This window comes from Lycium barbarum, chromosome 2 (assembly GCF_019175385.1).
Source record: "Lycium barbarum isolate Lr01 chromosome 2, ASM1917538v2, whole genome shotgun sequence".
In the NCBI taxonomy this organism is placed as follows: Eukaryota; Viridiplantae; Streptophyta; class Magnoliopsida; order Solanales; family Solanaceae; genus Lycium; species Lycium barbarum.
The window spans coordinates 13,841,227-13,985,405 of record NC_083338.1 but is presented as its reverse complement, the minus strand read 5'-3'; the positions used below and the strand labels follow the sequence as shown (position 1 = coordinate 13,985,405).

The window sequence follows — 144,179 nt, the reverse complement described above, 5'->3', positions numbered from 1 at the left end:
AAGCCTTTAAAGTATCCCCACTTTGTATACTTCGGCACATTCCAACACCAGAAACATCGCCAGTTAACATTGTGCCTGCAACCTTCATCTTTTTTTCCAATAATATATATTATTATCAGTTCCTATATGTATAACAAAACAAATTACAAAAAGTACATATTGTTAAAGGGTAGTTTTTACCTTATTTTCATCAATACCATCTTTAACGGTTGATGTCTCTTTGGCATAATGTTGTTCTTGATTGAATTCATGCGAGTATTGTATGCCAACCTCATATTGATTTACCGGAGCTTCACTATCGACAGCCTTGGAAATATATATATATATATATATATATATATATATATATATATATATATATATATATATATGTTATTCGTAAAAGTATGGGAACAGTTTTCATTCAAAATCTGTATTTTGTGAATAAAATCAATTTTATTTTGGATTTACCTTTTCTGAGGTTTGATTTCCCTTTATTGCCTCAACAATCTTTTTGAAATTGTCATCGATGCACTTGCGAATATCATCCATGGACTTGTTAAGATCAGTAAACTGAGCAGATACCTACGTGTTTTTGACAGAACAATACGTCAAAATTTTCAAAACCCTTAACAAAGCAAATATATTACAAAAAAAAAAAGGAGGACAAAACACTTACATCTTTCTTAAAAGCTTGAAACTCTTGTCTGAGCAGTTTCACCTCATCAGTTTTGGTGGCTGTTTGGACATCACGATGCCTTGATGTCGAAGTGTCCTTCGATGTTGTGAGTGGTTCGTTCCGGGCTGGTTGTTTCCTAACAGTAGAATCTGTAACTGAAACCTGTCTGCTTTTCTTATGAGGCGGTGAATCAGATACGGCAGACCGCTGTTGCTGTTTACCCCTTACATTATGTGGTGGTGTGGTACTGAAGTCATCATAGTCATCATTAACCATCTCGTTGCCTTCGGCAACTTCAACTCCGTCTGTTGGGTTGGAGATAGCTTGTGAAACAACATGAGGCAAATTAAGTCGTTCCAACTCAGCAGTGGTTGGAACAACATCATCAAAAGTACAAATCTGTGAATAAAAAAATTAGAAACAGTGAGATATACATTAAGTACATAAAAAGAAATTGAATGAAATATATTTGTATGGATACATATAATGGCGTCAACAAAATATATGGAAACATTTATGATATTTGGGGGCTATAATGAGAAAAGCAGTGATATAGAGGACTGAGTCGATGAAAAATATAGTGAAATACATATGATTACCCCCCTGAAAAAGTGATGATCTACATTACAGTAAAATAGAGTGAGAAATATACTGAAATACAATAAATATATATGGAAAATACAAGTGATATACATTAGGTACATCAAAAGAAATTGAATGAATAGATACATATAATGGTTTCAAAAAAAACATATGGAAACATTTACGATATTTGGGGGCTATAATGAGAAAAACAGTGATATAGAGGACTGAGTCGATGAAACATATAGTGAAATACATATGATTACCCCCGATAAAAAGTGATGATCTACATTACAGTAAAATAGAGTGAGAAATATACTGAAATACAATAAATATATATGGAAAAATAAAAGTGATATACAATGGGATGCAAATGAATAAACTTTGATTCAAATACAGTTAGAAAAAAAAAAGGAATGCATGTGTAAAATTTACCGGGTGTATGTCATCTCTAAACATGCCTTCCATCAAAGCATCGGTCTTTCTTCAACAGTCTGCCAATTCAAGATTCTTGGAATTAAATTCTCCGATTTAATTGCAATATTGGATGGGACTTTTGAACAAGATTCATATAGCCAAACTTGCATGGCAATTGGCATTCCGTGAATCCTATAATATTGCTTGAAGTCAGCATATTTCTGACTGATGCTTGTAACCAACTCTTTGAAGGACTCTTTTGTTACACCTCGGAAAATTTCCCGTTGGTACGCAAGTAAATGAACTAATGATGTGTGCGAGGAGTGCGAGTGTATAATGTTTCATGGGAAATGTATGAAAAGGGATGTGGATGATTAGAATGAAAAGTCGAGAAATGAGAAAAATTGAAAGTTGGCAAAACTGCCCAGTGGTCGTATATTGCAAAATACGGACCGTAAAGTGCAATACGGTCCGTAAACTGGCAGTCGTAAACTGCCATGCAAAAGCTTCAGCTTTCTGCCAGTGGTCGTAAAGTGCAAATACGGACCGTAAACTGGTATACGGTCCGTAAACTGCCAGGTCGTAAACTGGCATGCCAAACTTCAACTTTCTGCCAGCTGAGGAAATGGTTAAAAAACGACCTGGTGGACGGACCGTAAAGTGATTTACGGCCCGTAAACCATGGTCGTAAACCACCATGAAGGAAGCCCAGCTTCTGGTTCTGGAAATGGCTAAATACGCCCATGGAGGACGAGCCGTATAGTGGAATACGGTCTGTAAACCTCCATGGACGACCACTGTTCACCCAGCACAGATTTTCCAATTCATTAAATATGAGGATCAAGACTTATTTTATTTCATTACAACATTACACCACTTCTCTCTAGAACTTCTCTCTACATTTATTATATGAGTTTTCAAGGATTATAAGCCATCAATAACATTAAGACAAGTGAATCAAGGATAAGGGAATCATCAAGGATCATCCAAGTCAAGAAATCCAAATGGAGAAAAACTAGGGTTTTGCTCAAAGAAGAGTATTATCAACCAAAGCTTGTTCCTACAACTTCTAAGGTAAGATTCATGATTTTTACAATATGTTTAAGGTATTGGAGAATTAAAATACATGTATTGTAGAAAATGTGGTCAACTAGGTCATGAATGTTGAATAGTGACATTTTGAGAAATAGTTTGAATTGAGTTATGAATGTTGTTGTGTTGTGATATGAATGTGTTATAAATGGTATTAAGATCATGAACTAAACACTTTAGACGAATGGACGAAGATGGGTGTTATAATCATGAATGTGGGTGAATTAGAGGCAAATTGAGGAATCTAGATAATGTGGATAATGTGAATGACTAATGGCCATTGTTATGATATTAATGAAGGTATAAACGCTAGCATTGGAAGGGAACGTGCAAGTGTAGAATAGTTCGACGGAAAGGTATGTAAGGCTAACCCTTCTTTCATAAGGCATGGTTCTTGGCCAAATTCCTAATTCCTCCATATGAGTATGTTGTCTTCACATGGTTGACATTCCGAGCTCATAAGCTCACGACCCTTGATATGTACTATGATTATACTATGTTCCTCGTATGACGAGTAAGTCCATAATGTAGATGTAACGATAACAATGAGAATAGTAATGATAATGATATCAAAAATGATGCAAAAGGTGTCTACGGGCTATTATACTTATATGTGCCTATGAAGGGCTATAATGAACCCCGAGCTTATAACGCCGGGTAGAATATATGTATATGAATATGTATGAAGTATGTATACGATTACGAAACGCGCGCGCACGTCTGCAGATGGTACGGATAACCCTGAAGCCTTGGTAGGGCCAGGTAGAAATAACATTGAGCCTTGGTTGGCCAAGTACGTATGAAACACCGAACCTTATGGTCGGGTACGCTATGTATGTATATAAGTGTATGGATATGTATATAATATGAATATGAATGTGATAAGACTATGTATAAGAGTACGAATAAGGACATGTATACGAATATGAGCACAAGTATGGTACGAGTATTATTATGGGATACGAACGACGATGTATGCAAGTAAGCGACATGATGATGATGATATTACTGTCTCCCCTCCTATGCTATCTTCATATGATATCTATTATGCTTCGATATTGATGTTGATCATGCTTTACATACTCAGTACATTCTTCGTACTGACGTCATTTTGTTTGTGGACGCTGCGTCATGCCCGCAGGTGCACAGGGAGACAGACTTGATCCTTAGCTGCCTATTCGGAGATTACATAGAGAGCTCCATTTCCTTCGGAGCCATATCTTTTGGGTACTCATTCTTTTGTGTATATAATTATGGGCATAGTGGGGTCCTGTCCCGCTAATGTGATATGTTATACTCTTAGAGGCTCGTAGACATGTGTGTGTGTGGGTAGATGTGTTTGGCCTTGTCGGCCTATGTTTTGTATATCATTTTGTCGGCCACGTTGGCCCATGTATATTGATGATATAAATGTGCGGTTTTCCATATGGGACTAGTTGACGAATGAATGGAAAATGCATGTATAATTATGCGGCTCACCTAGATGTAAGTGTAAGAGTAAGCTAAGAGGGTGCTCGGGTGGGTTAGCACCGGGTGCTCGTCGCGGCCCCGAGTCGGGTCGTGACATATTTGCCCCAAGGATAATCAACATATCTCCCAGCCTCTACAACGTCAAAATGTATCCTAGGTATGTTCGATCGAACAGGCTCACCGCAGAATACGAATGTATTTATAAAATACAATATGGCCATCTTGACTGCGTCCTCGCCTTTGTCCTCCCAATCTGTATTGTTGAAACACTCAATCAGCTGCCCACTTTTGATGTGATCAGATGTTCCACCCAAATAATCATCCATAAGCCTATTTTTTTCCGTCTTATCGTATACAAACTCATTTGCGTCGGAGACACAATTCAATCCAGTGATTAGTGCAAATTCTCTAATGCTAAAACGCAATACTTTTCCATTTATTTCAAATGTAAAGCACTCGTATGTACTTCCCTTAAGCTCCTTAACCATGAAGCACCTGAACAACTGTGCTTGTACATCCATATGCTGCATTCTGAGATATTTCCCAAAAACAGAATCTGCAAACTTGTCCATCTGACCAGCCCCCTTTAGTTTACCCTTAATGTCACTAATTACATTGACGTTCGTGTATCTTTGCATAGATGGGGCCACAATAGGCTGCTTCGTGACCAAGAATCTAGAATCCTGGACCAAATGACATATGTAAAACACAGTCAATTTTCCCTACGAAGCTAAGATACAAAAATTTAAAAACAAGAAATCACAACTACAAAGAAAAACAATTGCTAAAGTCTTAAAATCTATAACAAACATGTTGTATTTTTGACATTCACTGAAATACATTGAAATATAATGAACAATTATACTGATAGAATGTCCAACCCAGATTAAAAATAAAAATATAACAAAACTCAAAAACATAACTACCAGATGATAAAATGTATATAACAAATTGAAAAACACATAAATAATTCAAAACCAAAGGAAATACGAAAAAAAAATACACACAAATATATGGGAAATATAGATCTGGTGAATTGAAATACATTCATGAAAAGGGGAAAAATACCTCTCCATCGTCTTTTACATCAATTGAAGGTTTTTTCCGAACTACTTTTTTGCCCTTGCCTCCAGGAACAGTCTTGGTAACCTTTCTCTTCTTCTGTAGCGGCACTTGAGAAACTTTTTTATCTGGTGCTGACTGTTTCCTCTTTGCTTCTTTATCATCATGAGAATCATGATGTTGTTTCGTCCTTCTTGGATAATTTTTTTTGCTACGCGTCTCAGCATAAGATGACCCTCCTGCAATGGGGTTTTCTTATTGAGTAAATCCCAAAGAGAAACTAGGACCATCTATTATATTTTCTATACCTCGAGTTCTCGTGCTCGGAGAGCCAATTTCAGCCATTGAAATCGAATCTGTGAATCTTGAGGAAAAACAACACTACGAATGGATGATTTGTATATCTGAGAATGATGAAATTAAAGCAACAGAGAATTTTACAAAAAATAAAAAAACAGCAAACAACATGCATCTTGCCAAAAAATATACTGAAATACAGTATACAAAATCAAAACCGAAAAAAAAAACTTACCCATTTTTGGTAAATGTTTTACTTAGAAACTGTAAAAATAATGTGGAGTTATGTGAGAGTGAAAAACGGAATTGATAATTAAAGAAGTGAAAGAAACTGATTTAAATTATGGAAGAAATGGGGGGAATTGGGAGTTAATTACGTGTATTTAGGGAGAGAGATAGAGTATATTTGGGAACTATGCGTTTAAACAGGGATATGGTGTTGTACGGTTATTTAATAAAAAAAGTGGGGTAGCTATGAAGTGTAAAATTTGAAAAATATATTTATGGATCATAAATATAAAAAATGTTAGATATTATCCATAAATAAGTCTTAGGGGTAGTTACACCAAGTAATTTTACTATTTTAAATGTCGTCAGAAGTATTTTTTTCAAAAAAAATATTTTAAATAATAACAGTTTATATTATAGTTATCTACGCTTGAAACGTATTTTAATGTCTGAAAGTTGGATAGGATGACCTTACATTAAGGATTAGAGTGCCCCAAATACAGGATGCTTGTGTTTGGCTAATCAATTTGAAAGACACTTTTTTCAATATTATAATAGAAATTTGTGTTTGACAAAAAGTTCCAAAGTATTTTTGGAGAAAAGTTACTTTTTTAGCTTATGAAAAACAACTTTTTTTATTACTAAGAAGCGTTTATTTTTTCTCTAAATGCTTAATCAACTACTTCAGCTTCGTGCGGAAATGCAATATAAGGTTGTGTACAGTAGACCCTTGTGATCCGGCCCTTTCCTAAACTCCGCGTAAAGCGAAAGCTTAGTAAACCAGGCTGTCCTTTAGCTTAGTCAAATACTGTTAGGGTTTTGCCCTTGTCACACCCCTTTTTTTTTCTTAAAAAATAAAAATAAATTTGATTTGTTTTTATTTAAAAAGGGTTTTTCCAATTAAAGTGACATTTTGAGAAAGGATTATTTATTTATTACAGAGTCGCCACTTGGAATTGAGTTTTGGTGTTCCAAGTCACCTTATTGAATCCCTAATCAAAAGGAAATGACTCTTTATTTTTGGTCTGCGAAAACAAAAGTCCGGGTAAGGAATTCTGTTGACCGGGGAGAAGGTATTAGGCATTCCCCAAGTCCCGTGGTTCTAGCACGGTCGCTTTTACCGACTAATGTTAGGCTTAAAACAATCTTGGATAAAATCATGCTTGCCTTAATTCTAGTTTGCCCAATTGTTCGCTTTGAACATAATGACTTATATTTTCGGCCATGCCTCACTCCCTCATATATATTCCTTTCGCTCTTTTCCTTTTATTATTTTATGGGACAACAGGATTGAAATAATTCGCATCTCATCTCGGTCATCTCTAACTTATTTAATTGGGTCTTAAAATGGACCATTAACATAATTACCACTTAAAATAATTAACTATAAACTTTTATACCTTAGCAGGAATAGGCTGTCAACTACATCTCAAATTTTTCTTAAAAATAAAAATCACTTGTATGCCTTCAACTCAGAATAAAATCGTTCACATGCAAAACTTGAATAATGAACATATTTACAAATAACTTGGAAATATTAAAACAAGATAGAACTATGAGTGTAAATCCATATCAAATATGCTACTAACTATCATTGGATACTCACTGCTAATACTTACACCTTTCATCATAAAAATGAAACACATATATAACACATTCACACAAGGATACGATTTCCCTAAAAATGTACGGCTCAAAGCGAAGATACCGATTTAAAATTATTTGTATCAGTATACGACTAAATCAAAGGACTGTAAATCAAGATGAACATTTTAATGGCATGCTTATCTAACATCAAAGAGAAAAACTATCTAAGACAACCAAATACCTCCAAGAATCAATTTTGAATCATTTTAAAAAAATAGCAAAACATCATCAGCATTATAGCATGAGCTAAAATACTACACCATTTAATTTATAAATAAAATTATCCATATACACAAATTTACTTCAATCAAAACAAAGAACAAAAAAAACTTAAATGTGGAAGTTCCTTTATAAATCGTGAATCTGCTCGTTGACGGGAAAGTCAAAATTCAAATAAGAACCAAACTCAAGTTTTTAAAGCTATTTTGCTAAAATACTCTTCTTCTTTTTTTACTGAAATTGTTCTTTTGTTGTTGTTCTCTCTGTTTTTTTTTTCCGATTTAAAAAAAAAAAAACAACTAACACCTATAAATATTAATACTTGTGGTACTGCAGATTTGGTGTTAGCGTATAAAAGTGCAAATCATACTACTCAAGTGGAAACCTTTTAACTTGAAAACAATAAAGTTTGCTGAAGCTTGAAAAGTCCTACGACATTACTTTCCTTCTCAAACTTTGTTTTCATAGAAATTTCATGTATCGTGACAAGTCTTCAACTAATTTAAAGGGCTGGACTTCTTTTAAGTGTCAACACATTTGCGTATAAAAAAAAACATAGTTAATTAAGTACCAAAAAAAAAACGTTTAAACCAATAAGCATTATATAACATGGCAAAACAGATTAACCAAAGAAATGAAAAATCCATTTGAACACTTGAAGTAATCATAAGTTTTTTAAAAGTAGATAACACGTAATCAAAGTACAACTTTTTATGCTATTAAAGCCAAACGTTGCACCTTTATTTGTAAATTAACAATTACACGTTTCATCAATCTTACCCTTAATTTAAGGATGCAAAAATTTGAACGTGATTCATAATATAAAGTCAAAGAATAATAACCAGTTAGACACATATGAAATATTAACAACTTCATAACAATGGAATAAGGTCTCATATAATCATGATATTTAATCATACAAGGAAGATGGATTGTTACCTTTGCGTAGATTAATTAGCAACAAGAAAACGGCTATACTCTAACGATTTCCAAAGTTAACAGCGCTAACTTTCTGGTCCACAAACGCAAAATCATGAGCAGAAACCTCGAACTCCAACTTAGCATTCAAACCAAACCTTTTCGAAATTGGTATTTTTTTTCTCTCTCTTTGCTCTCAACGTATTTTTTTTTACTTTGTATTTAGCTCTCTTTGCTTACTGTTTTTTTTTACTGCTTCTGATGTGTTTTTTTTCTACTGCTTCTGTTGTTCTTCTTTTTCTCCGTTCTTGTGTGTTGTGTTGCCTTATTTATAGTGTATGTGTGTGGGTGTTCTGCATAATTAAAGGGACGTGTGGGAGTGGAAGGTTAGAGGATAATGTTTGGGGAGAGTTTAAAAGGGTGAGGGGTTTAAAAGAATTGGGAGGATTGGTTTTGGGATAAGGATTTGTTAAGAGAGAGAAAAAAAAACGTGAGCGGATAAGGGATGGGATTTGAAGGTAGTTAGAAAAAAAGTGGGGAGAGAGGACGTGAGGAAGAGGGAGTATTTTGTTTTTCTGAGAATTTGTAGGGGTTCGGGGAATTGGTTTTTGGGTTTGCAGGTTAGTATTAGGTTAGTAATTTTCTTTCCTTTCCCTTTTTTTTTTAATATATATAAAAAAGAACTTTAAATAACTAAACTAAGATAAAATTAAGCTAAGAAAAATGGAAAATCACTAGCTTATTTATTAAAACCTAAATTAGAAGAAAAATATATTTTTTGTAAATTTTCTATTCTTTGGAAATGAGGGCAAAACTTACCCTAAAATGTGACTATTTTTTGTAGCTTTCGATCTTTAAATGCAAAACTTACTAAAAAATGAGATAAAAATTAAAATATCTAACTAAACCTAAAAGAAATATTTAAACGCTAAAAATGGTGTAAAAACTTGTGTTCGGTCAAAAATTAGGTGTTCACAGCCCTGATTTTCTTACCATATTTGAGTTTTATTTTTCCTTGAAAGAAAAATATAATTCTCATCCATATTTGGCTAGTTCTTTTCTTGGAGGAAAAGATTTTAGACCTCTATAAATTGAAGAATCTCTCTCATATAATAGAACACAATAGCGTCCACAATTTAGTTGTTTAGAGAGTCTTGTTTATGGGGAGGTTATTCTCTCCACAGTTTTATATCTTTGTTTATATTAGTTTTCGATATGTAGGTCAATTGACCAAATCATATTATAATATTATGCGTTTTAGTATATTTTCTTTGTTGTCCGATTTATCGTGGTTAAGATTTACAATTGTAAGCTTCCGCATGACGCCCTTATTATTTCGATCCCAACAAATACTTCAATTCTCTAAAATAGACACTTTTTAAACAAAATAAACACTTTTGATTTTTCAGAAATTTGCCCAAACAAATTATAAGAAGGAATCAATTAGGAATGCAATAGCGTTTATTAATCTCTCGGAAAATGTAATTCACTAAAATTTATATCCAATTGACAAAGGAATTGCGAGATGAAGAAATTCAAGGAACTTTTCAAAGACAGCTTAATTAAAGGGCTTGACTATTCGGGAATCAATGACTAATAAATGTGTTGTATGCACAATAATATGGACGGAAATTAATGGCGTTTTTGGTCAGGTTTTCAAATTTTTGATTATTTTAAATTTTGTGAGAAGTATTTTTTTTTTAAAGAATATTTTAAATAATAACAGTTTATATGATAGTCATCATTCACGCTTGAAACGTATCTTCATGTCTGAAAGTTAGATAGGATGACCTTGCGTTAAGGATTATATTGCCCCAAATACAGGATGCTCGTGATTGGCTAGTCAATTTGAAAGACACTTTTGCCAATATTACAACAGGAATTTGTGTTGCTCCAAAAGTATTTTTGGAGAAAAGTTACTTTTTTAGCTTATGAAAAACAACTTTTGGTATTACTAAGAAGCGCTTATTTTTTTCTCTAAAAGCTTAATCAAATACTTCAGCCTCGTACGGAAATGCAATATAAGGCTGCGTACAGTAGACCCTTGCGATCCGACCCTTCCCTAAATCCCGCGTATAGCGAAAGCTTAGTGAACCAGGTTGCCCTCTAGCTTAGTCAAATACTTCAATTCTCTAAAATAGACACTTTTTAAACAAAAAAACACTTTTGATTTTTCATAAATTTGCCCAAACAAATTCTAAGAAGGAACCAATTTGGAATGCAACAGCGTTTATTAAATTCAAGCTTCTAATAGTATGTAATTTGAATTTTGTAATTCACTAAAATTTATATCCAACTGACTAAGGAATTGCGAGCCCAAAATCTAGCTTTATTTAAGACCAAAGAACATTGATGTAATTTTTTAAGAAAACCTGGGTCTTTTTTCATCTATTAAAATTTTTAAATGGACAAAATTATTCAATACGCCAGAAGTAGCAGAGTATTCAGTGAAGTAATTCATAATTACACATAAAAACATGAAAATATTGTTTGATTATCTTAGAAATGCATCTTGATCTGTTTACTATTTTATCGCTACCGACCCCGTCAATTTCAATTTTTCATTATTTGTCATATTGACAATTTTTTCGTATTTAATGGGAAAAAAGAAAGAAAAGACCACCACTTGAATCTTCCAATTCTCTTATTCTGCCAATAAACTTCTCACTTCATTATCACCTTCCTATTAGTCCACTGAAAACTTGTTGTCACTTGTCACCCTTCACCCTCAACCACATTGCATCTGCATTTTCCTAAATTAAACAAAGTCTGTTTTTTCCCTTTTTTAAAAAGTATTTTGAGAATATTTGAATACCAAACAAAATAATATACAACGCAAGACGTCTACAAGCTAGTGTTTTATTTCTAGAAAAGGATGAAAATGAAAGTTTACTCTAATATAATTCAAAGTTTAACAATAAACAAAAAAATCAAAGTTTAACAACCATGATTTTGACACTTTACCAACCACACTAGTATCTTAACAAAACTTCAATTACTACCTGATTCTTTGACTAATACCATGACCGGGGTGTTTATGGTTTGATTAAAAATATATCCAAACCGCAAATCGAATCAAACCGATTAAATAAATCGATAGTCGTTTGGTTTTTTGGTGCGGTTTTAAATTTTGAAAAATCCACAATATTTGGTTTGGTTTGGTTTTATTAAAAATAAACCAAGAAAAAACGAACAAAACTGACAAAATAATATACACAAATTTTATAATTATATATATAAAATATATTAATTTTTATAAATAATTTTAAGTACTTTTGTTTACTTTTTCATCAAATTTTTCTTTACCTCTATTAGGCTAATAAACTTTAAACTTAAGCTTATTTCTCAGAAGAAATTCATGAACCTAAAGTCATTTATTCAAAACAACTATGAGATTTTCCTAAAAAAAAGTTGTATTTCTTATAGACTCTATTCACTTGATTAAATCTTATAGATCTTATGACATTTTTCCCATAATTCAAAAAAGTTATAGCTCCAATAGTAAAATGGTAAAGTTGAAAAAGAATGGACAAGTCTTTCCTAATTGTACGAAAAAAATAAATGAAAGAGAGAAATACCATTAGATTTTCTAAAAATAAAAAATCAAACCTACAATAACTCCACTGATGAATATGTATTATATTTGGTTTGATTTTAAAAAATAAAAAAACCGTCTAAATTCGTTTGATTTTGATTTTAACAAAAATCGATCCAAAACTAGCCATGAGAAGTCCATAACAAAACAAGCAATAAGAAGGGTTGTTAGCTTTACTTTTTAAGTTACAAAATCTGAATTATTACTTTTTTTGCGAGTTTCACACCTCAACAATCAGTTGTTCTCTTTTTCTACCTGAAGTAGCACCATCTATGTTTAAAATACACTAGTTGAATAGATGATGATTATTTAGGTAGGAAAAGGGAACAACTGAAAGTTGGCCTGGTCCGCTTCAAGATTTGTTTTAATACAATAATTATCCAGTTTGGAAAACTAAGAGGTAATTTTTCATTTTATACCTATTTTCAGAGGCGTGTGTAGCGTTATACTTATGGGTTCAATTGAACTCATAATTATCGACGCGGAGCATAAATCTATGAGTAAAATTTTACTAAAACTACAATAAATAGAAGATATGAACTCATAACTTTAAAAATATAATAATTGGTTAAACGCTAATAATCTTAAAATTGAACCTATAGAGTTTAAATTTTGGATCTGTCTCTGTCTATTTTAATCTTATTATTAAGTACTAATCATTTTCAATTCATTTCTCAACATTTAGATGACTTATGGGATAATAATTAGGGTGATATAGTAAAATTACTATTTTATTTATTTATTTTTAAGGATTGATTCAAATCAAACATAGATAAGTAAACATGGACAGAGGGAGTACACTGTAATCATGTTATGACAAACAAATTGAAAGTGCAAAGGGGGTGGGGGTGAATTGTAATTTTTCGATCTGTTAGTCGACTATGTTGAATCAGTAGTCGACTATTTACTCAGAGAATGCTAAAGTAAAAATGCAGAAGATAAATGACACCAAATATTTTACACTGGTTCATATTCAATGTGAATCCTAGTCCAGTCCCCTTGGGTTGTAAGGGTGTTCTCTGCAGCTCTTTGTTAAAGGTTTGGTACAATGGAGGTTTGAATGGAGCTCCTACGTTTACACTCAAATCACTCTTAATCTTTTTGATACAAAGCCTCACAAGTTATACTATAACTCTCCTTTCTTTTTTTCTACACTATAGATCACACAGACATACAATGTTTATGAAAAGTAAAGCAGAGCACTGAGAGAATGAGACTGAGTATATTTTTCTTGTTTTGTGAAGCAGCCTGTTGGAGCTGTTTAGGCTCTTCACGCAGAGATATCAACCCACAGGATTTGATCCTTGAAAAAGGAATTAGTGATCCTATTTCCAAGAATAAGGCTGGAGCTATTACTTCTTAGTGCATCTATCCTTGTGTAATGGAGCTGCATTGTCAATCAAGAAGATTGTTACACTTGATTGAATATTCCTCTCTTCTTTCCTTCCTTGAACTTGTTTGGTACTGCTTGCAGCTGTAAAAATCTCTTGCGTAGCCACTGAGATATTTGCCATATAGCAGTACTCAATTGTAGGGCTGTAAAGTCTTCACTAAATTGGACTTGTGTAAGCTCATCTTATTTATGCGACTGTTGGACTCCTTCTTACTGGCCTTGTGGGCTTTTTTATACATGTAGTCAACTTTGTTGATGTCCTTTGTTTCCTTGTGCGATTTAATTACTATACCTACACACATAAATTTAAAATTGTCATCATAAAAACTTGACACTAACACAAACAAACCTTTGTAATTATTAAGTTGTGTTACTGCCCTAATAATTGCATCAAATTCAATTAGGAAATAACTTTCCAAATAGACCCTACAAGTTCTTGGTACCTCCTTTGGAGTCAAGGTCGAACAGTGGGATCTGGCCAAAGATGCAACAAATTGTCAACTTTTGAATCAGATGGAGTTGTTAGAATGAGTACATAAGTAAACACAAATTGCGTCGATTACGATAATCAACATGCACTGAGGCACACAAGCAAACACGATTAAGAAAACATAAATATGAGCAAGGAGGGAGGAAGGGTGAGACGCAATTCGCCACTAGTCTCGTGTTGATGGCATATAATTAAGTAGGTATATAAATATAATTAGATGAGATGATCATACCGTCTTTGTATAGTATCAAAGCAGATTGAGATGTTGGAGTGCAAAAAGGTCAAACATGTGATGATTTCATCATTTATGATTGAGTTGTAACAATTTCTGGATAACTATCCTCTGAACCAAATATCATCCATTAGAACTTGCACATACTTAACTTGACTCATAAAAATATTCTACGTGAAAAAATAATAATTAGATAAAATGATCACATACCTCATACATACTATTAAAGCAAAGATTGAATCTTACTTTAATTCCGCACCATCACTTTCATCAACGAGAATCTCACAAATAAAAAAAATAAAACTCCATGTGAGAAAACGCATTGACAATATGAGTAAATACTAAATGAAATTCCAATTTCTAATAGTAGTTTACTTTTCTTAACAGTCACACGCTTTCAATATACCACATGACTAGTCCTAGTTTTGGCTTTCATGCATTCGAATAAAAAGATGTACGTGTAGACATCAAAATTTTAATTATGGGACTTTACGAGATGAGTCTAATCCATCTTCAAACTCTAAGGTTTCTCAGAATTTCTTGGAGGCTACTCTATCCTTAATCCTAACTCACGCCTGACGTGAAATTAAAGGAAAACAACATATTTTCTTGAAAAGACATCACAAAAATTCCATAAATCTCTAGAATATTCACGGGCATTAAATATTGTCTTTATCAAACTGTCCACGTTCTTGAAGATCAAATACATCACATCGAGGTCATCCTACGTTCGAGAAATACGGTAATAGCGGCCCTCGAGAAGAAAATAACTAAGGGAATAAACATACAATTATACCCACACTGTTTATTCAGTAGTAAAATATTTTTGTATCTTCATATTTTCTTTGCGTTTGCAGTTTATTTTCCACCCGTCAAAAATCTGTTGCAACTAGTACATGCATGTAAAAACCCTACACTTACAATGGCCTTTAAAGATGAGTTTTGGTGCCTGGCTCATTTTAAACAAGCTAAAGAGAAGGCATAGTTCAGTCGCACACAGCGTGGCACCATCAATATTCTTCATTCTTCTTGTCTTGATGGAGCCATGTTGGGTGCGCCTAAACTACTTCTTCTTTTTCTTTCTCCATATCTAAACTACAAATACAATCATTGTTGTTCGTATAATATATATGGGTGTATATGGATGTGTGTATATATATATGTGTGTAGTAATAATGACTTGCAGATAAGTGACCTACAGCAGAAAACGGTGTCAACTCTCTCTATTTTATCTATTATTACTCGCTCCGTCCAATTTATATGATGGTCATTTTAAATTACTTATGGGTCGTTTAGTAGGAAGGATAAGTTATTCTATATAGATGGGATTGGGTGGGATAGGATGTGATAATTTATCCACCCTTATATGAGACAACTTATTCCACCTTTTATCCCATATGGATGGGATACTAAAGGAGCTATCCGACCAAACCAAACATGGCATGATTTCAATCTCATAGGACTAATAATCTCATCTCCTCCTATTCCTCATCCCAAACGACCCCTAATAGTGTAAAATAGATTATAAATATTTGTGCGATTATAAATCATCTTATGAAGAGTGAAATGCACATTTTAAAGTTACCAGTCCTAAAAAGAATGTTCTCTTTTTATATTTAAAAATAATTTAATTTTATAAAATGATTTATAGACACACAAGTATCATAGGCTTGTTTTGAACTAAAAATTTAAAAATCTTCGCTTTTTTAAACAACGTGCCTAATTAAATGATGTCACATAAATTGAGACGGAGAAATTACTAAATATAAGAATATATTTTTTTTTTTAAACTAGCTAAAAATGAAAGACTGTCACGTATCATATGTAGCTCAAAGAGGGGTAGTGGCAATTGGCAAATGCCAGATGTAGCTCAAAGAGGGGTAGTGGCAATTGGCAAATGCCAGATGTAGCTCACAGAGCAAATAATTCCGGAAATTTCCCATGTGAAAATACTTGTATTGCTGGTTGAATCCCATATGAGAAGTAGTAGAAAATAGCTAGCTACGATGATAAGGATAAGCTACTTACGCCACAATTCCTAAAGGAGAAGAAAAGTATGCATCCAAGTCACGAGTTAGCACTGTATTACATGGCTCTGATAACATGAAATGCAGACACGTTTTATGGGTTTTCTTCCAAATATATGTTTAAGACCATGGCCAAGTGGCGTACAAAAAGCTGCCTCGTTGCATCTACGTCTCAACTTTCTTTAAAAGTTACTATACTAGTATTTAATTAGGGGATAGAGACCATTAAATATTTCACTTTCCGACCTAAAATTTTAGAATATGGGTGCATTACTAAAGAGACGATAAAAAGAATGCACTAAGTGAGAATTGATCATTACTTCTCTTAATAAAAAACTAAATGTTTAATCAAGTGCGCTATTAAGCAACACTTGCTAAAACTGTGTGAGGTAAATTTCCAGCATGTGATGAGAGAAGGAAACAGTTTAACTGATTACATTGCTAATCAGGCTATTCTGTTGGGATCAATGGAATACAGACAATTCTCAGACTTGCCTTCACAAGGTAGAAACCTGCTGAACTTGGATAAACATCCGTATCCAAATATTAGAACTAGAATTTTGAAGATAGGATGTTGATGATCACAAGAACAGTAGTTGGTGCATGGTTCCTGTTTACACTATTAGAACATCAGCAAACTACAGCTTGGATAGAATTGTTGCATCAAGGAAGTGTAGCTGCAGGCAGATGTCAATTTCCAGTTACAATGCTATAACAGTTTTTAGCTAGTTGCATTCTTGAGCACTATGATTTTTCTTTCTTGTTATTTTTGTTCTTTCTTTATTTTTGCCTCTTTTTTTGGCGTTTTTCGATTTTTCTGTACATTTCTTTGATTATCAATAAAACACATCAATAAGCATGTTCTATTGATATATTTGATTAAAAGAAAGTGCGCTATTAAGCCATTTTATAGCATGGTGTCAACAGATAATAATAGATCAATTCTGTAAAATACGTATATAAAATATTTAGTTTTGCAAACAGACGTCCGTTAAATGGTTAAGTTAAGGTCTATGTACACTCTACCCTCCCCAGATCTCGCCTGGTGAGATTATACTGGACATATTGTTGTTGTTGTAGTTTTGCGAATAGACCACGATTCATGTGTCCCATAAATTACATATAAATTTACACCTGCTCTCTCCCTCTCAATTATGTGAACATTTTACTGGCACAAATTTTGTGTCTATAATATTATATATATTGTATATCAATGTATATAACAAATAATATACACATATAACAAGAGATAAATATACATTGCGGGATACACAAATATAACCATATTCAACCTTGAGTTTTCAATATAAAATTATCTCCAAACACCTCCAAAACAAGCTCCTTATTATGTTTTCAATAAAATTTGATATCACCCGATCAAACCAGATCATAGTATGCATATCGAAAAATTTAACTAAGCTTCATATTTCAGGTCCTTGAGAGAAAGATTGGGGGAGAAAGATTGAAAGATTTTGAAAAAATCGAAGAAGACATTTAAAAGAACATACAACAATATGTGAAATTGAAAACAATATGGAATCAGTATTGTTTCGATGCAAATTTTGTAATTTTCCCTCGAGAGAACCTTTATAATTAATTGTTGAATCTGAAATCCTCAAATTGATACTTGATTAGCATATTTGTTGTGAATTCTTCAATAACTAAATTGCAATCTCCCTCGTCGAACTTCTCTTCAAAATATAACCTCCATTTTTCACGTTTATTTGGAATAATGAATGTGTTAATATCATGAAGGGACACATGTTCCGAAGCGTGCAACTAGGAAGAGAATTTTGAATTTTCTATTATTTTATCAGAGTATAGTTAGATATGACTATATAATGCCAATTTCTTGGACTTCAATTGCTGGACCTAATTTTTGGCCAAAAATCTATTAGTATAAACTACTGAGGATTGCATATAATTGTCCTGATCCCTTTTAAAATGAGAGAATTAAAATTGATATCAATAGTCGCCCACCAAAATAATAGCCAGCATATGTATATTTTTTGTATATTCATTTATAATATACATAAAATACACATTTTCGATACACAATAGTGTATATTATTTGTATATTTGGCTAGTTAATGCCAATAGACTAAATATGTAACTTGCCCTTTGAAATTATGTAACCACTGATCTTGAAAAAGAAAGTGAAATTGAAATTAATAGCCGCCTATCAAAATAATAGCTAGATTTTTTTTTAAAATATATATTTGATTGGCGAATGTAATTTTTTTTTTTTTTTTGGCCAATTGATCAAATGTGTAACTTTCCCTTTAAAAGTCATTTGGGTTGATTAGAAATGAGTTTGGCTTGTATAGGCCCAGTCCCGTGGCATAAAGAAATGAAACACTAATATTCGTTTTTTGTAGGGGTGTCAAATGGGCATTTTTTTTGCGCGGATTGTCCTTCTTTTGGGGTGGTCTTTACTTTTTGCCCCTCAAATTACAGGTCTTTAATTTTTTTCCCTTCGCTTAAAAAGGTGGCCGAAATACCCCGAGATTCTGGATTCGAACCCCGCTCAGTTAAAAAAAAAATTGACAAGGCAAGGCTTTGCAAAAAGTTTGTCTTATGACTTTGCCTTAAGGCATAACTAAAAGTCTATCTTATAAGGCACGACAGACTTTTAGTTATGCCTTAAGGCAAATTCTGTTGTTCTGACAGACTTTTTGCAAAGCGTAGCCTTGCGATTTTTTTAAATTATTTTTATGACTAAGTCAAGGTTCGAACCCAAAACCTCGGGGTATTTTAGGCGAAGGGCAAAAATTAAAGACTAGCAATTTGAGGGGCAAAAATTAAAGACCACCCCCAATGAAAGGTAATTGTGCAAATTGCCCTCAAATGGGCGGGTTGGGTTGAAATTGACCCAATCAAAATGGGCTGAGGTAATAAATGGGTTGGGCTAACATTGGCCCAAAAGTTACTTAGGCTGAAATGGGCTAAAGATGGGCTAGGTCATGACTCGCCCAACTTGACCTAGTTTTTTTGAAGAGTCTGTTTTCGAAAAATGTTTTCTAGAAATACATTTTTCGCAGATTTTTTGTGAAATATATTTTTGAGGAAAACAATTTCTGTGGAAAATACTTTCCTTCATATCAAACACACCACAAACTTATAAGATACATGGTAAAAGAAAAGTGAATACGTTGAAAGAAATAAAGTAAATCTCAAGCAATAAACTCAAATTTAAGTAAATCTAAAAAATGGGCTAGAATTGAGCTAATATTAGGCTAAGTTGGAGATCACATTAAAATGGGCTATATTGGATTGGGCTAAAATTAGCCCAATAAGAAATTGAATTTTTACCTAGCATAACTACCTTTAAAACTTATTTATGGATGATAACTACTATTTAATTAATTAACTATTAGTAGCTAAATGAGTTTTTTTATTTACATATCATAGCTACAACAATATACACACAGTTATTTCCTCCAACCAAGCGTATTTTACGGCCTCTCTCCCACTTCATACGGTTTCTTCCCTTTTCCACTCCTATTTCTCTTTCATCTCTCATACGTTTCTCTTTCCACCTTCAATATTCACTGTTTTTCTCTCCCTTTTCAGAATCCAATTCATTTTTGCTTCCCCACGATCTCTGTCATGGTGGTTGTCGTGATTGTTGCTGTTAGTGGAGGAAGTGGCAACAAGGAAAGCAGTGGAGGACCTCCAGCCAATGGCCGAAGCTCAGCCATAACAATTCGTTTGCTAAATCTCCATGGATGGGCCGAAAGAAGAGGAAAATCCTTCTTATGTTTGTTGATCATGTGGTGTTTTTTATCTTATGAGTGATAAAGAATAGTATTGATTATAGCAATATGATATTGTAGCATCATCTAGGAGCAGGAGAATAGGTTGTTGGTGTAGAAACACCATTGATGAGAGTTGTGGAGCTTCATGCCCACCAAGTGTTTGATAAAATGTTTCAGTATATTTCAGTGTATTTCTATGTATTAATAAACAGTATATCTAATTTTCAGTATATTTCAGTGTATTATTTTTGCCATTGATTATGTGTATTTCAATAAATTTCAGTGTATATTTGTTTATATTTAATTATTTTTGCCATTGATTATGTGTATTTCACTGTGTTTTATCTAATTTCAGTATATTTCAGTGTAGCTCAGTTTATTATTTTTGCCATTGATTATGTGTATTTTAATATATTTCAGCGTATTTCTGTTTGGAATGGAGTAATAGGGAGAGAGAAAGAAGTGAGTTGTTATTGAACATCAGGCGTTATCCGTGAAATATGATTGATTTAATTTGACTTACCATTTAAAAATAAAAAGAAGAATATGTTCCAAAAATATAGTTTATTTTTACTCAACCCGATTTTATATTTCCGTGTATTTCACTGTATTTCAAAAAAATGAAATACACTCATTTTAACATAAAAACTAGCTACTCTTCGTAATTAACAATTTTATAGTTATATCTTGTTAGAAGCTATTAAAAGGTAGTTATTTATGTAAGTTTCACTAAGAAATTATCTTGAGCCCTACCCATAAAATTTTAGACAGATTAGGCGGGCCATCATTTTTGGATCATATTTGACACCTCTAGTTCTTTGCATAGAGCAAGACGGAGATAGAGAAAATGTCGACATGGGGTGCATTTTGGGGAACAAGGGTTATGGAAATAGTGAAGAAGCATGATTCCAGTGGCCTTGTTTGGACAAAATATACATAAAATATTCTTTTGATATATAATATGGATTTTTTTCTTAAAATATACGTCTTTTATAAATATTTACACCAGGTAGTTCAATAACAATATCATATAGCATTATACTAGTATACGTATCCGCGCGATGCGTGAATTGTTTAAAGGAAAAAAACAGCAGAGAGAGATAATTGTAACAACCTTAGCTTTAAGTTCTGATCATATTAAATAACGCTAACATATTAAGAAATTATACTAACACAACATCGTAATAACATGAAAGAAGTTGAACCGCAAAAACATTGAATTCATCTTAAAAACCTGAGTGATGCCCACATCAATTTTCTAATTGCCTATGCACCATCGTCGTAAGGTTTCCGAATCTACACAATTTAAAAATAAATTGTGTGTTCAATATTCAAGATCTCAAAAGATTTAGTTTCAAGCACTTATACCTATAAAATAGAAATAAAAAACGATTTTACACCAGAAATCTAGACAGTACGAAAAACACCTTGTTTGTGACAAACGATAATTGCTAGAAATAAAATAAAATTTGACATTTAACTACAATACTTATTCAAAATCACTAATGACTTCGAGTATTATATAATGCATCTGACTGGTCGTTGAAGTCATAGGATCTAATTCTTCCACATATCAACTCCACCATATAGCTACCTATGTTCTAAATGTCTAACCAAATTATATAATAAAAAATTAACTTAAGGATTTTAAAACATAAAAGGATTAAGCATTTTACTTTTCAAAATTTTGCAATGTGTAAACCTTTGGTATCTCTTTGTCTATCCATCAACACAACTTTAAGACACATTTGGCACGGCAGTAATGCTACGTTGATATACTTGAAGTAATTAGTAACGCAACATTAAACGAAAACTAAAATTTTAATATTGTCCTAACAATTAAGATGTGACTTTTTATTGAAACACAACTGAGAAACTCAGTAAAACATTATAAGAAATTAAATTGCTACGTTGCAAATTAAAATGACTTGAGTATGGAATGTCTTTAACGAATACGCCTCAATTAAAATGACTTGAGTATGGAATGTCTTTAACAAATATGCCTCTTTAATTTTCCTGTCTTGTAGTAGTCGACGGACCTTTATATGGCCAGTCTGCAAAAATACACATTTCAATGTTATATGGTGTCACTGTTTCTGGATAAGTGAGATTCAGAGCAATACTCCGTGGGACTCCCAAATGATCAAGGAAATACGTCTTTTACAAAGTCAGCGACTCTTAGTCGCTATAAATACGACAATTCTCAATTCAATGATATGAAAATTAGTTTATCTTTTTTTTTTTTTTAATATGACACCATTGAGTGCTTCAGTCGGATTATGAACAACATAAGAAAATTAAAATCCAATTCACTTTCTCATATGTCCCAAGAAATCTGCAGATATAAACGTGCAACATACATGGGTAGTTTATGAATTCTGATGGTTGTCGATACCAGCATAATTGTTCCAGTGCTCAAATTACTGCATCTCCTCCATCCTCCACCAAATGCAAAAAGCTATAATATTCAGAAAAAATTGAGGATGAAATGTCTCTGTTAATCATAGCAATAACAAAACTATCCAAAAGCAAAAATAATCTGAACAACCAAAAAGGTAACTGGAACAAAAACAATGATTCATTAAAAATAATTTGATGACATAAAGGTAATAGAAAATGCATGTCTATGTTAATCAAAGCAATAACTATTTATAAATAGATTACGACTTAAATGTTACAGTTAGTAAAGTACGCAACATGACTTCGAACATGGCTCGAGTCATTTCCTGTTTCACTAATAATATATGTGTTGTGCTCTGGGAAATCATTACGACAAGAGAAAAGAAGGGTAGACTTCTATGCAACGCCACAACAAAAATGCTAAATCAACAATTGTTGAATTGTCTGCATAGATCGTGATAAACTGCTTGTTATAGGGTCAGCTAAATGGCTCACTTTCTACTCACATCAAGTACATAAATTGGTGTAATTTCTTTCACTATTAGTCATTAAAAGAAGACCAACCAATGCACAGTTTTGTATTAAATAAGTTCAGCAAATATACAGGTTAAGATGTATATACTCATAAAAACTTGTATCAGCAGTTCATTCAGTTAAACTTCCTCTTTCTACATTTACTTAGCACAATATGAATTTCAAAATCAAAAGTGTATGACACCTCAGAGGTAACACATTACTCGCATAGTAGAAATCACTAAATTGCGAGCTCGAAAATAGAAGAGCGTAAATACCTCAACATTAACTACATAAGTTCTATTTTTAAGCTATGACCCTGCCTTTCCGTTACTTTCTCAAGAATAATTTGCCGACATTCCTGTGAAACCAATAAATTTCATCAACCTCTTCCCTTACACTATAACTTTAATAACACACTTTAAAAAGGCTGTAAATTAGAAGAAGAAAAATGGAATGGATGGACAGAAGAGGATAAAGCACAGCAAAGAAGCGACTCTAAAATTATCTTTCCATCCTCACAACCTCAAGCACTTAAAGAAAATTCATGTGAAACTCAACCTGGACCATTATAGATCTGATGGTACACAAGTCCCAATTCATATCCTTCAATGCGTTATTAGTTAGACATGGCTCCGTAAAAGGAGAACTATGATACTCAAGTCTTGGAAGAGATGTAACAAAGAAGAAACACATTTCGACATCCAGTTATAGGTTGCTAATACTACTTTTATGAAGACATACTTGAAAATTGAATCATATAATAGCACCTTGACAGAAAAGTCATTTTTGATGCCATATCCTTAATAGATTGCTAATACAATTTCACCCCTTCACTGTTCAAGTACGCATGATGTCATATGATGCTTCATCTAACTTGTTACGGGACATTGTAGTTTCTTCCAAGTAATTCAAATGCTTAACGAAAAGTATATAGCCTCTGAATGCACTTATTTTAATATGATACAATATTTCTTTCACCATCACCTTGATGGTTTTATTGAACCACATTATCAGTTATACGGATATTACCTATTAAAAAAGTCATCTGGTTATTGACACAACTGGCTAGACTAAAAGGTCTACAATGTTATAACCGGATTTAAGGTACTACCAGATGAACCATATAAGATTTCTATTACTTTTCAAATAGTACCTTCATAGGCTTAAGAAATTATGTATTCTTATTTGGTTTTGCCAAAAGTTAATGCAAGAAAGTCGACCTTAAAAAAAAAAGCTTAAGTCATAGGATTTGCAGTGCAGAAGTGATGCAAAAAGCTAAACCAATTCTACTTTAGAATTACAACAAACGTGAACTGCACCTTGAAAGATTTTGATCGATGGATGGGCTAACTCTAAAGCCATGGAGTATGACTTGTCGGTCGCAGCAACTTGGTCCAAATCCATGAAAGCATCACCTTGGCAGATATATCCCCGTAAATATGAAATCTAATAAATATTTGCAAGTAGGGATTAAGAGTAGATGATATTATGTGATCATGTATTATATTGCTGTATTCTGACGTCGAAATGTAGGGGATTGTGACTTCATGTCCAAAAGTGGTGCTTTCCCACTTTTCTAGGTCGAAATCTCAACCTTAAGTTTACAGAATTTTAAGGACTATTCAGGAATTCTAAATCATACCACTCACCTCTTGTAGTCCAGAATTCTTGTAGATTATCATCCCAAACTTGTTGAAAGTGAATCAAATTCCAAATGATCAAATTGTCTTCACCAAATTCCAGAAACAAAATTTCGATCCTCAAATTATACCGAAAAAGGCCTCATGGAAAAGAATTGGAAAGAAGCAACCCTACCCACAAACATCTACAAATCGAAACAGAAATTAGAAAAATACACAACATTAAAGTAACCAATTGCTCTGAATTTCTCATATCTTTGTGCATTATCCTTTAATCAAATGATTTACCGTCAGTTTGACATCAAATTTTGATAATAAAAAGTAATTCACTCATCTTAAAACTATTAAAATTTTAAACGGGTCGTCTTCTAACATTCTCAACATTTCGAGTTTTCATAAATTTCACAGAAAAGTTCTTTAGTCGCATTTATGTTACAATTAATTATGTTGTACTAAATATATATTTTTTAAGAAGAGTACATTTACGTTTTGTTATCACTATTCTAGAAGATCAGAACTTAAAGATAAGATTGTTACAATTATCTCTCTCCGCTCTTTTTTTTTTTTGAAACAATTCGCGCATCGCGCGGGTACGTATATTAGTTCATATGCTAATAAGAGTTTAGAGATTTTGTTAGTTACCACATTTTAAAAAAAACACACGTACAAATATGTGACTGTTCAGTTTTGGATGAGAAGTTGTAACCAACTCTAATTCAATTTTCAAAAATGTTGATTTAAGATAAGATCTGCAATGGTACTAATTCTATTCAAATTTTAAAATCAGTTACATATGCACATAGCCACACGCCCATGTTTTCACTCCCTTACACATAACACACACATTTACGTATGCACACACCTACGTTCCACTACCTCTCACACGACACACACAATCACATAGATTCAGGTTTTGAAATTATATATTACTAATATTTAATTATTTTTAAATTCAAAGCACTAACTAAATTAACTAATTAATAACTAATCTAACCATTTTTTGTCCTAAAACTATTCTTTTTTTAATAATATATAGATATAGATTTGGGGTAAGCACTATACATAATGTATCAACCTTGTATAAAAGTGTATAAAAGATATTTGTACATAAATATGAGTTAAACCAGATAACAAATTCAAAATATGGGTTATGCGGCATAAGTATTTTCTTCCGTAGACAGAGAATGTAATTGGCTCATCTACACTTTTATCCCTATTTTGTGTTGATCTATAATTTTTGCCCTTCAAAAATGAACTTATGCTTATAGGGTACGCATCATAATATCCACAAGTTATGTCAGCGCCCTTAAAGAACTTATGCCCCTGTAGGCATAAGTTCAATTTTGAAGGACAAAATTAAAGACCAACCCATTTGAAGGGCAAATATTAAAGACTAGTCCATTTGAAGGGTGTGCATTTATCATTTTTTTTGCGCTTCAAACTTGTTGGTCTTTAATTTTTGCCCTTCGCCTAAAAAAATAACCGGAAATACTCCGAGGTTTTGGGTTCGAACCTCAGCTTAGGTAAAAAAAAAAAATCGCAAGACAAGATTTCGCAAAAGTTAGGCCTTATAAGGCTTAACTTAATTATGTGGTAGTTCCATGTTAGGCCTTATAAGGCATAACTTTTGTAGTTCTAAGTTATGCCTAAGGCAAAAGTTATGTCGGACAAGGGATAAAGAAGTTATGCCTTAAGGCCTAACTTCTTTATAGAAACTATGCCTTGTAATTTTTGTTTACTCTGCTGGGATTCTACATAAGTTAGGCCTTAAGGCCTAACATTTGCCCGAATAGGCCTAATTTGCTACGAAATTCTACCTTGCGAACTTCTTTTTATATTCTACTGGAATTCGAACTCAGAATCTCAAGGGTATTTTCGGCTACTAAAAGTGCCGAAGGACTAAAATTAAAGACCTAATATTTTGTGGGACAAAAATTAAAGACCATCCCCTAATAAGGGATAGGAACAGCGAATTGCCTTCTTTTGGGGTGGTCTTTAAATTTTGCCCCTCAAATTGCTGGTCTTTAAGTTTTGTCCTTCGCCTAAAACCCATGGGTTCAGAGTTCGAACCCCCGCTCAGTAATTTTTTTTTTAAAACTTCGCAAGGCAGAATTTGAATTTCGCTCTGCCCTCTCCGGCAGACTTTGCCTTGAGGCATATATATATATATATATATTTTACTTTTCAAGGCAAACTTTTAGTTATGCCTTAAGGAAAAGTTTCTTCTCATGGGGCATACTTTTAGTTATGCCTTAACTAAAAGTGTGTCCCATAAGACATAACTAAAAGTATGCCCATAAGGCGGAACTTTTCCTTAAGGTATAACTAAAAGTTTGCCTTATAAGACAAAGTCTATGCCTTAAGGAAAAGTTTTGCCTTATGGGGCATACTTTTGGTTATGCCTTAACTAAAAGTCTGCCCTATAAGGCATAACTAAACTATGCCTTAAAGAAAAATTTTGTCTTATGGTGCAGAATTTTAGTTATGCCGGATCCGGCATAACTTTAATTTTTCCTTAAGGAGCATAGCCCCCCAGCCTTGCCTTGTGAAATTATTTTTTTATTTTATGCTTGAGCGGGGGTTCGAACCCAGAACCTCAGGTATTCGCCTACCTTTTCAAGCAAAGGGAAAAACTTAAAAACCACAAATATGAGGGACAAAATTTAAAGACCACAAATATGATGGCCAAAATTTAAAGACCACCCGAAAAGAAGGACAATCCGCGCAAAACAATGGAACAGAAGTGCAAATGACCCAAAGTCATTTGGGTTGACTAGAAATGGGCTTGTGGTTGTACTAGGCCCCAACTTATATCATTGTCCCATAGCACACAATAAAAAGAAATGTAACACTAACATTTTCTGTTATCGCAAGAGAGAAATGGCGACATGGGGAGCATTCTTTGGGACAAGGGTTATGGAAATAGTGAAGAAACATGATTCTGGTGGGCTTGTTTGGAAGAGAATAAAACTCACTTCTACTCGCAAAGCTAATGCCAAGAAACGTCTTCGCCGTGTTTGGCAGGTTCCTACCTTCTTTTTCCTTTAAATCTTTCCTTGTCAAAGCTTAGGGTTTTATATATTTATTTTGACTCAACATTATGTGGGAGACATTTGGTTTTACTTACGTACACTCTATCCTTCCCAGACCCCACTTTGTAGGATTTTACTGGATATGTTCGTTGTTATTTATTTGCTGAGGGTCTATTGAAAACAACCTCTCTACCTCTAACCTAAGGTCTGCGTACATCTTACCCTCCTCAGACCACAAGCGGGATTACACTGGGTATGTTGTTGTTTATTGGATTTAGGGTTTTCTTTTTTAAAAGTAAATAAGTGGAGTATGGGTTAAATTAAACCCAACATTTCGGACATGGAGCATAAATAGATATAGGGAAAATTAAGCTCTATGTCCATTTTTGAAAATATTTAAGACACGCAGCCCATAATTTGTGTTTAAACACCTAATTTAGCCCATATTTGTGTATAAACACCTTTTATACAAGGTTGATACATTATGTATAATGGTTTCCCCAGTTATAATGTTGTATAATATTGTATATTGGGTTACGTGGTGTAAATATTTTCAAAAGCGGTATATTTTTGAAATTATCCGATAGATATCGTGAAAAGCTAACCTCTACTGGCAAAGCTAATGCCAAGAAACGTCTTCGCCGCGTTTGGCAGGTTCATAGTTCTTTTTTCCTTTACTCGAGACATTCATTGTAAAAGCTTAGGGTTTTATATTGATTCGAATCGCGTACTCACTATTTTTACTCAACTGATGAACATTATGTGCGAGAATTTTGGTTTTATTTTACTGGAATTAGTGCCTCAGTTAAATAGCTATTGCTTACTTATATGGCTTTGAACCAAATTGATTGCTTTCTGGAATACATCATGTTTATACATTAAGGGGTCGTTTGGTAGCTGGTCAGGAGGAAGTTATTCATGTATTAAAATCCTGCATAAGTAATACTATGTTTGGTAGCTAGTTATGAGGTGAGTTATTCATGTATAAAGTTAGTACGGTGTTTGGTTTGCAATTTAGAAACCTACATAACTAATACATGTATAAGTATGAGGGAATATATGTATTATTTTATGCAGGGAAAAAGGTGGAATAGCTAATACATGAATAACTAAATCCTGTATAACCAATACCTGCATAAAATAATACATAGATCCACTCATAAATAATCCTTGCATTACTAATACTTGCATTAGTAATGCAATGTTTAATTATGAGGGAATTTATGTATTATTTTATGCAGGGATTAGTTATGTGGCGTTTAGTTAGTCATGAATTAGTTATTCCATCTTCTATCTTGCATAAAATTGTATATAGATTTCCTCATAACTTATACATGTATTAGTTATGCGGTTTTCTAAATTGCAAATCAAACACCGTATTAATTTTATACATGAATAACTTACCTCCTAACTAGCTACCAAACACAGTATTACTTATGCTAGATTTAATACATGAATAACTTGCCTCCTATGTAGCTACCAAACGACCCCTAAGGGCCAAACGGAACCAAAGCTCATACATTTAGAATCATTTTGATTATTATCTCCCGGTTGGAATATGGGCTCTATGAGTTAAACTAAAACTAGCATTAATGCAGTTTCTTGGCATTTCTTGGCTTCATGTTATATCTGGGATTCTAACTTGAGATCTCGAGGTTGTTAAATGATATGTAGGATACCTGAATGGTGCACTCGGTTGAATATTGAGCTATTTACCTAGAGTATTAGGGAAATTCCTACTTAATACTTTACTTGATAAAATTAAAAATATGTAGGGTACAGTTATATACCCCAAAAGCAGCACAACATAGTTCAGAGTTTGGAGGAAGGTCTGTAATTGTTGAATTGACAGAAATCAGAAACCCGATGAGATTTCTGTTTGAGGGTGCTTCCCTTTTAAAAGTCCTTTCCAAAAAATTATTTTGTCTTAGACTACTTTGTCGATATGTTAAGTAGTCCAGAATTCCAGCTTGAGGATCAAAGGATTGTAATATTTACTTCTGCAAATGTCCTTCCTGCATAACCAATTTGTTCAAAAAAACCTTTTTTTATTCCGTCTGAATGAGCTAATCTTCTCCAGACTTAGTTGGCAGATTTACTTGCCGACCTGTGCTTGTGGGTTGTCATAGGATGCTCGGTGGATTAGTGCAAATTAACCTTTACACCATCATCACAAAAAAATAAAAGAGGAGACGAGAAAGTAAATCCATTTTTTAGTGCCTAAGAATTTAATGAGTTTTTCTTGGCTCACACCCTTCTGGTGCAGCCTTTTCACAGTCCCTGCATGAATGCAGGATACTACGTGCACTGGCTGCCTTTTTTTTTCTCTTTGGCTCACACAAAAGATCCAGCTAATTTTTTGGCTTTATCATCTTATTTCAAAGCTCTAGTCAACTAGCTTATATAGTTGGAATGTCCTTTTAACATCATCTCCAACAACGTCATGAGGTCATTAGCTACTGTTATGTAGCATTCGTCTTATTGATCTTTGATTATCTTTTTCTTGTATGATGTTGTGTGGCTCTAAGCATTGTTGGTTGATACGAATCATGTGCATGTTTTATTTTGATGGTTTCTTAAGTTGGACAAAAGTCAAGTGACACATGGTTCTTTGAGTCGGTTTGGACTCATGTTGCACTTGATTGGCCTTGAGTTGGCTGTTCTATGTTATATTTGAATTGGAGATAATTATGTTGACTATGTTCTGCGCATTGAGGAACTAATGATCTTAAGATACAAAATATTCACGTAAATAGGCTGAATTAGGTAAGTCACTGGTCTCGTTATTCCCAATGCAAAGGATATTTTATGTTAGATCGTGACGGATTTAAATGGACTGACATGGATAGTGAAGATTCATAAAGCAACTCCAACTAGACGCGGATTGAGGTGTAGTAGTAGTAGTAGTAATTATTGTTTTTGTAATGAATCAGTTGTTCCTAGGTGGATAATATCAAAAACTTTGTAAAAGTTTTGCTCATTTAATTTCTCTTTCAGTAAAGTTCTTTTGGACCTATTTCTTCTCCTTATTTGTTTGCGAAACTATTCGATTAGACTGATATGATCAGTTCAAAAGAAAAGATATATGTATTAAGGGGAGAAGGGTAGAGGGACCTATTATCCACCGAGTTTCGTAGTTGTAAGCAGTAGATTTCACGGTTGTAGAAAAAAAAGGAGATTTATGTATTACGTTTTAACTTTTAGGTCCTTCTCAATTAACAAGATCCTAGGTGAATGGATAGAGAACTATATTGTAAGATTCCTGAAAGAAAGACCAATGGAAAAGCAAAAAATGCTTAAATTAGCTATTCAGACAAAACCAATGAACATCTTTATTGTTTGCTTAGGTAATGATAGCTAGTTTGCCTAAAAATGAAGTTTATTAAGCGTCCTTGCACAAACAACCAGACAGACCCTTTTACCAACTGCAGACGGAGAGAAAATATATAGTCTTGAATAATTGATGTCTTGTGGTCTTGGATCTTAACTGTAAGCAATGCAAGGGAAACCAAACAAAGTTACCAAAAAAGAAAAAAAAGGAAAAAGCCCACCACGATTTATTTTATCTGTTTTCAAATCCCAGTCTGGTCATGGTTACCTGAATAAGGAACCGGTGGTGGATTGACTTTTCAGAATTTCACCTTTCATATTTGACTTGATTTGGCAGCTTATAAATGGGATCGTTAAACTTGAATCAAAAGTACATATTTTAATCTAGTAAGCCATTAGACGTTGTAGCTCTTAAGTTTAAAATTATGGACATAGGTTTGGAAACATAGTCCTGTTTCTAGGGTCAATATAGTATATGTAGTTGTTCGTTATATGTCATCGTTATGTGATTAATATTTAGTATATATATGTGTATATTATTATCATATATGAAAGGGTAAAAAATGCCCTTAACGTATTGAAAGTAGTAAATTGGCTCCTTCCACATATTGGATCAAAGTTGCCCTTAAGGTTAAATTTTGGTCTAAAATTGCCCTTCCTTTTAACAGAAGCTGATGTGGAATACATGAGATTTTGAGTTAAATGTGTGGCATTAATCTATTGGTCCACATGTAATTAGAGCCAACCCATTAACCAAACCCGTTTTAGAAAAAACCTCCCAACACTTCATCATCTTCGGGTACAGCCATGCATCCGGACTACATGGGCAGGGAATATAGTCATCAAAGACCTCATAATGTGTCAATTCTCATTGATGGCAAGGAATGAGTCATGTATGGTAACCAATTTTTCGTTTGTTTTTTGATGGGGAGCAAGCCTAGTAAATATATCTTTTAGCAAATATGCTTCTCCATTTACAACACTGCCTTTGTCAATGAATCAGGAAATTCCTAGCATTATTAAGTGGGTTAAGTTCATTCAGACTGCTTGAACTTGAATTACTCATCTGGTTTTCCTCTACTGTATTGCTTCCGAGAGATGGAAGAGAACAAACGATACGTATAATCATATAGAAAATGGTATATTCACGCAACAAGAAAGAAATTAATTAAGTTATGAATTGTCATGTTAATGAATGATGAATGAAGATGATGAAGTGTTGGGAGGTTTTCTTTTATCGGGTGGGTTAATGGACCGGGTAGGAAATGGGTTGGGTCTAATTACATGTGGACCAATAAATTAACTCAACGCATTTAATTCCACACCAACTTCTGTTAAAAGGAGAGACAATTTTAGACTAAAATTTAACCTCAAGGGCAATTTTGACCCAATAGGTGGAAGTAGGGCAATTTTAAACCATTTTCAATACGTTAGGGGGTTTTTTGACCCTTTTTCGTATTTTCTTCATTCATGAAGCATGCATTCCTAATTACTGTTCTGGTGCTTCTGAATGTATCATTACCTCTTTCCTCTAGGTAATTTAGGAGGATATTCTATTAGTAAGCAATTGCAATTTGAGTTTAATCAAGATAATTTTATCCTTAGGGAAGTTGTATGACTCCCTGCACTCTCTAGTTCAATTTGTTTGTCTTACTTTCTTTTTTAGTTTGTTTCATAAAGAATGCTGCTCTCTATTTAGTAACCCTTTACATCCACCATCCTACATGGCATATTTAAGACTACAAGATTCAAAGTGCATTTTAAGACATTACACACATCTTTAGTTTAAGACCACAAGATTCAGAAGTCTTCTTTATTTTCTTGAACTCTGTGCCGAGTCAAACTAAGACAAACAAATTGAAACGGAGGGAGTACGAACAACTAAATCAGTGTCTTCAATCACTAGGGTGAATATTCATCTATCCTTTCCGTTGTTAAAAAGCAGGTCTCTCTCAGTGAGAGTACCATCTCGAAGCGTCGTTATAGAGGTTCTAATTACTTATTAAGTTTTTTTTTTTTTTTTACCAAGTCTTTTGCGCTTCATTTTTTTTCCTCATCCAGAAACCTTTACACAATATCGACAAGTTTTTTTATTACATTATTTCAAGTCATACAGATCAGATGCACTCTACCAACATCTCTATCAGTACTTTTACCCTCCTTATGGCATACAGGCCTGTGAAATGCTAATGTTGTACAAAATCATGTTGATAAGATTAATTTCGTTTGGCTGTTTCCTTCAAATCTAACCTCTCTGAACTATAAGATAGAGAACATTCTCTTAGCTTGATATGTAAGATCCCTTTTCTCTGACCCCAAATAAGCAATAACCATGCATTTCCAAGTCCTTTGACTTGTGCTTTTGGATATGGTTTACCTTTCTAAGTTGCTGCCCATGTTCTGATCTAATTTAATTAGAATGTCATTTGTTTTGTTTTCTTCTCAATTATATGTGTTTTGAATTAGATTTTGTAAGAAACTATATTCCCATCTTTTATAATATGTTAGATATACAAAAGTTTAATTTTTTTTTCTTCTGCAGAATGAAGCTGTCTTAAAGGCAGTTTCTGAACCAGCTCCATCCGAAACTGCAGAGGTAGCTGGTGGACAAATAAGTAATGTGCAATTAAAAACCAGTAAGAGTTAGCTCAGGAAAGAACGACTATGAAGAGGCAAAACGGAATGTGGGTGATAGAGCTGCTTGCAAGGTTTTTATTACCCCTCGTCAACTACATTAGTGGACTAAACGTGGATTTTGTTTAACCTGTTAGCGTACTAGTTAGCATCTAGTGAAGTGATCTGGATGTGTCACTTTTACTTGGGTTACTCTAGCTCACGCATGTTATAGCTGACACAAATATCTACATTTTTGCTGACTCAAGTGTACTTTTCTTAGCTTAGCTGTACTGAATATTTATCACGTGGTATCTATCCTGAGGTCATGCTTCTGTTTGTGTTTGATCATATGTTTGTTTGGTGATGGCTAGAGTGCGAGACATCTGACTTCTAGACTTTCTGTCTGAGGCTTATTGTTTTGCTATGGTGTTTTTGGTCGCTCTGCAGTAGCCAAGGCTGGCCATTTAGGAGTAAATCAACGCTTACTCTTATGGAGCTAGTCTTGTGCATTTTTCTGGTGCAACTCTCTCCTTTCTAACTCTGGTGATTTCGTTTAAGATTCAGTCGATTAATAAGTACTTAGGTTGTCATAGGGACCTGAATTGGTCTTAAACAGAGTCTCATACTCTCCCTTTGCACTGCAGTCTAGTATAGACCAAGCAAATCGGGCAATTCTTTCCACATCAAGGTTTGGACAAATATGAAAGAATCATCTTGTGTTTTAGCCCTCGCTGAAATTTGAATGAAATCTCATGGTTCGTAACCCACTTCAATGACCCTTAGGCTATACTTGTGGGTGCACTTCTTAGCAATTTTGCTACTACTCATTTAATCATTAATTCGATCTCGCTTGCGCGCACCTTGACTATTTCAATGAGTATTTTGGTACTCCTTCCATCTCAATTTATGTGGCACGTTTCACTTTCTGAGAGTCATGATAACCAATCTTTGAAGCTAAATTGGATACATAAACTTAATGTTTTAAGATTAAAATCTAGATATTCAAAAACTGTACAAAAAATACTATAAGTTGTAGTTTTTATTGACTCTATGATTAAAAAAATTACACTTTAACATTTTGGTTAGACTTACATATTTTGAATCTCAAAAAGTGTTACATAAATTGGCATAAAGGAAGTATATCCAACCAACATACGTAATGAGTAATTGTACTCGTCAAGATTTAGGTAAATGGAAAAAAATGACTTACTATTTTCGTTTATGCTCGAATTTGAATTTTGATCTCCTGTGGCTTTAAGAGCCTGGTTGGATGGGCTTAAAAAAAACAGCTTATAAGCTGGAAACAACTTATAAACCAAAAAAAAAAAAAAAAAATGGGGATAGCCCAACTTTTTTTTTTTTTGGCTTATGAGCTGTTTTCAGTTTATAAGCTGCTTTAGATAAGCTAAGCTAAACGAGCCCAATTAATTTTTTGGATTTATTTTAAGCACAAGACGACTTTAAGCTGGCCAGCCAAACACTCAAAAAAGTTGAAAACAGCTTATAAACAACTTATAAGCCAATCCAAACGGGCTCTAAGTCATATAATTCACTTCTTCCTGTGTGGGCACTAAAGGTCATGTTTAGGTAAAATTTGGTCGCCTTAACGTTCAAGAAACTAAAGAAAACAATCCAGATTGACAGGTAGGTGGAATAGGCTCTTAATTTTGGGAATGGTTTGGTCACATTTAGTGTCACAATTAGCGGCCTTACAAAATATATGCTGTAGTGAATTCACATGTGATGAGTCTTTAAAAGGCAACAATTTTATACTACTTGTGTAGAAACTAATCAATCCAAATAAACATCAATAATTTGTACATCTTTTGAAGTCATTAGTTTTGGAATCAGTCAACGTTCCAAAATTACCTTTCAATGTGGAAAGACTTTAAAATACACATCAGTGGGTACCTTACTTTTGTTAAAAAAAGGTACCTTACTTTTACAATAAGAATTGACCCAACCAGATGAGGCCATAAAAGTTGTGTTCATTTTTTGTAGTCTAGTCTGACGGCCTGCTAACGCCATTGACGATGTAAAACCCTTAAGTCAGCAATCTACACAACCAACCAAATCCTATACTATCCTATCCTAAACAAATCCAATAAAAAGACTACGGGTTCTGAACTTGCCACCGAATTAATAGCTTATTTTAGTTATTAGATTAATAATTTGATATTTATACATATTTTGTAGTTTCCTACTAAAATATAGAGTCTAAGCAAATGATTTTGGATTCATCCGATCCATATCTAATATTGTAGCTCTGTTCATGGTCCTAAAAGAAAGATCGCAAGTGAAGAGTGTAGAATGTTTAAGATTCCTTTACCTTTAATAAGACGCTACCTTTTTCGCTTCTTCGTCTTATGAATGAGTGTATATTAGTAGCCAAGCCTACCCTTGTGTTTGTCAATCTGTATCTCTTTCTTCAAATATAATTTTCTTTGATCACAAATAGACAGGTGATCCGTCCGTTCTCTCCCTTTCGTCATAAGACGTGATCTAATTCTGAGATTTTTTTTTTTTTTTTTTAATTCAGGTCCCTACTAAGCAGAATTTGTAAATTAGGCAAAAGCCGTTTCAATACTTTTGCCAAATTTTTTAGCAAAAGAGAGTAAAAACATTTTTCAACGTCCTTTCAAGATAGTGATGAGTTAAGCTACTCGTGTTGACAGAGTTTGAGCATTGAGAGAAAAAAATAAAAAAACTTTTAATTTGGATCATCTAATTCCTTTAATGATCCTACCGATGCGACCTAAATTAATTAGATCAACAATCTTAAATATCAAATGATTAAATCAAAATAGAAAAAATTGTCTTATTTCCTTCCCTTCCATACTCCCAACCTTCATGAAGGGCTTAAAGCCATGATAATGAAATATCAATTATACATATCAGGTGACGTGAAGGACTTCAACAGCCTTCTAGCTGATTCTGAACCACTGTCACAAGGAACTCTGGTCGGCATTATTTATATCTATACTTTGCTTCTGAAAAGTTAGTGCATTGTTTTATTCTCTTTTTTTCCAAAAAAGAGGTGTTAAGCAGAGAAATAGTAACAATTTAAAATTTATGAGTTTAAAATTTTAGTTCTTTTTAAATTATTCGATTTTAAAATATAATTCATACATCTTCAATGATTTTCTTAAGATAAAATAAAAAAATAAAATTATTAGGTTCGTCCTTACCTTAATCTGTATTCTAGCTCCGCCACTTGTGTTAAGTTAGCTTTATAATTCATGACAATACGTTTCTTCTACTATCAAGTTTTCACTGTCAGCCGCCCTTCTGCCTCTTAACGTCCACTTGTCAATTTTTGAAAGGGCTTATGCCCAATTATTTATAATCTTTTGTCTGGGATATGAGATCATGTCACATTCAAATAAATCAATCTTTAAATAAATCACTTCTACAGTAGTCCTTACTACTTAGCTAATAAAGACATTAATCAAATGATTAAAAGAAGTGGTTAGTGAGTATCTATCTATTAGTTTGCTTGTTTTTAGCTTCAGGGTACAATTAATTATCTACTGTTGTTGACATAGTCAGGTGTGCGGATGATCGATGATCATCAAAACATAAAGGAATTCAGAATTTTAAAAACTCCTGCATCTACTATTACTTTGTGACAGTGAGTTTGAACTTAGTTTATTGTCTAATAACTGTTGGATTGTTACATGCAATACAATCATGCACTCATTGTACTCATACTACATTCACCCATGCATATGTTTGTTAGCCTATAAAAGATCAAATGTATTCTTAACATGGTGAGATATCATTTCGTTTTGGATCAAATTTGTACGATTTTTCAGAAATGCCTCACACCATTAAAAGTATCCAACACCTTATAAGCAATTATTTTTCCTTTTCAGCTATCAATGTGGGACTCTGCTCGCATCTCCAACAACTTCATATCGAACTAAGTTCTACCTGATCCATCACCATTATGGGCTACTTTAATCGAGTACTTATGGCCACCAATTTATGTGCTAATTTTGGGATTAAATGTGAGGTCACCCGCATCAACTAAGTATTATGGCCACCAAAGCCTAGTGGCTTCTTTTTTGGGTATGCGTCTTTGAAGCTACAGGTAAATGTAGCGAACTGGCCAGTAGATGGGCAAATACACTAAGTTGGGCCCCACGTCATCACTCCGCCATCTCCATATTTGTGTCGCTGAACCATTAGTTCTAGTACTAGTCATTGGGCTAAAACATTTCAAAGATACTCGTAACATGGTGTAATATTGTCCGTTTTGGGTCAAGCCCACACTTTTTCCCTAAAAGATCTCTCGTAAAGAGTATCAACACCTTATAAGTAATTTTTGTCCTTTTTAGCTACGAATGTGGAACTTTATTCGCACACCCAACACTCATTTGTAATTTCAAAACATGTATCAGTTGCCGTTTGGTGTGTGAATTGCGCATGCATGTCTCTTCCATTTGAAGAGGAAGAAAAAGGAGGGAATGAAAATTAGGGCTAACCAAAACATTTTTGTATAATTTTCATGCTTAATTAATTCAAACTTTCAATGTAGTTGGACGACAGTTGGAGAATCTCTTTGCTAGGTCCTCTCTGGCTTTCCATATAATTTAGTTAATGATTAACAAGATGGTACATTTTTTTTTTCTTTGTATAAGAGTGTTAGGTAATATCACTTCCAATTAAGAGAGAAGTAGATAAGAGATTTCTTTGTTGTACAAGGCAATGCCAAGAATAGTGAACCAACTTTGCAGAATGGCATGGCCCCATACAATAACGTAGCAAGAAATTTACTCCCTCCTTTCCAATTAACTTGAAGCAATTTGATTTGGAACACAAAGTTTAAGGATGGAAGAAAGATTTTTGACATTGTCAGCTAAAACAAATCATAGATGTTTGTATTGCTGTAAATTGTCTCATTAAGGTAAGTTTAAAGTCACTAAATATATAAACGTGTTATTCTTTTTGTGATTGACTAAAAATTAGGACGATTAGTTGAAACCCCTTCCCTCCATCTAGTTCCGCTGGTGCCCCCATAGAACAGAGTTTTTCTTCTTTCTCTTTGGTCAATTAGGTGAAATGACATATACTCCTTCACTTGTTTTTGAATTATTGGACCACTTTCTTTTTGTTTTTCAAATGTTTGTCTTTTGTAGTATGAAATTTCAACTTCTACACTTTCACCCACCTGTCTTGTAAATTCAATACTTCTGTTAACTCTGTCCCTTCACAAATATACACCTAATTCATTTCCTTTTTGTTTGCGTCTTGGCTAGTTAGATTAGTAGCAACAATGTCACCAACCTCTTTGAAATGTGCCATGGAATGTACTTTTGGATTAGTCTACGTAAAATCATTGCACCTAAAATTTGTCTGTCTAAATGATTTTCTTCTTCAAAGTTCCTCACCAACTATCCGAGGTTGAAGGACAAGTTGGGTCACCATTCCAATGTTTTGTACTTAAGTGTTTTTTCTACCCTCGCCATTACTTTCGTTGACTCTATTCAACTCCTTTGCGGATAACTGATAAAGAGATGAATTGTATATATGGACTCAATTATATGGGGGACTCATAATTATACGGGGGACTCATAATTGTGGGAGTTGTGTGTGAAGATATAAAGTTGATTTTTTGGAGGTACACAAAATTCTAGATATTTAGTAAGAGATCTAGAATAATCTAGTATAGGATCTTGGATAATTATCTTAAAAAAAATCTAGATATTCTAGAGTAGTGTTAGAAGATATGGCTAACTAGATATTTTATAGATATATCTAGATAATTCTATCTAGAACCATCCCTACACAAGTATAAATAGGGGTGGCCTTGAACATTTGTAATCAACCCAAGTTAACCCATAAAAACACAATTGTAAGTCATATAAGTCAATTCAAGAGAGTCTTCTTCCATTACAAAGTTCTCCTTTCCAAAGCTTCTTCTTCTTCTTTAGTTGAATCTTCCGATCTTGGGCTAGCAGAAGGTCTTCCCGATTTACTTTTCTTCTGCTATATTTCTCTATATGGTATCAGAGCCACAGCCATACGTTGGCTTCTATTTTTTATTTCAAGATCGGGTTAGTGATAGATTCAACTGGTTTCTCTGAATGGATTTGAGCGGCCGTGTTAATAGACTAGGGATGGAGTTGTTGAATCAGTCCAATTACAAGGTATGAAGACATGTATGGAGTCATACCTTGTGGGAGAGGATTTGTGAGATGTTGCTAATGGTAGTTACACAAGTCCTCCTACTGACGGACCGAAAAATGGCAGCACATACAAGAAGTGGAAGCAGATTAATGCGAATGCGGAGTTCATCCTAAAGAGGTCCATCTCACACACAACTTGTTTGATCATATTATCAGTTACAAATCAGTTCATGAAATTTGGAGGACCGTTGATCATTTGTTCAACAAGAAAGATGAAGCCCGGCTTCAAATATTGGAGAATGAATTGGCGAACACCACTCAAGGTAATCTTTCTATTCCAGAGTACTTTTTGAGGATTAAAAACTTATGTTCAGAGATCTCTTTATTATATCCGGACGAGGCTATCTCTGAAGCACGAATGAGAAGAACTATCATTCGTGGTTTGAAGTCAGAATATATTCCTTTTGTCACATCAATTCAAGGATGGGCTCAACAACCATCCTTGGAGGAGTTTGAGAATTTGTTGTCATCACAGGAGTTACTAGCCAAACAGATGGCTAGTGTGTCTATCAAAGAAGGGGAAGGAAATGCTCTTGTTGCTAAGAAGAGGAATTTTAAAATACAAGAGCGAAGTGGCTTAAGAGATATGACACATTCTCAATTCCATGAGGGTTCAAGCTTGTCAAGACAGAAGGAGGATTATTCTAATCATTATGGTAAAAAGTCTATTAAATGTTACCGATGTGGTGAAGTAGGACACATAAAAATATTTTGCCGAGCCAAAGAAAGCAACATGGCTCAAACTGAGAAAGTTGCTGAAGAAGAAGAAGGATAAGACTGGGGAAGGTGCTTCGTAGCTGAGACTCGAGCAGTAGATGCCTTAGCCTCCCTCAATTTCGAAAAAGGTCGGATCGTGGATTCAGGAGATAATACAGTCCATCAAGTGGAGAAAGAACGCATTGGTATCATCAACAAAAAGCAAGAAGATTCTGAAGACGTTCAGACTAGTGACGTGGCAGTTGCCATCGGGGAAATCAATGAAGCAGATCTTAAAATTGGTAACAAAAGTCTGGACGTGGAGGATGTTGAAGTAGATCATGAGCATGAAGTTTTTGAAACTATATATGACAATGGTGACCATTCTAGACAGAGCATTGAGGGAGTTGTAGTGGAAGTTGAAGTCTTTGGTCAATCATCTGCCGTATCAGAGTCAATCACTAGCTCAGATCAAACACTGGAAGCAGATGGAGAAGCTGACGGTCAAATAAATGAAGAGGTTGACCTTGAAGGCTCAATTTCATATGGAGATACAAGCAGTATGAATTTTGGAAGCTCTGAAGCTGACAAACAGTTTATCGAGGAGTTGGAAAGGGAATCTAGTGGTGGATCCTAAGCTGGTGTTGAGGCTTCGAAGGAAATTAATGGTCAGATCGTCACTAACTTAGATGCTTGTCCAGATAACACAATTGGCAAGGAGCTAAGAGAAAGGGGGAGTCTGGAAACTGTAGAACGTGAAACTCAGCATGGAGATGATTCATGTGGACAAATTACTGACGAAAAATCTTCATCATTTGAAGAAGCAAAAGGAGTCAAGAAAATACTGTTGAGATCTTCACCAAGGCACTCCCAAAAGCTTCGTTTGAGTTCTTCTATACAAGCTCGGGGTAGTTTCTAAAAAATCACTTTAAGGGGGAGTGTGAAGAAGTAAAGTTGATTTTTTGGAGGTACACAAAATCTTAGATATTTAGTAAGGGATCTAGAATAGTCTAGTATAGGATCTTGGATAATTATCTTAAAGAAAAATCTAGATATTCTAGAGTAGCGTTCAAAGATAAGGCTAACTAGATATTTTGTAGATATATCTAGATAATTCTATCTAGAACCATCCCTAGACAAGTATAAATAGGGGTGGCCTTGAACATTTGTAGTCAACCCAAGTTAACCCATAAAAACACAATTGTAAGTCATTCAAGCCAATTCACGAGAGTCTTCTTCCATTACAAAGTTCTCCTTTCCAAAGCTTCCCCTTCTTTAGTTGAATCTTCCGATCTTAGTTAACGCTCTTGGGCTAGCAAAAGGTCTCCCCGATTTACTTTTCTTCTGCTATATTTCTCTACATTGTGGGAGTAGCAGAAGCTAAAAAAATTACTTCTGCTCAAAAATAATTTTTTGAAAAACACTTTTGAGAAATTATACTTAGAAGCACCTTTTAAAAGCTTGGTCAAACACTAATTGCGGCTCAAATTAAATTAATTGGCTAAACACAAACTGATTTTCACCAAATTTTTTTTTTGTAAAGCACTTTTCAAGATAAACTGATTTTACAAATTTGGCCAAACAGGATATGAAGTAAAATTAAGTGATGTCTCCGTTCAAACATTTTATTTACTAAATTTGGTACAATAAAATAAAACTTGATTCTCTGAAGATTTTGATGCAACCATGGTACCAAAATAGGAGGTATATGCTTACTCCAAAGGGTTCTTATTCTGTTACACTAATCTATAATGATATGATCTGGACCAAGATAATGCTACCAAAGCAGAGATTCGTTGTATGGCTTGCAAACCAGGAGAGGTTGTTGACAAAGGACAGACTCAACAGTTTACATGTGCCAGTGGATGATGAAACGTGTGATTTATGTGATAGTGGAATTCTGGAAACCCAACAACACCTGTTTTTTGAGTGCTCTTAAGCAGTGGAGATTAGGAGAAAATTGACAGCTTGGACAGGAGTACTAGTGCAGCAGAATGGAGTAAGGCAGATAATCAAGTGGATTAAGAGAAGGCCATGGAGACAATTACAAAAGGAGGTGATTGCTGCAATATGGGGTGCCATGGTATATCACATATGGCTAGCTAGAAACAGGAAACAATTTAGAAATGAATCTGTGAATACAAGTTTTATAGTAGGATTGATACAAAAGGATATAAAATACAGGATAGAAGGGATATTAGGTACAAAAAGAGCTTGTAGGTGCACTAGTTTACTTCAAAGATTGTGTAATGATGCTTTTTTCCATTCTGAGGCCTAGCAATCCATAGCAACCTTGCTGGAAGGGGGTTATGGTCCTAGGTGCTCTTTAGGTGTATTATTTTTGTTTGTCTATGGTAATATTTCATATTTTATTACCAAAAAAAAAAAAAAAAAACTTGATCGACCATGAAATTATCCCTAATCAATAGGGAGTATCAATAGGTGATCTTAGGAAAAAGAAATTCTGACCAATTTTTGACGTGTCAAAGGGCTGTATAAACACAAAAGGATGATTGAATAGAAGTTTTGGATTTGTTAATTTGCTTTCATTCACGTTGCTGTATCGGTAACTAAGCTCCATAACACTTTGATTTAACATCAATTCAACGAATTTGTAAGAAAGAGAGAATTTTTCTTAATTATGTGCAGGAATCAGCATCGACGATATATAGTAGTGGGGATTCTTTTAACTTTAATTCTTAAGAAACATTGTACTTCAATGATTGATGTAAAAAGAAGCCTTTTCTAGGTTCTAAAGAAGGATAGGTGATCTTACAAAGATTATATCCTTAATTCATATTTGTACTTCAAATAAATCCTTTTCAAGCGTGTATTTGTGTGTGAATGTGCTCTTTTCCCACTTTATCATCCTTTGTGTTCAGTACGGAGGAAAACATTTTTTAAATTTCCCCTTTAGCAATCAACGGCCTAGTTTTTTTTCTCTCTTCTGCCTCTCCCATACTTCATAAAAATAAAAATAAAAACCGTCTAACGAAAATTTTAATTGTTCACTGTTCTGGGAATTTTGAATTAAGTACACCTTTTTGAACTCCAAATTGGAAAAGAAATTAGATACACTCAATATTTACACTAAATTAATGGAGTAATAAAGTACGAAGTAGTACTAACATAGTTTGGTCAAACTACCAAGTGTCGATAAATCGGTTCTAAGTTCAGAGTGCCCATTTTTGTGTAGCTTTTATTGTATAGAATTCACAATTGTATAGTTGTATTCCGTTTTTATTTATTTATTTATATTTTTGTGGGTCTCTTGCCGTGATGAGATGAAAAAATGTCGAAATTTAGCTGGCGCCTTGGGAAAATAGAATTAGCACTTGAAAGGTAAAAATAAGAACAAAATTAGAAAGAAAAAAAAAAGAGGCCATAAATTAATGTTTTTTTCTAAAAGTAGCAAAACTATTAAAGGTGCTACTTTCTTCATGATCATCAGATTCATTAGTAGTAGACAACTCAGTGATCCCACTATTTGATGATGAAACTGCTGCAACTCCATTCGAATGTTCTCTGGCCATAAAATCGTAAAAGAGTACTGGCTTCTTCTTTTCTGAAGTGGTTATTGTTGTAATAACTCCTCTGTTTCTGCTATTAAAGACCTCATTATGTGTTGTCATATTCTGGTCCTGATCATTTTTATTGCCTCTTCTCTTCAAGAATATGCGACAGATAACCCAGTTTCCCTGCAGCAGCAGATTTACAACTTTATTGTCGAGCATAATTTTATGTGATCGTGTTTGACCAAATAAACAGTTACAGATCAAAAAAAAAAAAAAAAAAAGAGATTTCTGATAAACAAGCTAAGAACCTGTTTGGATGGACTTATGCCTATAAGTTGCAAACAGCTTATAAGCTTTAAAAAATAAGTTGGGGTAGTCTAACTTATTTTTTTTGGCTTATAAGTTGTTTTCAGTTTATAAGCTGCTTTAGATAAGCTAAGTCAAATGGGCTCAATTATTTTTTTGAGCTTATTTTAAGCACAAAATGACTTTAAGCTGGCCAGTCAAACACTCAAAAAAGCTAAAAACAGCTTATAAGCAACTTATAAGCCAATCCAAACAGGCTCTAAGTTGCGCAAGAATACGCTCTCTTAATAGTTCCACTTTATGTGATTGATTATTGCGACTTCTAATGCCTTTTTTATAGTTTAAAATATATAAATTTCATTTAAAAAAAGATTTTTTATTTGAATATATACAAAATATAAATAAAGAAAGTTCTATATATATATATATATCAATAATTTTAGAGATCAAAAAGAAAAGAAGTAACTAGTGGTGAAAACCTACTCTTGTCCAAAAGGAAACCTCTTTGTCGAAAATATACAATGTATAAATAGGTCAACTTTTTTTTCTTTTTTTTTAAGGTATATGTACTAGTATATGTTAAATCCTCTTAAAAGATGGTATAAATTATATTTTGATTTTCTTCCGTGAAAATTTTTACTCGGCCTCGTGGGCAAAAAAAAAAAAAAAGAAAGGTACTACCATTTTCCATTTTCAAGAGAAAAACTATGTGAGCCTACTTAACAATAACCAAAATTTAAAATGAAGTTTACCTGGATTGGGTAGTTGTTGGTTTGAAGGGTACTAGATTCAAGATTATTAGCAAGACGATACTCATGCATAATCCAATTTGTCCTGCAACCATTTGGAGATTTCCCTTTATAGAAGACTAGAGTTTTCTTCAATCCTACCAATTGTTGTTGTTGTTGACCCCTACAAGTCACTATTTGTTTGTCAATTCCAGTTGCCTTCCAATATCCTGAGTTTGTTGCTCTATTGGACCTCTTCCCATTTGGATATTTCACTTCTCTAGTGCTAAAGAAGTATTTTTCTTGCTCTAAATCACCTGAACTCAAATTCAAAATACAAACTTTAGTCCCCCTTATCATCTATATATAGAAACAGCACATAAAGATCCTCTGTGTCTACCCTGTATCTGTATATGGAAATTCATTGTTAAAAATTACTAACTTGCTTATTATATGAATTTCTAAAGATAAATATAAGGTTTGAACCAAAATTATTGATTTCTGCTTAATCCGCTTCTTATAATCTAGCTCCGCCGGCCAGTGACGGAGCCAGAATTTTCATTAAGGATGTTCATTCTTTTAGGCAAGCTCGGTTAGAACTCGCGCCTTTTAAGGACAGTTGACACACCCTTGGCCGCTAAACTATCTTCCTCTTCTTTGCCAAGGGTGCTGAGCACTCAGTATATATCCAAAACTATCTATATTTACCTGTCCAAGTTTGACATGACATGCTAATTTACAAACTCTGCTCAAAATCATTAATTCAATAATTACAAAAAAAAAGAAAAAGAAAAAAAAAAAAAAGAGGTTTCGGTCCAGCGGTAGGGAACATTTTTGTCCCTAGTGAATTACCGGACACAAATTTAAATTACCAATAATAATAAAAAAAGACAATCTGATGCACTTCAAGATCCTAGGGAAGGGTCATATCCCAAGTGATATGATATAGGTTGTCAGAAACAACTTTACTGTTACTTCAAATTGGCTTCCCTTCCATATGGAATCGAGCTTAAAAAAATAGTTTCACTTCACTCAGCAAGTAATTGTAACGTTTTTGTGAAATGAACACATTTATTTGGTCTTTGAGGTAATTAATATTTTGGCATATAGCCCAAGTACTTTGAACCTACCTGGCAAATCCCAAGGATCATACTGGTGAACTTCCACCTCAGGGATGATTGATGCTGGCAAGGGGAAAGAAAAGACCTTACGCTTCAAATATTGTACCACAAGCTCTTCATCAGTTGGACGAAACCTAAATCCTGGTGGCAATCTCAGTACACCATTCTTCACAAAATTATTCTTCTCCATAATACAAAATTTAAGGAAAAAACAATATTTAAGTACTTAATATTGTGTCATTTGCAACTTGTAGAATATAAGTTGTTAAATAGACGAAAGGGAAGGAAGAGAAGAAGAGAGACAAGAACAAGAAGAATATGATAGACAGAAAGAAGAGGAAAAGTGTGGTTTGTTTAAGGGAAAGTGTGGATTCTTTTATAGTCACAGGGATGTTGAAGATTTTAGAATCTTAGAATTTAGAAAGATAAGGGAGTAGAATATGGACGAGCTATTTTGCGTAAAATAGACTCAATCTCCTTTGCTTTGACCCCTCTTGTTTTGTTTTTAATAAAACATAAAATCAAAAGAATAAAAAAAGGTAAAAACAAAAAGTCTGTTTGGAGAAGGCGGAGGATATGAGTCTATGAGTCATGGATTTTAGAATAGCTCGCTCAGTCGGATGTTTCCGTTGATCTTGACTTTACAAGTTATTAGCTTCTGTCTTTCCATACAGATTAAGGAAATATCCTAACTTGAAATAGCGGTATTCTAAGATACCGCTGTACTTCCCTTTAAGCAAGTCGATAATCCTCATATTGGATCAATGATTGGCCTTTTAAAGGACTCTTGAGCTTATTGGATTTGAATAAATTATACATACATATTAAGTAAATTTTAAGACACAGATAAAAGGTCTGAATCAAAGATAATGCGTTTTGCCGAACCCGTAGATGGACTTGTTAGCTCCGCGGCTAAGAAGGGGGTGTTGTTTAGGTACGGAATTTATCTATACTTGTTGTTTGTGCAAAATTAAATAAACTGAGGAAAATAGTCATATTTGCTCGTACTGTTCAAAATTACTTAATTTTATCTTTTGTTACAATTTTGGTCCATACACACTTACTCTTGATGTTAGCAAATTGTGGACTCACGACTACAGATTCTTCGAAAATAAAAGTTCGGAGTTATCCCTCAATTTTTTACTATGTTGTAAAATTATCTTCAAGTAGTGTTAATATTTATGAGGAAAAAATATAAAACATTTTTTTTCTAACAACGAGGGTAATAGTAGACCGAAAATTTAACAAAAGGGAAAGTTGCTCGATTTGGAATAGTGTGAGACCGAATTTAGTCTTATTTGCAATAATTTAATTGAACTTTTACAAATTAAATGGAGAATAAAAATTATTTATGAATTTGATATGACCACTAAGAGAATGTCTTTGTTTCCCCGTGAAAAGATTTGAGTTACGTATATACAATAACGAATTCACATTTAAATTGAGATTAGTTGTTTGTGACATTTGTTTTGGTGCTAATCTTAGCTGTCAAAACCACAACTAAACCTCTTCGTCCTTAAACAAATTTTCTTCAAGTGTTGTCTTCTAGGCATTTATTAAATGTCTAGTGTTAATTACTCCATATGTTCACTTTTCCTTGTCACATTTTGCTTCTCGAGAAGCAAAACGTGACAGGTAAAAATGAACAGAGGGAGTATAAAGCAATAGTTTATATATTTTTCGCGCATGTAATTTTTATTTGAAAAATGAAAGAACTGATATCGAAATTCAGACTAAAGTTTGTATATTTATGTTCTTATTTTGAAATTCTTTTGGGGGGAAAAGGAGTAATGTGTAATTGTTTTCTTATCTTTTCCTTTAATTTTTTCTTTTTCGTTTCTAGTTTTCTTCAAATTGTATAACAATGTTGTCATTTTCCCATTATTTTGGTGAAAGTAGATATTGTCTTGTTCAATTAATGTGGCATAGTTTGATTGAATACAACATTAAAGAAATAATGAAAGATTTTTGAATTTATGATTTTAAACCTACCATTTGATTTTCTTTTTTCCTATAAAGACATGCCATAAAAATTAAAATAAGAAGTTCAAAAATTAAATTATTTCTAATTATATAAAATGTCTTTTTCAAAACAAATAAATAAATAAATAAATATATAAATAAATAGTACTCTCTTTGTTTCAATTTATGTGACAATCTTTTTTAGTCAGTCCCAGAATGATACCTCTATATTTAGTATGAATAATTTCGCTTTAAACTTCCTATTTTATTCTTGATGAGATAATTTATAATTACATAAATATTAATAGCTATTTTAAATCACTGATTTTAGTTTTTTTTTTTAATTACTAACTCCATACCTACTCAGATATTACAGAAATTAAGACGGAAAGAGTAAGAAATTGCAGGCTGAAATTATTGGACGGTGGGAGGACTTAAAAAGCTTTAAATTGGGTAACTTGTCGACCAAAAATGTAAGGAAGTTTGGTTAATGTGAATGAAATTAAAAATTAGGCTGAACGTAACGATGAAGTCACCTTATGTCACACGTAACGGCTGGATCTCACCATGTACCTTGCCCTTAATTACTTGTACTTCAAACTAAGGTGCATTCATATACGTCTAACTTTTTGAAAAGTGTAGATTTACTAACTCGATTAATTTAGATTTTGGTCACGTATGATCCATTAAGGAAAATTGTTTCTCAGCGAAATAATTTTTATTAACACTAGATACCATTGATTAAAGATGAATGGTTTTCACCATATTCCGTGGTATAAGTTTTTGTTTCAACATCATTTTGTTGGAATTGTTTTTTTTTTAAAATGTAAATTCCAGAATGAAGTACTGGGAGATAGTAGGTTCGAATCCTAATTATAATACTTGTAAGTAGGTTTACTTGGTACTTGTTCTCGTACACTAATTAGGTTGGCCAATGAATTAATTAGCCTTTGCACACTAGTAAAAGAAAAGGAATTGCAATTCAATTGGACAAGTAAAATTTAATTTACTTAAATTAGAGATGTTCAACTATTTTTACACCCACTTGATTATATTAATTTCGATCTTCAAGTAACTTTTTTTGAGGTGTTGATGTGATTTGTCTATAATTTAAGAATTAGTTTTATTTTTGTTTTCTACTCCTGCAATCATGGTAAGCAAACAAAAGGAAAGAACATCCTTTGACATTGAAGAAGTTGCGGGATTCAAGCATAGGCCGACTTAAAAATTCTAACATGTAATTAAAAAGTAGTACTTAAAATATTACACTGCAAATTCGAACCTATAACTTAAGTCACATTTGAACTACATTTGTCATTAGATTATAAGCTTCTCTTATGTGAATTTTTTTATCAACTTATGTAGTCTATTCATTTGAACCCTTTTTGACTATGTAACTCCGAACCCGGGTCATTCAACTAAGGAATAATAATATATCTACAACAAAGAATTGCCTATGAGAATGGCCGGAAATGATAGTTTAATAAAAGCCAAATTTTGTTGATAGAAAGAAAAGGTGAAATGGTTGGCATCTAAGGGATGCCTAAACAACTTTGCGGTACAGCACTAAATACTCTTTCATCCTTAAGTAGAGGTCATATATTTAAATCCTAAGAATGAATTGTCTTTGACAAAGAGCGCTTTAAATCCATAGTAAGATTTTCCGGTACAAATTCGGATTAATCAAGCTTCAAAGTAGGTACCGACAAAAAAATGGGAAGAGGAAGGTATAAAATGGGTTGGGAGCGGTGATGCAGCATGTTTGTGGTGTCCAACTCACCATAATGTCAATATCACTGAGATTGGATGTTCACCTTAGACATCCCTAACGGAGGAGAGGGGTATATTTGAGCTTTTGAGTAACGACATGATATTTTTATGCAGAAAATATAACGGATGGTAAAATTAATTCACATAATTAAAAGCCAAATTTGTTTCTTTTCCCAAAAATAAAGAGCGTAGAATGTGGATGAGACAAGTTGGGCTGAATATTATTTATTAGATTAATAATAAATTTCTATAAAAGAAGCACTTGGCATGTCGAAAAACGAAAGTAGAAAAAAGGGAAAAAAGACAAGACGTTTACGAAACATGTATTTACTAGAGGTAGCAAAATCGTGTCCAGTCGCAGAGAAACAAAAAGTGGGAGAGTTGTAGCAGCCAGCAACAACAACAAACAACTTGCTCTCATTAAATTCATTGTGCCAAAAGATTCTTGTGATTTTTGGGATTGAATTGTATTTATCCATCTTTCTCTATCATCTCCGTCTTTATTATCTATGTATGTATAGGGACAATTGACAAAAATAGATTGAAGGCAACATGTGACGTGTCGGTTTTTAATTCTAACTATATACACACACATCCATATATACACGCATGTTTAGTTCAAATGTATTACTTTCTTAGTTTAATTTTCCGTGATTCTATTTGACTGAGCTTAAATTTTAAGAAAGAAATAAGAAGTTTTGACACTTAGGGGTTCTTTGGTTGCTGATTAGAGTTATGCAGATATTAGTAATGCATGATTTATAGTTACGTAGGGTTTAGTTATTCATGTATTAATTATTCCATCTCCAACCTTGCATAAAATAAATACATAAATTGACTCGTAACTGCTACCTTGTTTAATTATGTCAATGTAGCCGAACACCGTACTTGATGTGCTAATCTTATACAAAGCAACTAAAAAGCTACCAAACGTTGTATATTAGTTAGGCTAGTTTAATTACACGAATAAGTCTCCTAACCAGCAACCAAATGAGCCCTTAATCCCTTATGGTCTTAAACATGTAAAATTATGTGTGACTATAGTATTTTTGAGGTTTGTAATTTTAAATATGTCATAACATTTATTCGGCTATAAAAAAATTTCATTAAGAATAAATGAGAAGTTTAAATTAAATTATTTTAAATTTAAATAGGATACTCTTTATGAAATAAACTAAAAGGGTGAGGAAGTATTACAAACAAATATATTGTGGAAGAAATAAATTCTGCACCCATTCACTTAAAATAAAAAATCAATGGCTGTGTCTTAAAAACATTGCAGGTACAGTTGATAAGGAGTGGGGATGTGCACCTCATTAATCTTTTCTTCATACTGACCCTTTTGAGTTGTCAAGAGTTGGAAATACCAAAAATTTCAATATATCAAATCAACCATTCTACTCTCATTTGGATATAATGAATACTTTTAATTTATTGCATTCAACTACCTATCAACTTCCATTATTTCTTAGTGCTCTTCACTTTGCCTTTCTCATTCATTCATTCATTCATCATTGCAGAAATGATCATTAGGCAACTTAATTAAATTGAATTGGGATGCAAACAGAGGCAAAATAAAAGAAAGCAAACACTAAAATCTAGGCCTGTGCACAAATCGGTTCAATCCGAATTTCCGAACCGATTCGAAACAATTCGGATAATTCAATTTGGATAATACAATTCGATTTTGATTTACAAATGCAATTGTAAAATATTACGGTTTAACGGTTTGGATACGGTTGACTTCAATTATCAACCGAACCGATCCGAACAAATCGAATTTATATGCCACTAGTGACTAAGATAACTAATTTGGTATATGTAATGTGGTGTTGGCGGATTTGTATGCTTGCACAAGTTAAGCTCTTGTTTTGCTATTTATATGCTATTATGCTTGCAAGTTTATGATTTTTTCTTGGTTAATGTCTTGGTTATAAGGCTACAAATTTAGTATCTCATTATTTTTTGTTATGTTTACTCTAAAACTGAAATGATATAGTTACTTGTTTAAATTTCGAATAGACCGAACAAATCGATTTGTATAACCGAACCGAAATAATAAAAACAAATCGAATTGAACCTAGAATGGATCGAGTTTGGTTGAGAATCTTATAAAGTCAAAATTTGAAATTTCAAATCGATGATGGCCAAAACCGAACCGAACCGATTCGTGCACAGGCCTACTAAAACCAACTACTATAAATAGGGAAATAAAGTTTGGCCCGTCTCCCCTATCCCCACCAAGCTCCTTCACCACACCCTTTTACCTCTCATTAATTATACGTATTAGTCTCAATAAGCTGTAACAACTACTTGTTCGAATTGAAGTTGATGTATATAATAAAAGAGGTGACATATTTTATATGGTTAAATTATCTACGCAATACACGTTTGAGAACACGTGCAAAAGTTTTTCTAAGGAGTTGGAAAGTGTCTAATAGAAATACGTTATAATATATTCAGGTGCTCAATTGAAACAAACCGTAGTTCAACTGTCTAAATGAAATTATCCAATTTTAAGGTTTTTTTTTATTTTTTTTATTTTTTATTTTTTATTATGTATTCCACCATTAAATAATATAGAAGATACTATGCCCTAGCCACTTTAATTTCAAGTAGTGTGAAATAAATGGTAATAGTTGTTTTTATGAGACGTACCAAAATTGGTGGAGACAATGAACTTAACTGATAAAGGTGGGAGCTAAATATCTACTAATAGCTTCAGTCAATCCAACAAAATTGAATTGACGATTCGATTAAGACGTCTTCGTCAAGGAATGGATACAAAAAAAATAAAAAATAAAATATATGACCATATTTACATCCTTTAATTGACTTACTAGCCATTTGTTGCTCATGGATTGGCATTTGGTATTGCGTTTTCAAAATGATTTAATGATAGATATTTTTTTTATTGAGATATTAGTGTAAATCAACCTATTATAACTAATTACTTACCACGTTAACAGTTATCAGATCATACGTAATATGTACGCAATAATTTGTGTAAGCGATGTATGCTTATCATTCCAATTCAACATATAAATGGTTTTGAATTTAAAACAATTGATTTTTCCACGAAGCAATGTCAAATGATACCTTTCATTGAAGAGTATATCCGTTGTACACTATCTCACACAAACATTTTTTTTCTTTAAATACAATTTTTTGTACGCTTTTAAATATTTTTATCTATAGAAAACCATGATTTGTTCTTTTATTAAAAACTAGTTTTAGCATACGTGCGTTGCACGTAACACCAAATTAAAAAAATTATACAAAAATAACAACTTATATAAAATAGCAATGGACGTTAAAATAGATGCAAACATACTTGTCTAATAATATCGAGCTTTTCAAATACATCATTTTATTAATTGTGATTAATGAACTATTATCATTATTCCAGAAAGACTCTAACTTTGGTTTATTTGAGCTAGTCACTTTTCTCTCAACCAAAAAGGTGTTATTTTTTCTTTCAAAAGTCTTAAATTCTCTTTTGAGTTTTTGGTTAATAATAATTAAAATAAAATTTAAAATGTTAGCACTAATGATAGTACATTTAAAAATAAATTTAAACATTGTACATATTTTCAAAGAAAAAGGCGTAAAATCTAAGAATCTAAAAAACATATTTGCATAATGTAATTCTATGAATTGTTAAAAGAAATTAAATTACCTCTAAAAAGATTGTTTAATTATATTTTGTGCGTGCGACAACCATTAATAGAGCCCAAACCTAAAAAAGAAAAAAGAAAAGGCAATCGTTAAAGCCTATTATCAAAACAATGACGATATGTTAGATCTCATGGTTTACATTGAAATTATTGCATGTAGTTAAATTTAAAAAGAGAATTCATATAATGAAAAAAAATTAAGTTATTGTTTACCCCGAATTTAGGTAATCAATTGAATTTGTAAGTGATGTATAAGATATGTGGATAAACTTTAATCTATTTGGTTGGAAGAAAATGTATATAGATTTGCTGTGAGCAAATGAATCGAAATCGCTGATTTACACTAAATATATGTATTAAATAATATTCAAGTATTGGACGAATAAATGAAGCTAAAGAACACACAAATCCGGACCAATATCAGAGAGGGAGAGAGAGAGATTTTATATATTCTCCTATTACGATGTTCTAGATCTGAAAAAGCTAACCCTTGAAAGTAGGGAGATGCCTCCTATTTATAGCTTTGTCTTATGGGCCCTATACAACATAAAACCCTTTTGAATAAAGAAAACCCTAAAAGGATAAGGTTGGGTCGTACGGTCTGACACCCGTACGATTGGCAGCACAATATGGCAGAACGGTCTTGACGCGTGGCAATTGTGCAACTGATCACCCAGACCAACGGCCACGACCAACCGGACCAACGGCCACGACCAACCGGACCAACGGCCACGATCAACCGGCTATGGAGAAACCGGACCAAACACCTTCTTTCGCTTTCTTCTGATCAACCACTTCTAGTGCGATACCTCCGGTCCGAAAGAAAGTCTTCATGCTCGTGCTTGTTTCTTTCTTCCCTCAATTTCCGGTTTCACCGATCTAGCATAAATCCGATTTTTACCGTATACAGATAGTCCCCACACTTTTCGGACCGTAGTTTTATCGGAGTAACGGGAAGTGGATGAGTCAAGAAACCGGTGGTTCCAAAAGTTCGTTGTTATCTTTTCATTTTAACGGGAACAGTTGCGTTATGTCCCTCTGTCATCAGCCACGTGTCTCATCCCGAACGGCCAGCTCTGACAACCGCCGTAACGCACGTCGTTTCAAATCACTTCTCATTAATTGTGGGACACATGGCGTTCCCCGATTGGCTGGGATCTGTAACCGCCTCGGTTCCCATGCCTATATAAGGCCTTCAACCCCTTCACTTCTCCATTTTACTTCTCTTCACTTCTAATCATTTTCCATCTCATATTTCTTACTGATTAACCGTTTTATCCCCTTGATTCATTGCTTATATTGCGTGAAAGAAAACCAACTCTACCAACTTCTTCATTTGCTGTTTTCCTATCGAAAGTGCTGCTTTGTTCCCTCTCACTTTACCATTTTGAATTTTTTCGACTTCTTCTTTACTCCTATTTTTAACTTCTCCCTTTTTGTATTCGCCAATCTCCTTTTCCATAACTTCCAAATGTCTGCCAACACCGAAACCACCTCCCATGATGTTCCTTCGGTTTCTTCTCAAGAAACCGAACCAACTTCTCCACCCAAGGGAAAAATCGCCTTTGAGACCACTGCTTTGGACATTATACCGTTCAAACCCAACTATAACAAGGATTTTGAAGTTGAGAAGCCTTCTCCGGTTTCTGATCGAGGGTTTGATGTAAGACGGTACCCGTCGTCCATTACCGAGGACAAACTTGATCAAGTCCAGGCTGATTGCGGATGGGATAACCGTCTGGTACAAGTGTTTGCCCCCTGACCTGATGAATCAATCACCGATCATTGGGAGGGCTTCTTATACGTTTACACCTATCCTTTTACACTCAAGATCGACCCCCCAATAAACCCGGTTATTTTTGATATGTGCCGGACATACAATGTAACCCTGGCCCAGATTGGTCCGATTGTCTGGAGGACCGTGGCCTACCTCCAGCTGTTGTCCAACGACTTGAAGAAGGAGTTTACGCTAGCTCACTTCATACGATTATATTCCCCGAGGTTGTTCCGAAAGGGTGTAATTAAGCTCGCCAAGCGAAGCCGAAACCCAATCTTTTCGAAGATGGGTGAAGATAGAGACCGAGTTTGGCTAGAGTGCTACGTCCGGGTGAGGACCGCAGACATTATTCCGGCCAACTATATGCCCTTTCCGGAGAGGTGGAATGATAATCGTAAGTCTCAGTTCTTTTAATAGTTACCTTTGAATGCTTTGTCAAACACTAGTCCTTTCACATTCTCACGATTTGTCCCCTTCTTTATACCAGCCGTGGCATGGATACCTCCGGCTGTCCGGAACATGAACGAATGGGTTGGTGCTCTCCTTAGCCAACATACCCATGAAGCACAGACATGAGGACTCTTGTCGCGTGGCCAATGGGTCGCTCAAAACCACGACAGCACTTTGCTTCGATCAGTATTCATTGCATTTTCTACCTTTTCCTTTTGATAACATCTTCGGCATTCAGGTTTTCCCAAGGGCTCGGTGGACCCAAGACCGGAGTCAGCGGCCGAACCCGCTGCGCCGGCACCTGAATTTGATTCAGCGGGTACATCTCATATTATTGATGCTGCCAACAAGAGGAAAAATCCCTCGAACAAAAGGCAGAAACCGAAAAAGAGGGCGAGGAGCGTCGTTCGGACTCTAAGAGACGAAACAGAGCCTGATTTCCTCGTTCGGAGGATCGGTGTGACCCCTTCCGTTACTTCTATTCCGAAGGAGGATACCACCATTCCATCACTTCCTTCAGTTGGGGAAGGACCGTCAGCTCCGGTATTGCGCACAGGTGGGGAAGAAGTTCATTACCCGACTCCTCTAAGGTAGATTGAATTTGTTGATATTTCAGGTGATGCTTCATCTGAGGAAACCCCCCTGCAAAGGACCAGGAGGTCCAGGCACGTACCAGCTGCCGATACCGATCTGAGGGCTGAGCCGGTCCCCGAGACCGAGGCTCCAATGGATGTTGGTCCACCGCCCGACTACGAGACTGCTGCAACGTTCGAGATCCCTGTCTCTACCGAGGCTGTTGAAGCTGCTCCGAGTTCTCTAACTCCAGCTTCAAGGTCGAATAATTTTGATGACATGTTCTCGGATACTCCTCCTGCTATCGGAAAAGCTGCCGATTTTAGACATCTCCCTATCCCTCGAGTCACGAGGGCAGCTAGCCGGTCCACCGAGACTGGTGCAAGGGATAGCCTGGTGCGCATCTTCCCGGCCCCAAGTGTGGAACCTAGGAGGTAAGATCAGCCGTGATTACCGTCCCCGAGGACTGCGGCTTTTTGCTTCGTCCGGTGGGAGTAGCAAGCTACTTGAGGCCCCTCGTCTCGGACTCGGACAAACAGAAGATAAACGAAGTACCCTGGCAGAGTCTCATTAATGAGGGCATGCACGCGGGCAATCGAGTAAGCTTATCAGCCTATCCTTGCATAATTCAATGGGAATTTTAACTTCTCGTTTATCCGAGTTTTAACTTCGTCCGCGCTCAGCAAGAAGTTGATGATCTTAAGGCTAGCTGGATGCCCAGGGTCGAGAAACGGAGAAGTTCTAGCACCTTTTGAGGGTGAAGGAGGATGAATTGAACCGAGTTGTTCCCCTTTCCAACCTTCAACCCGAGCTCAACGCGGCGAAGGCCGAAAACCTTCGGTTAAGTAATGAGTTAGCCGAGATGGTCGAGAAGAACCGGCTTCTAGAAGCGGACAAGGTCGGCCTTAGCCAAGACAACGCTCGTTTTTCTTCGAGGTTTGGTGAGCTCGAAACCACTATCTCTCAACTCCGGGGGGAGCTTGCCTCGGTCAAGTCTGATGCCGTGAACATGGCCGAGAGGCATCGGCTGCTTGAATCTGAGAGTGCTAAGTACAAGGAGAGGATGAGAGTGTTCGAGCAAAAAGCCGAGGACAGGGCCCGGATATGTGACGAGCTAAAAACCGAACTCGAGGAGACAGCCGAGGCTAATAACCTTCTCAAAGCCGAGCTCGAATCGGCCACTCAAATCCAAAAAGTCTTTGATGAAGAGAGGGATGAACTAGTGGCCAAGCTGGCCCAGGCTGAGGCCGATTTGGCGGAAGCCCTTAGGAGTGTGGAAGCTACCTAGGCTCATACCACGATTGCGGTGGAGTATGAACGGTGGAAGTCTTAGAGGGCCACCCTTGAGCAAGCCGAGCATGGATTTGCGAATCTCCCGGCCCTGATACTCAAAGCTAAAAGGGCCGAGGAAGAAGCTAAGAGAGCCCTCGATACTGACTCCGAAGATTCCGAGCGGACAGTATCTGAACATTCCGGATCCAGCCACACCGGATAGACTAGGGCCTGTATTTAGCCTTTATTTTGTCTTTTGCCTTTTTGGCTTGATTTTTGTTTTTCAACTTCGTGGGGATTTCAGGTGTAAAAAACCCTATATATATGAAATGTGCATTTTTCTTGACTTTATTCTTTTGCTTGAATGCTTGTTATGACTTTTGCCCGAATTGTCGGTCCGTTTTAGGGACAAGCAGAGACTCGGAGTCATTTTTTCAGACTGTGCCTGAATATTGGATTTTCTCTTCGTCCGGTACGTTTTGTCCGAGAATTTGATTGAGTGGTTTGCCCATGGGACTTATCTATGCTTTGTGAATTCAGACGTCTCCGAATCACGTTAGGCATTTTTAGGATCGATATTTTTTCGGCTATTCACTTGTCATAGATTAGGTTCAGACACCTGAATCCTAGCCTTAGCAAATTCTGATATAGCAGTCCCCATTCGAGGGTGTTAAAGATTTTGGCTCGGTTCATTGTGACCTTGTTGCCTTTGTCGAATTTCGACTGTAGTGCCCGGAGTAGGGTATATAAATAAAGCGATGCCGAAATACGGCGGTAATCACCGGGGTAGGGTGTTTTAACAAGAAGGAATATCCGAAATGCAATAATTCGAACTTTCGATAATCTTTATATTGCAAGTAGTTGTACGTACATGATATGAGAATTTTTTTCGTTTCCTTCTCTTTTTGCCGCAGCAAATACTAAGTGGACACGATTCATTCTGATCGTTTGGTCCTTACATCGAAACCTAATACAAAAGGTCCGATTTTGGTTTGTTGAGCACCTCCGTTTTTGACTAACCGGGGTAAACCTCGATGCGGGTATAATAGTCCTTTAGTGCTTATCCGAGCTGCAAGATTGGGTAAGCACTATCAAGTCCCCACTCGTAGGGTGTGGCCCTGAGTTTCCGGGCGCTTGTCCTCGTATTTATCAAGTAACACGTTGTACTTGTTGCCTCATTAAAAACCTTGTCAGAAAACCCATTTTGGGACAAAACCATACAAAGGAAAAGAGTGCAACACGTGTTTTCAGACCTAGCTTCTAACTTTATCCGGTACTTGACTTTCTACAAAAAAGAAAAGGTTAATAAACAAGGTGTCCATACCTTAGCAGTAGTATTTCTTTAAATGAGCCACATTCCAGTTATTGCGCAACCGTTGCCCGTCCATGGATTCCAGCTGATACGATCCTTTGCCCGTTACCTCAGTTATCTTGTACGACCCTTCCCAATTCGGACCAAGTTTTCCTTCGTTGGGATTCTTAGTGTTCAAGGTAACTTTCCGAAGCACCAAGTCCCCAACTTGGAAATGTCAAAAATTGGCGCTCCGGTTGTAGTACCTTTTCATTCTCTGCTTCTGGGTTGCATTACGGACCAACGCGTTGTCGCGAAGTTCATCCGTGAGATCGAGTTTTACGGCCATGGCTTTCTCGTTTGACTCCTCGGTGGAGTACCTGAACCGGAGACTCGGTTCACCAACTTCTACGAGAATGAGGGCTTTGGTCTTGTAGACCAATGAGAAAGGTGTTTCTCCCGTGCTTGATTTCGAAGTGGTTCTGTAAGCTCATAATACCTCCGGTAGTACTTCCCTCCAGTGATGCTTTGACGTTTCAAGTCTTTTCTTCAGATTTTGAATTATTGTTTTATTCGTGGATTCCGCCTGTCCGTTCGCACACGGGTAATATGGAGTTGATACGATTTTATTGATTTTCAACCCCTCCAGGAAATCATTGACTTTGCCGCCCACGAACTGAGGACCATTATCACAAGTTATCTCGGCCGGGATGCCGAAACGACAAATAATGTGGTCTCGTATGAAGTCAATAACTTCCTTCTCTCTAGTTTTTTTCGAAGGCCTGCGCTTCAACCCACTTGGAGAAATAGTCAGTCATAGACAAAATAAAACGGGCCTTACCTGGTACCCATGGAAATGGACCAACAATGTCCGTTTCCCACTTCATGAAGGGCTAAGGTGACATCACCGAATGCAGCAACTCCCCGAGCTGATGAATTATCGGGGCATGTCTTTGACGCCCATCACATTTCCGGACAAAATTCTTCTAATCTTCCTCCATCCGGTTCCAATAGTAACCGGCTCTGATAATTTTTCGGACCAAGGCTTCAGCACTGGAGTGATTGCCGCAGGTCCCCTCGTGCACTTCTATCATCACATACTCCGTTTCTCCGGGACCCAAACACTTGGGCAGGGGTCCGAAGAAAGACCGTCGATACAATTAGCCGTCTACCAAGCAGAAACGCATAGCTTTTGTGCTTAGTGACCGTGATTCTTTTGGGTCACTCGGTAGCTTTCCATCTCGCAAGTGGTCGATGTACTTGTTGCGCCGATCCCAAGTTAAACCCATCGTGTTTATTTCAGCATGTCCGTTTTCTACCGCTGAATTCATCAAGTGCACCATAGTCCCGAGGTTGATTTCTTCCCCTTCGACTGAAGATCCCAAATTAGCCAATGCATCGGCTTCGCTGTTCTGCTCCCTAGGTACATGCTGCATGGTCTATTCTTTAAACCGGTATAGTATCACTTGGATGTTTTCCAGATACCTTTGCATCAGTTCGTCTTTGACCTCGAAGACTCCATTCACCTGGTTAACGACCAAGAGAGAATCGCACTTTGCTTCAATTATTTCGCCCCCATACTCCGAGCTAATTCCAAACCTGCAATCATAGCCTAATACTCGGTTTCATTGTTAGTCAATTTAACAGTTCTAATGGATTGTCGAACAGCATCCCCGGCGAGGGTTCTAAGGACGATTCCTAGCCCAGAACCTTTGAGATTCGAGGCCCCGTCCGTGTGTAGCGACTAAATACCCGAATCTTTCCCCGAGGTTAGCAGAAGTTCTTTCTCAACCTCGGGGACCATAGCTGGGGTGAAGTCCGTCACAAAATCGGACAAGATCTGGGACTTGATGGCCGTCCGAGGCTTGTATTCGATATCATATCCGCTAATCTCTACGGCCCATTTAGTTAGTCTACCCGATAATTCTGGTTTATGCATGATGTTCTTTAGGGGGTAAGTAGTCACTACACATATCGGATGGCATTGGAAGTATGGCTTGAGCTTCCTAGAAGCACTTACCAATGCCAATGCCAACTTTTTCAAGTGGCGATAACGGGTCTCCGCATTCCCTAAAGTTCTACTCACATAATATATAAGGAATTACGTACCTGATTCTTCTCGGACCAAAACACCACTTACCGCTATCTCGGAGACGGCAAGGTAGAGAAAAAGCTGTTCGTCCGCTTTCGGTGTGTGCAGTAGCGGCGAGATGGACAAGTACCTTTTCAATTAAAGCTCTTTGATACTCCGGTGTCCAAACGAAGTCATTCTTCTTCCTTGATAAGGAGAAAAAGCGGTGACTCTTATCCGAGGACCTCGTTATGAAACGACTCAGCGCCGCTATCTTTCCAGTGAGTCTCTGCACTCCTTTGACGTTATTCACCACCTCGATATCCTCGATGGCTTTGATCTTATCCAGGTTGATTTCAATCCCCCGGTTTGACACCATGAAACCCAAAACTTTGCCAGAATGGACACCGAAGGCACACTTTTCCGAGTTAAGCTTCATGTTGTACTTGCGGAGTACATTGAAAGTTTCCTACAAATGCTTTACATGGTCCTCTGTTTCCAGGGACTTGACCACCATGTCGTCAATATAAACTTCTATTGTTTTCCCTATTTGTTCTTCGAACATTCCGTTAACTAGGCGTTGGTAAGTTGCATCGGCATTTTTTAATGACATTGTAACAGTAAGTCCCATACCGAGTAATAAAGGATATTTTCTCTTGATCCTCCGGGTGCATCCGGATTTGGTTATACCCGGAGTAAGCGTCGAGAAAACTTAACATCTCATGCCCGGCCGTCGCATCGATCATTCTATCTATGTGAGGCAACAGAAATGAATCCTTCGGGCATGCTTTGTTTAGATCCTTATAATCAACGCACATTCGAAATTTATTAACTTTCTCGGCACCACTACTATGTTAGCTAGCCAGTCCGGGTACTTTACCTCCCGGATAGAGCCTATTTTCAAAAGCTTCGTTACCTCATCCTTTACGAATGAGTGTTTTTCCTCTGCCATGGGCCTTCTCTTCTGCTTCATCGGGGGGAGCCTCCCGTCTAGGCTGAGCTTGTGAGGTGTTACTTCCGGTGGCACACCTGTCATATTTATATGGGACCATGCAAAGCAATCGGCATTAGCTTGAAGAAATTTAAATAACTTGTTCCTGAGCTCCGAGGTTAACCCCGTGCCCAGGTATACCTTTCTATCCGGTAGGTCTTCGAATAAGACCATTTGCTCCAACTCCTCTAATGTTGACTTGGTTGCATCCGAGTCATCCGGCAAGACGAACGATCTGGGTACACCGAAATCATCCTCTTCATACCCCGGGTCCAACCCCTTCTGCTCCGTTGTCGAACCCGTGTACTTTAGTTGCTATTTGGAGTCCTTGCCCCCGGTTGACTCATCTTCTTTTTGATCCGGTTTCTTGGGAAAAGGCGACGCTTCCTCGACCGCGAACATCTCCCTTGCAGCGGGCTGTTCGCCTCGGATGGTTTTTATCCCCTCCGGGGTCGGGAATTTCAGCAGCTGATGTAATGTCGATGGGTCGGCCCACATGCTATGTATCCAAGGTCTACCCAGTAATGCATTATACTTCATATCTCTTTCGATTACATAGAACACCGTTTGTTGGATAGTGCCATCAATGTTGACCGGCAAAGAGATCTCCCCCTTCGTGGTTTCGCTCGTCATGTTGAACCCACTGAGCACTCGGGCTACCGGTACGATCTGATCGAGTAGCCTTATCTGTTCAACCACTCTCCACCGGATGATGTTGGCCGAGCTACCTGGGTCAATCAAAATACGTTTAACTTGTGATTTAAAAATAAGAATAGAGATTACAAATGCATCATTGTGTGGTTGAATGATGCCTTCTGCATCCTCGTTGTTGAAAGAGATGGAACCCTCGGGTAAGTAATCCCGGCTGAACTTCTCACGCACAATAGAAACCTTCGTCCGTTTCATCATCGGCCCTCGAGGGGTATCGGTACCTCCAATTATCATGTTGATTATATGCTGAGGTTCTACTGGTTCAGCTCGTTTATGAGATTCCCTTTCCGTGTAATGGCATTTAGCTCGTTCACTTAATAGTTCTCGGAGGTGGGCATTCTTCAGTAACCGAGCTGCCTCCCCTCTTAGCTGGCGACAGTCCTCAGTTCTGTGTCCGTGGGTTCCGTGATATTCACACACCACGCTCGGGTCCCGTTGGCCCGGGTCTGACCTTAGTGGTCTCAGCCATCTCGCTTCTGCGATACGGCCAATAGCCGAGACGAGGTCCGAAGTGTTGACGTTGAAGTTGTACTCCGATATTCTTGGCAAGTCTTTGTTGCTGGCCGAGCTTCCGGCATCGCTCCTAAATGAGAGACCTCGACTGTTCGACGGGTGCTCGGTCCGTTTATCACCCCGATCGGAGAATTGACTCGGGCCAACCCTTGATTTTTCTAACCTAAAGCTTGGCTTTTCCGAATGAGAGTATGGTCGATACCTTTCCCTCAATGGTCTGGACTCCGACTCGTAATTTTTTCGCGATCTCTCCGAGCTTTTGTTCATATTCACGGGCCCCGGGGGAAGCTTGAGTTGGTCATCCTCTACCCAAATCTTTGACTCGTATCTGTTATGGACATCCGCCCAGGTCACAGCCTCGTATTCCAGCAAGTTTTCCTTTAGTTTGAATGAGGCTCCCTTTGGTGAAAGCTTGTGTAGCCCATTCCTCCGGAACCGGAAGGAGCTCCATTCGTTGCCTTTGGAATCGGTTGACAAATTTACGCAATAACTCATCATCCCTTTGGGCTATACGGAAAATATCCGCCTTACGGGCCTGCACCTTTTTGGCACCGGCATGAGCTTTTATGAACGCATCGGCGAGCATTTCGAAAGAAGTGATTGAATGCTCAGGCAGATGGTCGTACCAAGTCAATGCTTCCTTTGACACAGTTTCCCCAAACTTTTTCAGCAACACGGATTCAATTTCATCCTCTTCAACATCATTGCCTTTTATGGCACAGGTGTATGAAGTCACGTGTTCCTGAGGGTCCGTTGTGCCGTCATATTTCTGGATATCCGGCATTTTGTACCTCTTCGGGATCAACTTCGGAGCCGCACTCAGAGGAAAAGGCCTCTAGATGTACCTCTTCGAATCCGGTCCTTTCAGAATAGGCGGAGCCCTCGGGATTTGGTCCACCCTAGAGTTATATGTTTCCACCCTCTTCTCAGTCGAGTCTACCCGCTTCGCCAATGTTTCGAGCATTCTTAGAACTTTGGTGGATGAACCAGCTCCGGCCCATTACTTTCGACCATCTGCGTCTCGTCCCTTCTAGGTTCAGCAACACCTTTCGTCCTCTCCGGGGTCGTTTTGTCATTTTTGCTTTGCAACTGGGCTATTGCGACTTCTTGTTCGGCAATAGCTGCCCTCTGTTCCTGCAACATTTCAAAAATTAAACGTAAGTCAATATTATCATCCGGTGTATCCGGCACTTTCCGGCCTTGTGTCCGGGACAAAGTAATTGAATTGTGAGTATTTAAAGGATCGGTGGCCGGCGGGGCGGCATTCTCCTGATTCACGGTGTTTTGCCGGTTGAGGCCCTCCCTAGAATTAACGGGGTTTGGGTCGACAGGATTTGCTGGTAATCCTCGTGGCCCACTGTCTTCATTTTCGGCCACAATCTCGTTGTTGTTGACGTGACCAGATTGTCCACTGTTTGCCATTTGGTCCGTTTTCACAGAGACGAACAAAAGATTTTTTCGATCCTGACGGGTAAGAGATAGAAACCAAGATCAAAGACCACTATTATCCTAGCCCCACGGTGGGCGCCAAACTGTTTACCCCGAATTTAGGTAATCAATTGAATTTGTAAGTGAGGTATAGGATATGTGGATGAGCTTTAATCTATTTGGTTGGAAGAAAATGTATATAGATTTGTTGTGAGAAAATGAATCGAAATCGCTGATTTACACTAAATATATGTATTAAATAATATTCAAGTATTGGACGAATAAATAAAGCTAAAGAACACATAAATCCGGTCCAATATCAGAGAGGGAGAGGGAGAGATTTTATATATTCTGCTATTACAATGTTTTAGATCTGAAAAAGCTAACCCTTGAAAGTGGGGAAATGCCTCCTATTTATAGTTTTGCCTTATGGGCCCTATACAACATAAAACCCTTTTGAATAAAGAAAACCCTAAAAGGATAAGGTTGGGTCGTACGGTCTGACACCCGTACGATTGGCAGTACAATGTGGCAGAACGGTCTTGATGCTTGACAATTGTGCAACTAATCACCCGGACCAACGGCCACGACCAACCGGACCAACGGCCACGATCAACCGGCTATGGAGAAACCGGACCAAACGACTTCCTTCGCTTTCTTCTGATCAACCACTTCTAGTGCGATACCTCTGATCCGAAGGAAAGTCTTCATGCTCGTGCTTGTTTCTTTCTTCCCTCGATTCCCGGTCTCACCGGTCTAGCATAAATTCGATTTTTACCGTATACAGTTACCTGCAGTTACGACAATTTAAACAAAACGTAATGATAGTAACATTTAATAACAAATATAAACATTTTAAATATTTTCAAAGAAAAAGGCGTTAAATCTGAGAATCTAAAAAATATACTTGCAAAACTCAAGGTTTCAGCCGTTTAGGCGCATTGATGGTTAACTAATTTAATGACAAATAAAAGGACTCCTAAATCTAAAAGGATTTTAAAGTACTGAATGATTTCAGATATAAAAAATTAAATATTTCCCGATATGTTAGATTTAATGGTTTATTCACAACTAAAATTATTGCATGTAGTTAAATTTTGAAAGGGAATTCACATAATGAAGAAAATTAAGTTACTTGTAATTACGGCAATTTAAACAAAATGGATCCTTCGTACCAATTAAGGAATTGGAAGGTTGAAGGTTACACAATTTCATACAAATACATATAAAGCAATTTAATTGACAATTAAAAATTTAGAAAAAGTACCTGAATTAATGATATTAACATGTTAGATTTGTGCGTGTTGGAATTGCTATATGCAATGCGTCCACTTCTTCTGCACTTGCTTCGAATGAAAATTGTTTCACGATTTTTATATCGCTAGCACCACTTTTTTCTTCCATATAACTTGTTTCCACTTCGTCAGATAATGAGTAGGAAAAAGCCTTTTTTTTTATGCACATGAGTAAGTAATTAGAATATAAGGAACTTCCCTAGTCTCGAGAACATCAGATAAAAGTAAAAAACAATAAAACAAATGTAATTTAATATGTAACTCCATAACGTAAAAGACATGCTAAAAAAAACGAAGAAAAGCTAACCTCTAAAGTCTAAAGGTTTTTGGCCAATTCTTCACAGTAGGCGAAACCTAGTGAATGAGATGCAACAAAGTATATAGAGGAATAGACTCCAAAAGAAAAAGAAAAAGTTTAGTATCTGAATTATAGGAGATTTAGGACGCGTAAATAGCCTCGTACGTGTCTAATGAATATAAGGAAATAACAAAAAGATTCATAAATTAAAGATGTACGTGCAAATTAATTAGGACTCACACGTACTTAAAATAAGGAAAGATGACTTCTATATGAATATAAGGAAATAATAAAAGATTCATAAATTAATGGTACATGTACGTGAAAATTAGGACTCCCACATTTTTTCTTTATAAATTTATACTTATTTAATATTTAGAAAAATAGTAAATGACGATTTTGCCTATTATAGAATTTTTTAATTAAGGGCAAAAGTTCAATCAACATTTCTAAGGCCTTCTGTGCTTTTCATATAATACATAGATATAGATAAGCACCGATACCTAAAGCTTTTAGTGCTGTTGAGTTGAAACCAAAAAATTAAATGATCTGACAATGGTATTCCATATTCTTTCCAAATAAAGATCAGGATCATTCATCACTCCGTTGAGGGTGGAAAAGAGGGTCGGGGTGTGATATATTCGCCATTTCGTGATGGGGGGTTCACTAAGCATTTTTGTTACCATTTAGTGATTGATATTTATTTTGGGGCTCGATTAACAACTTTCGTCAAGTTGTCAGAATCTATTTATCTTGGAAATTGTTTTTCGTTAAAGTATTTTTGGAGAGTAATAGTTAGTGTTTGACTAATCAATTTAAAAAAAATACTTCATTAGAGAAGTAATTTGTGAATGAACAAGGTTCCAGAAGTGCTTCTGAAAGAAAATCACTTTTTCAGCCTCTGGAAAATAGCTTCTGTTACTACTCAAAAACACTTAATTATTTTTTTTCTAAAAACTGGCCAAACATCTCAATTTTCTATGATAAGCGCGCGCGCGCGCGCACTCTCTCTCTCTCTCTCTCTCTCTCTATATATATATATATATATATATATATATATATATATATATATATATATATATATATATATATATATACATGCGCGCGCACACACTTTACCAAACAAGCTATAATTCAGATTTATTTTTTAAGATTAAATACTTTCTACCAAAAACGACTCAGATTCATTTTCAGAATTTGAAAACGAAACTTCTCGTATAGAATGGGAATACTTATCAAGATTACTAAGGATTGAGTAGCGGAAGAGGAAAGAAGTGTGGGGAAGGCGGGGTGGGGGGAGGGTCATAGATGCCTTAAAACTGATGGGGTACCCATTGTCCACATTTGAATAATATGATAGCTTACGAAAAGACCCACTTCAAGTGATGTCCCCTTGAGAGATTTCCTCAAATCTTCGTTTGTCTCACTATTATTGATCACAATGCCAAGTTTAGGAGATATCGTCAAGCTTCGTCTCACTTAAAATGAATCTTCTCCTGCCGTACTACAATTATTTTTCATACAAATAAATATGTTGGTCCACTAATAGGATAAATTGAACTTGAACACCATTTTCTTTTCTTGTCAAAAAAGTTAACAAAAAATAGCAAAAATTACATGAAGTCCTGTTAGAAGTTGCTCCATCTCTATACAATTAATTTTGTTATTTAGTTTGACATGTCCCACTCACTCATTATACGATCAAGATTACAAGATCATCAATCCCCTTACATCTCCCATTTCAAATAAAAGTGATAAGTTCATTTCTAATTGATGAAAAAGAAGTAGAAGTTTGTCGGTTACGTTGCATGCACTATATTGAATTACCAAAAATATAGTAGGGACCAGTTGATATTTTAATTAGACTGGGACTTAAGTCTCATATATTGACAATTGAAGAAGCTCGATTATATTGCGTAGGGAGAAGGTTAACTTAGACTAATTTACGTCTCATAAAATTACACTGAATGTATTCAAATCAAATTTTACAAGGACAAAAAATTGAAGAAAATTAGAAGAAAAAAAAAAGAGCAAAATAAATCTGTCATTGTTTTTTCATATAATAGTTGCAAAATATAGGATTCTGATCCCACCAACGGTCATTACTTTTTTTTCCCTTTATATATTAGATTATCCACTCCTCAAATATTTTTAATAGAATAAAGACATATCAACAAGTGAAAAGCAAGAAGAAAAAGGATATACAAACGAGAAGATAAACCCACAAGCAAATGACCTCAGCTCTTTTTTCTTTCTTCTCCTAAATCTTCGGTATCTGTTTTGAAGCTTAACTAATTTAAATTCATGTTGACAAATCTCATTTTGAAGATAAAATACTCCCAAACAAGACGACTCTAATTTTAGAATTTAAATTCAGAACTTCCCATTACATATGAAGAAATACTTATCACTCTGTCGTAATCTCGGTGCTACACAATTCAGCTCACTTGTGCAAGAGCATGTGGAAAGGAAAATGGCAAATAATTTCGTAAGCTGAATTGCGGCTATGTTTTTCTTTTCTCTTTTGCTGTCACTTTTGATTCTTTATATATTTTTTATTATCTTTAGTGTTGTGGTTGAGAGTCAAAGTAGGAGTTTGCGTGTAGGTGTTGAAGAGGGTTTCAAGGAGAAAGAAATCAAGAAACGTGATCCTTTGAGTTGCAATTATTATCTCTTTTTTGGAATATATATGTTGTCCAATCCAGCATGTCTCCAAGCACTTGTAGACACTAACATACTTCTCCCTAAAACACATTCATCCCTTCTTTCCGGTGCGGATTCAAAATTTATGTTTTATAGATTTAACTTTTACGAGTTTTAATATTAAAATTATTATATTTTTAAAATTATAAATTTATATATATTGTTTATCATAATTTAATAATTTTTTATACATATATTTTACGCATAAAAGTATTGAAATAAAATGAACTCGAAAAGAATACTCTACCTCTGCCTCCATCCTCCTTGATATCCAATTTCCGCTCGTAGCACTATTGGTTTATTAGAAAAAGTACTGAATATTGTTTATCCATTAAATTATTTAATGATGTGCATATTTTATTTACTTTATTATGGTTTAACGTGCCTTTTCATGTTTGGGTTAAGTTCTTTTTTCCTAGACCAAACATATAGATATATCTTGGAAGCTACCTTGTGGCAAAGGTAAAATGTCCATAAGGTTTATATTTGCACTCATTTTGGAAGCTACCGTGTGGCAATAATTTAAGGAAAAAAGACTACACAGAGGACAAAGCATAAATGATGTTGAACAAGAAATAAGGTTTATATTTGCACTTAATTATTTCTACAGTTCTCTTCATTCCATCATTACTCTAATAGTTTGATTCCAACTTTCCAATGCAAACTACATTAACACGATGATTCATGACTATCATTTCTATGTTAAATTATTTACTCATAAGCTAATATTGGACTTTCTTAAAAGCTATCTTCTATTTTGTTGGTCAAGTTTTTAAGATTTACTTATTTGAAGAATATTTTTTTGGTCAAAAACACTTTTTAAAAAAAGATTTTTTGAAGAATAGCAGTTTATGTTTGACTAATCAAATTTGTGCTTGGCCAGAGTTTCAAAAGTGTTTATTGGAAAAGCTATTTTTTTTAACATTTGCTACTACTAAAAAACAATACTTGTTTTTTCTAAAAGCTTGTTCAAACACCTCAACTCTCACATTTTTTAAAGAAAATAAGTTCTGGTACTTCTCAAAAGTAGGCTATTCCATTTCCATACCATAACTGAGTATCCAGCATTTCAAAGCATTTACTATTAGTTTGGCCTCTTAAATTATCCCTGTCTCGTGCCTTACTTAAAATTACATATAGCAATAAAGTAAATTATACATTCTTTGTACATTTGCGTATAGAAGTTAGCAAGTAGTTACTTAAACTAGATTTATGTAACCATATATATATATATATATATATATATATATATATATATATACGTTTATATGCTTAAGTAAACTAATATTTTAAGAGAGTTTTCTAGAAGAGGATATAGAAATTCAAAAATGGTAATGAAACTAAAAGTTGACCACTATTTCTTAAATCATTATTATTTTGTATAGATACTCTGCCTTTTGAGATTATATCTCGATTCATGGAACATTAGAAGCTACCTCTCTTCTTTTAAGAGTCAGAAATAATATCTTCTGCCTTTGACAAATAAAGTGATTTAATAAATAAAGAATAAGGTTATTGGGACCTTTCTTCATTTATAGGTAACGCACCAAAAATTTGAGAGCAAGACGTAAGAAAGCTGCCAAGACTATATACAGGCTTAGGTGATTTGAGTATCAAAATGGAGAACAGATTTCTTACAAGAATATTTGTTCGTACATGCGAACCAGCATATATGTTTGACGTCACACCTTCACAAGTTTTTTTTTTTTTAAGAGCTAGATTAGGAATATGAAAATTATTTATTATGTACCAACCGTTACGTTCACGTGGAAGAAGAAAATGGGAACTCTTAGTCTGGCTTTGGGAATCAAATGGATACACCGTTCAAAATTGAGAAATGACGCTTGAAGGCGTTAATCTCGGAGCAACTATCAAGGCATTGTCCATTTTGACTTGATTCTTCTAGGTCACCTCAAATTTTTGCTTCATGTTTTTGTTCCCTTGGGCTTGAACCCAAAAGGAACAAAAACATGAGGCCTAAAAATCCTTAAGGTAACCCGGAGGGTCGGATCAAAACAGATAATACTTTGACGCAGGGGCGGATGTACCAAGAGCCCAGGGTGTTCACCCGAACACTCTGGACAAAAAATTACAATGTATATTTAAGGTAAATTTTATGTGTTTATATACATATATTAACTTTTGAACACCCTGAACATATATTACAGTGTATATTTAAGTTCAATTATTTTTCCGAACACCCTGAATGAAAATTCTGAATCCGCCACTGGTTTGACGATTGGGAGTTGGGCCTAAGCCCTTATAAGCGAGTGTAGAAGTCTACGAACCACGCGTCACAAAAGGGGATTTGCTGTGAAACTTGGGGATCTAGCATACAAAATGACATTTGCGTAGCCATATTTTAAAATTACACTCTGCAAACCACTTTTTCACAATATACAACATATACACCTTTATACATATGGAGTAAACAATGTATTAATCTTTTATAAAAATGTATAATAATGTATAAGAGGTGTTTATATCCAAGAAAACTCAATTGTATACAACAATATACAATATTTTTTCAATTGTAATGAGGGTACATATACAACAGGCTTTTGAAGTGAGGATAAAAATTGAGCCATTTCAAGTAATTTTATAAATATGGGCTATTTCGAGTAATTATTTTTTCTAAATAGTCATAGAGGGTTATTTTTTGGTGAAACTTACATAAGGCAAATTCCACATAAAAAATGAGAGGAAAAAGTTAGGAGCCATATACTGAGAGTTTATGATGATTCAACTATTAATATGCCTTCTAAGTTAAGGCCCGACGGGACAATAACGTGATCCAAAAGGATCGGATCAAATCGAATAATACCTTAATAATTTAGCCTGAATCCGTTATAATTTTTTTTTTTTTTTTTTTTTGACAAAATTAGCCACTCGGCCAAAATATTTAACAGCTGGTTGGTCCAAAATCCGTTATAAATTAAAATTGTTTTTTTTTTTTGACAAAATTAGCCACTCGGCCAAAATATTTAACAGCTGGTTGGTCCAACTATTTCAATTTTCATTTGGTAGCCAAAAAGATATTAGAAACATTATCTAATGAAACCCAAAAATACGGTATCAGTATTCTATCTCGCCCATAAAATTCCTCTTTCACCATCTGTCTTCCATTTATGCCAGACAAAAAAAAAAAAAAAAAAACTCCATCACCGTCTCGTCGTCGCCGAACTCCACCACCCAATAATACCCTAAAAATATATTATAAAAAATTAGACTCACCAACCCATAAATCAGCATCATCCACGCCCAAACTCTACCCACTAACCCTAAAAGATTAAGATCTAAAAGAAAAAAAAGAAAGCAAGAGTGACAATGTCATTGAGAGAAAGATTATACAATTTATATATAAAAGATATATTAATTATTCAATTTATGTACGTGCTATAAGTGGTATACGCATTGCATGTTTGCATTATATACGATATATACAAATTGTACAAAATATCGAATGTTTGTAAATAATGTATATGTGTTATATACAATGTACATACAAATAATGTATATTATATATATATGTGTGTGTACAAATGGAATACATTTTTGTCAGTACACACCGTGGCCATTGTAATCCTTCACGCCCATATTTCTGTATATTTGTGTAAAATAAATGTATAAACAACATATATTCAGTGTATAATATATACACAACTAATTATACACATAATACAGTTATTGTACACTAATTACACAATGTATAAATGATGGAGCACCGAAGAACCGACAAACTTGACCGGGAAAAATATCTTCTCCGACAGTAACCGTGTTTTCCTCCATCTCTCATCTTCTCTTAAAATTCTTCTATAGAAAAAGTATTATGTAATACCAAATTTGAAAATAAACAACAAGCGAAGCAGGCATCAACCACCATCATACTTTGGCCGGAAATTATCTAGAAAAAGGTAGGGATTTTTGCATATAAGTGAAAGGGAAGAGATCGTGAAAAAACTGCTAGGAGAAAGAAGGTGGCGTGTTGACGTTCGCTACAATGGAAGAGAAGAGAAAATGTAGGGAGTGTGCGGTGGTGATCGCTGGTGGATGAGATTTTAAAATTTGGTTATAACTTGTTAAATAAAGTGGGGTTAAAGTGTATTTGGGGTTAAATGTTACAAAGTTTCGCCATTAAAATCTATAGCAGACACATTATGTTGTTTTCCCTAAAAATTGGCATCCCTAATTCCATAAACACCCAATTATATTGACATGTCCAGCAATTTGTACCCGGTTAAAAATTCAAATCATTTTTCTTATTTTTTTGAGTTGATCGGTTTTGGATGGAGTTAACTTCTCAGCTAACTCAACTGTCAAGCTTAATATGCAACCTGTATGAGATAAATTTGAAGAATGATGAAGCAAGAAACAAATAAGACGTGTGATTGAATGTTCTTGTTAGCGTTGCAAGACTCCTTGAACAACTATTCAGAATGGGGCTTGCAATACAAAATACCTTCCACAGAGGAGTAATTGCACATTTAAGAAACAATCACATATATATTAGTTTGTATAAATCAGAACACCATAATCTCGTCATACTGGACCTATTCATAACTGTGGCAGATTTCCTAAATGGTTGAGATTGTACCATTCTTGATGCTCAAAGCACAACTAAAAATGCAATATGATCCAGGATCAAGATATTCAATGACCACCAATCAATCATCTGCAGTATAATCCAACATCAAAATACCAAATGAATATCAATCACTCATCTATGCCTCGATCCCAAATATTTATGCCTTATCTAAGAACTCAGCTAATCATTTCTGAAGGACCTTCAGAATGACATATACATCATATATCTTGGATCACATAAAAACTCTTAGTTCCTCTTTATTGTGATAAATTATTATCTTGCATGCTCATTTTACTTCGCTCAGCAAACATACAGAGATCAAGCATGCCACAACAACAATTGTCGAATTCCACAATTACATAAGCATTATCAGGCACCTGAATATCGAAAAGAGAAGTAGTTAAAACCATGCTACACAAACCTATTCTAACAAAACCATGTTTAATTTCACGTGTTTATTCTGCTTTATATCACTCAAAAACTTATCGATTAGCCAGTCATCAACACTAAACTACTTGATAGTGATCTTGCTTGTTATTTTTCCTCATATTTGAGTATAATGATCTATTATGTCTGACATGTTCCAAAACTAATATAGTTACTATGGCAAAGGAGATATAAGCAGGTGCCGTCAATAAGTTGGGAAGATTAGTCTCTCGTTTCTCCTTAAGTTGAACCTCTGTCCATGCATTAATATACTACAGAGTTGTTCAATCAGTACTTCTGGTGTTATATGAATTTGTTCTGATTTTTCTCCGGTTCAGCTAGCTCAACAGATCAAGCATTTAGAGATGAAGTGAAATTGATAAAAGGAAGTTTTACAATTATGAATATTACTCAAGTTAGATCCTTTCTATGTTTCAGATAGATGGTTTCAACTCAGACCTCAAATTCAAGTAAAAGTTGATTTAGTAATCCTCGAAACATTATTTCCATGTAAGTAAATTACTCGTCCATCATATACTTCCTACTTGTGATTCAAATCCATTGTTCCAGAAGCCATAACTCAAAAAGGATTTGCTCCAATGGAAAGCCTCATAAGATCAATGAAATGACAGCGTGTGGGAATAGGAATGGCTTCTGAAACTCCCTTTAGCACTACGGATGACTAACAAGGTAGGATCCAAGCGGTAGATGTCCCAGTGACATCAACTCAAGGAAGATTCGAGGGGTTTTCAGCACTTGACGGTAAAGAGCAGCATTATTGACCTAGGAGCAGCATCAAGTCATTAGCATTTGTGACTACAATGGAAACACAACTTGTTGACTCAATTTTACCTTGATAAGGAATGGAAATCGATGTTTTCGAAGTGCCCCCCATCTTCACTTTTCCTATAGATCCTCCTTTAACTGTCTATCAGTTTTGCAACTAGTGGCATTTATCTGTACTCTAGCCCAACTTGTACCAGCATATCAGATCTCCTTTTGGCAGCATTTATGACCTGACTTCATATTGTCAAACCATTTCACAGGAAGATAAAGAAGGGAAAAGAGTGTAGGTTTCATAGTAGAAAGCATTGGACAAAGACACTACATAAGCATTTCAATGTCACCAGAAAATACATACAAAATTGTGCTATTGACACTCCGAATCATGCAATATGGAAGTGTCTATTTTTAAAGCTACTATTTTCTAATTCCTTTAGAATAAAAGGTTAGTACAATATCAGTAAAATGCAGATTAAGAAAAACAATTGGTACACATTTTTCGACTTTCTGATGAATTTTGACAGTAGTAAAAGAAATGAATGTCCTTGTTTATTTGCTGAACAAGAAATCACCAAAATTACATAGAATAATTAAGCAATTCTAACAAACTAATTTGGAGCATGATTTTAGTGTATATAGTTCACCTCCGTGGATTTAAGATCCAGTAGAAACCACAATCATAGAGTAGTAGAAATGCAAGATATGGGAAAGAAACTGTAGTAGCTTTATCACCCTTACATAAAGGCAGAGCGATTGCAGCATTTGGATGTTCCATCTTTGGGCATTAATTCTGATCCACGGCCTTCACTTATGAAATTTTTATGGCAATTTAACAATAGAAGCTATATGAAGAAGCTCAATGCTCTCGATCACTAACGGACCCTGGAAAGCCAACAAGACATTATGATTATTGCTGAAAACCCTAAAATATACAGATCACATCAAATTATTTTTAGTTTTGGGAAGTATACACGACACGTTACAGAAAACTGACACATTACATAAAACTGTCCTTATAAAATGGATTTGGGATCACAAATGCTATTTCCAACAATGTCTCTTTACTATTTCCTGGTTAAGACCGATGTCTCAAGATGAGATCATTCAAAGCAAATTCAGCTTCAAAGGCAACAAAAAAAAGTTGCCCAATAAGACCAATCAATAACTGAAGAGTTAGTTTGTGCTCTTGTAACAATCCTGTTTCCTCTAAATGTCATCAAAGGTTAAATAGATACTTAGAAGGAACCACAACAAAAGATCTCACTGAGAACTTATATATGACTTAGCAAGTTCTGCAGATTTTCTTTTTTCTTCTTTCGTTCTTTTTTGTTAGAGTTCTCTTCGAAAAATGGAGGTATATTTTGAATATCTTAATCACAACATAGATTCTTATCATCTATCACTTGTCTGGTAAGAGCTGTTAAGAATAAAAATAAAATTGATCCAAATCATTTTCAGAGAAATTGTGAAGAAGAAGAAAAGGGAAAAAGGGTCATAACTTCAACAAAGGAGCCCAAGTCTATCAAACGAATTGGACCAGGCCCAAGTCAATTGCAGCCTTCTCAATAATTTATCATTTGGCCCAAAATAGATGTAAGACACACAGCCCAGATCATATTCCAGATTAGAGACAGCTGTATACAAAGGATATACAGCTGTATACAAAGGATATACATATTCCAGATCAGAGACAGCAGTATGGAGGAACGAAAAGATTCTCCTAGTTATTCTACAAGCATGCAACATTGTATGGAGGAAGTATGGAGGAATAATATTTGGTTACATAGTGTTCTGTGCAAAGACAATATTATTTTATAGCATAATACACTTGTATATATAGGAGCTCTTCTTCAATGGAAAGATATATAAAAAAATTTCTCTCATTTATTTGTCTTCACTATTTTATTCATGGTATCAGAGCAAGGTTAAATTCTTCTCTAAAATACATCAGTTCTTCACTAAATACATCAATCTATCCAAAAAAAAAAAAAAAAACTTCACTTCACTTCACTCAATCATTTACAATGGCAGAAAATGCAGTTGCTGTTAATACACCAGCAGCAGTAGTAACAACTGCAAATCATACCACAATCGACTCAAATCATCCTTATTTTCTCCACTCTTCGGATGCTCCTGGAATGGCTCTTGTTAACACTCCTTTTGATGGAAGGGGATATCAGGGATGGAAAAGAACCATACTCATTGCATTATCAGCAAAGAACAAATTGGGGTTTATCTCAGGTGCTCATGTTGCTCCAGATTCAAAAGAAGCAGACTACCAACCATGGAGCAGGTGTAATGACATGGTGACTTCCTGGCTCCTCAATTCTTTGTCCAAAGACATAGCAGACAGTGTAATCTACTCCAGATCTGCTAAAGAACTGTGGACAAGCCTAGAACATAGGTTTGGACAATCTAATGGGGCTAAACTTTTCCACCTGCAAAAACAGTTGAGTGGTTTATGTCAAGGAACACTCAATATTGCAGGTTACTTTACCAGACTCAAGAGGTTGTGGGATGAACTGGAATCATTAAATATCAGTGTGAAATGTGAATGTGTGTGTATTTGTGAAGGAAAGGCAAAACTGCAGAAATCACTAGAAGATGAGAAGCTTATCCAATGTCTCATGGGATTAAATGATGTGTACTCTCAAGCAAGAGGAACTATTCTAATGATGAATCCTCTTCCTAACATCAATGTTGCATATTCTCTGCTTTTGCAAGATGAGAATCAAAGAGAGGTGTACGTAAACCCCTATATTCCTTCTGATTCTGCATCATTCATGGTAAACAGCCCCGCACAAAACTTTCACAAAAACCCAAGACCACCATCAAGGCTTAATGCAAATCAGAGGAATCTGGGAGCACCACAAAGAACTGGGAACAATTTTCAAAGAAATATGAACTTTCATTCTAAGGGAAAGAAATCTAAATATAACCCTAATGTGACTTGCTCATACTGTAAGAAGATAGGACACAGTGTTGATGATTGCTACAGGCTAATAGGATTTCCTGATGACTTTCAATTTACTAAGAACATAAAGGGAAATGCAGCAGTAGCAGGAGAAGAAGTTGAGAGGATGAACAACCAAAACGTGGAGATGAACTGTTTCAATCAACATCTCAGCAAGGAACAACATTCACAGGTGATGCAAATGATCAAACAGGCAAAACTTTCAGAGTCAACATCAGGAGGAAATTCAGAAATCAATGCAAACTCTGTTGCTGGTACTATAACTAAGCATTTTGGTACTTCTTTCTCAGTTTTCAATTCTAACTCCTGGATCATTGATTCAGGAGCATCTGAGCATATGTGCTTTGATGATAAGGCTTTTCTAACTATGACACTCCTAGACAAACCTTTAAGTATTAACCTGCCTAACTCCCATCAAATTACTGTCACTCACATTGGTCAAGTCACTATTCTTCCCAATCTTACCTTGAGAAATGTTCTTCATGTTCCCAGTTTTAGATACAATCTCCTTTCAGTTCACAGATTTTGCTATCAATTTACTTGCACACTCTTATTTACTTCTATTGGGTGTATGTTGCAGGGCCCTTTAATGAAGAGGCCGCAAGTTTTTGGTGAAGTCAAAGAAAGTTTATACCTACTCCAGCCTACCGGTGTCAAGAATAGTTTATTGTCTAATGAGGGTGTTTCTTTATCCTATTTAGGTAGTCATAGCAGTACTGTTTCTACTGTTTCTGTTCCAGCTTCACTTTCTTCCCCTAATTGTGCCAATGCTATTTCCAATGTAAAGCTTTGGCACATTAGACTTGGGCATATGCCATTTTCATCAATGAAGAACATTAGTTTTATCTCTACTCTTTCAAATTCTGATTGCTTTTGTGATGTCTGTCCCTTAGCTAGGCAAACAAAGCTTCCTTTTCACAACAGTGACATTTCCACTAAATCTGTGTTTCATTTAATTCACATAGATACCTGGGGGCCATATAAAGTTACCACTCACAACAGTTACAAGTACTTTCTTACAATTGTGGATGATTTTAGTAGAGCCACATGGACATTTTTACTAAGCACCAAGGGTAATTCTTTCACAGTACTAGAATGTTTTCTTAAAATGGTTGAAAGACAATTCCATACTAAAGTTAAAGTGATCAGGTCTGATAATGCCCTTGAATTAGGAAGTAGCAATGCTGCTTCTACTTTTCTCAATTCACAAGGTATTGTACATCAAACTTCTTGTGTTGCCACCCCACAACAAAATGGGGTGGTTGAAAGAAAGCACAGGCATTTACTTGAGATAGCAAGAGCATTGTTATTTCAATCAAAGGTTCCTATTGAATATTGGGGAGAATGTATTTTAACTGCTACCTTCTTGATTAACAGAATGCCATCAAAGGTATTAAAAGGAAAAACTCCTTATCAGGTTCTTTTTGGGAAAAAGCCTACATATCAATTTCTTAGATGTTTTGGGTGTTTGTGTTATGCATCTACTCTATCTCAAAATAGAGGAAAATTCGAACCAAGAGTCCTCAGCTACTTGCGAAATGACCCAGGTCAAGGTATCTTCATGTCATCTCATCCTTCATTTCATCTTCAAGCTTTTTGCGATGCTGATTGGGCTTCATGTCGCGAATCTCGAAGATCAGTGAGTGGGTTCTTCATCAATCTAGGCGGATCTCCCATTTCCTGGAAATCCAAGAAACAAGACTCCATTTCTTTGTCATCTGCTGAATCGGAGTACCGCTCAATGCGACGGCTTGTGACTGAGTTAACTTGGCTTACTAGACTACTGAGCGATCTCTCAGTTCCACCTAAACTTCCTATACCAATTCATTTCGACAGTCAAGCAGCTATACATATAGCTCGAAATCCCGTGTTTCATGAGAGGACGAAACACGTGGAACTTGACTGCCATTTCGTCCGGCAACAATACCTTTCCGGTCTCATTTCTTTGACTTTTGTTCCTTCAAAGGACCAGCTGGCCGATCTCTTTACAAAATCACTTTCTGGCCCAAGTCACCATCTCATCCTTAGCAAGTTGGGTGTTTCTTCGTCTCCCTCCAACTTGAGGGGGGATGTTAAGAATAAAAATAAAATTGATCCAAATCATTTTCAGAGAAACTGTGAAGAAGAAGAAAAGGGAAAAAGGGTCATAACTTCAACAAAGGAGCCCAAGTCTATCAAACGAATTGGACCAGGCCCAAGTCAATTGCAGCCTTCTCAATAATTTATCATTTGGCCCAAAATAGATGTAAGACACACAACCCAAATCATATTCCAGATTAGAGACAGCTGTATACAAAGGATATACAGCTGTATACAAAGGATATACATATTCCAGATCAGAGACAGCAGTATGGAGGAACAAAAAGATTCTCCTAGTTATTCTACAAGCATGCAACATTGTATGGAGGAAGTATGGAGGAATAATATTTGGTTACATAGTGTTCTGTGCAAAGACAATATTATATTATAGCATAATACACTTGTATATATAGGAGCTCTTCTTCAATGGAAAGATATATAAAAAAATTTCTCTCATTTATTTGTCTTCACTATTTTTTTCAAGAGCAGGTAGAGCCAATTGGAAAGCCCATAGAAATAACAATGCCCAATGCACGTCTTGCACTTCCAAAACACTTAATATTCCATTTTCCATGAAAGTTTTTTTTTTTTCTTTTCCAGCCTGTCTTCCCAACAGCCAATTATATGGTTAATTTGTTTGTCACTTTCCAGACTTCTCATCAGGAACCTAATTCATTTTAACTCACAGTTCTAAGAAAATTTATAATATAGTTGAGATATGAGAGACACATTATTTAAAGTAGAAGGTGAGCTACCTTTTATTGGCTATATAATCACACAAACCACAAAATTATGGTGAAGTTTTTTCCCCTTTAGTTTTTCATTATTTTGAGTGGCTTATGAGAAAGCTAACACAAATTGCAAAACGTGATGATTAATGGAATCCCTAATACTGCTTTTAACAAAGTTGCAGTAACACCTGAAATAAAGTACCACAATGAGGCCTAGCACTAGATGTATCCAAGTAGCACCAGGAATGTAGCATTTCTTCCAATAATTAGGTTCTCTTCAACTGAGGCTAAGTCATAATCAAAGGAATTAGCAAAACCTCAAAAACTTTGGAAGAAATACAGGCCCTTTAGTAGAATAAGTCATGTCCTATCTATCAATTAAAAAAACATTTCATGTCGTCTTCAACTGAGACTTAAGATATAAATTCTTGGATAGCACCGTTCAATCGTTGCCGGCTGATAGATTATCTGAAGTGGCCTCCAGAACTTACCATAAGTCAACATTTGCTATCGACCTTTCCAGCTAGTTATTGATGGAAGCGCCACGACTGAATTTGCAGCTTATTCCATCTTGAATGAGAAATAGCATTTTGACCTATGTCTGGTTGGCATAATATTGAGAATGCTCATTGAATGAGCATTCTCAATAAGAGAGCTCGGATCGAATCGGTATATCAATACCGATTCGATCCGAGCTCTTGGAATTGGAATAAATTTGGCAGCGGATCGCGAAATCTTGGTGATCTTCTCTATCTAATGAATGGGGACAGGGGCGGAGCCAAGTGTAACCGAGGGGGTTCATCCGAACCCCCTCGGCGAAAAATTACAGTGTATATTTGTCACACCCCGACCTTACTAGGGTGTAATGGGCACCCGACCCCATATTCGGAGCTGAGCGAACCCTCTGACTCTTATTACATACTTAATTTCCTTAGACTCTTGCATTAATAAGGAATGAAAAAACATAGTAAAGCTTTCAAATTTTTTTTTTGTTCATCGTACTCAATCAATATAATCTGTGATCATATGGACTTTATAACAAAACATAAAATGACACATAGGCTAGTGGAGCCGTTCACAATACCGACATCCTATACCCACGATTCTGTCTGCAAAGTCTCTAACATTTATCGGACATCATGGTACATGTACTCTGACTCGGTAACACTCCAGGAACAAGTGGAGCTTGCCAACTCTACTGGAATATCTTCTATATTAGCTTCAACTCACCTGGGTGTACCTGCGCGGCATGAAACGCAGCCCCCCGAAGAAAGAGGGGGTCAGTACGAGCAATGTACTGAGTATGTAAGGCATGAATAATAACTGTATGGAACATAGAACATGTCATAAGATAAAAGAGTAACCTGTACATATGAGTGTCGCTTAGGCGGATGCCATGCATACTTATCTGGTCATATCATATCATATCATATCATATCATGTCATGTCATAGCGCCGAAATATGTCGGCTCGCCCATATATCCCGCGTCCGGACATCCCGCGTCCGGGACGATATCATGTATCATACTCCAACTGATCAGGTGGCTGTGCGTCTATAGCACCTTACCTTTCCCCTTACCCCATATACATACATGTATCATGTTCATATATCAGCGTCTATAGCGCTCTGGCCCCTTTTTCCCATATACATATACGTGTATCATGTACATATGTCAGCGTCTATAGCGCTCTGGCCCTTTTTCCCATATACATATACATATACCATATACATATATCATGTGAGCAGCATGCAGGAGAGCCCAAGAAATGCTATAAGTCTATCGGGGTGACGTAAGGTCGGTAACCTCCGATTATATTATGGAATAATCATAATCGCCATGTCTCACCTTGAAGGAACTAAAATTATAAGGCGAGGCTATCAATAAAGAGTAGCGTTAAGAGAAAACATATAATAAAATCATAAACCTCATATTGTCATATTCATGGTAGGGACATATCGTCAACGTATCTATCGTAGACATTTTCTCATTTTTGACTTCATCATTGTCATTATAAAACATATCCATCGTCATTGTCATAAAAGCTTACAAAACCATAAACCTTTTGTTTTGAAAAATACGGACATTTTGGAAAACATTGACGGATTATCGGAAAAATAATCATTGCCTTGGGACCATAGACTTCTAACCTTTAAAGACAAGGAAAATATGGAACATCTATAAATTCATAACGTTAGGAATCATGCCTTTGAAAGAAAGGGACGAGCCTTAACATACCTGTTCCACGTCCTATTAGCTACGCTTATGTGTCCGAGCTTGTAAGTCTACATTTAAGATAATTCACACTAATGTTAACCTTTTCATCGTACACTTGTACCATAATTCAAATTATACTATTTTATATTCTGTCGAAAATCGGGCAGCATCTCCCCTGTTTATATGCCTAGCCCAAATTTTTAATTCAGCAGCCAACAACAACAACAACAATACCAACATCAAATATAATGTTTCCAACTCCAAAATATCTCATAAAACAGCCCACACGCTGTTTTCCAACTTTCATAACTAATTAACTCAGTATACAATTATTTAATCGCGTATTCTTCGTAAATAAACTAGTATTAGCACAAATAGAAAGAGATTCATACCTTTCTCCCTTTAATATTTCTTAATCTCCACTTTTCCATGCTAAATTTAGGCCACCACACACTGTTATATGATTCTGCACCAATAATTATACGCTACCCGGACTGAAATTTGGAATTTTATACCTGGTTTGGGCAAAATTTGGTTTGGGGAGTTGGGGAGAACTCTCCAGATTTTTGGAGAGTTTTAGGGTGTGTTTTTCGTGGGTTGATCTGAAAATGAGGGGGGGGGGGGGGGGGGGGGGGGTTTCCCCCTTTTTATGATGTTTAGAAGCTGCCAGAAACGACTGGAAAAATGCTCAGCGCGATCGCGCTGCCTTCTGGCGCGATCGCGTAGGGTTATTTAAATTCCTTCTGCGCGTTCGCGCAAGGTTAAATTTTCTGACTGGATGTTCGTTCAGTAAAACGGTCATAACTCTTGATGCCGATATCGTATGAGGCCCCACGACCTATGGTTGGAAAACTAATTCAATTATCTACAACTTTTATTTCTGGGGGTTTTCCCAAATTCCAAACTTATAATGCCGTTTGTTCCCTTTCAAGTCAGATCATCCGAAAACGTTTCCTTAAATCGTCCTTTTGGAGGGCTTATGCCCATTTTTGGCTTATGGGACCTTCTTAGGACTTGCTCAACTTTCCATATACTACTCGTATGTATCTTCATATATCCTTTATAAACTTTGACATGTGGGCCCCACTTAGCTTGCAGCAGCGAGGGCTTTTCGTCAATTAACATATGAACTAATTTACACCATATGGTCTCCAAATGTCATATATATGCCATTATTACCTTCTTATAACACAACCTTCATTCTGAAATTGATTTTCAGATTTTTGTTCAGCGCGTTCGCGCCACGTTGGGGGCGCGTTCGCGCTGTATTGGCCCTTTGGCCCATTATAAGCCGTCTACAGTTTTTGGTAACGCAAAATTTTTCTGGGGTGTAACAATATTAAAGGTTAAAATTATTTTTTTATGTATATATGGTAGGTGTTGAACCCCCTTGGCTTCTTCGTATGTTTACCTCTTCATATTTTTGAACCCCCTTACTAAAAATCCTGACTCCGCCACTGAATGGGGAGTCCGCTTTAAAATCGTCCGCCCTGCACCCACCCCCGAGTATATGCTTCAATAGAAATCACACAAGGGTAGATTAGAAACCTCTGGTAAAATGCCCGAGTAATAAGCAAAAGAGAAAAGAAACAAGTGAGCTCGAGAAGTACTTGTAGATCTAATCAATTTTCTTCACCACTTCTAAGGAATTGGACCTCCCAAATGATCTCATCTAACCAAGATAGCATGCACCTACGGAACCTCAACATATCAGCAAAGTCTCAAACATGTTCAAATTAAATTATGGAAGCAGAATGTCAATGCCAATAAGATCTTATCTACAGGCCAATCACTCTTTTTTGTCTTTGATTAGTTACACTTATTCATAAGAAGGGTATTGGTTTCTCAAATTCATTTAGTAAAACCTGTCAACTGAACTCAAAAGAAGTAAACTCCACATTGACCATCCCTCAATTCTTACACTTCAAACTCTTGGCGCACCAAAATAATTAACTCGCTCTAATAGACTTAAGCATCCCATTATTTCCAGAATGTCCCACTTACTACTAACCAGTTAGTGCTGCTTCTTAGATCATCAACATTATTTTTGGGGACATTCAACTTAGTCCAGTTTAAATATTTGGTAATTAAGGTACCTCAATTAAAGTTGAACTGAGATTCCAACACCAGATGAGAAGTTGAAATCACAGTCCTTGAGTGTATGGAGAATAGAGTATTTTGAAGACCTCTGCTTTGTTGGAAGAACAGCTATTGAAAGAGCCGATTCTTCTAGAATCATATGGAGAAAATACGTATGAGAAAATCCATTTTGCCATTTGAGTTAAATGACTCTTTTGCTCTTGGTCATCCCATTTACCACTCTTCTATTTAGTACTAGATGGAGTGCCCGTGCTATGCATGGGTGCCTGATGTCCCTTTTTTTTATATCCAGATTAGGGCACACACATGTTTAATTTCAAGATGTGCTTCATTAGGATGCCAAAATCTAGTTTCATCAAAATTAATTTACACAAGAAAATGCTGCATTTTTTTTTCCAATTCCTCTCATTGTACCTGAAAAAAGGCTTGATTAGCTGCGTTAGACAAAAAGGCACCATCAGCTCCGAAGTATCTTTCAAAATAGTCCTATCTATTTTATTGTTCAAATTTAATTTGCTTCCCCAAAATGAAAAAGATACGGTGTTGCTAGTTGATTGATAATTTCGTATCTTTTTTAATCATTGCCTTAATTAGATCATTTTATACCTTTGCGACTAATATTGCAACTGGAATTTAATATCGATAATTGTATCAAGGTTAACGCCTTGTCGTGATGTTATAAAACATGTCTCTTTCCATTTGATTGTCAAATAATTTTCCTTATTAACTGATCCCTGATCATTTATGTAATGCTTAAACATTAAAGATTGAATGTTCATTGTAATTTTTTTTTATAACCAATATCTTTAAATTATCATAAATAAAGTTCAATGAGAGTGTAAATTAAAGAAAGTACGAAACTACTAATAGGGTTAACTAAATGAGTCACGGTCACTTTCCACTCCTACAAATAGGGGTGTACAAAGTAAACCGACAAATCGCATCAAACCGACAAACCGAGTCAAACCGAGAAAAAAATCCGATTAGTGGTTTGGTTTGACTTGGTTTGGTGTTGAGAAAAAAAAATCCGATCATAATTGGTTTGGTTTGGTTTTAACTAAAAAAAGTCAAACCGAACCAAACCAACCCGATATTACATGTATTCAATTTTTAAAATATTTTATACATAAAAATATTTATTTGTAATGGAATTTATAAATATTTCTTTTATTTTTTCGTAGTTTTTTTTATCTATTATCATATTATTCAAGCTTGAACTTAGAATTTTGAATGTCAATAAGTTTTATATCCTATGGATATTTGTAACTCAAATAAAGTTCAAACCAAAACCAGCTCAACACTAACGCTAACAAAAGAAATTCAACTTACCACTAGGAATGACAATAATGTTGGATATTTATTCTTTAGTTTTGCATAATTAGTTTAGAGAGTGAAAATACATAACTTAAGTTTTTTTTTTCTTTGTCATGTAATTAATACTTATTAGCCGTGCTTATTTTAGCATGACTTAGTATTTTTAGATTATGGTCATTTTCTTTATGGCTTGTTAATTAACAATATTTATTTTAATCGATTTTATTAGTTTTTGTTGAATATTTTAATACAATGTCATCACTCTTCTCATATTTTGTGTTATTTTCTTAAGAAACACCTTAATTATGTAGTTGTATCTTACTAGGATAGAAATATTTGAAGTAAAAGTTATATGTATTGTATCAAGACTATTCCGAAAAAAAAACCCGAAAAACCCGAGAAAACCGAATAACCCGAGATTGAAAAACCCGAATTTTATTGGTTTGGTTTGGTGTATAAATTTAAAAACCCGACGCGATTGGTTTGGTTTGGTGTTTAAAAAATCCGAACCAACCCGGTCCATATATACCCCTACCTACAAAGTAATAGAAGGGTCTTGTTTGTTTTCACGCTTTGTCATTTGAGCAAACCAGCCACTACAATGTTTTCTACTAATAATTTTGTAAATTTATAGATTCAAATAAATATACTCCTTATCCTAAAAGCTTACAGTAGGTCATTTTTTAATTTACTTAACCTTCTTACATTGCAAGACATAAAATGTATGGCACCCTCAGAGATAACACATTACTTCAACAGTAGAAATAACTAAATTTTGAGCTCGAAAATGGGATGGCTTAACACCTGAACATCAACTAAATTCATTTGGCTGATAAATTTATCTCCTCAAGCTATGAGGCTGGTTTCTTGCAGTAGTTTCCTCTTGTGCCTATGATACCAGTACTTACCCATCAGCTTCTTTCCAAGTCAACATAGCGACATTCAACGCAAAATGGTACAGCTAAATTCTAAGTGACATAGAAATTTTGTAGCCTAAGCGTGAAGCAAAAAATATAACAGTGTTGTTAGGCCATCACTTATACAAAACCAAATTAATTATAATCTAGAGCAGTGAGAACTGTGGCAGCAACAGTAGTACAAAGTCTTCATTTTCCTTCCACTATGAAAATTTAGTTTTGAATGATATTTGCCTCTTCTCCAACAAATAATATGAAATACAGATCAATTTCATAACTATGCAGTCAAAATCCTAAATAGGAAGTCTAATATCTTGTCAAAACCTCTTAAGTAGTTGTAACAATGATAGTAAATTAAGTAAATTCGGAAAGTGCAAATCATATTTGATCAAAGAAAAATGTGACTTACAAGCACAACCAGTTATGTGGATTATGATTGGATTCCTAATGCTATAACCCAAAAAAGTGCAAAACATGGCAACATACATTCCATGAGACACAATTACAACAATTATCTGAGAAGAAAACAGCACAAACGTTGAGCAACTCACAAAATGTTACATTAATTGCACGTTATGCTATGAAATTCACATAAAGTGAGAATTTAAATATCATTAGATCTAATGGTTTATTTTACTTGAATTAAGAGACTTTCACTCATTAAATAGAGTAAATCATGTCATTACATAACTCATGAAACACCTAGATAATTTGATGAATGTAAAAGGACTGATCTACATGGTAACTTAGCGAGTCCGGAGCCAAAATGACTTATTTTTGCAGCCATTAGACTAAAATAGGCTGTCTTTTTTTTTTTTTTATACCACAATGGGCATTTCGTTGGTTATCCAACGAAATACCCACACAACGCATTGTTCATAGCCGGAATTTTTTGTTGCAACAATTTTTTTTTTTTTTTTTTTGCATTTCGTGTATTAAAAAACGAAATAGGATAAAAAAATAATTTAAATTCGTACATATAAAAACGAAATTTGGAATATATATATATATATATATATATATATATATTTTTTTTTTTTAATTTTTTTTTGCATTTCGTTGGTATATCTACGAAATAGTAATTTTTTTTTGTATTTCGTTTATTAAAAAACGTAATATGAAAATAATTCTTTTTGTATTTTTGTATTTCGTTTATATAAAAAAAATAGGAAAATAATTTTATTTTCATTTCATTTATATAAAAACTATATATATATTTCATATACCAATGAAATAGGATAAATATATATATATATATATATATATATATATATATATATATATATATATATTTATCCTATTTCATTGGTATATGAAATATATATATAGTTTTTATATAAATGAAATGAAAATAAAATTATTTTCCTATTTTTTTTATATAAACGAAATACAAAAATACAAAAAAAATTATTTTCATATTTCGTTTTTTGATGAACGAAATAAAAAATATATTCTTATTTCGTTTTTTAATAAACAAAAAAAAATAGTTGTAAAGTTAAGACATAACTTTATTTTGAATATAAATATAATTCTAAAAATATAGGGAGAAAAACTAGTTGTAAAGTCGTCAAACCTTAGATGGTCATAACTTTGCGCTCGGACGTCCGTTTTACGCGTTTTTTTTTTGAAATTGTGTATTTTTTCGAGATCTATGGGGACAAACTGCCACACCGAGCTGATTTTAAAAAAAACAGCTTTTATCCCATTCAATTTCAATTTTTCCCCAAATTGGCGTAAAATTTTCAGTTTTATTTACTTATAAGATGATGATACACAATAGATTTCAACGTAAAAATCTCGGGGTAATGTAGCTGTGAATGTCAATTTCACTTCTGCGGTTTCAATTTTTGAAAATAAAGCTGACTAATTTTCTCGACATATAAAGTTGACTAAAATAACCTTACAGTCAAACACTAAGTTTTTTCAAACAAAACTTACTTCGGCCACCTTTTCAACACCTAAAATGACGATCCGAACGTCTACGTATCCTTGATGTATTGGGCCTACATTACTGTACGCAGAAAAAAATATCAGGTTCTATATAAAATATTGACGTTTCGGAGTCTTGACACATGACTAATGATTGGTCAAGGTATGGAGAAAAACACTAAGTGTTGCAAAAATAAAGTTGGCCAATTTTTTTTTTTGGTACTGTTTCTATAACGCAGTATTTTACTGCGTTATAGAAAAAAAAATTGGTACTGTTTTACTGTATATATATATATATATATATATATATTCCAATTTCGTTTTGATATGAACGAAATAAAAAAAAATCACATTTCGTTTTTAATAAACGAAATACCAAAAAAAAAAAAAAAACTATTTCGTTGATATACCAACGAAATGCAAAATATATATATATATATATATATATATATATATATATATATATATATATATATATATATATATATATATATATATATTTTCCAATTTCGTTTTGATATGAATGAAATAAAAAAAAAATCATATTTCAAATAAAATAAAAGAAATAATATATATATATATATATGTATGTATGTATGTATGTATGTATGTATGTATTCCTATTTCGTTTTTATATAAACGAAATGAAAATAAAATTATTTTCCTATTTTTTTATATAAACGAAATACAAAAATACAAAAAAAATTATTTTCATATTTCGTTTTTTAATAAACGAAATACAATTTTTTTTTTTTACTATTTCGTAGATATACCAACGAAATGCAAAAGTATATATATATATATATATATATATATATATATATATATATATATATATATATATATATATATATTCCAATTTCGTTTTTATATGAACGAAATTAATTTTTTTTTATCCTATTTCATTTTTTAATACACGAAATGCAAAAAAAAATTTAAAAAATATAATTTCCTATTTCGTTTTTTTATTCACGAAATGCAAAAAAAAAAAAAAAAAAAAATTCCGACTATGAACAGTGCGTTGTGTGGGTATTTCGTTGGATAACCAACAAAATACCCATTGTGGTATAAAAAAAAAAAAGGCAGCCTATTTTGATTTAATGACTGCAAAAATAAGTCATTTTGGCTCTTGACTCGTAACTTAGCTACCTTTTATTGCGGAAGCATTATGATGCATGTTGAGCTTGGATTCAAAGTGGAGCAGTAAATATCCTTTACTTCGATTAATCAAGCTCAACCAATTTTTAAAGTATCCCTTTTTAGATTCTTTGCATAAACCACTGAGTTTAGGACACAATCACTCTTTAACTTTCCCAAGAGGTCATTAAGTAGAAAGGAAAAGAATTGTTTAGGTCATAATCTCATTACATTTGCTTCAGTTACTAAAACATATTTGAGCATCTAGTTAGCCATCGGTAAGATTAATAGGGGGTTAACCATCTAGTTAAGAAAAATTATGTTAGCATCATTTTTTCTTAATGCAGAGTCATTACTTGAGATTCAGTAGTATATTTCATACCTCTACTTGATTAAATATTCAATTTCAACACAAACCGGAAATTCACAACCCCCCAAAAAGAAATGAGTTGCATAAAAACAAAGCATGCATGTTACACCCAGTATTTTTATACGGTAAGTTTCTTCATGAGTTGGTTACATAGATTCAGAGAGCGAAGTGACCTTCGAGGTCATATGAGATTAGACATGTCTATTTTGGGTATATAAGAGTTTAATACCATGTTTAGGTATTGGAAGGTTCCGGGATCAAAAGAATCGAAGAAATTAAATTTGACGAAACTTTGGGAAAATTTGGCCGAATTTTGGAAATGATTTTTTTTTTTTGTCCAAATTTGGGGAGATATAACTTCTAGCATATGAGGAGTTATGGAATGAATAACCTATGTAAATTCAAGTTCAGAGAGTTTTCTTTTCAATGCAATTGACTGATTGTAAATCCGAGAAGTACGGAGCAAAATACGGCCCGAACAAAAAAATACGATTTCAAGTACGGACCGTATTTCCTTGGGTAGAAAGTGAAATTTTCAGGTTGAGAATTAACGCCAAGAAATACAGACCGTATTTAAAAATACAGTCCGAACTTTTTGACCATATTTTTATGTCGGCTGTAGTCCTTTTTTTATATAATTTGTATACCCTTCATTTTATATCATTTTCTCCACTTCCCTGACCTCCAACATTCTAGAAAACCCTCTCCATCATATCTAATCAACTCCTAAGAAAAATCAAGGATCAAAGAGAAGATTAAGTGTTTAAAGGGTCTAAAGTGATCATGGAAGCTTGCTTCTCCTTTTGGTAAGGGTTTTGAAGGATACTTCAAGGGGAAGAACTCTTGGAATTGACGTGTTCTTGAGTTCTGGAGGTAACATTCTATCTTAACTTCATGTTTACGAGTTTATATAATGGATATGCTAGGTTTAGATGAAAAAGAGTTGGAAGAAAGGTTCAAACTTGAATTTGAGTTTGTGTTGGGATGTAATCTAACTTGAGTCATGTTGTAAATATGTTTTTAAGCTAAAACCTTGTTGTGAGGATAGTAGTTGGTGTTGTGATTGTATTGAGGATATTATACTTAATATAAATGTAAGATGAAGGTGTATAAGTGTTATATACAAAGCATATTGGGCTATTTTGATATAAATCTTGAGGTGAGTAGTGATGTGGAATTAAAGAGACTTATATGAGGTTGTTGTTATATTGTTGATTGTTAGGTGTGCTGTAGTGACTAAGGAGATTGGAAAATTAGCCGACGGTTTCATTGTGGGATTTTGGTTGACGACTTGAGGTATGTTAAGGTTAACTTTCTTTCTTTTGGCATGATCCTTATGAACGGAACGTAAACGTAACGCTACTCCATAATGAATCCATTCTTAGCAGCTAGGGAGGTCCATGTTGATTCATGATCTAGAATTTTGTTTCCAGTAAGTCCTCATTAAGATTCAAAATGATTCACAGAGTCATTTGTTAACGAAGATGCTATCACATAACAATGTTCGGAGGTATAACGACCTTATGTCCCTCCGACAGATTCAGGACGTACTCTTATCATATTCATGCACTGCATTATATATATATATATATATATATATATATATATATATATATATATATATATATATATGTACAAACCTATGACCCCTCAGGCGTTATATATGTGAATATTATGTATTATATATATATGGGGTATGGGGAAGGAGACAGCGTTATATACGCACTACCACTTGATCAGCTAGTCACACGATGATAATGATTCCAGAGGCCGATATGATACGATAGGATGCTTACAGAGGCTTGCCAGGTATTATATATATTTGGGGTATGGGGAAGGAGACGGTGTTATATACTGTAACGACCCGTTTGGTCGTTTAGAACCTGTGAACTAGTTTTCGCTAAAATACCCTTTTCTTAGTTTAAAGGGTATTCTTAATTTGCGGGAATTTGGTGGCATGGTGATTTAATTGGCGGATATTTTTTTAAATATCTTTTTATTTAATATGTGTGAATAGTTTATTTATAGGAATATGAGTTTCACACATATAAGATCTAAGTTGGAAATTAAAATATTTGGCGGAAGGACTATGTTTCTACAGGTGGTTAAGTGGATAAGTAAATTGTAGAAAATAAGGGGAATATTATTTACACACACATATATAGGGCATGAGGAGAGAGTATTTATTTTACTTTATTTTATTTGGCTAATATGCTAATGGATTGGTGGACTAAAATGCATTGGTTGGTTATTAAATAAAAGGTAAAAGAAGTGGGCCAATCTACTATTTGGACTTACGGAGGGAGTAATAAATTTGTTAGGTAGGTAGGTATTAATGATGAAGATAAAGGAAAGTCACAGTTAGTTAGTGCATGTACTTATTATTAAGTTGTAAACATATTAATTAGTGGAAGTACAGAGGGATAATTTCCACTCAATGTTTCCTTTTCAACAAGTCAATGATAATGATAACCACCAGCTCCTTTATCTGCCAACAAACACCAATTCTTCTTCTTTTCTAAATTATCAAGACACCACCCATGTCCAAGATCTTATTACGGATCTTGCTCCATTCGATTCATTATTGGAAGTGGACACAAATTACTTTAACTTGAACAACACCAGAAATATCAAGAGGAAGAGCAAAAACATTCCAAAAAGAATTCTAGGAACTCAACTGTGCAAGTAAGGATTTCTTCCAATTATTGATTCTTGGTGTAATATAATTAATCCTCTATGTGTTTAGTGATTAAGATTATAGTGTTCATGTCAGAGATGGTATTAGTAATGATTATGGATCCATTTCTTTTACTTGAGTTTAGTTCATATTATATATTTAAATTGTTTAATATCATGTGAAATATAACTAAGTATTGATGTTGGATTTCTTGGATGATATATATGTACGTAAGATTTTTTTTTTTTTTTGGTGCATGTTTCCTTTGATCTGTCTCATGAATGCATCATGGTCTAGAGTCACTATTTTAATGACTGGACGATTTTAATGACTTTATAATGTTGAGCTACTGCTTGTTGAGCTTTTCCTCAGTTGACGAAGATGTTTTTGGCAATTGCTTGAGGTCTATTTAACAATCTTTTTCTTCATTAAGTATGCAAAAGTTTTGGTACTATGTACATAATGGAAGCCCTTGTTCAAATATATTAAATTATGTTTTTGTCTTAATCTGTGAATGCTTTCATCTATATTGTGTGTTTGGATCAGATTTTTTATTTTATTTATTATTGTCCATTATATTTCATATTCTTGATATTTCAAAAAAATTCAATAAAATAATGGTATATAGAAATTGGTGGGTTTTCCATGGAACCGAGTTTTCAAGTAAAATGTGGAATTGAACGTCGATTCGTGATCGGATTTCGATGATTGTTGAGAATCATAAGTTTGGGCTATTGTATGCCAGTTTTCAATAAAATTACAATCTTTCCCTTGTGGGCCCAATGCCACTTTTTGGGGTGCGTTTCTGGGTTTCGAATGTAAATATAGCAATATGGGTGCTCGTAGATTCGTATTCTAACGTAGATCGCATATCTTATAGATTTTAATCGTTCAGAGGCTCTACGCAAAGGGAAGACATTAGTTTGATTGTTCGTGGCACTCGTTCGGCATTGAGGTAGGTTACGGTCTACTTTAGTTAGACTCTGATTAGAGAATCGCATGTAGTTGTAGAAAGTGACGGGGATAGCATGATAGGCCTTCGGGCATGAAGTGGAGGTGAATTCTAATTAGGTTGGTTTGTCAGCTGTTATGTGTGCTTGTCGCCAAATGTGTTATTTCTGTGATAATCACTTGTTTGTATCTCAGTCACATACTAGTTCACTCATCGCATGAAAAAGAATGGTAATATTGATAATTGAACAGTGGACAGTAATATGACTTGTACTTGTTGATTTATATTGGTGATATTGTTGAGACTGATATCATGCATGGCATGCTTTCCATATTATTGTTGTGATGATTGGTGAGGTGACTGATTGAGAGACTCCGAGGTCTTTGCCGGAGATTGAGAGTGATTAAAAGCCTCCGAGGTTTCTGCCGGAGAGCACGAGTCGTACATGGACTTCGCGGGTCCCCCATGGGTCATGGCTTTGAGGCACTGCCCTTAGCATGTGTGTACGAGAGTGGAGTGAGAGAGGTGATTATTGTATTGCATTGCATTGCATTCATCCACTTATATATTTGACTGATCATTTGGTGAATTATATCTGTCTTGGTTGATTTCATGATTCCTTTATACTTTATTTGTATATGATACGTGACCATACCTGTTTGCTCTATATGCTACTTGTTGGTTTCAACTTCTTCATGCGTTATCTAATCATTGTCGGCCTATGATGCTTACCGGTACAAGTGTTGTACTGATACTACTCTTGTTGCACTTTTGTTGAGTGCAGAGTACGATCCAGGTTCCAGTTCTACACCCCGTGGCTGATACGCGAGGGTGACATCTTCAGTCATTCAGGGTGAGCTACTTGGTCATCCGTGGCCCCTGAAGGACCTCCTCTATTTATTTCGGTTCTTGTATTCTACAGACAATATGTAGCCTTCGGGTATTTTCAGACTTCTATTCCGTACTATGTTAGCGCTCTTGTACCCTTTGACCAGATTTTGGGGTTGTCGTGACATTTCTAATTATGATAAGCATTTAAGACTTGATAACTTATTCTTATTTAATTTTTCTGCTTATTTAACTTGTTATTAGTAATGTGGTTCGCCTACTCGGAGGGATAGTGTAGGTGCCACCACGACTCGCGAATTGGGTCGTGACAAAGTTGGTATCAGAGCTTCTAGGTTAATTGGTCTAATAAGTACAAGAGCAATGTCTAGTAGAGTCTTGCGGATTGGTACGTAGACGTCCGTACCCATCCTCGAGAGGCTATAGGACATTTAGGAAACACTCCATTTCTTTTTCTCGTTTCGTGCTAGTTCAATCCGATTGGTATCTGGTTCATTCTTTTCGTGCGAGATTGTTCAGATTGGTATCTTAACCTTATTTCTATGTTCGCTCACAGATGGTGAGGACGCGATCAACCGCTACTGGAGGCCAGGAGTCTGTACCTGCACCTGCACCTACACCCGCACCTGCATCCATACCCGTTGCCCGAGCAGCTGTCCGTGGGCGAGGTAGAGGACGAGGCAGGGGCAGAGGCCGTGCAGCTAATCCAAATAGGAACCAAGCACCAGCACCTGCTCAGGACCCTGACAGAGATTTAACTCGGGAGCTTAACGACATTCCGGGAGAGGAGATTAGGGTTGCTGAGGCACAACTTGGGGTCGCAGCTACTCTTGATTTTCAGGAGTCTGTGCTTCGAGTGTTGGGGTACTTTGACAGTTTGGCTCAGGTGGGCATGATTCCAGTTGCTCCAGATGGCTCGCAGCCTAAAGTGGGAGGTCATACTCCCGATGCTACGGTTGCTCCAGGATTTCGGACATCGAGGGTATTGCCGGCTGCAGCAGTGGCTCCCCATATTGATGCCGCTCCAGCGCCTGATTTTGCTCCAAGGCCTATGGATGGGCCAGTGTTGACCAGCGAGGAGCGAAAATTGTTCGAGGGATTTACCAAAATGTCTCCTCCTTGGTTCTATGGCACTCCCAGGGAGGATGCGTATGAGTTTATCGTTAGCTGCCATGAGATGCTTCATAAGTTGGGTGTAGTGGAGTCTCACGGGGTCGATTATGTTTCTTTCCAGTTAGTTGGGGATGCCAAGCAGTGGTGGAGATCGTACATGGAGTGTCGACCAGTTGGCTTGCAACCTTTGACCTGGACCCAGTTCTACCAGGTGTTTCTGGAGAAGTATGTCCCTCGTACTCTGAGAGACAATAGGAAGGATGAGTTTTCAACATTGGAGCAACGGGGAAGGTCGGTTGCGGAGTATGAGACCAGATTTCTCGCTTTGTCCCGTTATGCGACAGCATTACTTCCCACAGAGGCTGAGAGAGTGAGGAGATTTGTGAAGGGTTTGGACCTTCCGCTTCGGCTGGTGACCTTACAGTTAGAGGCCTCTGGGGCCTTATTTCAGTCAGTAGTAGAGCATGCCAGGAGGGTTGTGTCAGAGATGGGTCGGGCACATAGTGGGGGTGGCGACAAGAAAGCTCGTGGATTTGATAGTTTCAGAGGTCCTATTAGAGGTGGGGGACGCCATGACAGGGTTCGTCATCATCCCTCAGCCGCCCCATCCAGTCATCACTACAGGCTTTAGCAGGTGGTTCTTCAGGTTATAGCGGGCATAATTCTGAGCAGACTTCCCGAGGTTCTTACTCTCGACCTTCAGACCGCGGAGGGTATTCTGGTTTTTCTACGACAGTTCAGCAGCCTACGGCCAGAGGAGCATGTTTTGAGTGTGGTGAGACAGGGCATTTCGCGAGAGAGTGTCCTAGATCCAGGCAAGGTTCTAGAGTTTAGATATCTAGGCCTCCAGCACCGCCAGCTAGAGGAGGAGGATATTCTGGTAGAGGGGGTTCGCAGTCTGGCAGGGGTGGCCATCAACCTAACAGAGGTGGTCATCAGTCGAGTAGGGGCAGCACTCAGTCAGTGAGAGGAGGATCTCAGGTAGGCAATGGTAGTCGTGGAGGCACACAGTCCGAGGGTGGACGTACTCATTTCTATGCATTTCCGGGTAGACCAGAGGCCGAGGCCTGTGATGCGGTTATCACAGGTACTATTTCAGTTTGTCACCGACCAGCTTCTATTTTATTTGATCCGGGTTCTACTTTCTCTTATGTGTCCACTTATTTCTCTACGGTTCTGGATATGCTTTGTGATATGCTTGATGTACCTATTCGCGTCTCTACTCCTGTCGGAGATTCTGTGATAGTAGATCGGGTCTATAGGTCTTGTGTGGTCACATTTATAGGGTATGATACTTGGGTAGACTTGGTTATTTTGAATATGGTGGACTTTGATATTATTTTGGGCATGGACTGGTTATCTCCCTATCATGATATTTTAGACTGTCACGCCAAGACAGTCACGTTGGCCATGCCAGGTATTCCGCGGTTAGAGTGGAAAGGTACTCCTAGTCCAGCACCTAAGAAGATCATATCATTTTTTCGGGCAAAGAAGTTAGTGGATAAGGGATGTTTAGCATATTTGGCTCATATGCTCGATACTAGTGTGGATACTTCTTCCCTAGAGTTAGTGCCAGTTGTTCGTGAGTTCTCAGAGGTTTTCCCTACAGATTTGCCTGGTATGCCGTGTGATCGAGATATTGACTTTTGCATTGACTTGGAGCCAGGCACTCGACCTATTTCTATTCCACCCTATCGGATGGCTCCGGCAGAGTTAAGAGAGTTGAAGGAACAGTTGCAAGACTTGTTGAGCAAATGATTTATTAGATCCAGTATTTCCCCTTGGGGTGCTCCCGTTCTGTTCGTGAAGAAGAAAGATGGTACCATGCGGATGTGTATCGATTATCGGCAATTAAACAAAGTTACCATCAGAAATAAGTATCCAATACCCCGCATTGATGACTTATTTGACCAGCTTCAGGGTGCGTCGATCTTTTCTAAGATTGATTTAAGGTCAGGCTATCATCAATTGAAGATTCGAGCGGAGGATATTCCGAAGACTGCTTTTAGGACCCGATATGGTCATTATGAGTTCTTGGTGATGTCTTTCGGGCTTACTAATGCCCCCGCAACATTCATGGATTTGATGAATGGGATATTCAATCCTTACTTAGATTCATTCGTGATCGTGTTTATTGATGACATCTTAGTGTACTCTCGGAGTAAGAAAGATCATGAGAGGCATCTGAGGATCGTGCTTGGCCTATTGAAGGAGAAGAAATTGTATGCCAAATTTTCCAAGTGTGAGTTCTGGCTCAGTTCCGTGGCATTTTTGGGACATGTTGTGTCCAAGGATGGAATTATGGTTGATCCCAAGAAGATCAAGGAGGTTAGAGATTGGGCCAGGCCTACTTCGGTGACGGAGATTCGGAGTTTCGTGGGCCTTGCGAGTTATTATCGTCGATTTGTGAAGGGGTTTTCATCTATTGCTTCCCATTTTACTAGGTTGACTCAAAAGAATGTGCCTTTCCAGTGGTCCGATGAGTGTGAAGAGAGCTTTCAAAAGCTCTAGGCTTTATTGACTTCAGCCCCGATTTTGGCTTTACTTGTGGAGGGAAAGGACTTTACTGTTTATTGTGATGCTTCTCGGATTGGCTTGGGTTGTGTGCTGATACAAGAGGGTAGGGTGATCGCATATGCTTCGAGACAGTTGAAGGTCCACGAGAAAAACTACCCCACTCATGACTTTGAGTTGGCTGCAGTAGTCTTCGCTTTGAAGATTTGGAGACATTACTTGTATGGCGTCCATTGTGAGGTGTTCACGGATCACTGTAGTCTTCAGCATGTGTTTAATCAGCGGGACCTAAATTCGAGGCAGTGTAGATGGATGGAGTTGCTTAAGGACTATGATATCACCATTCTTTATCATCCGGGAAAAGCAAATGTGGTAGCTGATGCGCTGAGCCGAAAGGCAGTGAGTATGGGTAGCTTGGCGCGTTTGCTTGTGTAAGAGCGTCCTATAGCCATGGAGGTGCAGAGTTTGGCTAATAGTATGGTGAGGCTCGATATTTCAGAACCTGGTAAGGTTTTAGCTTGTGTGGAGGCGAGGTCGTCTCGTTTAGAGCAGGTTAGGGCCCAGCAGTTTGAGGATATGAAATTGTGCAAAATTCGGGATAAAGTGCTAGGTGGAGAAGCCAAAGAAGCTATTCTTGATGATGGGGGTATTTTGAGAATTAAGGGGCGTATTTGCGTTCTTAGAGTTGGTGAGTTGATTCCGTTAATCTTGAAGGAGGCTTATAGTTCCAGATACTTCATTCATCCAGGAGCAACAAAGATGTATCGTGACTTGAGGCAACACTATTGGTGGGGTAGAATGAAGAAAGACATTGTGGAGTTTGTTGCACAGTGTTCGAATTGCCAGCAAGTTAAGTATGAGCACCAGAGAACAGGTGGTGTGCTTCAGAGAATGCCCATTCCCTAATGGAAATGGGAAGGGATCGCCATGGATTTCGTGGTTGGTCTTCCGAAGACTCTGGGTAAGTTTGATTCGATTTGGGTTATCGTGGATAGGTTGACTAAGTCCGCGCACTTCATTCCGGTTCAGGCTTCTTATAACGCGGAGAAGTTGGCCAGGATCTACATTCGGGAGATAGTGCGATTGCACGGGGTTCCTATTTCCATCATTTCTGACAGAGGCACTCAGTTTACTTCCCATTTCTGGAGGACTTTGCAAAAAGAATTGGGAACTCAGTTAGATCTTAGCACCGCGTTCCACCCGCAGACAGATGGTCAGTCCGAGAGGACTATTCAGGTGCTTGAGGATATGTTGAGGGCGTGTGTTATTGATTTTGGTGGTCATTGGGACAAATTCTTACCCTTGGCAGAGTTCGCGTACAATAATAGCTAGCATTCCAGTATTGATATGGCGCCATTCGAGGCTTTATATGGTAGGAGGTGTCGTTCTCCTATTGGGTGGTTTGATGCTTTTGAGGTTCGACCTTGGGGTACAGATTTGCTGAGGGAGTTTTTGGATAAGGTGAAGCTTATTCAGGAAAAGCTTCTGGCAGCTCAGAGTAGGCAGAAGGAGTATGCTGACCGGAAGGTTCGTGATATGGAGTTCATGGTTGGTGAGCAGGTCCTATTGAAGGTTTCACCCATGAAGGGTGTGATGCGATTTGGGAAGAAAGGCAAGTTGAGCCCGAGGTTTATTGGCCCTTTTAAGATTCTTCGTCGTGTTGGCGATGCGGCTTATGAGTTGGCGTTGCCACCAGGTTTGGCAGGTGTTCATCCGGTATTCCATGTTTCTATGTTGAAGAAGTACCATTCAGTCAGGTCTTATATCATTCAATAGGATTCGGTACTACTAGATAAGAATCTATCCTTTGAGGAAGAGCCGGTAGAAATCCTAGATTGACAAGTGAGAAGGTTAAGGTCCAAAGATATTGCTTCAGTCAAGGTGCAGTGGAAGCACCGTCCGGTGGAGGAATCTACTTGGGAGACCGAGGCGGATATGCAGAGTAGATATCCTCAGTTGTTCGACAGTTCAGGTACCTCCTTTTCTCTCCCTTTACCCTTGTCGCTCGAGGACGAGCGATTGTTTGATTGGTATCTGATGTAACAACCCGTTTGGTCGTTTAGAACCTGTGAACTAGTTTTCGCTAAAATACCCTTTTCTTAGTTTAAAGGGTATTCTTAATTTGCGGGAATTTGGTGGCATGGTGATTTAATTGGCGGATAGTTTTTTAAATATCTTTTTATTTAATATGTGTGAATAGTTTATTTATAGGAATATGAGTTTCACACATATAAGATCTAAGTTGGAAATTAAAATATTTGGCGGAAGGACTATATTTCTACAGGTGGTTAAGTGGATAAGTAAATTGTAGAAATTAAGGGGAATATTATTTACACACACATATATAGGGCATGAGGAGAGAGTATTTATTTTACTTTATTTTATTTGGCTAATATGCTAATGGATTGGTGGACTAAAATGCATTGGTTGGTTATTAAATAAAAGGTAAAAGAAGTGGGCCAATCTACTATTTGGACTTACGGAGGGAGTAATAAATTTGTTAGGTAGGTAGGTATTAATGATGAAGCTAAAGGAAAGTCACAGTTAGTTAGTGCATGTACTTATTATTAAGTTGAAAACATATTAATTAGTGGAAGTACAGAGGGATAATTTCCACTCAATGTTTCCTTTTCAACAAGTCAATGATAATGATAACCACCAGCTCCTTTATCTGCCAACAAACACCAATTCTTCTTCTTTTCTAAATTATCAAGACACCACCTATGTCCAAGATCTTATTACGGATCTTGCTCCATTCGATTCATTATTGGAAGTGGACACAAATTACTTTAACTTGAACAACACCAGAAATATCAAGAGGAAGAGCAAAAACATTCCAAAAAGAATTCTAGGAACTCAACTGTGCAAGTAAGGATTTCTTCCAATTATTGATTCTTGGTGTAATATAATTAATCCTCTATGTGTTTAGTGATTAAGATTATAGTGTTCATGTCAGAGATGGTATTAGTAATGATTATGGATCCATTTCTTTTACTTGAGTTTAGTTCATATTATATATTTAAATTGTTTAATATCATGTGAAATATAACTAAGTATTGATGTTGGATTTCTTGGATGATATATATGTACGTAAGATTTTTTTTTTTTTTGGTGCATGTTTCCTTTGATCTGTCTCATGAATGCATCATGGTCTAGAGTCACTATTTTAATGACTAGACGATTTTAATGACTTTATAATGTTGAGCTACTGCTTGTTGAGCTTTTCCTCAGTTGACGAAGATGTTTTTGGCAATTGCTTGAGGTCTATTTAACAATCTTTTTCTTCATTAAGTATGCAAAAGTTTTGGTACTATGTACATAATGGAAGCCCTTGTTCAAATATATTAAATTATGTTTTTGTCTTAATCTGTGAATGCTTTCATCTATATTGTGTGTTTGGATCAGATTTTTTATTTTATTTATTATTGTCCATTATATTTCATATTCTTGATATTTCAAAAAAATTCAACAAAATAATGGTATATAGAAATTGGTGGGTTTTCCATGGAAACGAGTTTTCAAGTAAAATGTGGAATTGAACGTCGATTCGTGATCGGATTTCGATGATTGTTGAGAATCATAAGTTTGGGCTATTGTATGCCAGTTTTCAATAAAATTACAATCTTTCCCTTGTGGGCCCAATGCCACTTTTTGGGGTGCGTTTCTGGGTTTCGAATGTAAATATAGCAATATGGGTGCTCGTAGATTCGTATTCTAACGTAGATCGCATATCTTATAGATTTTAATCGTTCAGAGGCTCTACGCAAAGGGAAGGCATTAGTTTGATTGTTCGTGGCACTCGTTCGACATTGAGGTAGGTTACGGTCTACTTTAGTTAGACTCTGATTAGAGAATCGCATGTAGTTGTAGAAAGTGACGGGGATAGCATGATAGGCCTTCGGGCATGAAGTGGAGGTGAATTCTAATTAGGTTGGTTTGTCAGCTGTTATGTGTGCTTGTCGCCAAATGTGTTATTTCTGTGATAATCACTTGTTTGTATCTCCGTCACATACTAGTTCACTCATCGCATGAAAAAGAATGGTAATATTGATAATTGAACAGTGGACAATAATATGACTTGTACTTGTTGATTTATATTGGTGATATTGTTGAGACTGATATCATGCATGGCATGATTTCCATATTATTGTTGTGATGATTGGTGAGGTGACTGATTGAGAGACTCCGAGGTCTTTGCCGGAGATTGAGAGTGATTAAAAGCCTCCGAGGTTTCTGCCGGAGAGCACGAGTGGTACATGGACTTCGCGGGTCCCCCATGGGTCATGGCTTTGAGGCACTGCCCTTAGCATGTGTGTACGAGAGTGGAGTGAGAGAGGTGATTATTGTATTGCATTGCATTGCATTCATCCACTCATATATTTGACTGATCATTTGGTGAATTATATCTGTCTTGGTTGATTTCATGATTCCTTTATACTTTATTTGTATATGATACGTGACCATACCTGTTTGTTCTATATGCTACTTGTTGGTTTCAACTTCTTCATGCGTTATCTAATCATTGTCGGCCTATGATGCTTACCGGTACAAGTGTTGTACTGATACTACTCTTGCTGCACTTTTGTTGAGTGCAGAGTACGATCCAGGTTCTAGTTCTACACCCCGTGGCTGATACGCGAGGGTGACATCTTCAGTCATTCAGGGTGAGCTACTTGGTCATCCGTGGCCCCTGAAGAACCTCCTCTATTTATTTCGGTTCTTGTATTCTACAGACAATATGTAGCCTTCGGGTATTTTCAGACTTCTATTCCGTACTATGTTAGCGGTCTTGTACCCTTTGACCAGATTTTGGGGTTGTCGTGACATTTCTAATTATGATAAGCATTTAAGACTTGATAACTTATTCTTATTTAATTTTTCTGCTTATTTAACTTGTTATTAGTAATGTGGTTCGCCTACTCGGAGGGATAGTGTAGGTGCCACCACGACTCGCGAATTGGGTCGTGACATATACGCACTACCACCTGATCAGATATATATCTATACATATATGTATGTATGTATGACCCCTATGCATGCATGCACAGACAGTATTTATGCAGATCATTGGCCTACAGAGGCAGTTCAGACATACAGGTTGTTTTCATTTTATCCTATGTACTTTTATGTCTCTTTATGTTACTTTCATGCCTTACATACTCAATACGTTTCCTTTACTGATGTCCCTTTTCTGGGGCGCTACGTTTTATGCCCGCAGGTTCAGGTAGACAGATTGACGATCCGCCCCTGCAGGCTGATATTCAACTGATATTGGAGCACTCCTCTTGTTCCGGAGTTGTTGTTGTGTTTTGGTACGTTATACTTTTGTGTACATACGGGTATGGCGGGACCCTATCCCGACCTTATTATGTCATATACTCCAGTAGAGACTTATAAACGGTCATGGTATAGTTAGACGATGTATGGCCCCGCAGCCTATATTTTTATTGTAATGTATTTCATGGTGGCCTAGTCAGCTTGCACAATTTTTGTCCAGCATAGTCATATCGGATGTCTTTTCGGGCTCATCCCCTTTTCAGCATTTTCCCCTCATGATTTAGCAGATTTCCATCTTATGACCCTCGAGGTCCACTCTTGGTTATAATTATGGTATGAAAGCATGATTAGTGGTGCTCGGCAGGTAGGGCCCGGGTGCTTGTCATGGCCCTCCGGTTTGGGTCGTGACACTGCATCAACATAAGGGGCAGACATTATGAGAAAGGGCATGAGAAATTTTTTCTAACTAATTTTATTGGAGAATAAGAAAATCTACTGGTTCTAAAAAGGGGCTCAACATTCTCACAACATATTGATAGATAACATTTAAAGAAGGGGATATGCATCCGCAACCTATTGTAAAATTGCGAAATCTTCCTAATCTTACATTGCTAGATGTTAATAATTGTCAACAAACCAAGTGACAGTTTTTGATATAATTAATGTCGTACTTATCACCATTATCCTCTAATGAGAAAGTACAACATTTGCTGTAAATGCTTACATTTGCTTTCATACCTGATAATATGCAAGAAGAAACTGAAGTGGGTTTATCTCTGATGTCTTCTCTTGGGGGAGTAATTAATAGCCTTAGGTAAAATAGTTGGAAGAACTGCAAGCTGCAATAGAACATATTGTCATATTTTATAGTGATGAACTGTCATGACCTATTTTGCCTAAGCCGTGTGGGCACATGCCTTCCCACCTTGGTAAGCAAACCCTCAACCCAACAATAAATAAAGTCACAATTACATAATCAATCAAGCGGAAAAGAATAGATACGTAAGTCTCACTATATATATATATATATGTGTGTGTGTGTGTGTGTGTGTGTGTGTGCGGAACAATAATAGTACCCCCAGGGTCTACTCTAAGTCATACAAGAGCATCTGGAAGGAATAATACAAGTCTGGAGTAAAAAATACATCAAAATCTCTGTCTCTGAATAGAAGTAGGATATAATAAAATAGAGAAGTCTTCAAGGCAGCGAACGGCCATGCTCACCCAGAAAACTCGATGCTAATGCTGAAGACGACAATCAGCCACGGGGAATAGAAGTAGGCCCAACCTGATACTCTGGATTCATAAAGAAATGCAGCAAGTGCAGGTCAGTACAAAACAACGGTACTGGTAGGCATCATCGGCCGACCCAGCATGGCTAACACTATTCAGATAATAAAGCAAAATAGGCAATTAAACCAACAAGTATAAATCAAACACAGTAGAAGCCAAGTATGTGTCAATGCCTAAGTAGAGCATCTAATCCCAAATGTGCCAAATCTCAAGATATCAAGTCCGAATCCAACATCACAAGTACAACATCAATTATCTCCAAAACAACTGTGATGCAATGCAATGCAATAATGCATGGGTGCAATGCAATGTAAATGTTGTGTACACATGTACTCCGGACGAAAATATCGATATCTCGGTAGCACAACCCAAGGTGACTCGCGAAGTCTAAGTGCCACCCGTCCCGGATCTTTGCCCAGCAGACAGACGGGACCCCGAATCTTTGACCACGGGGGGTTCTCACCGGTACCACCCTGGGGACCCGCGGAGTCCATGCACTCGCTCAATCTATGATTCCGGGACGAACATCAAATAACGGACTCTCACGTCACTCAAGTAAAATCGAGCCCAGCTCATCAAAGTGTTTCATCAAGTATCATCAGTATCTGAACAGTATATCATGAGGAATAAGAGTGCGTGCAATGCATGTATCATCATCAATAGTCATGCTCAATATCACAAGTACCAACAATGGGTATGCCAACAATATATCCGAATCACAAGTACCAACAGTGGGTACTGATAAATTGGTATTTTACCAACTTATCTCTTCTTTAATCTTATATTTTTGCTATATTTGCTTGAGAAAATAGTGTATTTAATATCATTTACATCTATTTTACAGGTCTTATGTGATTTAGAAGTGATTAGAAGAAACCAAGTGAAAATTAAGTCAAAAAGAGGCCAAATGGGACAGTTTTGCAAAACTGTCCAAACTGGACAGTTTTGCAAAAACGGGCCAGATCTGCAAAAAACGGGCAGAATTGCAAATCTGAAAAATGGGGCATAAAAGAGAGGCTTAGGGCAGAAAACATATCATCTTTGGCTCAACACAAGTCCTTGGAGGCTAGGGTTTCACACCAACACATTGGAGGAGAAGATTGGAAGCACTTTAATGAGATATTCTTAATCCTTTCTTCTACTCTTGGTTTGTATTGAATATTTATGTGTGTAATATTTCATTTCAATACTTGAACCTTGTTTATGGAAGTATATATTGTTTAAGTTTGGATTGAATCTCTTGTTTTGCTTATATGTTGAATGATTTTATTCCTAATGAAGTGAGTTATTGTTTCTTTAATTAATCTCATTTTGAATGATTCTTAAGGGAGTAGCTAACCCTAAGACTTGCCCATTTATTTCGGTTTAAACTTGGAAGAGGCAAACTCGGGATTGGGAAAGATTAATTAACAAGAATTTGGGGCGTTAACCCTCATCTAATGGAAATCGACCTAGGGATAGGCGACACCATTTGTATCCATATTCGGGTGTTCTTAATGCTCCTAATTGCTTTAGGGATATTCAATTAGGTAGTCTAGTTAGTCTTCGGAAGAAGCTAATTTAGAGTCATTATCCGAGGCTAAGTAATATAAACTCATCATTATTTGTAAATCATGAAATACATTGGATCGTTACTAGAGAGTAATTTCCCTTGTATCCATGCTTGTGGCCATTGATCATTTTACTTGCTTTCTAGGTTAGTTTACATTTTTGCATTAGTTATAATTTTCTCCAAAATCCAAAATATTATCCATCGTTTGGCTTTAGCTATCATTGGTGAAAATTCCTACTTTTCCTAATCGCCTACATATTGTTCTCTGTGGGATTCGACCCCGACTCATAGTTGGGTAAATATATTTGCATACGACCGTGCCCATTCTAATTAATAGGGTGGATTTGGACGTTATCAAATTTTGGCGCCGTTGCCGGGGAGTACCGTTCAGAAATTACTAATTGTTGTGTACTATTCTTTAAAACTTTTTCTATTCCATCACACCTCGTTTGCTGTTTTAGTGAACCAGGTGAACATGGCTGGAAGACCCCATCGCAATCAAGGGAACCAAGGGGGGATCCAAGTGAACCATCCTGCACCAGAAGAAGAGGAGGATGAGAATGTATTTGCAGAATTCATCGACGAAGCTGATTATGCTTCTGCTGTAGTTCCCCCGAGAACAGGAAATGCTAATTTCAAAATTGATAGTTCTATCTATCAGCTATTGAAACTTGAAGGCTATTTCCGAAATTCTTCGGAGGACTGTCCACTTCGACACCTAAAGAATTTCGTGCATGTATGTTCCCAACAATCTCAAGGTGTTGTTCCTGCTGATGCACTGCGACTGCGGGTTTTCAAATATTCATTAGCTGGCCAAGCTAGGGAATGGTATGAAAAGCTCCCGAGCAATACTATTCATACCTGGAATGAGCTGGCCAATATCTTTCTAAAAAAATGGTTCCCACCCAGCAAAAAGGCTGAGCTTCGGGATAAGATTTTTGGGTTTAAACAACTTCCAGGGGAACAACTATATGCTGCATGGGAGAGGTTCAAATATTATCTAGCTCAATCTCCGAATCATGGATTTCCAGATGCAATTCTCACAGAGAAGTTCTACAAGGGGCTAGATACAATGAATCAAATAGCTGTCAACACTGCAGCTGGGGGATGCTTTATGGACAAAACCTTTGTCAACATCACCCGGTTGCTCGACAAGCTTACTACCCATAATCAAGCCTGGCATTCGACTGATAGCGAATTCCTATCATATGGTAGTCCCTCTGTGGCCGCGGTGGCCAAAGAAAATCATGAGCGAGATCATGCGTTCGCTCAACTGCAAACCACCGTGGATTTATTATCCAAAAGGCTTATGGAGAAAGAGGCCAAATGTGTAAACGTTATCGATGAGATGCCACCTCATGCTCCCGGAATGTATCAAGTTTCTGACGAAACTTATCTTGAGGGGCAGCCACAATATGAGGATGCGAATTATGTCAATAACTCGCAAGGGGGTTATCAACGGCAAAACTACCAAGGTTCCGGTAATCACCCATGGCAAAGGCCTCAACAAAATTACCAAGGACAGAATTATGGAAGAACTGATCAGGGTAATCCTAATCAAGGGAATTACAATAACAATAATTATGGCAACAAGAGCTCTAACCCCTACATTCCACCTAGGGGGCAAGCATCAAATTCCCAGCCATGGAAAGATAATTCAGCTACTAACTCTGCTGGTAACACGTCTAATGATTCTGCAGAACTGAAGAGTATGATGCAGAAAATGCTGATGAATCAAGACAGAACAGAGAGCACAATCAAGGGAATGTCCCAGGTCCAACTATCGCATTCAGCTTCCATTCAGAAGCTTGAAGCGCAATTCAGAGACCTTTCCCGAGAAGTGCATACTCCTCAACGGGGACAATTACCGAGTGATACAGTTCCTAATCCAAAAGGTAGTGGAGTGAACTCTGTGGACAATGTACTTGCCATTAGCACCAGAAGTGGAAAAATACTTCAGGGTGACAATAAAAAGCCAATTGATCAGGAACCAATTGTTGAAAAAGAAGCGCAGCCTAGTGTATTGGATGATATTGTCGAGGAAGAAACAGGGGAGGAAGTCCCCATTGTAGTTGAAGAAGAGCTGAATCTTAATAAACCAAAGGAACCGGTGGAAAACCAGGAAAAGGGGAAGGCAAAACTTTCCGGTGCTCTTCGCCCTTTGAGGCAATTGTTCAAATCTTCACCACCTTTTCCTCAAAGGCTGGTGAGAAAAACAGAAGATGAGAAGTGCTTGCGATTTTATGATCAACTCAAGCAGTTAACGATGAATTTTCCGTTCATGGATGCTGTCCAAGAAATGCCTGGCTTTGCTAAGTATTTGAAGGACCTTTTAACAAAGAAGAAAAAAACATTGAAACATGACACTGTGGGCATCACTCACCGCGTTAGTGCCATTCTTTCCAAGACCACAGTGCAAAAGAGGGAAGATCCTGGAGCATTCACAATTCCATGCACCATAGGGCAGCAAAATTTTGCTAGGGCTTTATGTGATAACGGGGCTAGCATAAATCTTATGCCCCTGGAAATTTTTATGAGATCAGGGTTAGAGATGCCGAGGCCAACTACCATGAGATTGAAGATGGCTGACAGATCGATAAAAAGGCCAGTGGGGGTAGTTGATGATGTACTGGTTCAAATCGGGAAATTCCTTCTGCCGGCAGATTTCGTGATTCTTGATTGTGCTATTGATCAAGAAATTCCTATTATTCTGGGAAGACCTTTCCTTGCCACGGGGAGAGCTCTTATGGATTCCGAGAAGCACGAAATAAAGTTCCGGGTGAACGATGAGGAGGTGACTTTCCACGCAAGCAGAGGTATGAAATTACCTAGTCCTTATCAAAGTATTTCAGTCATAAATTCTGTTGATGAGGTGGATGATGTTGTGGAATTCAAAATGGAGGAAGAATGTTTGAGTGAAGCACTATCGGCCATCTTGGTAAATTTTGATGCTGAACAAATGGAGGAATATACTGAGACAATAAATGCACTCATCGGTCTGGGGTCTTACTCTTATGAGCCCAAGAAACTATCTCTTGATTTAGAGAAGCGAACAACTCCTCCCGCAAAACCCTCAATTATTGAGCCATCGAAGTTGGATCTCAAGCAACTTCCAGCTCATCTTAAATATGTGTTTCTTGAAACGAATGCCTCCCTCCCAGTTATTGTGTCATCACTTCTGAATGAGTGCCAAATCCAAAGACTCATCGAAGTATTGAGAAAGCATTTAAGAGCTTTGGGATGGACTATTGCAGACATCCGGGGGATTCCCGCCAGAATTTGTGAGCACCGAATACAGTTGGAGGAGGAAAGTTCGCCGAGTGTTGAGCATCAGCGAAGATTAAATCCACCGATGCAAGAGGTGGTGAAGAAGGAAATAATTAAGTGGTTAGATGCTGGGGTGGTCTACCCGATAGCCAACAGTCCACGGGTAAGCCCAGTTCAGTGTGTGCCAAAGAAAGGGGGCATCACTGTTGTTCCTAACTCTAAAAATGAGTTGATTCCGACAAGGACTGTCACCGGTTGGAGAGTGTGTATGGACTATCGGAAGCTGAATACCGCATCTTGCAAGGACCATTTCCCTATGCCTTTTATTGATCAAATGCTTGATCGGCTAGCCGGAAGATCTTATTACTGTTTCTTGGATGGGTACTCAGGATACAACCAGATCAACATTGCGTTGGAAGACCAAGAAAAGACTACTTTCACTTGTCCCTATGGGACATTCGCTTTCAGCCGGATGCCATTTGGTCTTTGCAATGCACCAGCTACCTTCCAAAGATGCATGATGTCCATATTCTCTGATATGGTTGAAAACTTTCTTGAAGTTTTCATGGATGATTTCTCTGTGGTGGGAGATTCATTCGATGAATGTTTGGGTCATCTTGATCGGGTGCTGCAACGGTGTGAGGAAACCAACCTCGTGCTCAAATGGGAGAAGTGTCATTTTATGGTCAAGGAGGGCATTGTCCTTGGCCATAAGATTTCAGAAAAAGGGATTGAGGTTGATCAAGCTAAAATCGATGTGATTTCACAACTCCCTCCGCCCGTTTCAGTAAAAGGAGTTCGGAGTTTCTTGGGGCACGCCGGATTCTATAGAAGGTTTATCAAAGACTTCTCAAAAATTGCAAATCCCATGTGCAAACTCTTAGAAAAAGAATCCAAATTCAATTTTGATGAAAAGTGCATCAAGGTGTTTGACGAGTTGAAGCTGAAATTAACCTTCGCACCGATTGTGGTGTCCCCAGATTGGTCACTTCCCTTTGAATTAATGTGTGATGCCAGTGGTCTTGCAATTGGTGCTGTGCTTGGTCAGCGGCTAAACAAAATCCTACACCCAATTTATTATGCCAGCAAAACATTGAATGGAGCCCAGCTGAACTATACAGTAACGGAGCAAGAATTACTTGCTATTGTTTATGCTTTTGAAAAGTTCCGGGCCTATTTGTTGGGTGCCAAGGTAGTGGTTCACACTGACCATGCTGCATTGCGCTATTTGATGGCGAAAAAGGATGCTAAGCCTCGGTTGATAAGATGGGTGTTGTTGCTACAAGAATTTGACTTTGAAGTCAGAGACCGGAAAGGGTCAGAAAATCAAGTAGCTGACCATCTTTCCAGACTGGAAGCACCAGGGAGACCGAGTGATGTGCTAGATATTGATGACACTTTCCCGGATGAAAGAGTTTTGGTCATTGCCAATGATGTGGCACCATGGTATGCCGATATTGCCAATTATTTGGTAACTGGCATCGTTCCTGAAGAGTTGAAGACATATCAAAAGAAGAAGTTCTTGAGAGACTGCCGACAGTATTGTTGGGATGAGCCTTACTTATTCAGAACGTGTGCTGACAATATGATCCGGAGATGTGTGGCGGAATCTGAGGTGATGGACATTTTGAAAGCTTGCCATGATTCTCCAGTTGGTGGACATCACAGTGGAAATCGAACAGCAGCCAAGGTGCTAGAGTGTGGCTACTACTGGCCAGCCATTTATCGTGATGCAAATATGTTGGCACGCTCTTGTGATAAATGCCAACGCCAGGGCACAATAGGTCGGAGGCATGAAACTCCGATGAACTTTGTTCTTGAGGTGGAGCTATTTGATGTATGGGGAATTGATTTTATGGGGCCCTTCGTGAGCTCCTACGGCCTGAAATACATTCTTGTCGCAGTGGATTATGTCTCCAAATGGGTGGAGGCGGTGGCCTTGCCTAACAATGATGGTAGGAGAGTCAATTCGTTTCTCAAAAAGAACATCTTTACTAGATTTGGCACTCCTAGAGCTATTATTAGCGATGGTGGATCTCATTTCTGCAATAAACCATTTGCTGATCTTCTTGAAAAATATGGCGTGCATCACAGGGTTGCCACTCCATATCATCCTCAGACGAGTGGTCAGGTTGAGGTCTCAAACAGAGAAATAAAAAGCATCTTGGCAAAGACGGTCAATGTGAATCGCACTGACTGGTCTAAAAAGTTGGATGATGCTTTATGGGCATATCGCACGGCATTCAAAACGCCTATAGGGACTTCACCGTATAAGTTGGTATTTGGGAAAGCATGTCATTTGCCTATTGAGCTTGAGCATAAAGCCCTTTGGGCATTGAAAAAGCTGAATATGGATTGGCATGAAGCAACCAAGCTGCGGTTGTTTCAAATCAACGAGATGGATGAATTTAGGAACAATGCCTATGAAAGTGCAACACTGTACAAGGAAAAGATGAAATACTATCATGACTTGAAGATCCTAAAAAGGGATTTTCAGCCAAAAGACTTGGTCTTGTTATACAATTCACGCCTGAAGTTCTTTCCAGGCAAGTTAAAGTCCCGTTAGTCTGGCCCTTTTGAAATTGTGAGTGTATCCCCAAATGGAAGCGTCATTGAGGTGAAATCCGAGGATGGCACTCGGACGTTTAAGGTGAATGCACAAAGAGTGAAGCATTACCATTGGTGTATTGATGATGGTAAGGTCGTGGATAGGTATCGTTTGAAATATGGCTCCTGAACTCGAAAATGAGGTACCACGTCGAGCGGTGACGTTAAACCAAGCGCTGTGTGGGAGGCAACCCACATTTACCGCTTTGTAAGTAGTTTAAAGTTTGTATTGTCCTTGTATTCTTTTGTGTTGTTGATGTGCTAATGTGATGGGATTTTGAGAACTGAAGGGACGAAATAACTGCTGAATGATTCAAGGCGAGACGCTCCATGTTACGGCCCGTAACTCATGTTACGGTCCGTATCATGAAGCGTAACAGGCAAAAAGAAAAAAAGAAAAAAATCACTGAAGGGTGAGGAAGAGTGTTACGGTACAAGTTACGGTCCGTCGTAATTCGTCCAAAACAGCCCCCTACCCGGTTTCATCACAACTACTCCAACTTCATGATTTTCATTCGTTTATCCAACTACAATGCATTCAATTCATTTCCAATACATGATCAACAAGATTAACGTTGATACAAAATCTGGGCTTCACTGGAAATTTTCAACATGTTACGCCAGGTGATACGGACCGTAACACGAGTTACGGTCCGTCGATTGGACTGCCAGGTCATTAATGAATAAGTGAAACAGGGTCGTTTGATGGACCGTAACACAAGATACGGTCCGTATCTCAGGATACGGTCCGTAACAGGTAACGTAATTGTCGGAAATGTTTAAATACATTACCGACGGTTCCCATTTCAAATTAAAAGGATTCTTAAAACGTTTTTCAACTGCTTCTCCCTCATAAATCCTCTCTTCTCTTCTTCACATCCTCCTCTCTTCATCTTCCATTCTCCCCCATATTTCTCTAAAAATCTCTTTACTATCTTCTTATCACAATCCCTGTTGCAAGTTTGAGTTTCACCCTTACAATCGCCAACGATCAGGTATTACATGTCTTTGCTCTTTTCTTTTAGCTATCAATGCGAGTTCTATGATGCTCATGAATAATTTCGTATAATATGCGTTGAAATTCGTGTTTTGGGCTGTGTTGGTTGAGTTTGAATTTCAATTGATAAGTTATGGGGGATTTGACAATGGTTGAGGGTTGGGATTAGTATTGGTGCTGTTTAAAAGATTCTTGGGCACGAGCAATTGCTTCCCACTGAATTGGAGGGCAAATCCGGTTAAAGGTTTCATTTTTGAAATTACTAAATCGGTTTGCCACCCAACTGTTCGATAAAAGTCCCCAATAAAAACTTTAATAAAACCGGGTGAAGTCTGAGTAACCCGAGGCATGTGAGGGGATATAATATTGTTTTACAACATACCCATGGGACAGTAAGTCCAAAATCTTGGCCTCGTGCTTAAAACGAGAAAATTTGGCCAAGTCATTTGTTTGCTAATCCGTTGCCCGTCATTATGTGTTACGGACCGTAACATCGCACCGTAACACCGATAATTTCCATGAAAACTTTCTGGAAATTTGGCTGAAGTTACGGTGGGATGTTACGGTCCGTATCCTATGTTACGGACCGTAACATCATACCGTAACACCTCTCAAATTTCCAGTAACTTTTCTGAAAATTTTGATCATGTTACGGTGAGACGTTACGAACCGTATCCTACGATACGGACCGTCGACTGTGTTACGGTCCCTTTGCTTAATTGAACCATTTCAGTTACGGATGAAGATACGGCCCGTAACACCATCGACGGTCCGTCGACTGTGTTACGGTACCTGACCTAATTAAAGTCTTTGGCTTAAATTCATAAGGTGTAAAATTTTTACAACTTCTCGTACATCATATCTAACTTTTCCTTCCACAGGTATGGGTAAACCACGACAATCAAAGAAGGCTTCACCTAAGGTCGCGCAAAAAGGAAAAGGTCGTGCTGCAAGCAAGGTAACCTCACGGCTGCGCGACGACGATCTGATCAAGGACGCCAGGCCTAAAAAGAGGTCGGTCGCACCCAGCAAGCCACCCCCACCAGTTGCACCCAGCCAACCAGACCCACAATCAGAAAGTTCCTCCTTGACTGAGGAGTTAAGAGAGTCGAGCTCGTCGAGTTCGTCGAGCCAAAGTGAACCCCAGTGGGCTATCACACCAACACACCGACCTCAACCACCCATTAGACAGCCTACTGCGGAGGAGCGCGAAAAAGAGCGCGAACAGGAAAGAAGGAAACTTGACATTTGGCTGCAAGCTATGACTGAGAAGATCCTCCGGTTTAATGTGGAGGGATCTGAAGATTTGTATAACAAGGGGTGTGAGCGGGTAAAAGGTGAGGGAATGGACCCAAGGCGGAGTATTTTCGAGGAACGGAATGTCATCTTCGATGGAATCGAAGGATATCCCGGCATTAGTGATACTATCCGATTCCACAAGTTGGAGTTTTTGAAAAACCCCGTTGGGTCCTACATATCGGTTTTTGTTAGGGAATTCTACGCTTCATATGGGGCAGCTGTATTCAAAGTAGTGAAGAAAGGGCAGCGAGCAACTCAAGTACCGGCAATGAATGAGGTTGTATTCCGGACAAAGAAGATAGATGTCTCTCCATCGGCTATAAATAAAACACTATTCGGGGAAGATTATATAGAGCCTACAGCAGCGGAAGAAGGGGAGTTTGCCTACAAAATTGAACAGAAGGATACAATCCCCGTCCGAAAATGGGTAGCTTCTGTTATTGCACGAACAACAGATCCTGAATGGGCCATAGTGCCAAAGTTGACAGCCACCACGCGGATTTGGAAAAACACCCTAACGCCAGAGGCAAAGGTTTGGTGGCAAATTGTTCTGTTCCGAATCCGCCCTACCCAATCAGATAATTATTTGACTCCAGACAGGGCTGTTCTTGTGGCTTCCATAATGTCGCGATATAAGATCAACTTCGGGCGACTGATAGCCGAAGACCTCCGAGAGAGAGCCACCCAGCCGGCCACTTCCCTCATTCATCCATGCCTGCTTACGCTACTATGCTTGCGTGCAGAACCAGAACCCCTACCCCATATCGATCACAGTGTGATTGCCAGCCATATTTATGACATCACAAAAGGGAAAGATGAGGTGTTCAGCCAGGGTTCGTTGCCCTCTGCATCGGTTTCTGAGGTGCCGGAGGGGCCTACGGGATCAGATGTTATACCCTTGGCTATCATGGGTGAAGAGGGAGCTGCTGCGGATCAGCACACAGATTCTGAGGCTCCACCGGCTGATCATGCTACACAGCCTATGCCACCTCCAGCCGCACCTACTTCGGGTGGTCCTACCTCTTCCACTGGAGCAAGCCCAGCACCACCGCAGGCAACACCAGGAGTCCCACCCGAGCTTGCGAAAAAAATGATGTTCAACCGGGACAATTTTGGGGCAGTGGTCCTGCAAGAGGATCGCACAGATAGGCAGGTCAAGCAGATCATGACTGAGCTAAAATTATACACAAAAAGGGCTATTGATGTAGCGCTGCGACCGATAAAAGAACAAATGGCTGCGGACCACCTACAAATCCACTCCCGAATAGATGGTATTGAGGGCAGGATGACTGAGCTGACTAGGACACACCCTACATTGGAATTGGGCGCTATTCGGAGTGAGTTGCGGTCTGTCAAGGATGATGTGCAGAAATTGAAGGCCCAGGAAGTGGCTGTGGCGACAGACCAGGTTCCTAAAGTACACACAGAGTTGGTACAGAGCCTATACCAGCCGGTTCAGAGCCTACTAGGGGATGATGACAACGAAGACACGGTTGAGGAACAGCACGACGAAGAGTTGTAGGAGGATATCCCCTCTGTGGACAAAGGGAAGCGAAGCAGAGCATCGCCAGATCTCGAGCCCATTCTCCAAAGTCTTGATCCATATGCTGAGTTGCGCCCACAGAATGAGGAAGAGGAGCGGCGTACTTTGAAAAGAATCCGCCAGGAGTCCCGGTTAAGTTCCGACACCGCAGGAGCTACTTCTAGCTCAGCTCAGCCCATTGAGACGGCTCACCGTATTTCTCCCCCACCCACTGCTCCACCCCATGATGCTGCGACAGATCCGAGTGCCTAGTGCGCTCCAGGGAGGCCCTCCATTTTTTTTTTAATGCGTTATATTGATGCTTTGAGGGCAATGCATGCTTTTAAGTTGGGGGTGTAGTATTTACTGATTGGTTGTTGGGATTGCTGTTTTAGTATACTGGAGATTGTTTTTAGTATTTTTGTTTTGATGGGTATTTTATCCCAAAATTGTGATAATAAGCATGTGTTTAAGACAATTGTTATTGTTTTGTTTTGTTGGTATTATTTTTATTAGCAAGTATGTGTTAGGACGTTCTTCGGTTTGTCTTTGCTATGTGTTTCTATTCCCGAAGAATGCTATGTGTATGTTAAACCTAGCATGTTTAGGATGTTTAATATAGAAGTAAAGTAATGATGACTTAAGTGGTAGTGGTCCGTGTTTCTAGCATAGATATAAATGGTTTTTACAAGTTCAATGATATCCCTCCGAAAAATAATTTGTGATATACATCAAAAATGAGTTGTTGATATTGACATGTATGGTTCTTTTAATGACATTTCAAAGAAAGGGTGTTTATGCATATGAAATCTTCAAACGGAAATGAAGTCGGAATATTTAAACAATCCTTATACCATTGTGTGGTGAGTTTTTAGCTTCTATTTGCATATGATGCTTGCAATCTAGAACTTGCCCGGTTGGTCGTGCGTGAATTCTAAAGAGAATTTGATTGTGAAGTGATCTTAGGCTTTCTTTGTATTAACCCCCAAGTATCTTAAATGAGCCTGGCCCGTACAGAAAATGATCCCTAGTCTCCCATTTTTGAGCCTATAGACTTTTTCTTCGATTAACCATGAACTAACCTATTTCCCTTTTGTGAATAATCCCATTTGGCACCAAGTCCCTCCTTGACACGGAAGAATGACAAATGAGGCTAAAAGCCTAAGTTGGGGGTGATAAGTCAAGATGCGAAAAATGAGGCCAAAGGCCTGTTGGGGGTGATCACGAATATAAAGGGACATAATTCAGCGTGGATATAAAAAAAAAAAAATTAGATATATAGGTATGTAAGTTCTAAATAAATCCGCGCTAAAGATGGAGGGTTGGAAATGATAGGAAGAATGATGAATGAAGTCAAAAAGAAGTGTCGAGGAGAGTGAGTCACCGATACCCAAATATTCATCCTACCCGTCCCTAAGCCAACGTTACAAGCCCAAAAAGTCCTAATGTGATCACGATCAAATTGTTCAGAGTTGAATGCATGGAAAATAAAGGCAAGTCTATGGTTTGTGCACGCATGGTATGCAAATTTCTTTGTGAGTGTGAGTGTTCTTCTGTCTCTTTAGTCTTCTGTCCCATTTATATCCTAAATGTGTGTTGGGACATACTTTGGTCTATGTGAGGGCATAAGGATTGTAGGTTTCAAAGTAACTGGCTTTCTGGAAGTTGAAATTCATGTGCATAGAGACCCCCGTACTATGATTGTGTCATTAATTGAGGTTGCATGGTTAATTGAAATTTTTCTGAAATGTGCATTTTGTGTCACAAACAGGAGATGGATAAGAGCCTAATATTTTTCTTGGATCGAAGAGTCCGTGCTAACAACACATGCCAAACCCACCGTAGTCATTCTTATTTTGCTAAGATGTCGTGTGTTAGTAGCGAGTATTGTTGTAGTTGCTTGAGGACAAGCAAAAGCTTAAGTTGGGGGTGTTGATGTGCCGTGAATTTTAGCACATTTTATGCCTTTGTAACTAGACATGTTGCTTGATTTTAAGTGTTTTTACATTGTTTCTTATGTTATTTTTGTGTTTTATAGGGTTGATTAACTAAGGATTGGAAATGAGAAGTAATGCTAAAAAAAGGGACAAATACTCATGTTACGGACCGTAACTCATGTTACGGACCGTAACAGGGTCCGTAACTCATGTTACGGTCCGTACCTTTGAACCGTAACAGGGCCTGAATTTCCAAAAAGTTTTCATTGAAACCATCAGTGTTACGGTGGAGTGTTACGGTCCGTAACATGTCACCGTAACATGAGCTAAATTTCCAGAGAGTTTCAATAAAACCTTCAGTGTTACGGTTTAGTGTTACGGTCCGTAACCCTTCACCGTAACATCATCCAAAATTCCAGAGAGTTGCCAAGTAATTGTCACCACTTACGCTTCAGAAGGACGGACCGTAACACAGGGTACGGTCCGTCGCATGGTGGTCGTAACGTCAAAGTGGTCAAATGACGAAATGAAGGACAGACCGTAACCTGAGTTACGGTCCGTAACAATGCGGCGTAAGGGCATTTTTGTCCAGAAACTTGGCGCGATTTTTGGCTCTATAAATACATAATGTAGGGTTTTAATTCAACATTCAGATTTTATTTTAGAGGCATAAACCCTAGGTTTTTAATCTTGAAGTGGTTGGAGCATTTAAGGCAACAACTTCACTCTCATTCCATCTTGTATTAGTATTGTAAGTGTATTATGTTAATCTTTAAGCTTTTTCTATCAAGAAACATTATGAGTAGCTAATTTCAATTCTAAGGTTGTGAATCCCATGATGGGTATTATGTGAATGGGTTTCTATTATTGATATATGCATAATGGTTGTTGTTATTTATTCTATCTTTGAGTTGTAACGTTGGGTAATGATTGCAAGCATTAGCCGAAGCCATTATATTGACTTTTCTTGGGAAAGAGAGTCAATATTGGTAAGATTGAATAACAATGACTCGAGGCGTTAACCCTCGTTTAATAGATTAACTTAGGAATAAGAATAAGTCTAAATTGGCATCATTGGTCGCTCTTCGATTGTAACTCTTTTATATTCGGAAGAATCATAAAGAGGAAATACTGCTTAACTGTTGGGAAACATTAAGAAGTCTTTAAGAGACCAAGTGCATATTCATAGAACAACCATTAGAAGTATATCACTTTGAAACCTGAAGCATAATATCTAATCAAATTGGGGAACACAACCTTAGTCTCTCTCTCTCACATTAATTACATTCTAAGTCAAAGTATTAAATTACATTATTCAACAATCAATTCAAACTATCCGGAATAGGATTAAAGCATCTAAAGACCGGTATCGCATACGATTAGTAATCGTTTCTCTCCATATTCCCTGTGGGATTCGACCCCAACCTTGTTGGGTTACTATATTTGACAACGTCCGCTTTACGCCATTAATAGGTGTAATTTGAGCGTATCAAAAATGGCGCCGTTGCCGGGGAACAATTTGGCGTATTGAGGTTAGTTTGGGATTTAAGCTAACTTGCTTTGGTCCAAATTTCCTTTGCTTTACTTTATCTTTATATAAAAAAAAAAAAAAAACTGTCCAGTTTTTTTGCAGAAACTGTCCAGTTCTGAAAAACTGCCCAGTTTTTGCAAAACTGTCCAGTTTCTGAAAAACTGCCCAGTTTTTGCAAAACTGCCCAGTTTGCGCAAAACTGTCCAGTTTCTGAAAAACTGTCCAGTTTTTGCTTCTGCAGAAATTGTCCAGTTTTTGCTTCGGCAAAACTGTCCAGTTTTTGCTTTTGCTAAAAGAAAAAAAAATGACATCATATAATGAAAATTGGTTGGATGGTAGTTGTTCATACTTTGATGACCCATGTCCATATTGTGGAGGACCTCACTTTTGGCAAGATTGTGAAAATGCTCCCGGGAGAGAGATGTGTGCACCGTCTCAATCCTATGATGGGAATATTTGTAATATATGTGGTGGTCAAAATGGACATTGGAGTGATTGTCCTAATTATTTTCCTTCCCCTCCCCCAAGTTGTTCTAATGAAAATACTAGTTGTGCTTTTGAGTTTGATAAGAACAATGATATGGCAAACGAAGGGCAAAGTACCGGATATGAAGGTATCATGGAATTGCTCCAAGCATACTTTGACCGGGAAAGGGAGGAGGAGCGAGAACTCGTCGGGCAATCCATTTTAGAAATGAACAAATCACTTGAGGATGAAAATTTTTCAATTTCCATGGATGTGCCTATTCCTCAAAATGAAGTAGTTGAAGAAGAGATTTCAAATTTACAAGATGAGCCCGAAAATTCTTGTGACCACAACAAGAGTTGTGAAATTGAAGAAGTGGTTCAACTTGAAGAAAATGAGCTAAGTCATAAAGAAGAAATCTCCAACACTCGAAAAAAGGAAATTGAGGAAATGTTAAGTGGCATTATGGAGAGAAATGAAAAATATGGGAAAATTGTGGCCAAATGGTGGGAAGTAGTTCAAAATGGAGATGATGAAACTATCCAAAATATGGATTTCACCATGTTAGGATTTTTACAAGCTTTGGACGATTCTCACCATGAAGAAAATCTTGACAAAATGAAAATGGTGAGCCAAGATTGGCTAATGAATCAAGCTCAACATCTTGAAGTCTATGGGGATCACCGTGAAGGCTTTTCACAGATGATGGAAGAATATCTAAAAATGCATGTTGAGCAAAGTCAAGAAGTGGAGCTACTTGAAATTGATATCCGGAAATTGGAGGCCGAATTGAATGCAAAGATTGAAGCATGTAATGCTCAATATCAAAGGGCCATGGATCATAATTTTGAGTTGGTTTCCAATGAAGAAGAGGTCAAGATTGATTTTCATGAGCTAATGGTGAATTGTCAACCGACCAATCCGAAAATAATGCAAGATGTCGAGATTGAAGAAATGATACTAGAGTTGCATAAAAAAGTTCATAAAATAATTTTTGAAGACTCTAGTTCATTTTTGGGTGAGGATGCAAAAATTCATGCAAATTTAGAATTTGAGCGCGTTGGACCTCATTCTAGCCATTTTTCAACGTTGTGCTTGGTGGATGATATGGAAGTTGAACCAATCAAGCCAATGGAGATTTTTGGAGATGAAGAAGAAAGCATTTTCATTTTGAAGTTTGCTATGCCAAGAAGAGAAAATGGCATGCCTCACTCACGGGCCAAGAAGTGCAAAATGCGATACCCAAAAGTTGGCCTCTTTGCTTTCCTACCACCGCCTCATGAGCATCACCGGAATATTGATTCAAAGTTGGGGCGCAAATTCATATCTTCCAAATGGAGGGAAAAGTGGTAAAAGGTAACCGTCGTGCCGCGACGTTAACTTAAGCGCTTGGTGGGAGGCAACCTATCGTTTTAAAAAATTTAAATTATTTTTGAAATTTGAGTTTTTAGAATAGTTTTGTTTATGGTTTTTGACTAATCTGCAAAGTTTCAGAATTTTTGGAGTTGTTTTGAGCAGGTCGAATTTTCGGACAGCCCCAAACCAGTAGCTGCTGAAAATTGCAGAAACTGTCCAGTTTTTGCAAAACTGTCCAGTTTCTGCAAAACTGTCCAGTTCTGAAAAACTGTCCAGTTTTTGCTTCTGCAAAACTGTCAAGTTTTTGCAAAACTGTCCAGTTTTTGCTTGTGCAGTGAGGACACTGCAATGTTTTTAGTTGGGGGTGGCATGTGGTAGCACGTTATATTTTGGTTATGCTTGATTGTGTGCCCTTGTCGGGTTTATTTTGTGACTGTTGGTGTGGCTGTGGATAAACGTTACAAATGGAACTTGCTCAAATTCTTGAAAATTTCGTTCTTTTTGCATGTTGTGGATTAGTCACTTTTGTTATTTTATTTTCGTTCTTAGTTAGGTAGTTTAGGAGTAAAAATGGTGTTGGGATGTGATTTTTTACCCCTTGGCTAATTTTTGGCTTGCTTGGTACCAACTTATTTAAACCTTAACATATGAACTCTTGATTTTTGAAAAAGAAAAATGATTGAAGTAAGGTTTCTTGTTGTGATTTTTAGATTTAATTTTTGGCTCTTACTTTCACTAATTAGTCTCTTTAGGCTATGAGTGACTTTTTGAGTTCATTTGTTTCAATTGGTTCTTGGATACATATTCTACTTGAGTTTTCATGTGCCATGTGTGATAAGGTTTATTTGTGAGTTCTTTTGCATTATTTGTGGTCTAGAACTTGCCCGGAATGAGTTTCAAGGCGAAATCCTAGACTACACTTGGTTTGAAAAATGATGTTAGGCCTTCCTTGAACCGCTTTTGTGCCTTAAATATCCTACCCTTGCATATTTTCCCTAGTAAACCCCTTTTGAGCCTTTAACCTTTTATTTGGCAACCATGTTACAAGCTTTAACCTTTTGTTCTTCATTGATCCATCTTTTGGTACCCTACCTCCTTAAGTGCGTTGAAAGTGCAAACATAGGCGAAAAGCCTAAGTTTGGGGGTGATGGTTGGAAAAAGTTGTTATGTGGGAGTTACTCGGAAAAAAAAAATTGAAAATTGAACTGTTAAATGGTTGCCGTCGTTCAGTGTTACGGGCCGTAACGTGTGTTACGGACCGTAACACCCATCGTAACAACATTAAATTTCCAAGTCAACTTTCTGGAAATTTGGATGACGTTACGGTGAGGTGTTACGGACCGTAACGTGTGTTACGGACCGTAACACCCATCGTAACACCATTAAAATTCCAAGTAAACTTTCTGGAAATTTGGATGACGTTACGGTGAGGTGTTACGGACCGTAACACGTGTGACGGTCCGTCGAATGAGTTACGGTTCCTGTGCTATAAATGAATAGCTTGAGTTATGGTTGGAGATACGGCCCGTAACACGATCGACGGTCCGTCGACGGTGTTACGGTGCAATGAAAAAAAAAACTAGTGTGTGAATAATGGGAAGACTAAGTGGTGAAATGAAAAATGAAGAAAGGGGTGGAAAATTTTCAAAGGAAGTGTACTTTGAATGTTGAAAATTGTAGTGCTTAGGGAGGTTTTTGAGTCACTATTTCCAAATTATGTTCCTACCTTAACCAAAAGCCTACATTACAACCCTTTAAGTCCTAATTGATTTTGAACCAAGTGTGTCTATATTAGTGGAGAAATACATGAAGGGCAAGCTTATGGTACGACTTGTGCAATTGAACATCTTTGTGAGAGAAGAGAGTAATTATTTCTATTTAATATCCCATTTGTGTTTTGAATTACATTTTCTTAGTGTGAGATTCTCTCTTGAGTGTGAGGGCACATGAGAATTTAAGTTGTGAAATTGTTCCATTTTCCAATTGAGAGGAATGAACAAAATAAAGTTGTTTTGTGATAAGGAGGCAAATTTTGAAGCTTTAGTGTCATGACTTGATTGCTACTTTGATTAACTTGGTGTTTGAGCACTTGAAAGGAAAATGAAGTTTTTAAGAAGAAGTTGGTGATTCATATGTTTTGAATTAATTGTTGGTACCAATCAAAGTCACGTTTTTGTGCTTAAAGTAGACTTTTTAACTTGGTATGATGTTGGTGCACTATTGAGTCAATTCCTTAGAAAGAGATTTTATGTTTTGAATTGCTTGAGGACAAGCAATAGTTTAAGTTTGGGGGTTTGATAAGTTGGTATTTTACCAACTTATCTCTTCTTTAATCTTATATTTTTGCTATATTTGCTTGAGAAAATAGTGTATTTAATATCATTTACATCTATTTTACAGGTCTTATGTGATTTAGAAGTGATTAGAAGAAACCAAGTGAAAATTAAGTCAAAAAGAGGCCAAATGGGACAGTTTTGCAAAACTGTCCAAACTGGACAGTTTTGCAAAAACGGGCCAGATCTGCAAAAAACGGGCAGAATTGCAAATCTGAAAAATGGGGCATAAAAGAGAGGCTTAGGGCAGAAAACATATCATCTTTGGCTCAACACAAGTCCTTGGAGGCTAGGGTTTCACACCAACACATTGGAGGAGAAGATTGGAAGCACTTTAATGAGATATTCTTAATCCTTTCTTCTACTCTTGGTTTGTATTGAATATTTATGTGTGTAATATTTCATTTCAATACTTGAACCTTGTTTATGGAAGTATATATTGTTTAAGTTTGGATTGAATCTCTTGTTTTGCTTATATGTTGAATGATTTTATTCCTAATGAAGTGAGTTATTGTTTCTTTAATTAATCTCATTTTGAATGATTCTTAAGGGAGTAGCTAACCCTAAGACTTGCCCATTTATTTCGGTTTAAACTTGGAAGAGGCAAACTCGGGATTGGGAAAGATTAATTAACAAGAATTTGGGGCGTTAACCCTCATCTAATGGAAATCGACCTAGGGATAGGCGACACCATTTGTATCCATATTCGGGTGTTCTTAATGCTCCTAATTGCTTTAGGGATATTCAATTAGGTAGTCTAGTTAGTCTTCGGAAGAAGCTAATTTAGAGTCATTATCCGAGGCTAAGTAATATAAACTCATCATTATTTGTAAATCATGAAATACATTGGATCGTTACTAGAGAGTAATTTCCCTTGTATCCATGCTTGTGGCCATTGATCATTTTACTTGCTTTCTAGGTTAGTTTACATTTTTGCATTAGTTATAATTTTCTCCAAAAACCAAAATATTATCCATCGTTTGGCTTTAGCTATCATTGGTGAAAATTCCTACTTTTCCTAATCGCCTACATATTGTTCTCTGTGGGATTCGACCCCGACTCATAGTTGGGTAAATATATTTGCATACGACCGTGCCCATTCTAATTAATAGGGTGGATTTGGACGTTATCAGGTACGCCTGTTATACCCCATTTTAACCGGAGTCAAAATGGTTTACAACATCCCGGTAATTCCGGAGTTATTTAAAGTTGGGGAGTCGCCACCTAATTATTTACAGTGAATTAGGACACCTAAAGTTCATTAAAATCATTTTCTAAAGTTAACTCCGTTTTAAGGTCTACTAACTTAAGATTCTAGGTAAGGGTTCAATTAATCTAAAGGGAAGGTATCAAGCACCCTTTAAGATCCATTAACAATGGTTAACCAACCGGACTTAGGTTAATTGATTAGACTTAAAAAAATTAAAGTGTAAAGCAACTAAGATACTACTAAAAGAAACTTTAGAGAGTTGGTTTCAAATTGTAAAAGGTCAAATCCTTTGAGTTTGCAAAAAGTTGATTTGTAGGCAGTTGTAACTAAACGACCAAAACCTGAAGGAAAATGATTTGTTTATTTTTTTAAAGAGTATATGACAAGACGATGCAACTATTTAAAGTTCCAAAGGCCAAATTCATAACTAGAACAATTTGAAGCGGACTTAAATAGAAAAGAATTGGGAAAAGTTTTAGACCCCTGTTTTATGTCCAGATCTTAAAAAAAAATATGATTTGCCTATGGTCTAACTATTGCTAGATAGAAATAAACTGATTACTGATTTCAAATCTCTTACATCTAATGACATGTCACATGTAAGAACTAATTAGTCTATCGTTAGCTAAAGTAAGACCTTAAAGGAAACTTAATTATAAATTATAACTTAGCGTAGATCTTAACAATCAATCGCAAAACAGAATAAAGGATTAGTCACAGAGTAATTTTAGACACGGTAATAAAATGTTAAAAGCCAGTTTCGACTTTCACAAGAGATGGAGATATTCTGTGATTTTCGGCTCAAGCAAGATAGGGGCGTAGACAATGAACGATACGCAGACTCCATAAGCGGTGTCGTTGAGTTTCGAAGTGAAACTCTTCGACTCCGGTTGTACATGCGAAACAAAGAAAATAACAGAAGATTAGAGTAACGATATGGTCAAAAAATAAGTAAACGAAGTAAAGTAGCACTGTCATTCAATTCACAACCAATAAATTCAAGAAAGTCATTACAAACATATACATGAATGAGGACCTTAAAGACATGAACAATTAATCAAATTTTCACACCGAAATAAACAAAGAAACATGCTCTATGTGAAGTCGCAAATGCATGAGTAACCTTATGAATTCGTTAAACTTTCGGTGAGTTTGACATTTATACATTGCTCTCACGTTTTCTAGTACCCAAGCAGAATGCCCATAAAACTGAAAAGATGACATTTTTTAACTGATATTCATCAGGAAATTAACTGGAGCCATGTGTTTAGGGGGGGGGGGGGGGGGTTATCCTAGCTTTGGCTCCTCTTTTGTTTTAGTTATTCAAAGTAGGCCCAGCTGAATCGGGAAGCACTTTAATTGCTTCGTATCTCTTTTATTTCTATGTGAGCAGAAGACTAAGGATCATCATTAAACAGGTCATGCCTTAAACTAAGTCATCAAAATTAAGCAGCGAACTAACTCATATAGGACCATGTAAGACCATTAATCTACTAGATCCTTAACACAACTTCAATAATAAAAAAAACATTGAACAAACAAACAAGTATCTAGACTAAGTAGTATAGAAATTAGGAAAACTATCACTAACACTACGTTGAAATGGAACCCGAAACATCACTAGACTAATATTCAAGTTATCGATTACATGGGCTGCCAGTCATTACTGCAGAAATTAGAGACTTTGCAAATTGTGTACAGAGTAGTATGCTAACAGAACTCCCATGGAGAGAGGCTCTTTCACTTGTTAAACTCCCTCCATAGCTCCATATTCATTCCTCCACGGACATTCATCTATTAAACTCCCCAAATTTCGATAGAAATTTAAAGAAAAAAAAAGCAACCTTAAGAGTAAAAAAAAAGAACATAGGCAACTCACTACTTGAGAATAACGCAAATCCCTGGTATAGAAAATCTTCCTAATTAAATATTTAGTACATCTTTTACGAAAATTCAGAACAATGCTCAAACATATTAGACAACTTCTATTATGACTGAAACGGTAACAACCCGGTAAATATGACTTCGAGAAATAGAGGGAAAATCCTAAACGATAGCTTAAGCAACTGATTAGCCCCTCCCTAGGTCCATAATATACAGTTGCTTACTACTTTTATACACTTTGTATATGTTGTTTATATACTTGTGGTGTATGTATAAAGAGAACCAACAAACAACCAGCTTAAAAAAACATAACCCACATAAAGATTCTTCCTTTTATCAAATACCCATTACAATATAATGGACTAAGTTTTGATTCATGCTTTTTGTCGAACAGGTAAAGCGTAAAATTGGGTTTAGTCAACAACAGCAACACAACAAGTATGGTCTATAATATACAATAGAAACATAATTAACATGATTTAATTTATGGAACCTTCATAAAAAATATTTAGACATCAATAAAAGGCAAAAACTAAGACGTGAACCTTAATGTCTATTCACCATTCGTCAGTTATAGAAACTACACAAAATAAGAAATGCAAACATGTTTCCGAATCACAAATGGCAACAGCAAGACATTAAAACACGATTTTTTCTATGCTAACATATTTTAATAAAGACGATAAGTCAATAATAGCATCGGATTTTACCTGTTGGTGGTGCAGTGAACGGGGCGTCGACGACGTTGAATCTACTCTCTTAACTCACGAACGATTTCGAAACTCGGATTGAAACAACCCATAAATTCTTCTCTATGAGAAGTGTTCAAGAGCAGATCAAAATGACTTATCAAGTAGTATGAAATTTAGGAGTAAGCTACAGACCCCAAAAAAAACCTCTCCTTCGGCTGAGGACTTGAGATTATTTATAGGTGAAGCTAAAACTCTGGGGTTTCGTTTAGGCGGGATTTCAAAGTGAACAGCTGTTTGAATTTTGAACAAATTCGTTTGTGGATTTTTTGGATCGAAGAAAAAGTAACTTGTCTTCGAAGATAAGAGAGAGAGAGAGAGAGAGAGAGAGAGAGAGAAGTTTGTGAACATTGAGATAAAGAGGGAGGAAAGATTCGTATGAAAATAGCATGGCAAAGTTCTGCCATGGCTGAGAAAGATTTGGACCTTTCCTTGAAATGGAAGGAGGAAGAAGAAGACAAGAGGCACGTCTGTGTTTTCGTTTAGAGATTTAGGGATTTAATTGAGATAGTGGGCCAGGTCGGGTAGAAAGCGGGTGTGGGCTGGATCGGGTGGAAGGGATAATGGGCTGGTGCCGAATTTAACATGTGGGCTGGGTTGAGTTGGGCTCGATTTGGCTGAAATTTTATGGCCTTTTCTCCTTCAACTTAATTCCTTTTGGGCTTCTTAGTGATTAACTTCCACAACTTCTAAGTGATTAACTTGTACATATATAATGATGATAATTAGTGATTAATATGTAGAAAATAAAGGACTTAATAAAGTATAATTAATTTAACGAGTACAAAATCCGAAAATGAAATGATGACGAACCATTTTGAAATTTGTGATAAAGTAATAATAGTAATGTTGATAGTAAAATAGTGAAAATGAAAGTAACGATATTAATAGTAGTAGCAATAAAAAATAATAGTGAAAATAAAGTATTTAGCTCGTCAATAAATTTAGAAGCCCAAAGAAATAAATAGGAATAAAGGAGGGACGAAATTGGGTGTCAACAACGCCAACAATATATACGAATCACAAGTACCAACAATGGGTACGCCAACAATATTATGATTAAACTAGAACAACAGATGCCAATAACTACTAACACTACGCGGCATCAAGCCAACACAATAGAACAATCAATCACAACACAATGGGATAGCTAGTCCCAAACACATAATAGGACCCAACCTAAGGTAATATTGTCACGCCCCGAACTATGGCCTGGACGTAACACGACACTCGGTGCCTTACTGCATGTGACTGAGCGAACCACATGGCTTGCTGAATAATCATGAGGCATACATGAGCGGAATATGACATAAACATGATGAGCCTAAACATGGGATATCATAAATATCAAATAAAATACTTGTTTTAAGAAAACATGAATATGGAATGTCATAGATAATGAGCCAAAGATGAGACGACGACATAGAGAATAAAGTATACCCTTTGTCACCCCCCTTGACACTTAAAAGTAAAGAAGAGATACACACTTTGGAATCCAAATTTGGTGGGATTTAGGATGGAACCGAATAGTGAATGCACTTACGGTTATGACAGGTCCTGCATCTCCTACCTAGTTGCTGCTATTCTATCTATTTGTGCATCAAGTTCGAAGAACATCTCAATTTATAATGAATAAATGATAGTAGCTCTATGTTTTATAGGCTTTATCATATTCATTCGGAAGCGTTTAGGTATTACTTTCAAAGTGACTCTCGACGGGAGAATCCAGGCTATTCAGGAAGAATCGTAGTAATTCCCCAATCCTAACAAACTAGTTCCTCTGGAATCCAATGAACAATAACGTTTACTTAGGATCAGCTTGCGAATTTGCGGCACCGTAGTAGAATCATTACGAATGGCACGTTGTGTGCCTAAGTGCGAAAAGACAGTGCAAGCTTTGTTATGCCAAAACCTAAATGTTAAGTCAGCAACACTTCCAAATGCCACTTCTTCCCGTCGCATCCGTCTTTAGGATGATATAGCCATAAAGATGCACGGCTTAGTGGGGAAAATATTTTGCCCCTGGTGTACCTCGAAAGCAGAAAGAGTCGAATTCATTCAAGAGAGCTTGGTGGACTTAAGAATGGTTCGGGTGGGGGATTCTCTTAAGAATAAAGAATTCGAATAGAATCTAATTCATGTTCATGTTAACAGAAGAGCGGATCCAATACCAAGACGCTTGAGAGAAAAGGCTAGCCTTGTATATACGCTATTTCTGTTTATGTCAGAGGTGCCCAAAGCTAGAAGCAAGATTTCGAGTAGAATATTCAAAGCTTTTGAGTAAGTAAGATGGATGGATTTGGAAGCAAGTGAAAGAACTAGTTGCATAGATATAGATATAGAGAAAGTCCTTTCTCTTCAGAGGGTGATATTAGGGTTTTGAGATCCGTTCTAACATCGAACAGGCTGTCGTATGTGGGTACTACGAGGCCCACAACTTTCTTGATCGCCTCATTCGGGTGTTGATGTGGCTAAAGTCTCTCCGATGGTAGCGTATATTACGCTCGAGGTCTCTCGAGCTTCCTGTTGCACCAATGTATCTGTTTTATGGTTTAGGAATATGGTAATGAAAGTTCGGTATGGACTTTTGTTGTTGTTACGATAGGCGGAGAGCAGTGCCCTATTGGTCTAATTCCTGCTTCCCCTTGGTATCGGTAAAAGGGGTGGTAAGCGCTTCCCGAATAAATTCCTTTCTCTTCCCCGGACACCGAAAAAAGGGAACCCTAGCTTCACTTGTCGTAGTAAGACCACCCCTCTATAAGCTTTCCCTATCGCTCTGATGAACCTCTTTCCGCCTATTCTCTAGAGTTCAAGAACAGATTCTTGCCTATCCCTTATTTTTCCATGTTGTCCGTTTTCCGCTAAAGGCAACATGAAAAGCACCTATATTGTAATACGTAAGAGGAAGGACGACTAAGCAACTATGCTACTATTGGCACCCCAAACTCAAAACTACAACTGGAAATCCAACTTTAGGTGGTCATTATGATCAGAAACTCACTCTCTGGAGAATTTTATTGACCTCGCATATAACATGGGGAATCTGGTTAGCACCCATATTTCAGAATAAAAGAACAAAGACTTGACTGGACGGTATTCACGAGCAGATGACAAGCATGAGTGAAGAAGGGTCTTATGTTACCATTTTTGGTGGTAAAGAAGATGTTCTGGTTCTTCCATTCCCCAAACCCACTTCAGCTTTTGAGATTGGGTTGGTGTTCCGATAGGCGAGAGGTGTAAGCACCGCGAGGTGTGAAGCCAGCTCGTACTAAAGACAATGAAAAAAATGTTGAAAATGATCGATTTCCAAAAAATTGGGAAAATCAGAATGAAAGACAGTTCTATATTGACAAGGATGAGCTTTTTCACGAAGAAAGCTTCGCGCCTAACTGCTTGTATATCGATCGGAAAGAAGCAGCTGCAAATGCTATCAGTGGTTCTTCCTTCCTATCCCATCTATCTATAAGAGTTGCTTGATTCGCCCCCATCTTTAATAGGACTGGACTAAGTTCGGGCAGATCTCCGTCCCATTTCACGGATGCATCGCATTGAGAATTGACTCGTCGGATTAACCACTTAGACGGAGAGTTCCCCGTATTCCATTTCATTGGCAACTGAAATAGATCTAAACGGATTGCGCGGTACCCCGGACCGAAGAAATTGCAAAATGAATTGAAAAGAATATCAATATAATGCCAGATGTAACCCGTACGGAGCAAGCCTACACTGGCCTGCAACTACTTTCTCATTGGCTCTATTAAGGTTCGTAGTCTCATCCTGAAAAGGGTTTTTTCTTTCTCCGGATAGACTCTCAACTTTCCCTGCTATCCTATCAACAGGTCAGTCAATATCAGTAGTGGAGGAAGAAGAGTAGTACCCTTTTTTCAGTTAGTCAACATAGTTTCATAATTCAACTAGTGGTCTTCTTGCCTAAAAAAAGGAGTCAGCCCAACATGGGCAATGATAGACAGACCAAAGATTTACGCAGTCCTTGTGTGCTTGCTTTGTGCACCGGCACAGCAGAATTCGAAGCTGCTCAGCGTACTAGCCCTATAATGGAGTCAGACTCAACCACACTCTCTTAGTATAAAGCGGAGCAGGACCGTTAGCCTGATCTAACTCCCCACCCAACTGCCCTGGCGTATGTTTCCGAATCAACTGCATCGTAAGCTGCTATAGCTCTTGCCAACTACCCTGGAAATAAAAAAGAAACTCTATCCTCAACCCTTCTAATCCTTAGTTCATGGTGGCAACTTCACCCGGTGCATCCTTTGGTTGTGAGCCCCGCCTAGAGGAAGGCGCTAAAGGAAGGGCTAGCATTAAATTTGTCTCGCATTTTAGAGGTTTCGAACCCTTCTGTTGAGCACCAATTGGGAATCCAATCTGACTTCTAAAACGGAAGTGAGCACAGGTGAGAGGAACCCACTTTCCCGCATTCCTCTCCCCGTGAGCAGAATACCAGAGATGCACAGCACGTAGGCCTTGTCTAACGAACAACGACTTTTGATTCTTCACTTCAAGGAGTAGAGTCGCTGCCCAACCCTACCTATATTAAAGAAAAAGAATCGATCACTAGGTCCCAAGAAATTCTACCTTCTTTCCATTATCCAACGCTTATGCGTCCCCTTTCTCCCACTCTTTTAAAGCTTGAAATAAAGCCTTCAACGTTGTGGAAGCAACAACCGGTCTGTTGGAAAGTTCCTGCATAAGTTGTCGGATCCTCCAAAAAAAAACTTTTCTGGGGACGCGCTGTTCAAGTCGAGTTTCTTTATTGTCCCTTCCAAGACATCCCTTCTAACTTCCCTATTTCCAAAGGAACAAAGAAAGGTCGAAAGCTCTCTTTCGTGAGCCTCTTTTGTGAGTCGAAAGAATCGAATCTCACCCATTTTCAGGTAAGATTTACTTAGCTCGTTCTTTGCTCGCGGAGCGGCATACCAATAAAAAAAAAAAGCGTTATCGGATTGGAATCGATGACATAAGCCTCTTTCTTAAGGGCTTTAAACATGTGATATAGCATTACAGTCTAGTCTATGAAACCTCTAACATGAGTCTGAACTGCTAAACGTAACTGCTTGGACAAAGCCCCCAGCATACCTTAAATGCATAACTAACATAAAGTAAATAATGACTAAACCCGGAAGAAGATGGGGCTCACCAAAAGCTGATACGTGGGTGGTCCTATGGAGTAGATTTGTCGTCCTGTACCGTACCTGCATCGTGAAATACAGGCCCCCGGGTAATAGAAAGGGGATGTTAGCACATTGAATGTACTGGTATATAAAGCAACTGAATGAAATAAACGGGGCACATGAAAGTGACATGATAAGAGCTGAAACTGAAACCTACTAATGAACATGAGTATCTGACATGAACATGAATGCATATATATCATGAGTAAAGCATTTTAAGTTGGGAGAGCATTAATATAACTGACATGCAACCACCATGTTAACACGTGGCGTCTGATCTCTACCCGGTCAGCTAAGCCATTTTGTACCTTGTCGGGGTACAAGACATGAACATAACATGAATGGATCCAAATCCCTCAATGGGGAAAATATGAAGGAATCTTCCTACTAGGCAGAGCGATCCTCATCCTACGTTAGTATATGTAGTTTCAGGTATGAAACCTTCTCGGTAATCTGTGCAACTCCCCAAAAAATGAACATGATATAGTTGGCTAAGAAGTCCATGAATTTCATAAAACATGACTTGTATTAGCCTTGAGTATCTTGTATCATAGCATGGATATAATAATATAATATAATTGCATGAAAACTTGTAGACATGTAGGATATTCAAGAAAATCAGCATTACATTTAATAACTTGCATGTAGGAACCCATGGAATGCAAAGTATGGGTTTTCATGGATTACGGGCAGATTCTCAATAACCAAAAGGGACTATTAATAATACAATAACGAAGTAATCACACAATTATAGTATATCATGGTACATGTACTTAGGGTTATCATGAACATGGCTAAAACCCTAGTTTTGGTGTAACTTGTATGATTATGGAAGAACGTGTCATGGGGAAGAACGTGCCATGAGGAAGAACAAAGATGTTCCCACATGGGAATAGAAACTCTACATACCTGGTAATGCTCCAAAACTTGAATTAAAGACTTGAACTTTGAAGAAGATTTTCAAAATCTTGAATCTTGAACCTTTACATGGGTTTTCTTGAAAACCCTAGGTTAGGAATGATGATTTCTTGTTTAGATTACAAGGATATATATTAGAATTGACTTGGAATGATTAGAATAGGCTTACCTTGGTGTTATTGATGATGGAAGAGTATAGGAGGCCGTTCTAGGGCTTGGGGGTGTGAAGAATGAAGTGAAAAAGCCTTAAAACGAAGTTTTAAAATTGCTGTCGGGCCTGTTTTATGCCTTATTTTATTGACTGTAAAAGATTTACGGTCCTTAGATCCCACCGTAAATCAATTACAGTGACTTGGGATTTCTGGACCAGTTTTACGCCCCAAATCTACGGCCCGTATTAATTTTATGGCCCGTAGATTCCACCGTAAATCGGCAGAATACCGTTTTAGTAAAACGGGCATAACCTTTTGTACAGATGTCTGTTTGACCTCCATAATATACCGTTGGAAAGATATTTCAAATAGCTACAATTTTGAAGAAGGAAAGTTTCCCAAATTCCTTACATACTTTTCCGTATAATCATTTTAAGTGAGACATGGTGCAAACTCACCTAAAAACACACTCCGTAGGATAGCTTCAGACGTGTTTTTGCCTAAAGACTCTTCTTATGACTTGATTAGTTTTCAAAAAACTTTCTATATCTACCATATTGCTTCCATTATGCCCCCATATTATGCATTAAACCTTAGCCCGAATGTCCGAGATGGAACAATATCTTCCCCATGGGATCATTCGTCCTCGAATGATGGGTCATGATCAAGAATGAGACTGGACATTGCTTGTATACATGAACATGTAAGAAACATGACATAAAACATAAGAGCTTGACATGGTTACGTGGGAACATGGTCATGGATCATGAGAATTGAATACGTGATTACATAGAAACATGTACATGGGAACATGAAACTGAGTAGTACCTACATGAATGAGAGTCGTGACACATTTGTCCTTGATTTTTGACTAGTGGTTAAGAATCACTACTAATTCTGGAATCTAAAAAATTTATGGCAGGACTTCCTTCATAATTCAGACCCTCACGATATTTCTCAAATGCCTGCCAACTAACTAAAGTACCAACACACAACTCACAGGGTATCTTAATACGCATGATGTGACATAACGTGATTACTGAATCTTGAATGTGGCTAACATGAATACTGAGCTAGCCTGAACACACGGATATTGGCTGAATGATTACATGATTACTATACATGGGGTTTGGAAGAGAATCTGTAGGCACGAATGACATGAGTACTAGAAATAGGCACGAACATGACATGATTACCTGGTCGTAAGGTGCATGACGTCGGACATAAATACATGAAGACTGGCTGACATGAATACATGAGTGTTAAACTGTCATGAGATACGAATAAGTGTAAACATGGATATCATAACATGGGATCTGAATGTCAAAAACATGATTGTCACAACATGAGGGTTGAATACCAAGAACGGGTAGGATTTGGAAACTTAGGGACTTGATCATAGACGTTCGTATGTCACCACGATAATATGAGATAGAAGTATGAATTGGGCTTTGAATGTAAACGCAACTTGGTGTGAATACGACAGACTTGAGTCATATAACAAGAATATGATCCTAACATAGGTATTCATAAAGCTCTAGCATTGACATGACATGAATACGTCGAATCTGAGTAGAATACTCCTGAGCTAAGCACCATAGGGTGCAAGAAAGGAACTCCTGTTTGCTCTGGAACATAGATAGGAATACCTTGGCATATCTTACTTATTATCATGAGCGGATCATAAAGGATTGAGAGCAAGGGATCATTTGTGCGAATCATAGGAGACACTTCATCTTAGAACATAAACGTGGCATGCGTACATCAAACGGAAGGACATAACATGGAACATTCACAGAAACGGGATTAATATGGCATAAAACATGAATACATGAGTAGCATGACATGGGACATGGGTACATGAAAAACATGGCGCTTACATGAGTACCTGCATACCATGGCCTATGGACTTGAGTTCATGAGCATTGAAGTAAGACTAAGGCATAAGTGTGACTTGCATGAAGCACAGCTTGTAGGCTTCACTCTTGAGTCAGAGACACAGGGCATGGATAAAACATTACCTTTAGGATTTAGATATATCGAAAGAATAGGACATGGTTCAACACAGCTTACTCTTATCACCGTGAGTAAACGCCTTTGTTATAAATAAGGTTCATGAAAGAATGGATTATAGGCATGAATAATTCGTTCTTTGAGCATCTAAGACATGGGTAGAAAGACACCTTGAACATAACAAGGCATATTTACTTAGCGAAAGAAAAAGGGAATTATTTCATCATGATCGTAAAACATTAGCTAGAGGAACATAAGCATGAGTTACATAGAATCGTGGATAGGACATCCATCTTGACCTACTCTCATTATTGCCTACCAACATCAATATTATGCTATTTCTATAGGTGGATGCTCGAATAAATGTAGCGTGGACATGAATACGTGAAAATATAGGTAGTATACCATTAATGTCGAAATAAGTCGTTTACCCAAGGCATTCTGTCACACCCCGACCTTACTAGGGTGTGATGGGCACCCGACCCTTACTTAGGGCCGAGCGAACCCTCAGACTACTGGTGCACATAAAGTCACATCAAACGTTTTAAGTTAAATAAAATAAAATACATAGTAATTTTTTTTTTTGAAATATTCTTTCTCAAGGTTTCAAAGCCGAACCAATCTATAATCACACAGAATTCAGAACATAACACATACCGACATATCAGCTGACGAAGCCGCATACAGACTGACAACCAATACCCACGACACTGTCTGCAAAGTCTCTAACATAAGTCCAGAAGTCATAACATACAAACTCTGACTCGGCAGCACTCCAGGAGCAAATGGAGCTTTCCAACTCCGCTGGATCATCTTCTGTAATAACTTCAGCTCGTCTGGGAGTACCTGCGCGGCATGAAACGCAGCCCCCGAAGAACAGGGGGTTAGTACGAAAAATGTACCGAGTATGTAAAGCAAAAATGTAACAAATATAACCATAATCCGAACCAGAAGTACAGAAATATAGTGGACAGAATCGAACCCAAATCCGAAATAGAAATACAGAGTCTAGCTGGCAGAATCATCGTACGGATCAGGGGCACAGAATGTGACTGACATAATCATAATAAGAGCCAGAGGTACAGAAATGTAACAGACGGAATCATGGTCCGGATCAGACATACAGAAGTGACGCAGACAAAATCATTTTCCGAGTCCGATTTCCAGAAGTGTAACAGACAGAATCGTAACCCAATCGGACAGACAGAAGTGTAACGGACAGAATCATAATCCAATCGGACAGACAGAAGTGTAACAGACAGAATCATAATCCAATCGGACAGACAAAAGTGTAACGGACAGAATCATAATCCAATCGGACAGACAGAAGTGTAACAGACAGAATCATAATCCAATCGGACAGACAGAAGTGTAACGGACAGAATCATAATCCAAGCGGACAGACGGAATCATGCATGCAGAGTCATACAGAGTCATATGCTTATACAGATGCAGATAGCATATACATACATACATATATCAGATCCCGGCCCTCTCATGAGGGACGCGGTAACAGAACCCGGCCCTCTTAGTACGGGACGCGGTGGACAGACAGATCAGATCATATGCCATCCTGGCCGCCATCCCCATACATCACATAATCAGATTACATACAGATGTAAACAGATCCCGGCCCGCACACCGAGGGACGCGGTGAACAATGCAGTGGAATGTGCACGATAACAGAACCTGGCCCGGGCGCAGTGAAGGAAGCATTGAGGCGTCCACGAACAGATTAATGAGAAACCACATACACACAGATCATCATACAGACTCAATGGAACTGAAGTAGGCCAAACGGCGGGTCAAATCAAAGTATTCGGACAATATTCATAACATACGCATATATGTCGCTTCGGACGGCACGACAGATTTTACCAGAATAAGATCTCCAAAAACGTTCCAGATGTCAAAATCATTTTATAAGACTTATAAAAATAGTCATAACACTTGTCATATAATGAACAGAATAATAGCCCAGATGTTGCCTGTGAAGATCGGACAGAAACAAGGCAATTAAAGTCATACAAAAAGTATCGGAGCTTTGTGGGCCCACCTCGGACCAACTCGAGGTGGCGTACATAAATTACAGGTAATAGACCTTATGAGGTCGTCCTTGATCGTTTTTAGGCATTCTGACTCCATTTAGGAAGTTGCATACATATAGTTTACTTTATAAGCAAATTATAAGAAAACTAGTTCAGTTGCATTGAATGAATAGTGCCCAAAATCAAACTCGATTTTCTACGAACAGAATAATCCCCGAGGCTCAAATTCAAGCCTAGTACACCTAGGACATGCCAAGAGAAGGAAAAGGACAGCTTTACATACCTTGGTTGCGCCTTACGCTCGCTCAAATTCGATTCCCGTTTCGTCCAAAATCTGCAAATGGTCACTTTTACCAATTGTCATATTCAAGCCTTAAGAATCCGATCTTAAGCACATACTTGCCTACCGAAATTTCGGCAGCATTTCCTTTATAAATTCAACATTCCCGAAAGTCTAATTTAGCCAAAACAATCAACAACCCAACAACAACAACAATCACAATATAACACAATATAATGAAACTAGCCTTCTTTCCGACATAACGCAATATCTTTCATTCCGACCTCACACTTCCAAACCAATCTCAATATTTTCATATTCACCATTAATCCTGATCATTACAACGCAATTTGGAAGCATTTCATATCCTTTCTACAAAATATTCACAAGGTATACCAAATATACAAACTTTCTACTAAAGTCATAATTCATCCAAGGTCTCCAATCGTTAACAAACATTTCCATAACATGTTTCTATCTTCCAACTTCATCAACAATCATTATCATTTACACCTTAACGACTTCCATTTCCATATTTACATAAATTATAATAAAGTTGCATACCTTCCTACAACAACTTAACAACAAATTTTCCATAACAACAAGAACCATTATTCTTCCATTCACTTCACAACAACACAATTATCATACTAAAGGAATTTAATTCATCTTCCACTATCAACACAATACCACACGGCCACACACCTATATTTTCAATTTCAACCAAATTCATTCCACTTTCATTTCCAATATAAATTTCACCATAACTAGGATACAACATAAAATTCAACTCATATTACTTATACATCAAGGCATCCACGGCTACACATACATACATATAAATACCATGCAATCTTCCATATTCTTATGAATTTTAACTCTTTCTACCTCCTACAACATAAACCAAACCTTCATAACACATAAAAAGGGATTAAATCTTACCCTTTCTCTTCAACTCCTTCACTTGCCCAAAGTGCGAAAACGATGAAACGGATGAACCATCTTCCGAAATAATTATACCACGTTGTAGAGGCTACTTGAATTGGTAGGAATACTACAAGAAAACAATTTTTGGAACAAGATTTAAGTTACCCAAATTTCCATGGTCTTGGCCGAAATGGCCTTGCTTTTGTTCTTGCATCCTTGGCTTGTATTTCCTTTCTTGAAATGTCTTGAAGCTTCTATGACTTAATCACCCTTTTATGTAATTAACACATGGAAAATTTCCATGGGCTTGGGCCTACTATGGCCGGCCAAGCTCCCTCCATTTGGGACTTTTTCTATATTTTTTTAGCCCAATTAATGAAGTCCGTATTTTGAAATTCCCGAAACTAATTTTCAAAATTCCAATTTTGTCCTTGGCCTTCTTCCGTATTTCCACACCAATATTTTTCATGAACAACACACACATGTGTGAATTCAATTCAACATATGGCTTTATTCCTTACAAATCAAGATCATTTCGAATTTTCCCGAACATGCGAAAGTGCGGGATATAACATCCTCCCCCCCTTTAGAACATTCGTCCTCGAATGTTCAACTGACCTTAGGGGGGTCTCGTGCCACTTCGGGGTGGTTTCCTTCTATAGTTATCCTTTGCCGACTCTCCGATGTGGATTCTTTACAAATATGATTGAGTAATTCTTCACGTCACTGATTCATATACTTTCATAGCGTATTTCCTCATATTCCCCACAGTCACTAGGCCATGAACTATCTTATAGTAACCGACGAATCCTTTTCGCTCTTTCACATACTCTATGTCCCTTCTTTCTTCCCTTCAAAACTTTTCAAACATTATAATTGATACCACTTTTGTCACGGCCCAACCCCGTGGGCCGCGACTGGTATCCTAACTGGATACCCGTACATACCTACCTAACAGAGTTTGCGTACCAGACGGGTAATTCATGCTAGGTGTACACGGATTCAAACCAATATAAATACAGCGCACGAGAATGCACACATACATAAACATACTAATGCTTGCACATAAGCCGTTGAGGCTAACATAGTAGACGGAGTCACAAACTCGTACATACTTACCTGAACAGTAGCAACCTGTAACCCACATACATGTCTACACCATCGTCCTTGTCAATATTCCTACACCCTTTTCACCTACTATTACCCTTCTCACTTATTTGGCTCGATTACTCATGATTCTTCTCAACCGCGCCATCTATTTCCTTATATACCTTTTGGGAGTTTAAATCTCTTAACATTGTCATAGAACTTTATCATTCCATTTCTTACTTCATATTTCTTATCGTGGTTACGGTTCTTTGGTCCCACTTGCTTAAGTCAATTTTTCAAACCCCACACACCTTTCCTTCGTTTCATATAACCATACTTATCCTCTTTCATGTACCCATGCTTGCAGTTTACCCAAATAGTCCCGTGCGTTACTCGTCGTTCCTTTTCTGGAGATTCTGCTCGGTCATGTTTCTTACCTCTTGCTTCCTTCCAATATTTACCCTTTTCGCTTTTTCCTTTACTTACGCTTTTTCCTTTCCAAGTATCATTGTACTGGAACTTTCCAATCTTAACAGATAGAGAGAATAACAACAGCCTACCTTATAACATTTGCACCATTTACCTTTGTCATTATTACTTGGAGTTCGGTACCCTTATTCGTTTGGTTCCTTTCGCCTTTTAGCACCGGTCGCGGGGACACACGTACTCACTAGTACAATCACAGATAAGGCATCATACGCATTCATATATGCATACATAATCATTTTCAACTAGGCCACACATTACCCCCAAACATCGTTCAAGTTCTAATTCCAAAGCCGGAGCGTTCTTTCTGTTTCTTCTCTAATCCAACCAATTGCGTGCTGTGTGGCCCTTCTATGGTCTCCAACCATCTCGTATATTCTAATTCCACTCAGGCCGTTTTATCTTTCCATTCGTCTCTTATATCAGAATATATAAAATTCTGACATACTTCCCAGAGGGTCACCCATCCTGAAATTGCTCCCACCTGAGCACGCTTAACCTCGAAACCTTGGTGCGTTTCGGTGCCTTAACGCTGATATAACCACGTCCACTTTCTCGTATGTCCTTTACTACATAATCTAGAGCAATTCAAAGTTTTATGGATTCCGAGACACATTCATAACACGTCCTTTCTTGTGCAATTACTATTTTACCCTTTTCGGTCTTCCGTACCACCTTTATCCAAGAATAGTTCCTAAAGCTCTAATTTCGAAATGACAATAAATGATAGACTAAGGGATCATTTAAAACACACTTAATGAAATAACAGGTCTGTTACCGCCACGACGGTAACGGGACTGCAATAGAAGCTCCGCAACAGCGCCCCCCAGGCCGCCCCGGCAATCTGGGCCAAGATACACATGGCCGTCCCAGCGGCCAACATGCCGCCAACGCGGGCACCTGGTACCAGAATCCACCAGATTTTTCTAAGTCCCAAACGAAATCTCGAATCATTCTCGAGGCCATCTGCTCACGAACCACATACACAGATCCACACAAAAATACGCTACGAACACGCTCGTGGCGTCGGAATTGCCAACGGAGGTCTCGTTGACCAAGTCAACCCTCAATACCTCATTTCCATTTTCCCAACCCAAGTCCCAAAATGCATCTGAGTGCATTGGGAGCCGAACTAAATACACACACAAGTTTTAAACGACCATCCGGACCTCTCGAAATCGACGGATTTCCGAAAAAGGTCCGTTTACCCAAAAGTCAACTTTAGGTCAACTATTTTTTACTTTAAGCCCATATTTCACAAAAAGTTGCCCGAATCCGATCTAGACATCTCGGGAAGCGTATCAAAGGTCCCCTCGGGTCAAAAGTGAGCTAATCAATGCTCGGGAAAGGACTAAAATGCCAGAAAAACTATAACGACCAAACGGGTCGTTACATCAACCATCGCAACTGTAGTTGTTGGTCGAAAATCTGCTAGTTTTTCCATCATGATTGTCAATCAAAGGGCGAAATAGCTTTTCTTCACTGCCCAACTTCAAGCTAAATACAAAAGATTGCTTTAACAGTCGCCCGCAAATGGGAGAACCACGAAAAAAAAAATACAAATTTGTTATAAAGGACAATACGGTAACAATGACTGATTGATTTTGTTTTACCAAGTAAAATACAATAATTTTGTAATCGAAACACTGGATATGATCTCTTTCGTAATGGTAGTTATAATAGTATGATGGATAAGGTAATAATAGGTAGAGATGAATTTTATGTACAAAAAGAAATTCATCTTGAAGGTTATCTACTGTATATCTATTTTATTCTAGCTGCTATAATTTCCAATTCACATGAAGGACAGCTGAAAATTAACTTTACCAAAACGGTTGTTCAGTTGCTTTTAATATATAGTCATACTTGTTCAGCAGTCATCCTCTTCTCAGTTTCTTAGAACATTAGATGAACAGAGGGCTAAGTTCACCATAACTTTTGATAAATAAATAATCCTGTAAAAGGTTTTTTAAATTTTCAATCTCTTCAGGCAAAAATCAGTGCTGATAGGCAGAATTCAGTAAGTAACAGCAACTACGTCCATGAAATAAAAGGTTACATGTGGGAGCTTAATCAGTTAATAGTTTGCATCAATTCTGCTACCATCCAACAACATTTTATCTGCGTAATCAGATAATGTAAAAAGATTAACATGAGGGATTTGAAAATGAAACTCCGAAAAAAGAAAAAAGAACTGCTCACCAGGAAGTTCATTCCAAGACAAAGCAATAGTACGAAATACATCACAAAATTAGAGCAAACATCTTAACGTATACTCTTTATCTCACCATAACTAACACATGCAGTGTAAAACAATTTGATTATAATCAGAGAAGATAAAACCCCTAAATTGTATTTTTATACACGTGCATGATTGAAAAACAGAGAAAAATGCAAAAGCATAGAAGCTGACCATGTCCCTAATTCTTAGAAGTGAGGAAACTGAAAAGTTACACAAGAAATTAATTATCGTAAATTAAAAATCCAAATTAGAAATTGGATTTTCTTCTTATTTGAATAGAACAGTAATTAATTACTTAACAACAAAAACTGTAAGTGGGTGTTGAAGTATAAAGTATATTATTATAGAGAGAGATTTAGAGAAGAGAACACTCTAGTGACAGAAGCACAATAACTTATCATGGAGAAAATGGTGATGCATTTAGTTATCGCAGCAAACCAGACCAATTTCAAGCATATAGTTGGAACAATACAAAAATTCCAGCCACCACCATCAAAGTTAGAAAGGCTGAAGAATGAAGAGACAAAAAAGAAATTTGTGTACAGAAGAACTTCAAAGAAGGAAGGAACTGGATCTTCATAAAATTAACACGTGGAAAACTACAAAAGGAGGAGTAGTTTATCATACTACCCTTCGTCGTACTCATGGACTTGCACTTATATATACTTCAAAAAACAATATATATATATATATATATATATATATATATTATGCAAATAATTATTAAAGTAGTATATATAATCGACCATAACTAATTTGACTTCACTACCTTAAATCTAAAATGCATTTTTGCTTGTAAGGCGGAGGCACATAGTTGGAACAATACAAAAATTCCAGCCACCACCATCGAAGTTAGGAAGGCTGGAAAATGAAGAGACAAAAAAGAAATTTGTGGTACAGAAGAACTTCAAAGAAGGAAGGAAAATTTCACCTA

General features: G+C 36.8%; 4 protein-coding genes, 2 long non-coding RNA genes, 1 other non-coding gene and 1 pseudogene across 16 annotated transcripts in view; 4 read left to right on the top strand and 4 right to left on the bottom strand.

Annotated features, from left to right (window-relative positions):
* Positions 1-9,106, bottom strand: part of LOC132626223 (uncharacterized) — a 12,077-nt gene extending 2,971 nt beyond the window's left edge. Inside the window, exons 1-8 of one of the 8 annotated variants that reach the window (XM_060341016.1) lie at positions 8,612-9,106; positions 5,590-5,685; positions 5,288-5,520; positions 1,676-4,902; positions 659-1,057; positions 451-564; positions 181-306; positions 1-88 (exon numbers count right to left, since the gene is read on the bottom strand). The exon at positions 1-88 is cut by the window's left edge and continues 56 nt beyond it. In XM_060341016.1, the coding sequence (XP_060196999.1) occupies positions 1-88; positions 181-306; positions 451-564; positions 659-1,057; positions 1,676-1,708 (760 nt within the window). In that variant the 5' untranslated portion in view covers positions 1,709-4,902; positions 5,288-5,520; positions 5,590-5,685; positions 8,612-9,106. Of the gene's footprint in view, positions 89-180; positions 307-450; positions 565-658; positions 1,058-1,675; positions 4,903-5,287 lie in introns of all 8 variants that reach the window. The other 7 variants (XM_060341017.1, XM_060341014.1, XM_060341019.1 and 4 more) reach the window with 7 other exon arrangements.
* Positions 9,107-27,497: 18,391 nt separating this feature from the next.
* Positions 27,498-33,962, top strand: LOC132626222 (uncharacterized). Its single transcript, XM_060341013.1, has 2 exons — positions 27,498-27,665; positions 33,546-33,962. Exons 1-2 carry the CDS (start codon positions 27,522-27,524, stop codon positions 33,648-33,650), a joined length of 249 nt encoding a protein of 82 aa, XP_060196996.1. The 5' UTR covers positions 27,498-27,521; the 3' UTR covers positions 33,651-33,962.
* A 9,858-nt stretch (positions 33,963-43,820) lies between these two features.
* LOC132626221 (NAC domain-containing protein 83-like) lies at positions 43,821-46,548 on the bottom strand. The gene is made up of 3 exons (XM_060341012.1): positions 46,186-46,548; positions 45,080-45,372; positions 43,821-44,204 (listed from the first exon to the last, which is right to left on the bottom strand). The coding sequence occupies exons 1-3, from the start codon at positions 46,364-46,366 to the stop codon at positions 43,896-43,898; spliced, it is 783 nt and encodes a 260-aa protein (XP_060196995.1). The 5' UTR covers positions 46,367-46,548; the 3' UTR covers positions 43,821-43,895.
* Positions 46,549-64,947: 18,399 nt separating this feature from the next.
* Positions 64,948-66,587, bottom strand: LOC132629343 (uncharacterized). Its single transcript, XR_009578194.1, has 3 exons — positions 66,265-66,587; positions 65,930-66,108; positions 64,948-65,453 (listed from the first exon to the last, which is right to left on the bottom strand). It is a non-coding gene; the product is annotated as an uncharacterized LOC132629343 (long non-coding RNA).
* Positions 66,588-92,666: 26,079 nt separating this feature from the next.
* Positions 92,667-96,943, top strand: LOC132626219 (uncharacterized). Of its 2 annotated transcripts, XM_060341011.1 has the most exons (4): positions 92,667-93,204; positions 94,077-94,151; positions 94,933-95,001; positions 95,551-96,943. In XM_060341011.1, the coding sequence occupies exon 4, from the start codon at positions 95,551-95,553 to the stop codon at positions 96,736-96,738; it is 1,188 nt and encodes a 395-aa protein (XP_060196994.1). In that variant the 5' UTR covers positions 92,667-93,204; positions 94,077-94,151; positions 94,933-95,001; the 3' UTR covers positions 96,739-96,943. The 2 variants fall into 2 exon arrangements, with proteins under 2 accessions (XP_060196994.1, XP_060196992.1); XM_060341009.1 differs by lacking the exon at positions 94,077-94,151 and having other exon boundaries at positions 92,671-93,204.
* Positions 96,944-98,648: 1,705 nt separating this feature from the next.
* LOC132626220 (uncharacterized) lies at positions 98,649-104,147 on the top strand. Of its 2 annotated transcripts, XR_009577205.1 has the most exons (4): positions 98,649-101,489; positions 102,361-102,435; positions 103,217-103,718; positions 103,840-104,147. It is a non-coding gene; the product is annotated as an uncharacterized LOC132626220 (long non-coding RNA). The 2 variants fall into 2 exon arrangements; XR_009577204.1 differs by having other exon boundaries at positions 98,655-101,489; positions 103,217-104,147.
* Positions 104,148-107,662: 3,515 nt separating this feature from the next.
* On the bottom strand, positions 107,663-107,769 carry LOC132629538 (small nucleolar RNA R71). The gene has a single exon (XR_009578309.1). It is a non-coding gene; the product is annotated as a small nucleolar RNA R71 (small nucleolar RNA).
* A 21,648-nt stretch (positions 107,770-129,417) lies between these two features.
* LOC132628372 (ATP synthase protein MI25-like) lies at positions 129,418-130,081 on the top strand (annotated as a pseudogene).
* Positions 130,082-144,179: the final 14,098 nt, after the last annotated feature.

What these genes read in the sequence shown, in the direction of transcription:
- LOC132626219 (XM_060341011.1), top strand. Translation starts at nt 95,551, where the DNA reads ATGGTGAGGACGCGATCAACCGCTACTGGAGGCCAGGAGTCTGTACCT.
- LOC132626222 (XM_060341013.1), top strand. Translation starts at nt 27,522, where the DNA reads ATGGCGACATGGGGAGCATTCTTTGGGACAAGGGTTATGGAAATAGTG. An exon ending in GTCTTCGCCGTGTTTGGCAG is followed by an intron (nt 27,666 to 33,545) that starts GTTCCTACCTTC and finishes TTTCTTCTGCAG; the next exon opens with AATGAAGCTGTCTTAAAGGC.
- LOC132626221 (XM_060341012.1), bottom strand. Translation starts at nt 46,366, where the DNA reads ATGGAGAAGAATAATTTTGTGAAGAATGGTGTACTGAGATTGCCACCA. An exon ending in TGATCCTTGGGATTTGCCAG is followed by an intron (nt 45,373 to 46,185) that starts GTAGGTTCAAAG and finishes ATTTGAGTTCAG; the next exon opens with GTGATTTAGAGCAAGAAAAA. An exon ending in CCAACAACTACCCAATCCAG is followed by an intron (nt 44,205 to 45,079) that starts GTAAACTTCATT and finishes CTGCTGCTGCAG; the next exon opens with GGAAACTGGGTTATCTGTCG.